The following is a 128,715-nucleotide window of genomic DNA, read 5'->3' as shown; positions in this document are numbered from 1 at the left end:
TGTAGGCAAAAAATCAAAGCTATATATTTTCTTGCTATAAAGTAGGTCACAAATTATTACGAGTATGATTTTTGGTTTATATTTTAGAAAGATTTGTGAAATCTTTTTATTGCAAATATTATATTACTACTTATTAATATGGAATATGTATATAAAATAATGTTATTTTTGTAAATAATTTGATTTCCTTAATCAATAATTTTTTTTTAAAAAAAAAAAATAACTAAAGACACACCAGGAGATGACATGTGTCATTGCTGGTGTGTCTTTTAGTATATAGTTATTGATTATTGATTACGCGTTAATCAGTGTGATTAATGTTTATCTATCCTTAATATTTCCTTTTTTAACTCCTTATATAGGGCTATGTTTATCATTTTTCTAAAATTATACATTAAACTTTTAATAATGATTAAGATGACCTTAATAAACTTGAAAAAATTTGGTCCGTATGAAATTTTTTGTACTAAACATACAAAAAAGATGTTAAAATATTGTTTTTCCTTAAATTTTTTTTCCGAATTTTCCAAAAATTGTTTAAAATTTAGAAAATTTTTGTATAAAAATTCAAAATCGGTCCAATCCGGTTCGATCCGTGTTAATCGGTCCCTACAACCCACGTTACCAAGGGGTCTTTTGGTTTGTTATGATGGAATGAATTGGTACTGGATCTTACAAAGGTACTTCATATTTATTCTAAACCTCGTACTTGTTTTGGTTTAATTTTGAAATGTTTTTACACTTCCTTTTTTAAAATGGACTTTTTTTTTTTTTTGACAACAGCAAATTCAAAAGTGAATTAAACAATAAAGCTATTTAAGTTGACTCTACAACTACTCGCAATGTCATGTGCCTTAGCAACCTGTTCTCTTCCCACTTTCCATATGATGCAAGTTATAAAACGTTGTCCTACATGTAAGAGCTCTTGGATAGTCCACATCAGCCGCACCTCCCGCCTTTTAGGTTGCTCAATTAATTGGATTAGGGCCAGTGAATCAGTGAACAAAAGTATTCTCTAGTAACCTTTTACTTCTGCCCACTTTAGAGCAGCTACCATACCATAACTTCCGCATGTAGAGATGAGTGTGCTTGTGCTTTGCCATAGTCCCCCCCCCCCCTCCATATAGGTTATCTGGTCTTCTGAGTATGCCCATCCCGTACCTGCCCACTTTAAAATGGACTTATGTATTCTAAATCTTGTAGGTGTCTTAGCTTGTTTGGTTTATATTTTAAAATGTATTTTTTTACGTAGTACGGGGTACATGTTATTACATAAATGTATTGTAAATTTTATGGGGTGATGACCGTGAGGTAGGTGTGAGTTTGTAGAGGATAGAGTGAATTTACAAACCCTCCTGGTAAGAGATTTCATATCTAAAAATGCCTAATTAGACAATAAAATAGATGGAATAGATGGGTGCATCTTGGTGCATAGCAATTATATTTCTTTTTTGCAAATAGGAGGGTAAAAAAGTCATTTGGCATTCAAAATGTTACTTTTTACGATTATAGTGGTAAATTTGTGTATTATTATGCAGGTATATTGTACCATTATGTCTTAGTAGTACTATTATATCTCACAATGGTACAATATTTTGATGTACCATTTTCATACTTTTTTTGTACTATTAGCAAAATATCTATAACACTAAAGCATTTAATGGTACTGTTTACCTAAAAAATTATACGAGTACTTTTTTTCATGGTGTATTGCTGAAAATATACAAAGGCGCTATTGTTTGGCTGTGTGCCAAGAGTTATTTGGAAAAGACTATAATTCCATTTCAAAAGCTTCAACCAAATGAACCCTAAATGATGAGTATGAGTAATCCTATACCCTTATGAGTTAAGATACTCATACTCCATCTATTTCACTAAATTAGTCTCATACTACATTGATACACGGATTATAGATTGGATTAATAAATAAAAAGTTATACGAACAGTTTATTCCATCCATCTTGCAGTAACTTCTTAATGAAACTGTCCATTCTTCTATGATAAATAAACACAATAAAACACATATATATCGTATTTATCTTGCAATAGAAAGCCAAAAACACAAAACGAGCTATCTTGTGAAAACTTCTATCGAATGTCACGATTGAGCTTCAACTCCAATCCAACTCATTTATATAATTGATGCATTTGATTCGATTATTCTACCCCACTTTGCAAAAGGCCGGCCGGATCAATCTAATTAATCAACTCAACTCTGTAAAATTAAAAATAAGTTCAATGCAATTATATATCAATCTAATCAATGCAATCAATTTCTCAAAAAAAAAAAAAAAAAAAAAAAAAATCAATGCAATCAATTAATTACTCTACAATTAAAATTTTGATTCATAAGAAAGTAGTAACTTACTATAGAAATTCATTTTTGGTGTTTCTCCTGATTCAATGAGCTCAAAGACAACATGATCACCAGTTTTGAGGCCATGTTCAATGTGAAAATTTATCCACTTTCCAATATAAGCTGAACGACCTTTTTTATAACTCCTTAATGAAACTGTCCATTCTTCCCCTTCTTCATCCTTTAGCATCATTTCGTCACAGCTTTTATTTACTAGATCATTCTCCCTTGCAAACTCGTTTGGAAGAGGCTACAAATATGCCAATTGCAATAGCATTAGTCAAAAAATTCCAAGAAAAAAGATAGATTAGAAAGGCGATTAGGCAAAACTTGTACACAATGAACGAGTTTATTGTATGTATAGAAATAAAGAACATGATCGATCTTATGTACGTACCACATCGATACCTAGTGTATTTTTAATCATGAAAGGACAGTATGCTAAGTAGCTTACCATTCCTCCCCATGTCAAGCAGTATGACTTCACAAAGGTTTCACAATACGGAAATTCCCTAGGTTTGAAGGTAGCTTTTGACGTTGCGTAGACCTTGTAATTTTTGTTCTTTTTCAACCCTTCAATATAAAAAAAAAAAAAAGGAATTAAGTTAAATGAAAAAGAAAAATTGCTTAGAAAGCAGAATTAATTCCAACATTAATAATAATTATAATAATAAATTATAGACCTATTTTCAACGTAACAATATACATATACGAGTATTATGCTTAGCTAAATACAAGAAAAAAAGGCACCAATTAATTAAACCTTTTTCTTAAGTAACTTAGAAAATTTAAATTAAGCAGATGAACAGCCTCTTACAATTTAGATATAAAATTAAAAAATCAGAATTACTTCTCAAGAATCATAATTGATGTTTAAGTGACATTATAAGCAAATAAATGAAAAACATCAGCCAAAACTAGTTCTAAAAACGGACCTTTCTCATTTTTGAAAAAATCCTTGATTTTTGGATTTTGCGAATTAGACATTTTCACCTTCTTTGTAGGTGATTGATGATTATCACCCGGAAATGGACGCTCACAACAAGTAGGATCAAAGACGAAAACGTCGAAAACCAAGTTTTGATGATGTTGAAACACCAAGAAATCACCAACTTGTAAACCATGATCCTTACAAAATGTCTCCCATCCATCTTTAAAATGTAACTTACCATCATAATAACATACTTTAACAAACCAATAATTATTAGATGATTTAACTCTCTGGTTCCTTAACATGGAATGCTTTTCACTAGCCTCCTCTTTGTATTCTTCGCCTATATACTTGAAGAATGACTTCGGTATCGACTGCCATACGTATAGTGCAACAATATAATTAGTGTACGTATGTAAGATACGCTTAATTATATACTACCTCCGTTTCGCATTATCTGCAACAAAGGAATATTTTATATCTTACAAATAATACCCCTTTGTTGCAGATAATGCGAAACGGAGGAAGTATAATCCACGATAAGAATGTGCGTTTTTACTGACCGCTTATAATTTACAAAAATATAATATTACCTTGTCAAGTTAATAATAATAAATAAAATAAATAAAAAAAACAATTTAATTATAAAAAATTACATGATTTTAATTTTTTTCAGAGAGAATAATTTAAGGGAAAATGACTTACGAAATTGGATTGAAATCCTTGAAGAAGAGGCTGGAAAAAGTGGGGGTTGATTGGAGAGAATGTTTTCATATTAGAGGAATCCTCCATTTTTAGTTTAAGAGTAGTGTGTAAGTTTACCTGGTTCAGATTTCAAGATTCCCTAAAATAGAAAATAAAATATAAATAGTGATTAATGCTCTAGGTAAATCAACAGATGGTACTTATTATTCTGCCACAACTACGACTTCTACGACTATTGCACTTTCAATATTTAATTTTATTTCATTCAATTCTAAAATAATTGAAATGGAGAGTCTATACATTGGGCATGCCTTTAGTCCCAAAATGTTCACCCCATTTGTTTTTTACCAAAATATCTTTCAATTTGCAACAATATTTGTGTAAATTTAACTTTCCCATATAAATTTTGTTTTCCAATGTACATTTATTACTTTCTCTCTCTACTTTTGTTACATACCCAATGTCATTTACTTTTTCAGTGTACTTTTACTATTCTTATTTGTGTTTATTAATTCCCGTGAAAAATGCCCATAAGGAACTATCAAAAGGGGACGGAGGGAGTATAAGTTTCGGATTAGTCAGTAAGAGAGTTGTTTTCTAATGAGTGAGATTAGACGTAGAGCTCAAGAAATGCATGCATCAACATACATTTAATTTGTTGTGCAATGGATCTTAATTTGACTTGAATTTGGATTAGGTAGGATCTAATATGCTCTAAGGGAAGTTGAGGTACATACCCTCACAACATTTTATTTAATACGAGTAATATATTTTTTGTTTTGAAAACATAATACGGAGTACGAGTAATATAATATCAATGAAACTTAAAATGGTTGACAAATAGAAGGTTAATTCAAGTTGTGTTTACGTCCACGTCTCAATTTGGCTTTGAATTCATTTGTTAAGATAATGACCCAATAATGAGTTGGGACAATCATTCTCACATTAAAAACAAGAGGGCTTGTGAGCTGGGACTAATTATCTTAGATTGAATTACAAGATTAGTAATTGTTATATGTATGATGATGAGCTATTTCAATAATTTTACCGATTACTAATTGGTTTAAAGATTATATTCAAAAATTTTATATGTGGTCAATTTCTTCTCTGATAATGGCCAACTCGATAAAAAAAATTAATATCATAGAATTTGTTAGTTATAAGAAAAATATACATACGCTAATTTAGTTAACTGTTATACTTTATACATAAGCTAATTAAGTTAACTATGGAAATTGCATAAGAGCTCTAATACCTAGCTAGCAGTCTTAAAATTAAGTATTCAATCCCTTCTCTTGCTTTTCATTGCTTCTTATTGTGCACAATTTGTTAGATAAACAACATATGTAAATAACTAAATACCAATTAAAATTACTTATATAACAAGAGATTTCATGATTATTTCGTTCACAAAATGTCGATTGAGCTGATCTAATTAAAAGGAATTAAAATTATTTATATAACAAGAGATTTCATGATTACTTCGTTCACCATCATCTTAATTACTGCATGCAAAAGGAACTAATTGATCAACTCTTTTCTGCATTTGAATTGAGCTCCATATATTATCTGCACACCATCAACTCAATTCAACTCTGCAAGATGCAATAAATTGTTGTAATGCGTTAGCTTACGTACGTAATACAACACCTCTACCTCAATTATTACTATTGATAGGGAAAAAAATTGCTAGGATAATATTAAATGTTTATATATGGAATTATTTTTTTTTGAGTTGTTTTAATTACTCCGTATTATTTTATAATATTGATAATACGATCGATATGAATAATCACAATGTTACATATATGTTAAACACCAAAAAACAATGTTACATATATGTACATATTTACGAAAATGTAACTCTTAGATATTAAGAGTTGAGTGTCTTACTATGGAAATTTATCTTTGGAAAATCTCCGGAGGCAATAAGCTCAAAGACGATAGGATCACCAGATTTTAGGTCATTAGCAACGATAAACTCGTGTGGCCTTCCGATGTAAACACAAAAACCACGCTTATGGTGCCTCAATGGAAGTATCCACTCCTTTCCTTTTTGATCTATCACTCTAATGTCGCACCATTTATTTGCTAGGTTGTGTTTCCTAGCAAATTCCATGGGAATAGGCTACAAAATATGAACATTGAAAAATAAAACACATGTATTATTGTTGTACTAATTGGCAAAATTCAAAATATAGTTAATATTTCCTTCGTTTGGAATTAATAGTTACTTGTATATGCTTACCAATCCTCCCCAGTTAAACCAATATGGCTTCACAATGTTGTGGCAGTACGGATATCCCCTTGATTTGAAGGTAATTTTCGATGCTGAATTAACCTTGGCGTGGTCTTTTACCGGCTTTTTCAACCCTTCAATATATGGGTCATTAAGCACAAAATTATTTCATAGTGTCATTTCACTCATTTGTTAATTACTACTCCCTCCATCTCAAAAAGAACGATTCATTTGGCCAAAACTTTTCCCAAAAAGAATGACCCATTTGCATTAAAACACCCACCAATTTGCTACAATATTTGTGCAAAATTAGCTTCCCCATATAAAAATTTGATTTTCCATGTTATTTTATTACTTTCTCTCTCTATATTTTTACAAACCCCATGTAAATTTATCTTTCCAATATACTTTTACTTCTTTTTACTTAACTTTCCTTAATACCCGCGTAATCAATCCAAATGAGACGTTCTTTTTGGGACGGAGGGAGTACTACTGAGTAATAAACTTAATTGTCAAATTTTGAAATTTGCATTTGTATGGAATAATATTTATCATAAATATTTGCAATACTTAAACTTACCATGGCAAAGATACAACTTATGTACTCCGTATATTGTTATGCATTGGTATGGAAAAATATTTTAATTTTTTTTAGTTGTGTCAGATAAAAAAAAATAATAAACAAAAATTGAATTAAATTACACAACATACTCCGTATTTCCTCATAGCACCCAAAAAAAGTTCTATTTCCTTTTTTTTTTTTTTTTTTTTTTTTAGATGTCGTGCATGTTACTCTTTTTTTCACTTTTGTCAAATTTAAGAAAACAAACATTTAATACTTCATAATTTCATATCTATATACATCAATTGGAGTAGTAAATTTAGTTGATATTAGGCAAATATATATTGCGACAAAAATTACAACTAAATATATCATTTCTTACATTTAAATTTTAATAAAAGTGGTTAATTAGATGGCGTTTGTGTGAATAGTATCAACTAAAAAAACAAAGGAACTAACCTTTCTTAATCTTGCAAGAGCCCATTTTTGATGGAATGTTTGAGCTAGAAGATCTCACATATTCTGTAGTTGGATTATTTGAACCAGGAAATGGACGCTCACAACAAGAAGAATCAAAGACGAAAACGTCGAAAACCAAGTTTTGATGATGCTTAAACACCAAGAAATCACCAATTTGTAAACCATGATCCTTACAAAATTTCTCCCATCCATTTTTAAAATTGAACTTATCATCAAAATAACACACTTTTACCATCCATAAATTATCCTCAACTTTATAGTTTCTTAATATAGCAATCTTTTCATCAGCCTCTTCAATGTCTTCTCCTAGATACTTGTTGAATGACTTCGGAATTGCCTGTGCCCATCCAACATCATAGTTAATTCATACTCCGTACTACGTATGTAATTATGTATACAATTAATTAATTAAACGTTAGTTCATCAACAAATATATATATAGCTTAATTATATTAAGGTTTAAAGTAAGAGGGATTAAGATAATAACAAGAAATTAGATTGACTTACGAAATTAGAATCGAAACCTGGCAAAAGAGGCTGGAAAAAATGGGAGTTGATGAGAGAAAACTTCTTAGAGGAACCCTCCATTTTTAAGACTATAAAGGATAAGGTTACCTTTGGTTTAAGGGTTTCCTTAAATAGAAAATAATCGGGTCTTGTATAAATGCCTTTTATAATTCCAAAACTAGTATCATTGCACTTTCATTGTTTTATCCAAATGTAGTCGTGCATTGACTTTGCTAGATTTATTACAAATTTTACAATGTCTACTTTTATTGATTTGTAGTGTAAATAATGAAAATAAGTTACTCACTATTTCGTGTTGCGTGAACTTGGCCATTTTTTAATATGGTAATTAAGAGCTAGCTTATTTGGTTGCACACTTGCACATACGAGTATATAATACCAATATTAGGGTGGTTAATGCGTATAATGCACGTGCTATAACTTGCTATGTTCGGCCGTTCGGGGAGCTGACCTTAAATCACGAATGAGTTAAAAAATGTAAACAAATATTCTTAGGGTATAAATGTCCTCACACTGTTCTTAAGTGTTCAAAAGAAGTGGCAATTAACATTAATGAGATAAATAAGTAAATAAATTTTTTAGAGGGTATAATTATTCACACACTATCATAAGATTTATCTCATACAAAGTACTTTTTAAAATGTAGGGATAAGTAATGAAAAATCCTAAATGCTTAGGTCTATTCTTGTTTAATTAACACAAAATTATTAAAAATGGAGGAATTTCAACTTCATAGGAGTTTGATTTCTTACATATCATGGAATATTATTTCATTTGTATTTCATTACTTTTTTTTTTTTTGACACAATATTTCATTACTATCTAACCTTTCTTTGGTCATTCACAATTCACAATTCACATTAAATGCATTTTTTTTTAATTTTTTTTTTCTTTTTTTAACGAAAATTTACTTAAACTAACCAAACACGTTTAACAAATTTCTAGAAAATATATGAATGATATTACTTCCAATATAATGAAACGTATTTGGCAATTCATATAGTGTAACCAAACAAGCACTAATAACATTCAAAATGTAATTTTAACATAAAAATGGATAACTTATGTAAATGTGGACCTAATATAAAGTTGTTAACTGACATACACTCATATACTTCGGACGTGCCATGTGTATGCCAGTAAAAGTGTAATACTTCGTACATCTTAAGTGGGAGCAGTGAGCAGTGAGCAGTGAGCAGTGAGCAGTCTATAACATAGATTTAAAGAAATTTATATTGACAAACGTAAACCATACTATTATCAATATTATTTCAAGAACAAGAGTAAAGAGCATGAGTACTACTTGAAATTTCCCATTCACCATATTCAAGTACACGGATTGGACCGTCTTTAGCAGAACTTGAAATGTCATCATTTCTTCTCTGCAAAAGAAAATTAATATGGTACTCGTATTAATTACCATAACATTATCTGTCAACCATCAAAGTTAATATACAGAAATTTGTTCAAAATATCAAGTATTGATTATGCTAAAATGTGTTCGCTCACAACTTGAAACCATCATACTCCGTAACGTAATCAAATATGCTAAATTTGTAATAAGGCCTTGTTCTTTTCACCTTAAAAAAATAATATTAAGTAAAAATAATTTCATTTCAGTAAAAATAAGTTCATTTCAGTAAAATTAATTTCAGTTCAGTAAAAATAATTTCAGTTCAGTAAAAATAAGTTCAGTCAGTAAAATTCAGTTTTCTTAAAGAAGAATTATAATAGAAAATCAATAAAAATATTTTCAGTTCAGTAAAAATAATTTAATTTCAGTAAAAATAATTTCAGTTCAGTAAAATTAAGTTCAGTTCAGTAAAAATAAGTTCAGTTCAATAAATATATATAATTTCAGTTCAGCAAAATTAAGGTGAATCAAACAGGGCCTAACTCTTAATTTCCAAATATAAATTTTTATTAGCTTTTTTTAATCGAAGAAAAAAAAGTATATTGTATAACATTAACCGAACACAATTTAAAGATGTGGCCTGATCTAATCTAGTCCAGTGACTTTGATCTTGTCTAAACTAGTCACCTTTAGATTTTTTTTTTTTTTTAAAAAAAATCTTCGTATTTAATTAAATAAGTTGAACTGAACATTGCTTAGATAGTCTGTATAAAGAATACTACAGTACCTCCGTTTCTTTTTAGTTGACACGTTTCTTTAGTGACGTTTGCTAATGTACAAATCAAAACGTTAATATCTTTAATTACCGATACGTAAAAATGATAAAAAGTTGATATTTTGAAAATATATATCGTGACGCATCTAACAAGACCCCACATGACTATATTTTTCATTACCTATAAATTACAAAACATGGCCAAAGGACAGTGTGTAAATAGTGCTAAAGTTAAAACGTGTCAACTAATAAAAAACGGAGGAAGTATATGTAAAACTTACTCGTACTGTAAAACCTCATAACAGGCCTTTCACCAGAGTGTATGAGTTCAAAAATGACAGCATCGCCAGTATTGAGGCCCTTAGCTTTACGAAATGCTTTCCAACTACCAATATATGCATTGCCATTAATTCTCCTTCTGTAATGTCTCAATAGCATTTTCCATGAGTGCCCTTTCTCGTCAATTAGTTCCATTTCACACCATCTTTTACTCAAACCATTCTTCTGTGCAAACTCCCTAGGAAGAGGCTGCATGCAAACATTCAAAGGCCAAAGTCATGGATGGTACATTAAAATTTCTTACCACTAGCTACTTTCGTCGTTTTAATTCCTGAAGTTTTTTACACTTAATTACTATGTACACATTGAAGATGCACACCTTTAAGTGAGGGTATTATTTGAGCATTACTACCCTTAGTAATTCACACGATTAATATTAATTAAGATTAAAATTAAGTTGCTATAAGTAGCATAATGTACAGTAGATAACTAAGGGCCTGTTCTCATTGAATGAATTCAGCTGAACTGAACTTATTAGAGCTAAACTGAATTGAACTGAGCTGAACTGAACTGATTTGAACTGAACTAAACTTATTAGAACTGAACTGAAATGAATATTTTATAAGAGAAGAAAATTAGGAGTTGAGCTGAACTGAACTGAACTAAAGTTATTAAAGCTGAACTGAACTGAACTGATTAGAGTTGAACTGAATTGAAAATTAACTTATTAGAACAGGGTCTAAGATTGCTTCATATCAAATTTGATAAGTTTTTCTTCTTACAAACTTAGGAGTCCCACCAGCAAACCTACTTAATAACCAATGTACAATTTTTGGCTTAAGTCTTAACTTAGGAATTCTATTGATTAACAAAAATTTACAGTAGAGTAAAAAAAAGGAGCTGTAGGAAGTACTTACCATCTCGTGTGAACCTGGTCCATATGTTATAACACTATAACAGTACGACAATAAGGATAGCTAGATGGCTTGAAAGTAGAATAAAAAAAAGGAGATAGTACTTACCATCTCGTGTGCAGTTGGTCTATATGTCATAATAGTACGACAATAAGGATAGCTAGATGGCTTGAAAGTAGAATTCTCATCTTCTCTCATCTTCATTTCCTCTTTATCTTCCACTTTTTAAAAGAAAAAAAAAAATTTATCAACAATGTTATCCTTTGTTAGATTTGTATTCATAACAACAAAATATATATAAGCTCAAATCATATTTTAAGGGAAATTACAAATTTTAATGTATACTTAGTACTAAACCAATATATAAGATCATAGATTAACCAGATTTACGTAAATAGAACACCTTAAATTACTTGTGTTATTCAATTCTCACATGTTGTGTAACACCACGTAAACAATGTTTTCGCAGCAATTATTTTGGAAAAATTTTGTACGTACTCTTAAATAAATCACTAACCTTTCAACATTTTCTTGGTGATTCTTGGACTTTTGACCATATTAGGGTTCTTTGAAGCTTTGATTTTTGACCTTGGCTCTATTAAAATCGGAAGCTCGCGCTCACAAGCAGTATGATCAAAGATGTAAACATCAAAAATGAAGTTACCTTGATGCCTAAACACCAAGAAATCACCAACATGAAGATCACATTCTTTGCAAAATTTCTCCCATCCATCTTTGAAATGTGGTCTAATATCACCACTTGATGTTACTAGCTTAACGTCCCAACTTCTGCCTTTTTTATCCCTTAATTTAGCCTTCTTTTCAACATTTTTCTCTAGCTTTTTTCCTCCCAAGTATTTGAGAAATGATTTTGGAATTGACTGCACAAGTTTATCACATTATTAATTAATATGGTTAGGAAAACATATTTTTTTGACGGGAAAACATATTTAACTTTACAAAACATATTAAGAAAAATCATGCAATTGTGTTAGTAATTTTTTATATTTTTTTCATTCTGTAAAATTAGTTAGTGGTCAAAGATGCAACTAACATTACAATGATTTTTCTTGTTTTTTACTACTTTGATAAGAAAATAAAGATTAACATTAATTTCAAATTTACACACATAGATATAAATTAAAGCACCACAATATATAAAAAATAATCAATAAAATAAAAAAATAAAAATAAGACATGAAAAACTTACAAAATTGTAGGGAAAATCAGGAAGGAGGGGTTGGAAAAAATGGGGTTTTTTAGGGCGGTGGAATTTTCTCATGGTGGAGTTTTTTTTTTCTTTCTTTCTTTTTTTTTTTTTTTTAACCTTTTTTCCTAGCAATATTAAAGAAAACTTGATTGGTTTCTAACTTCTAAATGGTTAAATGGTTCAATCTTACTTTATGGAGTAATGTACGGATTAGTTGTACCTTTCTTTAGTTATTTAAACCAAGATGAATGTAAATTTACCACAATTGAACTACTATTGTACTATGTAATAAATTCAACTAGTGAGAACTTTCATGGCATGATAAATTGCTACTGATTTTCTCAACGAGTAATAGAATTAGATTTAATATTTGTACAATGGATGTCAACTAAATTAAATCAAATATAATCCTATAATATTCAGTTATATCAAATGTAATTATGTACATAAATGTGAAGAATAATCAAGTTGTTCCAGAAAGGTGTTTACACTAGGGGTGTTCAAATCCGGGGTTTTTTTTAACACCCCTAGTTTACACTGTACTCACTTTTGTATAGTGGTTGGTTGTCAATTGTTATTTTATTAGATCATAGTTGCTTGTGAGAAACAAACTTTATAAATATTGGAGTCATTCTTAAAATAATAGTGTAAAAAGTATTTTGAAATAGATGAAAAAGAAAATTTTACATAATTTTGTTTATCTATATGAAGAAATTAATTAGAATCTAGTTTTGAAGGATGATATATACCTGCATAAAAAATAAAAAATAAAAAAAAGGATGATACACCAGACTAAAATGTGTATAACTGTTATACATTAAGAAAAAAAACTTATAAGTTGAAATTTAGCTTAAAAGTCATTTAGTCATGCAAGCACATTGAGTATGGAAAATGGGATCGAGTTATAATTTAGTTGCTCTAACTATTATAGGTCATCAATAGATCTAGTCATCATTAATTATTTCAGAGTATATAGTTCATTTAAAAAACCCGGTTCTTTCAAGACTCAACTGAAATAAGATTGAAAACATGTCCAAAATCGAAAACAAATCGAGATCCAATCTAGAATTAAAATATATCAAAGAAAAAGTTAGTCAATTGCTTGAAAAATCTAACATGAGTGTCCATAAGTTAAGATATATATACCATGCTAGGTAAAATAATTGTAAGAGAGTGAGCTATGACACGTAAAATTGAATATTTTTTCTAATTTGTTATTAATTTTGAATTGCTTAACAAAATCACGTACAAATAGTCTAATAAATGTTATATTTTCATTTGATTTTTTTTATTATATAAAAAGAAAAGAAAAGAAAGAAAAAGAAAGAAAGATTAACCCCAACACTCTCTATAGACTCCTAAAATTACGATTTATGAGCCGTAAATTAAAAAAATCTCAAAACCCAATAGCCTCACTCTCCTTCTCTAGAAACCCGGCATATGATGAATTTTTTTATAAAATATCTCACATCATATCATCGTCGGTATACACGTTATATGTATATAATTTTCCAACAATTAAACTTTAATAAAATTAATTGCTACATAAGTATGTCTTCTTTCTTTTTTTTTTTTTTTTTTTTTTTTGTGAAAGAAGTCCTAAAGGACATTAAATTTCATTAATAACAGCCATACGACATCTACAATTGACAATTAACGATAATGAAAACAAATTTAACAAAATCAAACAAGAATTAATCGGGGAAGGGCTAAGAATCCAAATACATAAATGTAACAATTCGGCACATTCTCAGTTCGTTGTCTCATACAACTTTTTGAGTGGATCCGTCGTTGCTTCGCAATATTGTGAGAAAGAAAATTCTTGTGTTAATTTCATAACCTGAATTCGAGCCATAATCAATAGTAGCCCTGCACAACCAGAGACCAAATTAACACACAAATAAAACCTTGTCTTTCAAAGGAGTACGAAAAACCTTGTCTTTCGAAGGAGATCAAAAAAACCTTGTCTTTCGAAGGAGATAAACCCTTTCTTTCGAGGGAGACATTATTGTAACCTAAGAACAAATTAAATAAACTTAAAAGAAAATAAAGATTGGGGCTTTCCAGCGGTGAAGTCCGATGGATGCCCCTTCAAAATTGACAATGGAGGCTAAAGTTTAGGAGAGAGAAAGAGAGAGGAGACTAGGGGTTTTTTTGTTTATATATGTATTCTTTATTTTTTTTTTGAAACAATATATGTATTCTTTTTGATTGGTGATCTATATGTTTTTTAAAAATGTCTTATTATTAAAATTATAATAATAATAATAATAATAATAATAATAATAATAATAATAATATAAGATTGATTTTACTAAGAATATTTTATATATTTGTCTTTAAATATAAAAAGGTTATCAAATTTTTACTGATTGTTAATGAACGTATTACTTTATAAGGAAAATGATCCTTCTATTTTAAGTCGATAAGAAAATATATTAGAGAAATTGAAATGGAAAAACATTTAGAACTTTATATATATACATTCTCGTTTAGTATAAAACTAGATGAAGCCCGTGCGATGCACGGTTTGTTTGATTTTTTTAAAATAATTTTTTTGTATTAATGTGCTAAATTTGTTACATATTTAGATAAAATTCCTAATATTAAAAGATAATATATAATATTTAATTAATTTAAACTTAAAATTTTCATTAGCCAATTTTGCCTACGTGGCATTTGAATTATTTAATTCTAAAAGAAATTTATAATCTCTTATTTAATTGGCTACAACAAAAATTTATAATCCTGCATGGCGTGCTAAGAAAATTAAATCCTATGTGGCTCTTCAAAAACTCGGGAAAAAACTCCCCTTTATATATAGATATATATATATATTAGATTATGGATAACAACCAAAATTTTATACTTTAATGGTTTATGATTTAAATTTATTAACCAAAAGAAAAATGTGTTTAAAAATAATTTTAATATACTACGTATTAATAATATAAATTTGTAAATCTTTGTAGGTTGAATTCGTGTGAATTATTAATTTGCATATAATTTCATTTTTTTTTAATTTGCAAAGAATTGAAACACACATACAAGAGCTAGCCAGTTCAATTCGGAACAAAAACTTAGAATAGTGTATAAGGGTGAGCGCACCTGTTCTACATACATTCGATCTATCTAAACACCACAAGGCTGAAAAGATTAAAATGTTCAGTGTCAAGCATGCAATTAGTGCAGCATTATATCAAACTACATTATTACGAGAATATTAACATGGAAATTTGAGCAAAAGCCGAAGAATTGGAGACTTGCATGTCAAACCACAGTTGGTAAACCCAATTCTAGAGGAATGATACATACAACTTCCTTAACTCAACAAACAAACTATGAAGCAAAAAAAGTACTTACAAACAGTTTGTTGTATGTTGTAATAAGGATGGCGATAAAAAACAACTCACTTACGCACAATTCGCAACCATAGTGTACTGGACTCTTCACAAGTTTCCAATGCATCACTGAGGTTCCCCTGGGATACCAATTTAATGTCATCATGATCCTTGTCTTTGAAAACCACATGGAAGGTTCTAATATCAACTTCAAGTGTGTGAGCCACCTTTTTCCTCAGTTCCTCCACCGAAGTAGAAGGGTGGATAGAAAACTTCCCAGCATTTAGGTCATCTATAATACTAGTTTTGATACAGATTCTTTGGTAATGACTAGAAATCCGGCATATGATGAAGTCATTATCAAAAATCTCACATCATATCATCGTCGATACGCACGTTATATGTATATAATTTTCTTACAATCAAACTCTAATAAAATTAGTTGATACATAAATATGTCTTATTTTTATAATTATAATAATAAAAATATAAGATTAATTTTTCTAAGAATTTTTTAAATACTAATAATTTATTTTTCAAATGATATTTGTTTATACATTTCCTTTTTCGTTGATCAAAATTTTAAACTCTTGAATATTTTATTTTCCAATTTCATGTTTTCTTTAAATATAAAAAGGTTATTAAATTTTCATTGAAAGTTAATGAAATGTATTATTTTATAAGGAAAAGGATTCTTCTATTTTGAGTTGATAAGAAATATATATTAGAGAAATTGAAATAGAAAAATACGTAGAATTTTTTTTTAAATATATATTCTCGTATAAAATTATGGATAACATCCAAAATTTTATACTTTGATTGTTTATGATTTATATTTATTAACCAAAAGGAAATTGTATTTAAAAATAATTTTAATATACCACGTATTAATAATATAAATTTGTAAATTTTTGTAGGTTGAATTCATGTAAATTATTAATTTGCAAATTATTTCATGTAAATTTTTTATTTTTTTGTTTTGCTATAATTGAATAGTTTTGAACATGTATAGTGAATTACTGACTTTATTTTAAGGTATGCGTTAAATTTTTGGTCTGGTCTATATCAGAATATATCAGATATTGCATTTTTTTTATTGTTATTACGGATATCAACTACTATCGAAGCATCAGTTATATCCTAAATTTATATATATAATTAAAATTATACAAATACTATATTACTTTAATTTCTAAATAAGATTGACAAATCAATTATTAATATATGTTTTGTAGGTCATGGCAGTATAATGTGCTCTCCACCGTAAAAGGTGAAGCGCGGACATCAAACAAGTGTGTCATGTTCACACTATAGACAACAAGGATCACCATCTCAGAATAAACATATAACAAATAATAAAAAAAGTTACTAAAAAACTAATTATTGATTCCATTATTCATTTCATATTTATAAAAAAACAATCTATTGATGAACAAAATTTTAAAATAATTTGTCCAATTATTTTTGAATAAGTTATTAATAAAAAGAAATTCAGCAATTTTCAAAACAAGAAAATGTTGCATATTTGATGAAAATCTAATCAAACATGATTAAAAATATAAAAAATAATAACTAAACTAAATAATTAAAGAAATAGAAGTAAAAGAATTCAAATTTTATGTTAATAAAATAAGTAAAATTAGTATATAAAGCTTTAATTTCACAAATAAAAACAAATAAAAGTAATTAAATATACCACATCACAGAAGTCAATACTTGAATTTATATTATTTTAAACCCTAGAATTTCATGAAATGATATGAAATTATTGTAAATAAAATTATTTTGTTTATCATTATATGGAATGAATTTTCAATTATTCAACAAATTTACTTTGTGTTATGAGTAAATGAACATTAATGATATAAACCAATTTAATTTGTCAATTACTACTCCTAAAATAGCACATTTGTTTATGGACACCACATGTATTAATAAAGTTAATTTTTTTTTAAAAAAATGTATATTGATAAGGTAAATTTACACGAGGTTTGTAAAAAAGTAGAGAAAAAAGTAATAAAAGTCCATGGAAAAGTAAAAATTACATGGAAAGTTAATTTTGCATAAATATTGTTGCAAATTGGAGGGTATTTTAAGACAAATGGGATGATCATTTTAGGACTAAAATTTGGCCATAAGGGTCAAACTTTTGGAATGCATTTAGGCGTATAGCACCTTTTTATTAGGTAAAAATATAGAATGGCAAATAATTAGGCATTTATTTATGTATTCATTTGATGTTTTTCTACATACAATAGTACATTTTTGTGTACTATTATGCATGTATATTGTATCATTAAAGTACTTCGTATATGTTGTCTTAATAGTACTTTTTGTGTACTACTCCCTCCGTCCCCAAATGATAGTCCCTTATGGCCTATTTTTAGTCCCAAATTGATAGTCCCATTTGCTTTTTTCAAGTATCATTAATATCAATTTTTTATCAAAATTCTCTCTAATTACAACAATATTTGTGCAAATTTATCTTTCCTATATAAATTTTGTTTTTCAATGTACTTTTATTACTTTCTCTTTTTACTATTTTACATAACCAATGTAAATTTATCTTTCCAATGTAATTTTACTACTTTTATTTAAGTTTCTTAATTCCCGTGATTTTTGCCCATAAGGGACTATCAAAAGGGGACGGAGGGAGTATTATATATGTAGTGGTACTTCTTTTCATCCTATGTCATTGAATATATAGCAGCTATGCGCTCAAGGTTAATCGAACTTTTGAGAACGGAGGTAGTACTATAATGAGTGCATATAGGCGCATAGCACCTATTTATTTAGCAATTAGCATGTATATAGGAGGGCATTTTGGGGTTTTTATTTTTTTTCTACTTAATGTTTTTCTACAATGGTACATTTATGGGACTATTATGCTACAATGCTACATTCATATGTACTATTATGCATGTATAATTTATCATTAAGTATAATTTGTCTTAATTAATAGTACCTTTTGTGTACTATTATGCACGTAGTGGTAATTTTCGCCATCATATTTTCCACCAAAATCCCTTCTACCTTGGCCCACTTTCACGTGACAAACTTTAACTTCATTTCAAGAATGTCATCCTATATGTTAACAAACATATAGGTGCTATGCGCCTATAATTATTAGTACTATAATATCCTAAAAGCTTAAGGGTGTTGGTACTTACCAAAATTTCCTCCGATTTGCAATAATATTTGTGCAAAATTAAATTTCTTATGTAAGTTTGTATTTCCATATACTTTTATAACTTTTTTCTCTACTTTTTTGCATACACATCTAAATCCTTTCCAACTAGTGTATTGCCCAGGCGATGCCCCGGGTTGCTAGTTTGTATTTGTTGGTTTCGAGTTTAAGTCTTGCTATAAACATTTTTAAGTTGCCAAACTCAATCATTGCATAATGGAAATAAATAGTATAATAAACCACCAATTAACTTATCTAAGTTAACCATAATTTTGTTGGATATAAAAACAAAAGTAATAAATGGCTTAGATGGTAATACTTGTAACTTAAGACTTGTTGGTCTTGAGTTCAAGTCTTGTTAAAAGCATTTTTGGATGACATGTCAAACATAAAAAAGGTGACACGTGGAACATATTCTTTTTTAAGAACGCTTTTTAATATATAAAGTATAGATGTACTTATACTATTACTAATTTTGAATTTCTTATTTTCTGATGTGAAATTTCACCAAATAGACTACCATTTAGGGACAAAGGGAGTATGAGACATAGACAATATATTTTTTTTTTATTCTTTTTTAAAAAAGTGTATTAGATTTGAACTTTTAATTGATTGGGTGTGAACTTAAAAAAAAATGATCGGAATATGGTACACACGGTCAAAATACAAGAGATAAAAACGCGGAAAGAACATTGGATACAATTATAAAGTACGCAAGAAAAAAAAAATCATAATGGTTCTCTCCTTGATTTGTTATATATATTCCTTGACTTATGAATTAATTTTTTATTTACATTCTATATAACTTTTGGTAAACAAAATTTCATTTTTTGTTAAGAGAGAAATATTGAGTTTATATAGCGAGAAATTATGGTAAAATTTGAATTTCGAAGTGATTTAATGTTATTACGGAGTTGATTATATTGTTTCAATTAATGTTTTAATTGAAAGATATAATTGATGGATTCGTAGTTGAAATAATATAATCAAATGTTGAAGATGATGAGTTTTTCAATACTTTCAATTTGGTGTTATTTTCAAAGATTAAAGATGTTTTTTTTTTTTTATAAATATTCTAATAAATGTTCTTTTATCACTTTTTAGTTGGAATGAAATATGTTTTTGGAGTAGGAATGACAACGGATCGGATTCGGGTCGAATGCGGCTAAATCTGAATCCGATCCGTTTAGTAAACAGACCATGGGCTTGGATCCCAATCCGAGTCCGAATATGAAAAATCCGAATTCGAGTCCGATCCGACTCGTAATTTTTGGATCTGAATCCGGTCAGTTTATTCGGACCTCCGTAATGATCCAATTTTTTTTATTATTATTTTTATTATTTTTTTTTTTTTTTTTGTAATGTGTGATGTACCTATAATTACTTGTATTGTCTTACCTAGTGAAGTATAAACATAACATATTTAAATTATAAACTAAGTTACATAACAAAATTTTGCTAAGTAAGCAATTGTCCTAAGTGATAAACCATATGCTCATATTCTCGGACTCGGACTCGGGTACTTTGCGGCCAAGTCTGATCCGCCTCCTATTTGGATTCAGATCTCTTTTATCGAGTTCGGATTCGGACTAAATTTAAACGAATTTGGATCGAATTTATTTTCTTCGAATCGGATCGGATTTGATCGAACTCGGATTGAATTGCCATCCCTATTTTGGAGTTTGATCAATACGGAATATGTTTTTTGAGTGTAAACTATATGTTCCTTACATTACAAATAATGTTCTTTAAGGTATATAAATTAATCTCGTTCTTTGGGTATCAATAATAATACAAATTACTCATACGTTCTTTTTACTTGTTCTTAAATTTTGAATTTTAATAGTTTGAAATTTAAAAATGAAATTTTGGAAAATGGTAAAAATAAAAGAATGCTTGATATTGAATATTTTATAATGATTTGACATTAAATTAATGGTAAAAATCAATTAATAATTATCTTTTACTTTTTTAAAAAAAGAAAATTTGTTATTATTAATCCCAACTTTAAGCCGTTTAAGTACTTTCATTAATCCCAATAATCGTTTATTCTTGAATAGTCCTTCCTCCACTTGAATTCAATTTTTCGATCCCAAATTTTGCAAATTATCCCTAAGGTTTGCAGTTGCACCAATTTATAAAATTATGTCAAAAATTGAATTGATTTATCATCAAATGGCGAAGGAAGATGGCGAGGAGAGAGAAATTCTGGTGAAAGCAAATACAATGGAGTCTTGTCGAAAGATGATGGAGATGATTCAGAATAAGGGAGGGGGTGGCTGGAATAGTGGAATCATGGGATGCGGTTAGGGAAGAGGGGAGTTTTATGGGATGGTGGAAGGGTTGCCGGCATTTTCTGAGGGCGGGGGGAATGGCGAGAAAGTTAAGGGGTGCATCCGATCAGGCGGGGGAAGGGCAAGGGATGGGGGTGTTTCTCGGTGGGGGCAGCGTTGATGGTGGGTTTTTTTCATTTTTAATTTTTTTAATTTTAAATTTTTTTTATAATTTTTTTAATATTTTAGATCAATCAGGGCTTAACACGTGTCAAGTAACCTGTTATATTAGGTCGTTGACTTTTGTTGACTGATCATAACTTGATAGTAGAAAATGCCCCTAAAATTGGGATTATTTAGAAATCATCAATAGTTGAGATTAATGAAGTAAATGACTCAAAGTTGGGATTAATAATAACAAACTTTCCTTTAAAAAATTGTTCTCAGAAATTACTGTGTTCTTTATATTTTAGTGATATGTTCTTTTTACAAATTCATGATAATTTGTACTATATTCTTTCTACTTTAATTCAGGTGTATTATGTGCATGACACACCTGGGTGTACGAACCACCAATTGAAACTTACATGTATAATGCAAATTATGCATATCATAATAGCTAACATTTAATTAATTACTCCATAGAATTGTTAGAACAATAGCAAAAAAATACACCATCATTAAAAGTTGGTCATCAAATTATTTGACCACCAGCAGGCCAATTACAATGAAATAATAAACAAATTAAAAAAAAAAAAAACAATATCTTTTTGTACAAGAAAATTTTTCCTATCATCATATCCGAACATATTTATAATTTATACGTAGTATATATCAAGTTCTTTTTTATAAACCATATATGCATGGTTGGTCCATCACAGTTGTAAAATTAGTGACCAGCACCTCCATCGCTTGGTCCTGATGCCAATTTTTGCAGCCAAAATGCCAGTTTGCTCTTCGCGCTTTCGTATACCATCGAATGATACACTGATACACCATTGTTGGAGCCATAATTATCCATTAACAGCCTCGCCTCGCCTACTGAACAATGCATTGAGAGTACAAGAAACATCACCACCATTGTGATAAACATAGTGATTTTTATTTGCTGAAATTTCATCATTTTTTTTTTTTTTTCACTTAGCACGTATCTACACCTTTTAAGAATGCTTGACTGATGCTTATTAATGTTGATTATTAAGCTTTTTGTGAAGTTTATAGTATCAGGATAATGTCGATATATATATAGTGCCAATTGTGGTTTGTGCTTTATTTGAATGCACCTAACTTTTCTTCTAGCTTGACCGAAAGTAAATGAATTTTTATGGTTTGAAATTGAATTAGTATTTGTTCTTGCACATTGCATCATTGCTTGTGTTATGTAGTTTTTACTTGGTTTTTAAGTTTATTTATACTAGTCAATACTTCTCTTTCATGCTACTTGCTTTGTTCCCATATATGCTACATAATATACTTTTGACTTTTCGTGACACTCTTCAAATTAAATTAACCTCCTTAATAGATCTCTGCTCCGCAAGTATATATAATTATGTTAATTGGCGATTTCTATAAACTCTCAACACTCCCTGGTCGATCTGGTATTCATAGTCATATTCGATTTATTGTAGTTAAAGATATCAACTTTTAACCAATGAATTCTCGATATACAAATTTAAATTGTATAAGAGTAAATTTTAAGTCCAACATATTATTAATTATTTGGATTTGGACAAATCAACTAGTGTAAGTTAGATCTCTCAGTCAACGTTGACCGTATAATAAATTAAAATTATATTTTCTTAATAAGTTTACTATTTTCTACATGTAAATCAATGTCTAAAGAAAAATTTAATTAAATTAATTAGTTAGCTTCTACGAAATTTCACTGGGCATGAATTCCTGATTTACAATTTTTTTTTTTTGTAAAGGAGGCTGCGCTTACGGTTTCTTTGGAATGCAATCAAAAGTTAAGTAAAACTACCATGTTTTTTATGTGAGTCAAATAGTTAGACTACTGTAGGACATTTGAATTGACGTTTAATTTAATTCCTTTTCAATGTTCATCCGTATATATTATGTTTGAATGGACTCTTTAGTAATAGTCGCAGTTCAATGTACAGAAAAGTCAAAGTAATTAAGTAAAATTAACAATACAATCTAAGTTTGTCATTGAATTAGTGAGGGTGACATTTCCATGTTTGAGAGTATGTTTAGAGGTGAGCTTACCTTATTCTCCTAATCTCCTTTAATTTCATCCTCGTCGATCAAGGAGTACGTTTAAGTTGTTGCGAGCGACGGCCTAGTATATCCATTGCCATAGGAGATGGAATATAACATAGCACTATAGGATATCTAACTTGAGCCTGAAATTTGCTTATTGTATGTGTTGTATAAGACGCTTGAAATAAATTACTTTGATAATTCTATGGGAAAATTGATGGGAATAATCCCACCCTTTAAGCATCGGAGATTAATAATCCCACCTTTATATGTTATCCGCTCCTAATGGTCCCAACCGGTCATGTAACTTGTTATACCAGACATGTGTCGATCTGTGATTGGTCAAAAAAAATTAAAAAAAATTAAAAAGTTTAATTTTTTTTAGGAAAAAAATAATAACTAAATAATAAAAAAAACCACCCACCAGCCCCCAGCCACCATCCCCGCCACCCACTCCCGCCGTCATTGCCGCCAAAGTGCCCTGCCCCACGGCTCTGACCGCCCAGATCGACTCTCCTAGCGCCAATGCCCCCTCTCCGCCTCCCTCGAACCACCAGCCTCCCTTCCACCGTCACGAAAACTCTCGAAAACCAACCATCCCACAACCCTCGAAAATCCTTTCTCCGCCCTGATTCCGGCTCCCCTCCCTTTTCCCCCGTTTCGATCTTGGAAGCTCTCCCCTTCCTCCGTCCCAATCCCGACCTCCCTCCCCTTCCCCCGACCTCGATTCAGCCGATTTGGCGGGTTTTCGACTTATTGAAGATGGGTTTGGTGGGTTTTTGATTTTTTCGAAGGTAGTTTTGGGGTTAGGCTGGCTGAGTAGATTGCGGTGGTTTCGGGTTTGGGTGGGGTGGTGGTTCTAATGTCTGGGTTTGGATGGTGGTGGGGATGGTGGTGGCTATGGTGTGGCTTAGGTGGTGTTGGTTTTTTTTTTTTTTTTTTTTTTTATAAATTTTGGACAAATCAAATTGTGACACGTGTAAAATAAACTTAATAAAAAAAATTACCTCTTCAACCGGTTACTGGTCACCCGGGACCATTTTGAGCGGATTGTTATCAAAGGTGGAATTATTAATCCGATGCTCAAAAGGCCCATCAATTTTTCCTAATTCTATCCCTAAATGTTGGTATATATTCCAATATATTATTAAGAATCTTCTAAACACAAACATATTTAGCCATGAATATATACTCGGAGAAGAATTTTAATGTTGTAGAGAATATGTACGTCTAACCTAAAGGATTTTTCGAATCAAGTTAAGAGTTTTAGACGAATTAGGCCAGGCTTCCAAAAGATGAATTGTTTTAGGTGTTGATGAAATATGAGGATTCTCAATTAATCGGGTTTTCAAGATTAAATTCCTAATATAGCTAGGCTAGATTAAAGTGTTAAGGTTTTTGGGATTTGGTCGTCAAGAGTTTGATCATGATTTGAAAAGATAAAGGTTGAAATAATATAACCAGTTCGTTCAATACGTGTTTTTGTTTTTTGGGTTTTGTTTTTTAAAAACCATATGATTTATGTTATATAAAGAATTAAAAAATTAGGACATGTTCACTTCAGTTCCTAATTTTCTTCTGTTAAACACGGGTCTGGGCCGCACCGGTAAACCAAGAGAGAGAGTCCACTTCACAAGATCAAAGGAGGTTCCATCCCAAAACCATATGGCAATAGGAGGAGTAGCCCCTTAGCCTTATAAAGTAATTTACTCTCTCATCTTCAACCAATGTGGGACGCTTACATGTGGTGACACTTCAGAGGTTTATTCTTCAACACCTTCTCTCATGATATATTCATTTTAGCTCTATTCAGTTTATACATTTATAAATTTATAATTTTAAAGTGCCACTTTCCAATATAATTCATCATAAACAAAGTGGAGGGTAAACCCGTTTATTTATTTATTTTAGAAGATTAGGACATCATGAGGTCCATGAGACCATAACTATTGATTATGCAACATGCATGCTATATATGGGGTTTATACGCAACCTTATTATATATTGTATGTTGTACATACATATAGATGATGACCTTACTGTAGGAGTTTATAGGTACTACGCAGCGGAAATAACATGAATCATATTCATAAAGCACCTAAACCAAGGATCATTGCATAACACATAAAGAACACATAATTGTACCTTTGAAGCGTGATTCCACGTGCGATCGAGCAAGAACAAAGGGAGATAAAGAACCCCAAGCGTGATTCCTCTACTTGGTCCACGGGCACAAGTTAAGACCTCCACTAATGCTAGTTAGTTGCAATTAAAAACTTCAATTGACCTTCTATGGAGAAGAGCGACATACTAACCAAGAACCACCACGAACCACCACACGCGCCACCAAGGGGTGGCCGGCCGTGATTCCAAAGGGGGGAGGAGTGAGAGCCGTGAATGTGAGAGAGGATTAGGGTTTTGGGATTGGTTGCCTTGATGTCAAAATTCACAGTGTGTGAATTATGACTACTAGCTGCAAACCCTAGGCATGGATCTTATTTATAGATCTCATCTCTAAATAAGAGCCCATGTCAAAAGCCCAAAACCTAATTCCAATCTAACTATGCTAGCCAAATCCAATTCATGATTAGTTAATTGCTCATGAGGCCCATTAATGGGCCTCTTACTTGCTTAACCCAATACCCTTGTGTGTGACCAATATAGGATCCATTCTAAAGGGCTTTGGACTATTTGACTAGTCCAAAGATCATCTCTCATAGTCTAGCAACAGAGGATGACGCCCCAAAAGAACGAACTTATTATCTCCATAATAGTGATTCTTGATATATCTAGTAATTGCACTTATCGAAGACACAATTCCTTCACTTACTAGTACAACATACTCCATGTACCATAATCAACTTAACGATCGATGATGCAGCTAGGCCGAAAATGCACCTCCAATCGATAGATAATTTCCCTGGTTATCAAAAGGTTTTTGATGGTAGCAATCAAGGTTGTCACCATAACTAATATTAAGAATGTCACAGTAACGCTTGTAAAATCCAATACGATCTTCAACTCGTGGATCTGGTTCTGGTATGTTGCACTCGTGACCACCATTAATTATATTTATGATTACACCGTAACCAGGCACTCGATTAGCATCTATGTCCGCTTGAGTAGGTTCCCATTGCCCAGTTATGACGTCGTGGCAAGATGGCTTGGGTGACTGGGGTGTCATCCAGAACCAAATGGCCGTCTTGAATGCTATAATCGGGTCTTTTTCGACTAGATCTGGGTCTGAAAGAAGTGGCAACTTCAGTGCCTCCCCTGCTTGTCCATAATTGTAGTTGCTGCAAATTAAATATAATCCCATAAACAAAGTGCACGTTAATTAGTTTTACAAAACAATAAGTTATGTACATGTACCAAGGTAATTGACTTTAACACAAGGCTATCTATATCGTATTACATATAATGTAATGGACTTGGTTAAATTTGTTATAATGGATTTTTTTGCCCTAAGGCTAACCATTCTTAAATCACTACATACAAAATTAAATTAGGACTAAAAGAAGAATAATCTGATAAGCCTATACTGTATCTTGACTTACCTAAAAAAGTTACTATGTACAATATTAACAAAAATTAGGCCTAGGGTGCGTTTTCTACACGTAATTTTTATATGGACTAATTTAAAAAGTAGTTAAGGCGGCTTAAGGGTATGAACTATGAAATACGTACTAGCTAAGCTGCATAGGTCCACGACCATAGTACATCTTGCCAGGAAAACAAGGTGTTAGAGATATGGGATATCAGAAAATATATGTCTGATATCCCATATCTCTAACACAAGGCCATTTAGTCGAAGGAACACAGAGATCACTTGCGGCTTCTTCTTTGATGAAGCAATACCCCCATGCATATGGTCCACATTCTGCAGTTGGCCATCCACCTTGTTTTTACCATACAAAAATCACGATTAGTTATGAACTCGACTAATCGTACATCAATATTGTAAACTTTCATTGTAAAATACTCCGTACTAAGTGAACATATGAATATTTAACTTATATAGTTATATGATCAAGTTAGAAAATTCTTAATGGTTCAGGTCTTGGATTATGATTTATACTCGCTTAATATTCCAATTAAAGGTGGAGATGGATGAGATTCGAACCCATGATCTCTATGTCACGTTGACTCTCATATCATGTTAATGGACCATCTTAACTAGCTAAATCTTAAGCTGATGGAGTGATGGTTGAGGCCCAATATTATGTTTTATACTCTATCACAAGTGACAAGAACACATGGTACTCTATCACATGTGACACAAACACATGTTCTATAAAAAGCAATCACAAGAATGAAATTGAACAAACCAGTGGTTTCATGAGAGGTCTGGCCAAAGAAAGCAGCAAGTTCGCGCTTCCTAGTATCAAGGTCCCCTGTGTTACAAAACTCAGGAAAAGAAGCAGCAGCAGTAATGAAAGCATAATAAGTATAGAACCCATTAGACTTGCATCGAACATCATTTCGATACAAAAGAAATTTTTCGAACAAGTCTTGAGAGAAAAACTCTGTAATAGGACTAGGTGGCGTTGGAGGTGGTGGAGGAGGAGGAGGCGAAGGCTCAGGACATTGGCTTTGACAATGGCCTTTGCCGCAATAATCATTGGTGGTGCCACACCACCCAGAATTACTGCAACAATATCCTTCCGTGCAGTTAAACTTGAAATCTACTTGCTCTCCACATTGTTCGGCTTCACCTTGGTCTAGCAAGAGGACCAAGGCGAACATTAAAACTCCAATAACTAATAAACTCTTTTTTATTTTTGTCGACATTTTTTCTATAATTTGTTCAAGTTTTTGTGTTGATGAGAAATCAAGGGATATTTCGATAAAATTTATAAGGTTAATTAAGTCCTATGGAAAATCATTGTCACGTTTTTTTTACATGAATACAGTAGTAATAATTAATTAACATGAGTTACATACACTTTTATAGTTTTATTCTATATATATGTGGTAAAACTACAATTGAGAGCCTTGTTGATTTCAATTATTTGTCTTCATTTGTCTCGTGAACCAATTGTCAACAAGATAAGGATTAGCCTTGACTAGAAACAGTCCGTTCCATATTTTTTTAGTGTTAATTATGCACAGTTTTGACACTCGATCTTACGATTCAAACAAGTTTTTAACTCCATTCTTTCTTGCCAGTAAGATGGAGGGTGGAGTATCGAGTTTAGCTTCTACATACAAATTTGATATGTATGGGTGTAATAATCAGAGGAAAATTGATGGATCTTCAAAATAGGATCTTGTTAATGAACGTTCTTGGGGCGTTAGATAAGTGTTTAAAATATTTCCAAAAGTAGTATTAATTTGGTTGATGCATGCTAATATATATCACACGTTGATTGGTGTAATTCATGTTCCTTTTAAATTATTAAAGGGAATTTTGTCACAAACTACATAATAAAAACTGGATTTTGTAAGAAACTACCTAAAAAAAAACAATATTGTAAGAAAGTACTTAATAAAAGGAAAAATATTATAAACCCTACCTATAGCTGGAATTCTACCATTGACCTAATTTCCGATGTTAACACACCTCAAACATCCCTAAAACCACCACGAAGGTTGGTTTTCAAGGTGATAAGACTATATTCAGGATGGTTGGCGATATTTGGTTGGGGGTAGTTTCGGATTACTTAGATGGTGGTTTCAAGGGTATTTTGAAGTGGGACAATATCGTCAAGGGTGAAAATCTGGCCAAAGGTAGTGTTTTACGATATTTTTATTTACTTTCATTAGGTAGTTAGTTACAACATCTTTTTTTATTCTGTAGTTTCTCACAAAAATTAGGTTTTATAAGGTTGTTTATGAGAAAAAGAAAAAAAAACCTTTAATAAATTTACTTTTAGTTATCTTATTCAACGCCCCCAAACGTTCATTAGCTTTTGTCTTCAGAATATCAGTTAATTATTAGTGAGAATTAAAGATATTATTGATTAAATCATAAAAATAATGCAATAATGATTAAAGTGCTCTCCAATAATTGTACTCATCATAGAAAAAAATCCAAAGTGGACTGTAACGTAATACTTGTATAATGCTGTCAAAACGATTTGATAGTTCGTGTTCGGTTTGATTTGAAATCGGTTTGATATTAAATCGGTCGGTTTGAAATCGGTTTAAGTGTCTCGCGGGTCGGTTTTAGTTCGGTTTAAATAGTTATCGGTTCGATTCGGTTTTGGTTTATTCTTGAGTGGTTTTATTTGGGTTCGGGTTGTAAACAGTTCGGGTAGTAAACGATTCGGTGTAGACGGGTTGCGGTTTGTTAATGGTTTGGTGTAAACGGTTTTTATCCCGGTTCAAACAGTTTCGGGTTGGAAACGACGCGATTTCAGGTTAGAAACAGTTCGGTTCTTTTTCAGTTCAGTTCATAACTAGTTCGGTTCAGTTTATAACTGGTTCAGTTCTTTTTCGATTCAGTTTATAACTGGCTCGATTCTTCTACGATTTAGCTTTATTCGGTTCGGTTGCATTTCGATTACTAAATATATAACGGTTCGAGTCGGTTTTCGGTTTCAAAAAATCGATTGTTTATCGAGTCGTTTGATTTCGGGCAATTAAATGGTTTTGGTTTGAAATTTGATAGTACTTGCTAACCTTTTGTTGGTTAGCAAATTTTATATTAAGTCGAGACTTCATCATTTCATATTTAGGCATCATATTATATACAAATTCTCATTGATTTTATAAATACATATCATGTTCTGTTTCAAGTTTAGCCATTCCGATCTTACTAGTTTGTAGCCGATTCGTTTATAAGCAGTCCGGTTCATAAAATTATTCGGTTTGCAAGCGGTTCGGTATATAAATGGTTTGGTTTATATACAGTTTGGTGCAAACGGGTCGCGGGTTGTTAACGGTTCGATGTAAACGGTTTTTATCTGGTTTAAACGGTTTCGGGTTGAAAGTGGTTTCGGGTTAGAAACAGTTCGGTGTTTTTTTCGATTCGGTTTAGAACTGGTTCGGTTCATTAGCGGGTTCGGTTCTAATACGGTGTAGCGTTATTCGAATCGGTTCGGTTTTGGGTTCATTCACATACAGTTCGGGTCGGTTTTCGATTTCAAACAAATGGTTTTTAATCGGCTCGGTTCTCATTTGGATCGGTTTGTTTTGGGCAGTTAAACGGTTTCGGTTTAAAATTTGACAGCACTACTTGTATTGTATTCTTCATAGATTAATAAAGTGGAGTGTAATACACACACCCTTTTATTAATTTTTTATATGGTCAGTACAACATCACTAGGTCCAAGACTATTGATTATTGGGAACAAACTACGGATATATATGCGCCTCTTCATTACATACTGTATTATTTGTTGTACATATAGATTTTGAACCTACTAATACGACATAATCCTAGACCATAATCAACTTAAAGATCAATCGATGATGCATCTAGGCCGAAAATGCACCTCCACGAGATAGATAATACCCCCAATTAAAAGGTTTTTGATTGTAGCAATCAAGGTTGTCACCATAAGTAACATTAAGAATGTCACAGTAACGCTTGTAATATCCAATACGATTCTCAACTCGTGTATCGGGTGCTGGTATGTTACATTCGAGACCACCATTAATTATATTTATGGTTACCCCGTAACCAGCCACTCGACCAGCAGCTATGTCCGATTGAGTTGGTTCCCATTGCCCGGTTATAACTTTGTGGCAAGATGGCTTGGGTGCCTGGGGTGTCATCCAGAACCATATAGCCGCCTTGAATGCTAAGATCGCGTCTTTTTCAAATAAATCTGGGTCAGTTAGGAGTGGTAGGTTTAGTCCCACTCCTGCTTGCCCGTAATTGAAGTTGCTGCAAATTATATCCCAAAAACAAAAAGGACACTTTAATTAGCTTGGTGTAACAAACTAAAGACTTTAACTCAAGGTTATTGCAATACCCTATAGTTAAAATGGCTAATTAATTCATAAATTACTAGAATGATTAAGATATTGAACTTTTTATAGGAGACAAAGTAGAGTACATCAACCAAATTTGGAACTAAAATATAAATTAGAAGTATCTGATAAGCTTATCATGCATACACCTTGGTATACCTAATAAAAAAATTGAAAAAAAAAAGGACAACAAATTAACAAATATTTGTCTTCAAAAAAAAAAAATGAGAAAAAAAATATTTGGGTATGTTCTCTATACGAAAATCTATCTGATTTGAATTTATAAAACATGATTGGATTTGATCAGCCTTTATTAAACTTAATGAACCTTAAAGTTTGTAGAAGTAAAGAGAACGTACTCAGTTTAATTTTTAATTGATTGGTTGAACATAACGATTAATAATAGTGTTAAGATCAGATAACGGGACCTCCAATAGACCAACCTCATCTATCAAGTGTTTTAACTATTCAAGACCTAGAGCAAGTAATAAGACCCGACAAAAATGTAAAAAAAGTTAAAGAGTAACAAAAATATATAATGAGTAACTAGATTAACTAAAATTAGGAAAGTAATTAAGGGTATGAAAACATACTAGGAGAGCTGAATAGGTCCACGACCATAGTACTTCTTGCCAGCAGCACAAGGCCATTCAGTCAAAGGAACACAATAATCGGTTGTGGTATCTTCTTTGATGAAGCAATACCCCCATGCATATGGTCCATCTTCTGCTGTTGGCCACCCCCCTTTTTTTCCAAACACAAATCAAATATTTAGTAGAATATATATTCATATAATAGTCGTGTATCAAAATTGTCACGTTAATAATAATTATATACTACCTCTCATCTGTATACGTTCATTATAATTTGATAGAGTATAAAACATATTCCTGAGCTTCAACCATCAGCGTAAGCTTTTGGTTGAGATGGTCCACTAACATAATTAATGTGTGATGTTACATATGTAGTTAAGTTTTTAATTATTCATTGGCATAAAAGGTGATGATTTAGGGCACATATGATTATATGGTCGTTCATATAACATGATAATTGAATATGTACAAAGGAATCATAAGAAGTTGAACAAACCATTGGTTTCTTGAGAAGTCTGGCCAAAGAAAGCAGCAAGTTCACGCTTCCTAGTATCAACATCCCCTGTATTACAAAACTCGGGAAAAGAAGTAGCAGCAGTAATAAAAGCATAGTAAGTATAAAACCCATTAGACTTGCATCGAACATCATTTCGATGTTTAAGCATTTCTTCAAACAAGTCCTCGGTAAATATATCAGTTATAGGACTAGGTGGCATGGGTGGTGGTGGAGGTGGAGGCGGTGTGGGAGGCGAAGGCTCGGGACATTGGCTTTGACAATTGCCTTCACCACAGAAGGCATCAGTGGTGCCACACCAACCATAATTGCTACAACAATATCCTTGTGTGCAATTAAACTTGTGATCTACTTGTGACCCACATTGTTGAGCTTCACCTTGGTCTAGTAAGAAGACTAAAGTGAAAATTAATAAACATACTAACAAACTCTTATTTAATTTATTAGACATTGTTTCTTTGATTAATTTTGAGATTATTTGAGTTGTTTGTGAAAATAGTGGAGGGATTCAAGTGAATTTATAGAAAATTTAGGCGGTACGGATTGTATAGTTTAATCACTCCCATGCAAGGCATGCATTATCACATGTTAATTAATTGGAAATTTTGACAATTACCACCTTCTATTATGTCCATTTTAGCAATTACCACCTTGTATTTTTTTTTTGAAAATTACCACCTTCTATTTTCAAAAACATCAAAATTTACCACCTTCTCCACCACATGACGTCATCTTGCCTATTTCCCTCCTATTTCCCCTTCCTCACTTCGATTCTCATCTCCCTTGTCTTTCTTCACCATTAATGGCAATCAATTCTTCCCCACCCACCTAATACAACCTGAAAATTTACTCCCTATTGTCACATCCTTTCTCTTCCTCATAATTCTTGGTCAAAATAGTTGCTAAATTGCCCAACATTATACCTTGTTCCAAGCGCAGTAGTATCATAGTACAATTGGGTTGGAAATGTCATTGTTGAAGGGGGGACAAGCTAGGATTCTCAATTAATTCACCAATTGAACACCCTCACCCCTAATTTGATTGCAAAACCCTAATTTCAACCAGGTAATAATTCACAATTTGTTGTCAATTAGTTCACCAATTAAACACCCTCACCCCTAATTTGATTCGCAAAACCCTAATTTCAACCCTAATTTGTTGTTAATTTGATTCCCAAAATTACAATCATGCATAAACCCTAAAACGCATTGAAAACCCCTAAATTTAAGAAATTAATATGAACAACATACCTTTCTTTTGGGAATCATTGTCATTGTAGCAACCACCAATAATTGTTCGTCAATTTGGATTTAGAGGAGTGAATTAAAGAGTTCTGATTTTTTTGGGGGAAAAAAAGTAAGAAGATAGATGAGAATCGAAGAAATGAGAGGGAAATATGAGGGAAAGGTAAAGGGTGGGGCCCACATGACGTCATGTGGTGGAGAAGGTGGTAACTTTGGATGTTTTGGAAAATAGAAGGTGGTAATTTTCAAAAACAAAAAAAATACAAGGTGGTAATTGCTAAAATGGACATAGTAGAAGGTGGTAATTGTCAAATTTTCCTAATTAATTTAATTATTTTTTACTCGTATAATGTTTACGTGTATGTACTTCTTTTGTTTTGGCACGTAGTGGAACAGCTAACATGGTTTGACATCAACTTCAATGCCATATTTCAAAGTACCAAATATCGGATCAAGTAGTTTAATTGATTTAAGGTCATGCTAACGATGGGCTTTAGGTAACTAATTAAAATCTATCTTTTGGTTATCAAAAATGAGAGGAAATCTTTTAAACTTCTCTCAATATGACCCTGTTCTCTTCACCTTAAAAAATTATATTAAGTAAAAATAATTTTAATTCAGTAAAATCAATTTCACTTCAGTAAAAATAATTTCAGTTCAGTAAAAATAAGTTCAGTTCAATAAAATTCAGTTTTCTTAAAGAATAATTATAATAGAAGATCAGTAAAAATAATTTCAGTTCAGCAAAAATAATTTCATTTCAGTAAAATTAATTTAAGTTCAGTAAAAATAAATTAAGTTCAGCAAATATAATTTTGTTTCAGTAAAAATAATTTCAGTTTAGCAAAAATAAAGTGAAGAGAGGAAGGCTATTCAATGGCTATATAAAAAATGTAGCTATTGTAACTAATTTTAATCTTAACCGTTTATAGAAAAATAATTAAACTTATCCGTTCAATACTTGACTTCTAAATTATAAATATTTTAAGACTACTTTATCTTGGAAAAAAAATAACTGAAAAAAAAACTACTTGTTTCTACCATTGATGAACTTCTAAGTATTCGACCATCATCCTAATCTCCATAGAATAACTATACGAGGAACAATTAACATGGATAGGATTAAAGTATAACAAAAATCAATGGAAAACTACCAACTAATCTTAAAAAAAGGAGTATAATTTTATACAGTGGATAGTTTAATAAGAAGTTCATTGATAATTGGATATATAGGATCAAATTTACTCTTGCACTACATGATTTCTTTTTAAGTGATTCTCTCTCCTCTCAACACCCTGCTCTTCTATCAAATTCTCCCCACAAATCTCATGAATTAGGTATCTTTTTCATTGAGTCATGAATTAGGCAGCAAGTTTCGACGATAAATGCAAAATCGTCGGAATCTATAGAATAGGAAAGCTATTCAATTGCAATATCTTCCTTTTGGTTGACAATGGTGCGTAATCTTTCAAGTGGATTGTGGTTATTCATACTTTGCACTTAGTTTGCAGATTATCATCAATGGAAGATTAGAAGCTGCCGCTGTATTTTAGTTTTTAGAGTAATAAGGAAAAGTAGGAAAAAAAAATGGGTATTTTTCTTGGTCAACTTAATCAATGGCCCTTATTTACATAATATTAATCAACGGTATAGATTTCATTTTTATAATTTTATTGTAGCCATTGTAAAACTGTCCGTGAAGAGAATGGATCCTATGTAAGAACAAACATAATCATCATATGAAATCTAGTTTAATTCGTCTTGGTGGGTACATTATTATATTAATATTTATTTTCTATATATTTTGTTAGCTAGGGTAAGATTTAAGACATTTATTATCAATGATTTGCATCAATATACGTAAATGAGACTAACATTATGAACGAAGGGAGTATTAAGCTTGAAATCCATGTTAAAATCATGCGTAGATTGTTATAATTAAGGTTTATTTTACTTTAATATTTCCAATTTTAGTCCTCTTATCTAACACTTCGAAGATGTTAGTTTTTGTCATCAGCTCAAAATCTAGCCATGACTTCTACGGTTGGGGTTTGTGCACATAAAATTGTTGACCGATTATAAATCGTATCTAATATTATGTAGTACTAATTAATTAATGAAATACGTAAATACTTTGTACTCCTTAATAAAATGAAATAGATGGAGTACAAATTTTTTTTGAGCAAAAACATATGGAGTATAAATTAACTTTTTAAGCTCATACAATCATACACTCATACTCAGCTCCTCCTTTCGATAAATATCTCCTAATATCCTGTCAAGCCTAATTCAATATCCTAATCTTAATATCACATGTGATATTAATCTCATACATAGTTTAATTTTTCTATTATATATATCTCGATAATATCATAACGAGATTTTACATTGTCTTTTACGGGATCCTCTTTAATTTTACACTCACTAAACATAACTTGATACTCCGTATATGATATCTTAACAAATACTCGTACATGAATAATGGCCTCGAATAATTCTTTGGCACATGTATAAAATCTTTGAGATCGAGCCTTGAGAAATTAAAATCATTTTCCTATTTCCTGGCAATCTGGCATAGCTACTAGTTCGCCACAATTTTTGCTGAGCATTTATATTATTTTACTTTATTTCGTAGCTCAAGTTTGATAATTAAGATAAATAATTAAGATGATGTTTCCCATGGCAAATATTTAAAAATAAATTAGGAAATTTTAGTATGATAAATACTCCTATGGAGTACTTGTAATAAAGATGATGTTTCCCATTACAATTAATAGCCAAGAGTAGAGTGTAAGTGTTAAATTGCATAGACATGGTGGCAATGACGTGGCATGCTTGGTGCATCGGTGCAGAGGTGTTCCAAACGGAAGGTTGAGAGAGATTTAGAAATGTTTGTGTCTCGTAGGGGAAAGTTGGTCATTTTATGCGGAATTTAAATTTTGTCATTGTAGATTCACTGGTACAATATACACTTTCAATGGTACAAGATATAATTTCAGTGCTACAAGATATAATTTCAGTGGCATTTCAAAAAAAGGTTCAAATGTCTCATTAGGCTGTCAAATAATATACACAAACTCTTACTAACATCCGGTTTACACTAAAGTAGTGTAAATCGGGCTGGCTGGGCAAATTCATCACCGAGAAAAACACCCACCACCGTCGCCACTCCCTTAGCTTCTCCCAAGAATCCGGCGTCCCCCTCCGATTCGACCTTGCTGACCCCCCCTCCCCCAATTCCGGCGCCAGTGATTTGGAGGTGGGTGTCAGTGATTCGAGGACAGGGAAAGAGGTCGAGATGAGAGAGAAACGAGTAACGACGAAGGACGCAAGGGAGGAATTCGGGTCGGAGGAGTTGGCGGATCTTCGGAGGGGTTGTTGTTCTCAAGCTTAATTGATTTCACCATTAAAGGAGAGAAAAAATGGAGGAAAATACTTGCTAATTGTAGAAGAAAAATGGTTGAATTTTGAAGAAAGTGAATATGATGGAGGATAAATGTATTGTATTGTTGGGAAGAAGGTGGTAAGTGGGAGAGGGTGTGATATCATCTGGGACTGAAATTGCAACTTTAAGAACAATACTTTCGAAACTGAGAGGTGATGATTGCTATAGAACAAAAACTTTTGCCTTTTGTGTTTATTTTTTTTATTTTGATACTCTGTTTTTGTGAAAAAAAAAGGTCACTTTTGTGAAAAAAAGGGTCACTTTTGTGTAAAAAAAAGGGTAACTTTTGTAAAAAAAAAAAGGACACTTTTGTAAAAAAAAGGTCACTTTTGTGAAAATAGGGGTCACTTTTGTAATAAAAAGGGTCACTTTTATAAAGAAAAAGGGTCACTTTTCACAAAAATGTTCGATGTACAATAAAATTATTGTAAACCGGGGGCATGCAAAAGGAGTTGAATAATATTATTAGAGCTCAATGGTACAAAATACACTCCCAGTGGTACTCTATGTAATTTCAGTGGTACTTACAAAAATCCTCAGTGGTACAAAGTATACTCTCTGTACTTGGGGTCTTAATTCCTTTTTGTCTTTTTGCACGTAAAACCAAATCTGATGAAAAGGTGGGCTCTACCTCACCCTTTTTTCACTCTCTCTATCTATCTCTTCCTATTACATTTGTTATATTATATTATGTTGTGAGACATTTTATTTTGTCTCACAACCCTCCGAAATACTTCCTCCATCGGTACATATCCCAAGATACTTTTTTTTTTTTTTTACTGAGATTCTGATGTGTATGATCTAGACGACTTTTTTAAAGATTTTTTTCAGTTGACGTTAATGCCATACGCCTATTTGCGTTTTATTTTATTATAACTATATAACTATTTACATATAGACGATAAATGTGTTAGATTAGCTTTGAGTATATACATACTTTATTTGAGAATAATTGATCAATTTATCGTTAATTGAGGCTACAATTATTTTTAAAGTATAGGGGGGGAAAAAAAGGAGCTTCAAAAACATTTAAATAAAGACAAATATATAAACAAATATTTTTAGGGTATAAATGTCTGCATATTATTCATAAGAAATCTCTAGATATGGATTAGGAAAAGGTAAGAAAATGTCCCCTATTAAATTGAAATCTTTCACAATCAACCTATCAGAAAAAAGTATAGAGATTAGATCAAATCAAGATGATTGATTTCATTTTTTTTTTTGAAACAAATCAATTTATTAATAAAAAGTTATCCGGCATGTACAAATGAAATCTAGCTAAATTAACAAATACATAATATTGAATCAAATTAGGTTTCCTTCATCAAAGCTACGATCGTTGAAAATATCTTGCACCGGTACATCTCTCGTACACATCGCTGAAATATACAGCTTTTTAGAGAAACGGTCTAACGATTTGTTGTAGTCACAAGGATGATTCTCATCTGATTCACCTAAACGCACTTAAAAAGTTGATAACTGTTGCGATCCCGAACAAATCTTTACCAAAGAACTGACATTATTGCAAAAGATGATTACCTTTTCATGAACCCTAACACACAAACAACCCCTAAACATAAACAAACAAATAAACTATCAAAAACTAACGACTCTCCACCATAGGGAGACAGACGTATATCTACACTACTTGTGTAGATTTATTGAAACCTAAATTGCAAAACTAAATAAAAATAAGGAAAAAGGGTCGAAAATAGTCTAATTTCTGACCAAGATTTTGGAGAACTCTAAAAGAGAGGAGGAGAGGAGAGGCAAGAGATTTGGAAAACTCTAATACTCCGTAAAATAAAAATTACATATCTAAAAGTGAAAAATAAACATTTTGATACATCTCTGTGTTTGTAATTAGGGATGTACACTGGTCCAAAATCGGACCGGACCTGTTAGGACTAGGACCTGAATCGGGGAATTTTGAGGACCGGAGACCGAACCTTATTCTACGTGTTCGGGTCAGGTCCAGACCTGAACAATCAGGTCCGGTCCGGGTTTGGACCCGAACAGACTTGTTTTGTGTGTTTTTCTTTTTTCTCTTTTTATTTTAAATAAATAACTTGTAGGACCTGCATATGGACCTATTTCATATTGCATTATTTAAAATTTACATAAAAACTGAAAATATCAATCACAAAAACTACATAAATTACATAAAATCTCTAAGTCTCAAATATAACAAATAATCATAAAATTACAAGTAGATTGCAATTCTTCCATATCCTTTTCAAAAAGTGGCTGTGATATTTGTTGAGAAAAACAGCAGATCTTTCGGATTGAGAGCTCTGTAAAAAAAATGTATACACTGTAAAAAAAATGCACACAGTAAAAAAATTAAAAACAGAAATTAAACTCACAATTCGAAAGAAACCAAAATTCAACAAGAAATCAAAGCAAATGAACTAAAAATTATTCGAAAACAGTTATTTAAAAAAAAAAAAACCAAAAACAAAAACATGAATTCGAAAAAAAATGAAATAAATACAGAAATTCAACATGCAAACATCAAACAATCATTATAATAAGCAATTGAAACATTAATAAACATACAAATTCTCACATTTAATTCATCATTTCAAATACAAAATACCCAAACATAATTAGATTTAGGAAATTTTGATAATTACCACCTTCTATTATGTTCATTTTAGCAATTACCACCTTGTATTTTTATTTTTTTTGAAAATTACCACCTTCTATTTTCAAAAACATCAAAAGTTACCACCTTCTCCACCACATGACGTCATCTTGCCTATTTCCCTCCTATTTTCCTTTCCACACTTCGATTCTCATCTCCCTTGTTTCTTTTCTCTCTCCTTCACCATTAATGGCAATCAATTCTTCTTCACCCACCTAATACAACCTCAAAATTTACTCCCTATTGTCACATCCTTTCTCTCCCTCATAATTCTTGGTCAAAATAGTTGCTAAATTGCCTAAAATTGTACCTTGTTCCAAGCACAGTATCATACAATTGGGTTGGAAACATCATTGTTGAAGGGGGGGGGACCAAGCTCGGATTCTCAATTAGTTCACCAATTGAACACCCTCACCCCTAATTTGGTTCGCAAAACCCTAATTTCAACCAGTTAATAATTCACAATTTGTTGTCTATAAGTTCACCAATTGAACACCCTCACCACAAATTTGATTCGCAAAACCCTAATTTCAACCCTAATTTGTTGTTAATTTAATTCGCAAAATTACAATCATAAACCCTAAAACGCATTGAAACCCCCTAAATTTAAGAAATTAAGATGAACAACATACCTTTCTTTTGGAAATCATTGTCATGTTGCAGCAACCACTAATAATTGTTCGTTAATTTGGATTTAAGGAGTGAATTAAAGTGTTCTGATTTTTTTGGGGGAAAAAAAGTAAGAGGAGGGATGAGAATCGAAGAAATAGGAGGGAAATAGGAGGGAAAGGTAAAGGGTAGGGCCCACATGATGTCATGTGGTGGAGAAGGTGATAACTTTTGATGTTTTTTAAAATAGAAGGTGGCAATTTAAAAAAAAAAAATACAAGGTGGTAATTGCTAAAATGGACATAATAGAAGGCGGTAATTGTCAAAATTTCCTTAGATTTAATTTTAAAAAATAATCTTACAATGCCCAGACTCCAGAGTTCGCGTGTGGTGAATGGTGATGGCTGATGCAGCGTGTAGGGCGGTTTAGGGGGGGTTTGTACTGGTGGCGGTGGGCGACTGATGGTGGTCGCCTGAGAGGAGTGTGCAGCGTGAGCCGTGAGGGAGTGAAAGAGTGATGTTGTGAGCTTGTGATGTACAGATTTTGTGTTGGTGCGGCTGAGAGAGTGAATGAGTGAGTTAGGGTTAGAAATGAAACAGATTTCTTATTTTGTTTTTAGAAATTTTTTTTTAATAAAAAAAATTATTTTATCGGGTTTCAGGTCCAGTCCTGAAAACCCCGGTTTTGGACCTGATCCGGACCGGGACCGGAAACCTTGAATTGCAAGGACCGGGACTGGACCTGAATCTACAAGTCCGGGTCAATTCTGATCCCAACAGGTCCGGATCAGGTCGGTTTTCAGGTCCGAACGTGTTTATGTACACCCTATTTGTAATCACACTTTTTAAGCACAAGATTAAGAAAAAAGAATAAAATAATAAAATATCAAAATTTAAGCATGTGATACAAAAAATGAGAGAGATCACATGGTGAACATGGGTAGTTTTGGTATTTTGTAGTAGACGCAAAGCCAAAAAAATACTCAGCAAATAAAACATACGGGGCACTAAATAAGGAAATTGTACGATATATTAATACGCAACCTCCCATTAAGAAAAATGAAACAATTAAAAAAACGGAGGAAAAATACTTTTTCTTATATATACGTTTAAGGGCCTGTTCACATTTATTTAATTTCAGTTCAGTTCAGTTCAGCTCCAATCAGTTCAGTTCAGTTTTGCTTCAATCAGTTCAGTTTAGCTCCTAATTTCTCTCTCTCATAAAATATTCATTTCAGCTCAGTTCAATTCAGTTCAGCTCCAATCAGTTCAATTAAGCTCAGTTCAGTAAGTGAACAGGCCCTAAGTCAATCAAATCACGATAAAATCAAAGAAATTAGTTTAGAATAATCATATATCATCATATTCGTCTCCACAAACTTTCATTTGTAGTTGGCCACACCGTGTAGCCAACCACATTTTATTTTTTTTCTTTGAAAAAATGGTCAGGGTTAGTTGGTCAGGGGTTATTCGATTAGTTAGGGGTTACTCACTCGGTCAAAGGTCATTACTCGGTCAGTCATCAAGGTTACTTGGTCAGGGGTTACTCGGTCGGTCAGGGGTTACTCGGTCGGTCAGGGATTACTCGATCAGGGCACTTAGGGGTGACTTGATCAGGGTTTACTCGGTCTAGGGGTTACGTGGTCAGGGGTTACTTGTATGTTAGCTGGTCGCACGGTGTGGCCATCACACACAAAACACTTTGGTTTGGATTTTACATCTAACAGAATCCAAATCGAATTTCAATCTATTCCATTCCAAATTGAATTAAAATGGTTTTGGAAATTGAATCCAAACCGAACCGAAATTCAAGCAAAATCAAAACTAAACAAGCAAATCCATACACCACCGTTCAAAATTTAAGCAAATAAATCAAAACCAAACAAGCAAATCCATACACCACCTTTTGAAATTCAAGCAAAATTAAAACCAAACAAGTAAATCCATACACCACCGTTCCAAATTCAAGCAAAACCAAAACCTAACTAGCAAATTTATACACGAGCGTGTTCCAACTTTAAATTTAAAAACAAATTAATAAATGAGAAAGGGAGCGGACAAGCAGTGGAGAGGGATCGTCGTATAATGGTATACACAAATTCTTATACTCCCTCCGCCCACAATTATCTGCAACATTTGCCAAGAATGGGTGCTCTCTATTATGTGCAACAATTTTTTATCTTTTCTCTTTTAGTAAATTTTAAATTGTAAAAAGATTATCTTACCAAACTTAAACATATAAGACCACTTTCTCTCTCCTATTTCCCACTCACTTTAACCCACTAACAAACTTGAACATATGGGACCACTTTCTCTCTCCAATTTCCCTCCTTTTTACAACTTAAATAAACCCACCTAAACTTAATCAAACTACGCTAAAAGTTTTGCTTAGGAGTCCGCAAAAAGGACGTTTGGTGCAGATAATTGTGGGCGGAGGAAGTATGTGGTTGGCCACACGGTGTGGCCAGTCATTATAAGGGTTATTTCGTTAGTGTAATAAGGGTTACTTGGTTAGTTTAAAGGGGTTGCTTCGTCAGTGATATATGGTTACTTGGTTAGTGTTATAGGGATTACTCGATCAGTGTTTATGGGCTACTTGGTTAGTGTAATAAGGGTTACGAGTACTTTGTTTTTTTATAAGTGGTCATATAGTGTGGCCAACCGCACACAAGACGGGTTGGTATCTGATTTCTCTTCCACGTAAGTTCCAATTCATTGTTCCTAGTACGGAGTACCTTCACAATTCACATAACCACTTTGACTTGAAACCTCGTTACTTTGTTGTTTGTTCCTCTGATTACAAGTGTAAATTGTGCACAATTCGACTTCAACTCCCACTGTTTTATTCCAATACTCAATCATCATCATCTTCTTCTCAACAATCCTTTCTTTACCTTACTCAATCTCAAATTTTGAAAAAAATAATTAAAAAATGCTCAAAATTTTATCTCGCAGAAGATGGAATCTTCTCAAAAATCGCCAATACAACCCACCAAATTTCTTCAATCCCTCAATATCATCTCATCATTTTCGCCCCCAATTTGATTTTTCATCATCTGGGTGTTCCCAAGTTCGATTTTTTTCATCAGGGTACTCATTAATTCGCGGTAATTTTGAAAATTCATGTCGAATTGAAGGTGGGTTTTTGAGAAATTTCAGTTTTGTGGGGTCAAAGAGAGGATTTTGCAGTGGTTCGAGTCGAGAATCAATGGAATACGACGTCGTTATAGTGGGAGCTGGGCCTGCTGGGTTATCTGCTGCTATAAAATTGAAGCAACTTTGTAAGGAAAAGGATGTTGATTTTTCAGTTTGTGTTGTGGAAAAAGGGGCTGAAGTTGGTATGCTTAATTTTGATTGCATTGTGTTTTTTGTTTGTTTATTTTATAATTATGATTGATTTTATAGAAATTTGGTAGCTTTATAATATAATTATGCATAAGTACTACATCAATATGTTTTTTTTGGGTGTTTGTGTTATTTGAATTACAGCAATTCTCGTTGAATTTGAGAATGAAATATTGGTGCCTTTTGTTTGATGTACCATTGCTACTAACATGTATAGAGAGCTAGGAAGGGTAGTAATGTATGCGGAGTTCTATTCCAAGTACAATACTACCCTTCGTAGCTTGTGGAACTTTGTTAACTAAGCTAGCTGACAAAAATATTAATGATGGATAGGAGTTGAGGGTTCAATTAGTTACAGAAGCAATTAGCTCTTAATTTTTCGACGCGAACCTACATGGTAATCGATGAGTCTTAATAATTCTTTTGGATTCAGGCATACACAAGAAATTTTAATGTTGTCTTTCAAACTATGCTAGTCCCTTCCCTCTCCTTCATATGATTACTTACTATCATATGGTTGACTAGAGAGTATCGTACTCACTATGTTATAAATTCTGGTTGTCTCTAGGAGCACATATATTATCTGGAAATGTCTTTGAACCACGAGCATTGGATGAACTCATTCCAGAATGGAAACAGGAACAAGTGCGTTTGTAATTACTTTGAATATCAACCTTTTGTGCCTCGATTATACAAGCCACAGGCCCACAACCATGAGCACTGTCAATAGGAAAGCTAATTTGTTTTATCCTTTTATGTTTATAGGCACCTATAGATACTCCTGTTTCATCTGATAAGTTTTGGCTCCTTTCAAAGGATCGTGCATTGTCACTCCCAAGTCCATTTGACAACAATGGAAACTATATTATAAGGTGATTTCTTAAATGATTTAATGTCTATAATCTTGGCATGTGTTTGCAATTATGTATAGTTTATATCCATGTTATGCTAATCTAGGGGATTGTTACATCCCTCTTTGCGTGTTGTCTGCAATTTCTCATGGAATTAAACTTTTCAAAGTCATTTGTTACTTGTTAGTGATAAAAGGGGGTATAACTCTATCCGAAAGCACTTCTCCCACGAAATCCGTTAGGCAGTCAGTTAGTGAATACTCCTAGTGGACCTGGTTTTACTATCTACATAGTCTGGCTAGTTTCTTCAAAGAGTAGAACCTAGTTCATATACTAACAAGAAGCTACTATCTTTATGGAAGGATGAAGAAAAGGGGTTCTATTGGTAATAAGTACTTAGACTACTTACTATAGGTCTTGGTTTTGTAGTGAATGAAATGTTTTATTAGTAACACGAGTCTGGGAAGTGATGAAATTCAGGGAAAACGTGATAGCGGGGTTTCTTTCAAATTAAAGGAAGGAAACCCCGGGAGGATGTGCTCCAATTACTTTTTGACAACCTTAGGCTAGAAACATCTTCTCCACAAAAGCAGCAGCATATTGTTCAATTTCTGGACCATCTCTTTTCAGAGGAAGCTCTTCAATTGAAGACTTCCAGGCTTGATATAGGACTCTTGGTTAAAATTTTGGGTTGGGAGCTCTATGTCGTCGTAGCCATAGAAGACTCAGCAAACTCTATTGCTGCTACTGTTTCTATCGATCCTGCTCTATTTGCCGTGCAATCATCAGACCAGACACCAAAGCTGACCCTGACAAAACAGAAAGTATCATGATTACGTTGGATTCTATAATAGCATTCTACCTTTTCGACGACATAGCACTAGTGGCAGACACGCTTTATCAGGGAGGATTCTCAAGAGACTGCTTTCCAACATTAATAAGTTGTTTTCATTTTGGTCCAAAAGAGAGGAAAGGCTTGCAGTGGTCTGGTTTGTGGCAAGAAACATGTGGTGAATCAGGTGTAAAAAAGCGTTGGAATGTCAGAAAATGACAACAATCTGGTAAAATCACATCATCTCTTGGCTCTAAGGGTTTGGTCTCTTTTGAGCTTGCTAAAGATTCAGAGGTGTAGTCTCACAATTATTGTTGCCAGTGTCAATACAGGGGCTTGACCGTCTACTGATGCTTATGGTCTCTGACAGTGGCTGGGATTTTGTGAGATGGAGTGATGGAGTGGTTAGGGTGGGGGAGGATTATGGCGGGAACACTTGTACAGTGATAGTGTCTGTGTAGCTTTTTAACTGCTTTTGAATTCTGTTAGTTTGGAACATTGATTTCCTATCGTTCTGATTAGCAATTTTGCTTCTAATATTTAAAAAATTGTATGGTATGCGTCGTTTATAAATTCCAGCTGTTCTTTGCTTTGGTTGTCATGGGAATTTTTCCTCATTGAATCTGCAGTAACTAGAAATCCTTTTTTTATGCAGCTTAAGTCAGTTAGTACGCTGGATGGCAACAAAAGCTGAGGAATTAGGGGTTGAAATATATCCTGGCTTTGCTGCCAGTGAGGTATTTTATGATTAGAATAAATTGATTAGTCACTTCAGCACCATGCTAATGAGTTATTTAAATAGACAGATATTGTACAATAAAAATCATGAAGTTGCTGGTATAGCAACAAATGATATGGGGATTGCAAAGGATGGATCAAGGAAAGACAACTTTCAGCGTGGTGTAGAATTAAAAGGCATGTGTTTTCTGAAACTATCATCCCTATTTTAAAGTGCATCTCCAGATTGTACAACATTATTAGCTGCCCAAATTTTGTTAAAAGTAATGTTGTTGTAAGGATTGAACTATGTGGGAAAAAGTTTTATTTAATACGAGTACTTTTTTTTTTTGTCATCTAGCATTGTGTCTTAGCTACTTAGGCACTGATGAGGAGCATATGTAAGGTGGATCAGTATTAGGATGTTATTTTGGCCCAGTAAGCTCATTCGACCAAGCTACTAACTAGAAACAGATAACAGACTCTTGTGTGCTGACTGCCAAGTTTTGACACTGGCTTTGTATGCCGAATTTCCAATGTCACTTAGATTTAAGATTGCCTTGTTGGTATTGTAAATGATTATGGTGCTGATATTTATCAATCTACCAATTAGTTCATACAAAAATGGTGTTCTCTTTATATTTGTTTTCTCTAATCGATTTAGCTTGAAGGGCCTTGAACTTCAATAAATTTCCTTACTCATCTCTGCTACTCTCTGAAGATATAACTTCACCAAAAATAGCTTTTTGAAATATTTTTGTGTGAGTTGCTTGCAGGGCGGGTTACCCTTCTTTCAGAGGGTTGTCGAGGATCACTATCAGAGGTTTGTTAACTGAATCTTGTGTGTACAATCTTGCTGCTAAATGTCAACTAAACGTCACCATCTTCTAATGTCCCCTTTTTCTTACAGAAAATAATAAATGAGTACAAGTTGAGAGAGAAGGGGAAGGCTCAACATCAGACTTATGCTCTGGGAATCAAAGAGGTAACGTGCAAATTTCTAGTGCATGAATTCTGCCTAGAGAGAGTTTTAACTTGATAAAATTAGTTTTATCGGTGTAAACATCTGAAGTTTCCATTCTTGAACTAACCTAGTAGAATTCCTTAAGAAGGGTAAAAATCATTTTAAGCTATTTTCTAGGTAGCCTATTTTTTGTTTGTTCCTCATCACATGCATCGCTATCTTTCTCTCTCTATTCAACACTCAAATAAAATTTTGCCTCCGTGCATGCTCATTTGTTGCACATAACATGAAACAAAGGTAGTATTACAAGTATAGTTGGGTGTAGAATGTAGCCCTTGGCTTGGAACCTTGTGATTTTAGAAATAATTTCTATTGTCTGGAAGGAATGTCTTGTTCATTTTGATATATGCTGAGTTTTTTTTTGAGATTGCATATTTGCCTCTGTATTTTTATGCCTCTAATTTTTGACAAGTTTCATCTAATAGGTGTGGGAAATCGATGCCAGCAAACATCAACCTGGCTTTGTGCTTCATACACTGGGTTGGCCATTGGATTACAATACATACGGAGGCTCCTTTCTTTACCACATGAAAGATAACTTGGTGAGGAGTTATAAAGTCGAGATATAATCACATGCGCAAATACACTTCTATTTATTAAGAACAATGACAATTTAATATGAATTTTGGTTTGAGTATTTGTTGCAACTGTTTGGTCTTTCTTGTCTTGTGTCTACTGTTTTCTGATGGTCTTATTTGCCTTTTTTTGAGAGTGAAGCTGTGTAATTTGTGAAATGTTATCTAGGAAGAAAAATTCTGCAGTGCAGTGATTCAAATTACTTTCCCTATCATCTTATGAAGGTTGAAACCCTAAATAAAAGCCACTCATGGTCTGAAGAACTTGTCTAGGTTGGTTACATTTTAGATAATAAATATCTTGGTGATATCAGCCCGATCTTGTAGCAAACTAGCAATTAACCAATAATCATTGATCACAATACTACTGTGTTTCATATGTGGATTTTTGATATGTGGATTTTTGATATAAAAAAAAAATTGTTTGCAAACTGATTTCTCTCATTAAAACCTAAGGGCTCGTTTGGCATTGCTGTGGTTTTCTGTTTTTTGGTTTTTTGTTTATTATAAGTATTTGATATATGTCACATAATGAATAAAAAATTATTTAAACTTATTAAAATCATAATAATTTTGAAAACTGACGACAAAAAAGTGGAAACACCTTTTTCTTGTTTCCAGTTTTTGGTTTTTAGTTTTAAAAAAAACAGGAAACTGAAAACCAAAAATGGTGCCAAACAAGCCCTAAATTAGCTGTTTGCTTTTCCTTCCGTCTGACTAATCTGTAATGCAAAACCAGTGGCTGAGTGTTTGAATTTGCAAAAACTAATGGTTACTCGTCACCTCTGCTTGATGTAGGTATCTGTTGGCCTTGTTGTTGCTCTAAACTATCAGAATCCTTTCCTGAACCCATATGAGGAATTTCAGGTATCTTAGATTTATCAAATATAGAATTTTCCGAGTTCAAACAGATACGATTCAGCCTTCTATTTTCAGACTTTAAGGTATCATTTATCTTATTTTTTGTAGAAACTTAAACACCATCCTGCAATTAAACCAATGCTTGAAGGTGGCAGCGTTATCCAGTATGGTGCTCGCACATTAAATGAAGGTGGTTTTCAGGTAATAGAAGATTTTGATATATACGTTTGTTAAGATGTGGAGTCATTTTATGTTGATGCTACTAGCCCCTGCACCTATGGCTAAAGCCACTCTACTACTCAAGTGACTCCACCATGTGCTGGTTACTACATGTGAAATTTGAATTAATGGTAGCCAAATTACAGTCTATTCCATATCCAATATTTCCTGGAGGTGCAATAATTGGATGCTCTGCTGGCTTTTTAAACGTACCAAAAATCAAAGGAACACATACAGCAATGAAATCAGGTGGTTTTCTTATTCTTTTACTATCACCTAAACCAAAACAGGTTGCCACAATCTGCCATAACATGATAAGCTACTCATTTTTATACAGTTTTGTTTTTTGTATGTGGTAGACATTTCTGGATGTATCACACAAATGAATTAACTTTTCGCTCGTTAAAAAAAAAAAATAATAATAATTTTCCTGTCCATGATGTGTTCTCAGCATGAAAATTATCAGTATAGTTATGAATTGTCAACCTGCTTTTAGTTAGTAAATTATCAAGTGGTGGTATCCAAGATTTGAAACAGAATAGTCTTTGCATCCCTGCTGTTTGTGGCTCCTTATAGATTTTGAAAACAAACTAATAAGCTTTCTTTTTGTGTTTGGTATCTCGAAGGGTGCAAGTGTTATGCCAGAATGATTGGCAGATATCTTCATACACACATTTTATCTTCTTAATTGCTTAGACCCTCTTTTTTTTTTTTTTTTTTTATTTTTTATTTTTTTTTAATTTTTAAAATGCAATGCTGTGAGGTTAGATATGCTTTATCTGCAAATTGAGTAACTTACTTAGTATCTTACATTTTCGCTCATTGCTGATAAAGATTTTCGGTTTTCTAATGCACAATTAAAGGGATGCTAGCAGCAGAATCTGCTTTTGGTCTCCTGCATGAGGGCTTGATGATGGAAGTGTATTGGGACAAGTTACAGACTTCTTGGATATGGGAAGAACTTTACAAAGCAAGAAACTACCGGCCTGTTAGTTAACATACACTCTCAGTAATTTAATTTTTGCTTTTCATAAAGATAACATTAGGCTTTGAATTATCTTATGTAGGTATCTTAGTCTTTTTGCTTACATTTGGAAGGTATCCTGATCCCCTCTATGTTGCAGAATAGAGAGTTTTTCTGATTCTGTGTTCTGATCATTAGAAGCACTCTTTGTCTAAATTCACTTAATCATTAAAAGGGTACTCGTAACATATATATGTCTTGTTCACCGTACAAGCAGCTTACGTGTATTAAGTTGGTGTAATGGGAACTGAATAATTGTAAGATTATCCAATGAGAAGTAGTTTTTCTTTTCTTTTACTCCCGTGGTTAAGGATTAGATATACAATACTGCTAAATCCATCATTCCATCCTATATATGGAGTGTGCATGTCTTAGTATTGGACCTATGAAAGGTATTTCCTGTGACTTATCTTGGGTATGTTTATCATGTGATAATGATTAATGATTGAGTAGTTTGCTCTGCCCAGCATTTATAAACTTAATCTGAATTTATCTCTGATAAATTATTCATCCTTGTTATCAAGGGTACTACTTTGAGATAGTTAATTTAAGGTACCCCAATTTTTGGCCAAAATTCCAGTGTGTACATATATTCTCTAGGTATATAACCTTTCCTTCATGTGTGTATTTTTGCTGATTGACACAAGAATAGGATGTTTACATCGTGCAAATTGTAAATTGTGTTGGAGTTGGAAGATTAGATTGTTACAGCAGATTTGGCATTATTTTCTGGATATCTCAATAGTCTGATGGTCATTCATTTTTTGCAGGCTTTTGATTATGGGCTTGTCCCTGGTTTGACCATGAGTGCCATAGAACAGTAATGCCTTACCTCTGTCGATAATCATTTGTAGTCTAACCTTTAACATTGTCCTATACTTCAGGCCTTTCTCTTGCAATCTGAGGATTGACATTTTCATATATCAATGGCAGTTACATACTTAGAGGAAGGTCACCTTGGACTCTGAAGCATGGAAAGCCTGATCATGAAGCAACAGATGTAAGTAGGTCCTTACTCTAAGACTTCTATCTCCCATACGTTGTTGCTATCAAGTCTCTCCACCCCAATAACATTTTTATTACATCTTGTCCTGTTTGGTTGGTCATATTAAATTACTATTGACCCAATCAAGTTTCCTTTTCCCACTATATATATAGATACACTATTGGTTAAAAATTGATCGTTAAAACTCCGTAATATTCGTGAAAAGTCAAGAGGGAATCATTTTAGGAGAGATGGTATTAAAATCTGAAACTAGTGTGGAAATTGTCCTAACAACTTATTACTGTTGTTATTGATTCTCTTTGAAAGAAGTCTTTGTCTTGCTAATGGAAAGAAGTCCTGATACCTGATACCATACTTTTCTTTTTGAATAAATCTGTTTATTTTGTTGACAAAATTATTGTGTTTGGTTTTTGGTACACCAATCTGGGTAACCATGTGAGTTGTGACTTCTAAGCTTCCTTTACCTGCAGAAACAAAGACTGTTTTGTGTCAAATAAAACAAAGATAGTAATTGGCAATGTTGAACTCACAATTCACCTTGGAAATAGGGGCAACACAATCATCTACTCCGTATATGCGGATATACCTATGAGAATAGTCGCTGCATATAATGATAATAGACCAACAATTAGCTGATTACTTGATAAGTTGATTTGCTTTCCTATCTTTGTGCTTTTAATGGCTCTCTGCCCAAAAGGTTTCCTTCATCTTCTTCATCTGATTCTTGAATTAATGGATGCACCGCATCCTAGAATAGTTGTGGGGGACTTAGTATGAGACTTAACTAAATGTCTTCCCCGCTTTTTTTTATATTTTGCTTAGAATTCACTGAAAGTTGTTTATTTTTCTCCAACATGTAGGTGGCAAACTTGCATTCCCCTATTGATTATCCTAAACCTGATGAAGTAATCTCCTTTGACATGCCAACTTCACTTTACAGGTAATTATAGTTGCTTTAGCCAATTATCCTTGTTATCTTTTTTGGCATATAAATTTCCGAATTGCAATTATGATTCAACTATTATTGCTATCGCTCGATGGAGCTGTCACTAGAGACTGCTTCATTTATTCTCTGCTTTAACTCAGCTCCTCGTGATGACATAATATTGACTGGGGAATGTGATGTGGGTCAGTTGGATCACACCCCGAATATTAGATAATGAATCTCGGGTTTGACCTCACCCCGTGTGCTGCTGAGTGCTGACTCTCTGTCCTCATAAAAAAAGCTAATTTAAGACCTTGCTTGTCTAAAACAAACGAGAGATCAAAATACACATATTGAAATGGATATACAAGAGCTAGTTTTTGAGACATGTCACTGAATGGCTAATTAGTAAAAACTAGTTGAATCCCTTAAAATTCAATGCACACTTGAATATGACACTTGCTATATTCTTGAAATTAATACATTTAAAATCTCTCTAATCAAAATGTGTATGCATGCTAATCGAGGTGCTTGTGCATAGTGTTTCCTGGCTTCCTGAAAAATTACTATAGGAAACTGCAAAGGTTATTTAACTGTTGATGACACTACTGTGTGATATTACAATCACTTTCTTATCTTCTGTTGAACTAATCAAATAGATTGATTCTAATGATGTAATTTTCCACGTGTTCATTACTCTTGAAAATTTTCTTATTTTATATTTTTATAGGAGTAACACAAATCACGACCATGATCAACCTGCTCATCTACGTTTGAAGGATCCGCTGATCCCTCAACAGGTGAATTTCCCAAAATTTGCTGGTCCTGAATCACGATATTGCCCAGCACGTGTATACGAGTAAGTTCTTGATGTTTTCTTAGCTCTTCTATTCAGTATTGCTTAGCTTGTGGTGATTCTCCTTTGATTAGTTCTGAATTCTGATGGTTTTATATCGCATGACTTGTAGGTATCTTCCTGATGATGGCGGCGACATGAAGCTGCAAATTAATGCCCAAAATTGTCTCCACTGCAAGGTAAATATATTTCGGCTATTCTATGTTTTCCAGTTAGAATTTACTTCAAGAAGAATTCTGGCTTGTGATCAAGTAGAAGTGTGGAAGTAGAACTTGGAAACCGAAATTAGTATAGGTTAATGTTTCTATTTTGCTGCTAATTCTTCAGGCATGTGATATCAAAGACCCAAAGCAAAACATCGAGTGGACAGTCCCAGAAGGGGGTGGCGGCCCGGGATATTCTGTAATGTAGAATGTGGTAGTTCTCAATTGTGCAGTTGATGAATAAAACAGAACTCTATATTAACTAGAAGAATATCAATTGATGTAAATAATAAATTTAATGTTAAGCTTTATACTTCCTCCGTTCTTTTAATATTGCACCACTTGCCTTTTAAGGAAGTTTCACAAATATAACACCATTAACCTTTTAGGACAAAGAATAATCTATGTTCACACTGCAAATAAACAACAATAACATATCTTTACTTTTTCACTGTTATTCTTTAGTTTATGTTTACATTACATGGACACTTTTGTATTTTTACCTATCTCTCTCTTCCTTTATCCCCTACCAAAATTATTGTGCCCAACTTGTATGGTACAATAATAAAAAACGGATAATTTTGAGATTGCAACAGTTGTAACTCTTGTAAGGTTTGTAGTCGAGAAATTCACTGTGCAAGAAAGTTTCATTAATGAAAGAAAGGGACTCTTTGGAAGATAAGCTAGGTGTAGGATTTTTTTTTTTTTTTTTTTTTAAGGTAAGGAGAATTCCCTTACAGATTGGGGGGAAATAAGCTAGGAGCCTAGGAGTAGGATGGTGGAAATAAAGTAGTAGGTTGATGAGATGTCATACGAAATACAAAAGTGCTAACATGTCATCAAGCTAACCCATTTTATTAATCAGAATAATCCAACCTTATATTGCTCTCCCAATAGCAAGTAGAGATGACAATGGATCCTGGATTCAATTCGATTATGTTGATGGCATCATTTTGACTGGATCCTACTTTAAGACAAATCCTACAGCATCCTACTACATGCAACTCAAGCTCACCCTACAGATATTCAGATTGGGCATCATGTCCCGATTCTAGAAGATCTATAACTAGCTACATCTTGCTACTAGACCAGTCATGTATACCTTGGAAGTCAAAGAACGGCACCACATTTAAATCCTCTTATGAGGCTGAGTATAGAGCCATGGAAACTGCAAATTTAGAAATCACTTGGTTTGTAAGGTTATTACAGGAGCTTGGAGTTGATGATTTGAAGCCTGTAAAGCTCAATTGTGAAAATCAGGCTTTTATTCACATAGCTCAAATCCTGTTTTTCACGAGGGAACCAAGCATATAGAGATTGACTGCCATTTCACAAGGGGAAAGGTCCTAGATGGTCTTATTGAGCTTAGGTATGTTTCAAGTTATGATCAGTTGGCTGATCTCCTCACTAAGCCATTATGTCACCCTCACTAAGCTCGCTCGGCAGCCACCTGAAGATGCAACAGAAGTCAAGTCAAAGCACCATCATCGAAGTCTCCAGAAGCAGTAGAGAAGTTTCCAGAAGAATGTCATAACAAACTCATGCTGAGTTGGGCGTAAGTTTGTTAGAGTCAAGCTGAGGTGGATTAAAAGTTTGTTAGAAGATGTTTTGTAGTAACAGAATATAAATACTTGTAATAGCTTCCTTTTTTTTTTAATTCTCATAAAATATAGAATCACAAGTTTAGCATGTTCTTCATCTCTAAGATTTTCTGTCTCAAAGATCTTACTCTAAAATCTATTCTGAAATTGTATGATGAAATTTTGATTCAATGAAATTTCTTTCGATTTCTTTACAATTGATTTGCTGCTGTTTCACTTTTTGATTGATGTTGATCATCACTTTTATCAAAGTAGAATTGTGGAAGTAGAGCTTGGAAAACCCTTTTTTTTTTTTTTTTCTTTTTTTTTAAATGGGAAAACTTGGAAAACCTAGAGGTTAATGATCCTATTTTGCTGCTAATTCTTCAGGCATGTGATATTAAAGACCCTATAAGTATATTGTGCACGTACCCTGGTTCATCTAGAATAGCTGGACAATAGGCGATTGTTGCGATTTTTTTTTACTAAATGTTCAAAAGTATAGACGTGGTCATTGCAATTGTTCATAATTTTTACTAAATGTTCAAAATTTGCGATGTTCGGATTTTTTTTACTAAATGTTCAAAATTTGCAATCGTTCAGATTTTTTACTAAATGTTCAAAAGTATAAGCGTGGTACATTGTGATTCTTCAGACACTTTTACTTAATGTTCGAAATTGCAATGTATGGATTTGTTTACTAAATGTTCAAATTTTGAAATAGTTCATATTTTTTTACTAAATGTTAAAAAATATAGGCGTGGTGCAGCTATTGTAAATGGACTATGGTCTATAAAAGAATTTGCTCGCAAAGACCCAAAGTAAAACATCAAGTGGACAGTCCCAGAAGGGGGAGGCGGCCCAGGATATTCTGTAATGTAGGATGCAGTAGTTCTCAATTGTGCAGTTGATGAATAGAACAGAACTCTCTATATTAACTAGAAGAATATCAATTGATTTACATAATAATCTTAATGTTAAGCTTTATATAATTTTGATATTGCAACAATTGCAAGGTTTGTCTTTGATTCGGTTTATTTTACTGGTCTAAACCTCTATTATAAATATCTGTAATAGCAAACACTTATATGAAATTTATTAAAAACATAAAGAAATTTATTAATGGTTATCAATAGAAGCAGTATTAGTACTGCATACATCAAATTTGTGGATTAGGACCACCGTAGAACATCAAGCGTCCATATATATTAGACCATCCATAATCGGTGACTAAATAATTCGGATCATCATAATACGTCTCAGTTTCTTTTGGGTCATTATCTTCCTTTAAATTTTCATCCAATTAACACTGTAATTTCATGTACAACAGCAGCATATAATAATTCCGCGATACCTTTGTAACCATTTCCCATAGGTGGTAAAGGTTGATCGACGGGGCTATAAGCTTCTCCACCAAATGATACAAAAGTTGCTGAATTTGCCAATCCATTGAATATCTTTCCCGGCCAAAACCCTTGTACGGTTTTCTTTAACCCTGTTATAAGCCACCAATTTCCATCTTTCGGATCCTTTTTAATCACACATTAAACATACCAAGTATATATTATTAGTCCATATGACCACGTACGTAAGATATAAAGATTACGTTCAAATTTATTTAATTTTCTGAGAAGGACGATCTTCAATAATTTACTACTCTCTCCGTTTTGAATGATTCTATTAATGACTGACCTCCTTCATCATCTTATACCTTAAGCTCAATATAATCACAATATTAACTTACATTTCTTTTTTCTTTATTACTTATTTAAACCCTTTAGTTCTCATAACTAATTGGCTAATCCTACCTCACAAATTCTTATATGTGACTAGCCACATATTGTGGCCAGTTCACATAATCACATATAAGGCAATTAATTAAGTAATAGAGATCACAATTATGAGCAAATGGGGTTACTTTAACGTAGGTAGGTTACTTATTAAATGAGAAAAAGGGTTACTCTTTTAAATATGTGGAATTATTCTTTTTAAAATAAAAGAATAGGGGTTACTCGAATGAGCAAATGAGGTTACTTATTTCTAAATTACTTGATTTTACTAGTATAATGAATTTGGTTTACTTTTATGGACAACATGAAGTTAGTCTTTTGAAAAAAATGGGGTTACGTACTCATACATATAAATGAATATTACTATTACAAATTAATGTCGTCCACACGGCTAGCCACACACAAGACTTACCCATCTTACTTTATTATATACCCACTCACATTATTCATAACTTCTTAACAATAATTACACTAACCAAGTAGAATAAAAAAAATGGGGGTATATTTAAAAATCTACAACTATAGAAAAAATAAACTTAAATAGTTTATTGATGCATAGTTAAAAAAAGGAAATTTTGACAATTACCACCTTCTGTTATGTTCATTTTAGCAATTACCACCTTTTTTTTTTTTTGAAAATTACCACCTTCAATTTTCAAAAACATCAAAAGTTACCACCTTCTTGCCCCCCAACTAACACGTGACATCATTTTGGGCCAATTCTTTCCCTTCCCTCCCTATTTCCTTCACATTTCTCATTCCTATTTGGATTCTCATCTCCCCTTTCCCTTTTTTTTTTCCCCCAAACCACCAATAATTTTCCGTCAATTTTGATTTGGAGGAGTGAATTGAAGAGTTTCTAAATTTTTGGGGGAAAATAAGTGAATGAGAAGGTAAGAATCGAGTTATGGAAGAGAAATGTGAGAGAAATAGGGAGGAAAGGGAAAGAATGAGCCCAAAATGATGTCACGTGGTAGTTGGGAGGTAAGAAGGTGGTAACTTTTGATGTATTTGAAAATAGAAGGTGGTAATTTTCAAAAAGAAAAATAGAAGGTGGTAATTGCTAAAATGGACATAATAGAAGGTGGTAATTGTCAAAATTTCCTTAAAAAAAACAAATGTTTGTTTCAAAAAAAAAAAAAAAAAAAAAATCAGTGTATTTACCTTAAATATACTAAAGTACCGAGTACGTATGACTCCTCTTTTTGACATTGGTTCAAGCACGGCGTCAACAGGAAATTCATGGTTAACATTAACAAATCCAGGGCATAACATATTGAAACAATGTGATTGACCGGCCTATAAAAATAACAAATATAATGTAATTATATCATGGTAAAGACATTAATTAAAATATAATAACAATCGAGAAAGTCAAATTGTTGCAACTAAAAATAAACGAAAAAAATATAATTAAGATAGAAAGAGATAATAAGTATCGTATACTTACATTGAAATACAGAAACATTCGAGTGCGATTGTCTTTGTGTATTGTTGGATTAACCTATTCATGGGGGAAATAGTGTTTATCAAGTAGAAGGTAACAAATTTATCAAAAACTACATAACACTTCATACAAAATACTAAAATACAAGTACAAATGAATTAGTAGCTCGCTAGCTTATTGAATAAAGTCTTTCTTTTCATATCTATTTTCTATTTTGCCTTATCCCCAACTCATGATTATTACCTACTTATCGGTTACTTTTTGTAATTCTAATTTACGTTATTAATTGATATCATTAGATCTAAAATAAAACCTTGTAGGTTTATTTGAAAAAAAACTTTGTAGGTGGGTTGGGCCAAATTTAATCATAATTAACCTTAATTCTTCGTTGATTCAAACTTTACGATTTTAATCATAACCTTAATCCTTCATTAATTCAGCCTTCACAAATTTTTCAATAAGACCTTCCCATCACAATACCATCTTGTAGATGGGTTGCAGTGATCCACAAAAGTGATTGATTTTATGATGATAATATAATCGTGTACAAATATTTTTCATTCAATTTTATACTCCGTAGTAGAATAATATTATTGGTGATACATTATCTATTATTTAATATTGTTGTGCCATATCATTATATCATATTTCTTGATTACTTAATCATGACATTTAATATTAGCCAAGCTAAGAAAACATAACAAAAGGTTTATAAAACAATACTTGGTTTCAAATTTCAATCGATGTATCCATATATTAAAACATCTCCGTTTTTATTTGTCCCATTTATTTTTTATGCTTACAAAGAGTCAAAGACGCAATATCTTTATCGATGAACATTTATAGTTGTGTTCTTTGAATAAAATTATAGAAAGATGATATTTTAACATTTACATAATAAAGTGAATTATATTCAACAAATGAACATACGATAATATACTGTACATTTGTTTATGAAAAAAAAATAAAAATGCGTTCAAATTGAAAATTTATAACCTCCCAAAACAAATAAGACTAATTATTATATCTTAAAATTAACAATGAGGCAAGTGAAGTACTTAGTACTACGTATATATAATAACCAAAATATGCATAAAATTTAGGTTCATGACTTACCGTCCATCCTACTTTAATGGTGTCATCTCCATTCATAACCGTCACTTCGCCTGAAGTATATTGAGAATCGCTAACTTTAGGATCATGATAACTTAATATAGCGTTTGCTCCATGATAAATCTTTGTACTTGGATTAGGAGATGTTTGAACAACTGCAAACTGAGAAAACACCAAATATTTATTTAACAAGCTTGCAATATTTAAGGTCGCAAAAATATTTAAACACACCTAGGTTCACGGAGCACCTAACGTAACTAACCCATAGTTAGTTTTCGATGCAAATGAGATGATTAAACAAACAATACTCATTCAAATGAGAAAATATATCCTTAGGTGCATCGTTCACTCATCAGGTGTATATAAAAATATTTCTTAAAATTGACATTTTGTATGCAAATTTTATTAGATAAAAAACACTTACATGGTTTTCAAAACTATTACTTTTGATTCTTGACGTATAATCTTCTGTAAATCGTTTCATTTTGATAAAATCATCCTTGCTTACTCTTTTGATAGGAATTGTTCCTTTTGGGCAACCTTCACCTTTTGACTTAATCTTGGTAAGTACCTCTCTTTCTTGGGAAAGTGTTGACTCTTCTTCAAAAGCGAAACTAGATGGCTTCATCTGAAATTAATGTAAACATAAGACACATGTAAGGAAATACTACTTCGATATCTATCTTGCCAATATGAATACTTGAACCTCAGGATGGAATGTGTGGTTTGCCAATAGTGGATGATCAAAAGCAGGTTGCTTATAAAAATCTACACAGTCATATATGTCTCCATACTCATTCTGCGAACAAAATCAAAATATTTAGTTTGTTAGCTTTAACTTGTAAATTGAATATAATAAAATAAAAATGCTATTTTTCCCCCTTCTAATAACTACCTTTATATGATTTTACTATTGTGTAAAACTGTCTTAGATAAATAAATAAATAAATAAAATTAAACAACTACATACTATGATATTAATTTTACAGCTATTCACATTTTGAGAAAATTTTCTTATTTATCTATCTCCAATTAGTGTATATTCGTGCTGACAGAAGAGAATAAACCTCTCTAGAGTGAAAATAGTATGGCAGAGAGGGGTGTACCATGTGTATGGTAAAATTGGAAGTACATTATATATAAATAAAAATAACACTGGGACAAATTTAATGTTCTTTTATTTATATGTAATGTTTTTTATTTGAAGAAATTATGTGTAATGTTCATTTCATCCCTTCATTTTCTCTCTCTTCAATACTCTCTCTCCTCTCCCTCTAACTTCTTCTTTTATTTAATTCTTGATTTTTATAGCTTTTATGTGCTTAATTCATCACTCACAAATACATTCTTACTAGGTTTTATACTCCAAAATTCGAATTTCACAACCAAATTTTCTGATTTTTCATGATTTGAAAATTTTAGATATTTTTTATTTTCACTAATAAACTTGCAATTGAGTGTCTACTTGCTTGATTTCAATTATTAATTCACTTTACAAGGGTTTTCTACTCATATGAGTTCTTGTTCATCTTTGTTCTATTACATAAATATGAAACCCTAGGTTGGTCTTCAATGGTGAATTCTCTTTGCTTGTTATTTTTACCTATATTTTGTATTTTGCGATAATGTTTGTTGTTTATATGAAGCTTTATTATTATGAAATTAGTTAATTGGTTGAATTTTTGGCACTACCATTGGTGTTAATCATCTTCTTCCATGGTTTAGGTAGTAGCATTTTTCTATTATTTATAGGAAATTTTAGATTTTAACACCTCACTAAAGCCTGAAAATGGTTTTTAACACCCTCATAAAAAAAAAATTTATTTTAACAACACACAAATTTCAAAAAATTGGGTATTACCGCCACTTGACTGATTCCGTTGAAAAATCCGTTAAGTGGGGCCATACAGACACGTGTCGCTTTATTATTGGCCAAATAAAATAAAAAAAATTTTAAAAATTTGTAAAAAGAAAAAATTAAAAAAAAAACCTAAAACTACCCCACCCCCACCACCGCGCCACCACCGCCGTCCCCCAACCCACCCCCTGCCGGCGTCCGGTGTCCCATAGAATCGCCCAGCGCCGGCGACCCCACCCCCACCCCCCTTTCCCCCACCATGCACTCCCCATTTTCGTTTCCCGACCAACACCCCCTAAACGCCCCATTTTCAATTTTCGACCTTCAGATCTACAAATTCATACATTTCATTTGATAATCAACAATTTTTTGGAGAGAAAACAATGGAGGCGAAACTTGTTGAGAGGTTGAAGATGCGGTGGTGGTCGAGAATCGAAAATAGGGAAAAGGAAGGGGTAGGGTGCGTAGGTAGGGGAAAGTGTGGGGAAAGGGGGGTGGGGTCGCCAGCGCCAGGCGATTCTCTGGGACGCCGGCAGGGGGTGGGTTGGGGACGGCGGTGGTGGCGCGGTGGTAGGGCTGGGGTAGTTTTAGGTTTTTTTTAATTTTTTTTAAACAAATAAAATAGTGACACGTGTCATTGTGGACCACACTTAACGGAATTATTTGACGGAAACCGTTAAGTGGTGGTAATACCATTTTTTGGAAATTTGTGTGGTGTTAAAATCATTTTTTTTTTTTGGGAGGTGTTAAAAACCATTTTTGGGTTTTTGTGAGATGTTTTAAAATCTAAAATAACCTTATTTATATGTAGTGTTCTTTTCTAGAAAGATAATGTTTTTGTATTTATATGTAATATTCTTTATTTTATACTAGTATGTAACGTTCTTTTTCATGTACTATATGTTTGTTTGTAGAGTATAATAAATTATTATAACTACAATTTTATTTATTTATTGGTAATACTGTTCGATTATTAATATGTAATATTCTTTTATTTATATGTGTTGTTTTTTTATTGATAGGTAATGTTCTTTTATTCATAAGGTAATGTTCTTCCAGGTGTACCATGCACATGGTACACCCGTTTGTATGAAACAATATAATTATTGCTCTTGTGGTATATGTGTGGGAGGTAATTACTTTGGATTCACATTGTGGAAGTTACAAGAAATGTTTTTTTTTTAGAAGTGTATAAAAGTTAAGGATTGAAGTTTTGGAGTGTTCTGGTTAAAAGATGGCAAATTAAAATTTGTTTTTTTATTGATATTAGACTAGCCCTTTTATGCATGTGATTCGTTCATGATTTTTTAATAGAAAAATACACTTTAATAATCCCAACTATGGGCGATTTACTTTTAATAATCTCAACTAAGGTTTATTATCTAATAATCTCAACTATGCTATCAGTTTGCCTTCAATGGTCTATATGATGACCGGTAACTTGCTGAAAGAGTTTTTTTTTTTTTTTTTTTTTTTTTTTTTTTTTTTTTTTGTGTTTCAATTGTCACGTGTCAACACGTGATGATTGGTCCAAAATTAAATAAATAATAGGTATACAAAAGTTAAAAATACAAAAAAAAAAAAAAAAAAATCCCAAACTTCCCAACCACCCTTTCCCCGCCGTAAAATCCTAACTCCACTAACCTTGCCAGAAACCGGCTGACAACCCCCCTAAACCACATAAACCGACCGGCCGACCCCCTTTGACCCATCCCCGACCACCTAAATCAACTCCAAGCCAATTCAAATGGGTTTTGTTAGCTTAGATTCAAGGCTCCAAGCAACTTCCCGACGACGATAATTTCACTGATACTGCCTGGGACTTTGCCGCTTACTTCATCATTGTCGCCAAAGAGCACGCCCACATCACACCACCTCCGTCGACCCAAAAATCCATAAGATACGTTAGCAGTTATCGTCTCTTTGCTACGAAGGTATGACTGACATATGGTGGCGTGTGCGATAATTGTAGGTGGTTTTGGGGGTCGGGGTTGGGTGGTTTTGGGGGACGAGTGTGGGGCAACAAGGGTGTAAACATCCGGCCGATCGGCTTCAATGGGTAAGAAGGGTGGCCGACAAATTTTCGGCGTCGTTAGGGTGGGATAGGTGGCTTGGATGTATTTGTTTTATTTTTAAAAATTATTTTTTTTAATTTTTTATTTTAGATCAATCACGTGTTGACACGTGTCGTAGATACCTATTATAACAGGTCGTTGACTTGGTGTTGACCGATTGGGACCATTGGATGCAAACTGATAGCATAATGGTTACATAATGGATTAATCATGTAATTGTATTAAATGAAAGTTATTAATAATTCTTAGGTTGTTTTTTTGGGTGATTTCCATAGAAATGGTTGGAAAAGTAATAAATTCCAAGAATATGTCACTTTTTCTAATATTCCCTATATATTGTCCACGTCATTAATTATTTTTTTCCTTTTGTTTTACTAGTTTACAACAAAACCGCTCAGGGTTCGTTTGGTATCCGCTGTAGTTTTCTATTTTTTGGTTTTTTTGTTTTTTAAAAGTAAATTATATATGTCACATAATGAATCACAAAATATTTAGACTTATTATAATCGTGATTATTTTAAAAACTGACAACAGAAAAGTAGAAATACCTTTTTCTAGTTTCCTTTTTTTGGTTTTTAGTTTTCAAAAAAGCCGGAAACTGAAAACCAAAAGGAAACCGCTAATTAGCGGTTACTATTATTTTGTTTTGTGTACATGAATTTTAAGTAAGTAAACCACTAGTTCAATTTACGGTTTAATTTTTACAAAACCACTAATTTAGGGCTTGTTTGGCACCATTTTTGGTTTTGAGTTTTCTTTTTTTTTGAAAACTAAAAACCAAAAACAGGAAACAAGAAAAAGGTGTTTCCACTTTTCTGTTGTCAGTTTTCAAAATTATTATGAGTTTAATAAGCTTAAATAATTTTTGATTCATTATTGGACATATATAATATACTTTTAAAAAACAAAAAACCAAAAAACAGAAAACCACAGTGATGCCAAACGAACCCTTAATTAGCGGTTTTACTTTTTTTTAACAGAAATAAAAATTAATTTTTATGGTGACAATGTGACATGAACTGTATGTGGGGAATATCTACAAAAACAAAAATAATCTTGTAACTCATAACTTTTCTAACAATATTAATGGAAATCACTCTTTTTATAACAACAGTATTTAAAAATTAAAATTTAAAAAGCAAAAAGAAAAAAATACTTTTGGATCTAGATACAAATTCGTTGGATCTTGAAATTTCAAATTCGTAGATCAGGAGCCATTTCCCTTAAATGGATTTGGATTCAATCCAGTACCCATTGTTGCTACCCTAGCATTCTAGCAATAGTAGTGATATTTCAAAATCTCCTAGTAATAAAGTTGTGCATTAACCAAAGGTCAAATCAATTTGTAATAAATATGAATCATTAAAAAAAAAAAAAAAAATCCCTAGTGAGCATATAATTCATAAATCATAATACAATCTACAAAGATAAAGAATAATACGTAAATAACATACCTTAATTGTTTTAACACTTGGTTTTTGGAGGAGTTTAAATTGTTTTTCATAATCAAGCTCTCTAGCCAAACGATGACCTTTCGCTCCATGATTAATTAGAAGTGACAACAAAGCTACCAAGTATATTATACTTTTTACAACCATTGCTCTACAGATTAAAAATTTATAAAATTAACAAACTAAACACTATATATTTTAATGTGAATTTATTATTACCTGGTTTCAAAAAAAAAAAAAAAAAAAGAAGAAGAAGTTATTATTACCTTAAACGAACCTTTAATTTGTCTTCTTCAACCAAATGCAGCTCTTAACAACATGGCACTAATCAAGCTCTGTGTGTCACGAAATATATACTCGAGAAAAACTAATAAAGGTAAAGAGTAATTAATGTTTTGTCAACTACCATTAAATTAGAATCATAGAAGATATCATATTCAAAATAAATTACTTACAAAAATGGAAATCATTAAAAAATGTTTTTAATAAACAACATTAAAGGCTATTAAATGTTTAATCAACATTATGTTTCAAAAAAAAAAAAATAAAAAAAAAAATAAAAAAAAAAAATAAAAAAACTTATACAACATTAAAGACTATTTTATCCAACATTTAATAACATATAAACAAAATTAAAGACTATTTATAAATGTTTATATACTCCATCCGTGTTTTTTTTAAGTGATACACTTTTCATTTTCAGCCATGTTTTTTTTAAGTGATATACTTCCTTTTTTGGCAAAAAAATACATTAAAATATTATAAATCTCTCCTCTCATAGTCTCCACCCAAACCCACTACTACTTTTTTATTATATCTTTCCTCTCACATTCATTACTTTTCAATAAACTATTAACCCCACTATTTTTCTTTAACAATTTTTTAATACTCCACTACCCCACTTACCTCTTATTTTATTTAAGTCAATTAAATTGCCTAAAACTATGTGCCGATCAAAGTGTATCACTTAAAAAAACACGGAGGGAGTAAAAAGGATCTTGCTAACGAGCGCTCCGGGGCGTTAGATAAGGAATAATTATATTGGTTGAAAGAATATTAAGTTAGGATTGCATGGCAAAGTCACGCGTCGTTCGGTGTAATTAATGTTAGTTTTACTCTAATATTTCTAATTTTAATTTTCTTATCTAACGCCCAGGGGACGCTCATTAGCTTTTGTCATATTACAATCAATAATTAAATAAGCAATGCTATTAAATGTTTTAAATATCAATAAACCTATATAAAAACTAGTATCAAACAACACGTGTCAAATATATGGTAATATTTTAAATAAAGTTTTGAGTTTTTTTTATGAACATTACAAAGGTCGTAACATTAATTTTGACAAACTTAGACTTTGAATGAATGAAGAAATATTGACTCCACTGCATGTGAGTTAACGCGACCCGTCAATATAGATTACTGTTATAAAAAAAAATTATATAAATATATAATGCAATTGCCTTAAAAGTTATTAAAAAAAAAATAAAAATAAAAAATAAAACTAGAAAAAAAGTTTGAAAATAGCGAAATTACGAGAATGCCATTCATGAGGTGAAATGACATCGTTTAATTAGATGGATTGCACATTTGCACTCTTCTAATAATTAGAAAAAATTAATTATGATAATCTCAAATTTAAGCGGTTAGCAAATAATGATTACATTTTCGGATTATTATCTAATAATCTAAAACTTTAATGCCCCTTTGTAGGGAATTATTTCAAGCATTACAAACTTGAGCCTCACTGTGATCATGCATTTAAGCATGATGGTGTTCAAAGGGAAGGAAGCTAAAGCAAAAGAGTCGCCAACAAGTTTTAGGAACTTGTAAACTGTTTACAGGATGAAGGTTACACATCTTCATGATCCTAGAGATCGATTACTCCATAGTGGTCTGGAACCATGACTGGATGTTCGGGGATAAAGGTACGAATCCAATCTAAAAGAGACTGAACTTGCCCAAAAATAGGCCTCTACTTTATTTTTTTCATGTTCATGTGCGCTTTGCGATCAACATACAATCATTAGATTAATCCTAAACCTCTTTAATCTTTGTTGGTTGATTTATTAATGCACAAATAAATCTATTATTGGCGATCACTTGAATCAAAATCATACTAGCCTAAATCAAATTATTCAACAACGATTCACCTCTTTCTTCAACAAGTTGAGGGAAACTTCCGCTAAGATGGTTGAGGTCCTTACTGAAAAGGAGTCTGTAAGGATATTCATCAAGAACCTCCAAGAGAAGTATTCAAAGCATTTGAAATACCAACATAACTTGAATACTTTCAAGGCCGTTTATAACATAGGCATCGACATTGAAGACGATCTTGCAAAACAGAAAGCTACTAATTATAGTAACAACACCTTCTTCTTCCGAAAATACGTATTCTAGTAACAATGGTAGTACCTTCGATCTTAATGAGGTTTTTATCCATGGATAAAAGCAACCAATTAAGGAAAGAGTTCACCCCTATTGGGATGAGCTAAGATACTGCTTTCGATCGACTCCATGCTAAAGGACTCATCACTCCCATTGGACCTCTTCAAGATCCAGCACCCGAACACAGATCACCCAACTGGGATTCTGATCTAACGCTCATTGCAAGTACCATCAAGGTAGGGGACATACTATCGAGATTTGTTGGAAGCTAAAAGAGGTCATCCAATATTTGATCGATAACAACAAGCTTACCATACCTCCAGCCGGCAAGAAGACCGAGGGATGATAAAGCACGAGACACAAGGCGGGCTTCAACGACAAGATTCCGTGACCTCCTTTTTTCTATTTTTATTCCTCCTTTCCTCAATAAGTCTAGCATAAGCATTCCCCATCTTTCTCATTAGATTTATTAGAATTTGTTTGTTCTTTTCCTTTTTTATAAAAAATGAGCATTTGTTTCCTTGCATATAATCATTACATTGCAATTAAGAAAAAAAAATGTCGAAGTAAGCACAAGGTATACTAATGATTTGAGGCACCCCTTGTAGCCTATCATATCACCTTCACCTTTCAAATACATAATCCTTTCTTGATAAACCACTTTGAGCCTCGTCTAACGATAGACCTTTCTTTTTTCAACCCACATATACCTAACCTTGGGATGGGATGGTGTGCAACTTATGCAATTTACAAATAACAAAAGCTTGGGTGATTTTACAAAAAATTCAAAAAAGCAAATAGCAAATAATAAAAGTGTAAATATTCTCAAGCCTACCACGAACGTTAATGACAACAAATAATGATCATATATGGTTTCAAACGGCATTATATGAACCCGATATTTATCCATTAGGGTCTCAAGGCTTTTTGCCACCGGACCCCTAAGCCTCAAAATTTCCTTAAAAAACGTGGATTATAGCCTTCAATTTTTTTTTTTTATTTTTTTTACCTTTTTTCACTCAGTAATAAAAATTACCGAGATGTTTACCATGGTCCGTAATACCATTCGGGAGTCCAATTAGGTCGGTGAAACCATCCAATATGCCCCTTAAACTCATTCACAATTTGCAGTGATTTCGTAAACGCAAGCATAGCTACCTCGTACGTTTATGACAACATATAATGATCATATATGGCCTTAAACAGTAATTTTACCCGTTCACAACTTATAGTGATTTCGTAAACTCAAACCTACCACGGACGTTTATGACATCATATAATGATCATATATAGTTTCAAATGAAATTATATGACCCGAGATGTATCCCTTAGGGTCTCAAGGCGTTTCGCCACCAAGCCCCAAACCTCAAAATTTCCTTAAAAATCGTGGATTATAGCCTTTAATTTTGTAATTTTTTGACCTTTTTTCGCCCGAAAATAAAAATTGACGAGATATTTACCATGGTACCTAATACCCTCTGGAAGTCCAATTGTGTCTGTGAACCATCTAATATGCCCTTAAACGGTCATTTTACCCGTTCACAACTTACACATATTTTGTAAACTCAAGCCTGCCATGGACGTTTATGACATCATATAATGATCATATATGGTTTCAAACGGCGTTATATGACCCAAAAATGTATCCCTTAGGGTCTCAAAACTTTTCGCCACCAGACCCTTAAACCTCTAAATTTCCTCAAAAACGTGGATTATAACCTTCAATTTTGTAATTTTTTTAACCTTTTTTCGCCCGGAAAAAAAAACTGCCGAGATATTAACCATGGTCCTTAATATCCTCCGGGAGTCCAATTGGGTCCGTGGAACCATCCAATATGCCCCTTAAACAATCATTTTACCGGTTCACAATTTGTAGTGATTTCGTAAACTCAAGCCTTCCACGTACATTTATAACATATAATGGTCATACTTCCTCTGTTTTTTTATTAGTTGACACGTTTTGACTTTAGCACTATTCACACACTCCCCTTTGACCATGTTTTGTGATTTATACGTAATGAAAAATATAGTCATGTGGGGTCTTGTTAGATTCGTCACGGTATATATTTTCAAAAAATCAATTTTTTATAATTTTTACTTATCGGCAATTAAAGATATTAACGTTTTGATTTGTGCATTGGCAAACGTGACTAAAGAAACGTGTCAGCTAAAAAGAAACGGAGGTAGTATATAGTTACAAACAGGCAACAATATATGACCCCAAGATATATCCCCTAGGGTCTCAACGCTTTTCGCCACCGGGCCCCAAAACCTCAAAGTTTCCTCAAAAAGCGTGTTTTATAGCCTTTGATTTTGTAATTTTTTGAACTTTTTTTTGCCCGGAAATAAAAATTTCCGAGATGTTTAACATGGTCTCTAATACCATCCGCGAGTCGAATTAGGTCGGTGGTACCATCTAATATGGTCTTAGACGGTAATTTTACCCATTCACAACTTGTACTGATTTCGTAAACTCAAACCTACCACGGACGTTTATGACAACATTTAACGATCATATATGGTTTCAAACGGCATTATAGGACCTCGAAATGTATCCTACAACATACGTTTATGACAACATATAATGATCATATATGGTTTCAAAGAGCAATATATATATGACCCCTAGATATATCCCCTAGTGTCTCAACACTTTTCGCCACCGAGCCTCGAAACCTCAAAATTTCCTCAAAAAGCGTGGATAGCCTTCAATTTTTTAATTTTTAAAACTTTTTTTCACCCGTAAATAAAAATTGCCGAGATGTTTACCATGGTCACTAATACCCTCCACGCATCCAATTGGGTCGGTAGAACCATCCCACATGGCCTTAAACGGTAATTTTACCCGTTCATAACTTGTAGTGATTTCGTAAACTCGGGTCTACCGTACCACGTATGTTTATGACAATATATACTGATCATATATAGTTGAAAATGGCATTATATGACCCCGAGAATCCAAGTTGTATCCCTTAGGGTCTCATTCGCCACCGGGCTCTTAAACCTCAAAATTTCCACAAAATACATGGATTATATAATTCAATTTTGTAATTTTTTTAACCTTATTTCCCACGAAAATAAAAATTTCCTAGATGTTTACCATGGTCCTTAATACCCTATAGGAGTCCAATTGGATCAGTGGAACCTTCCAATATGCCCTTGAACGGTCATTTTACCCGTTCATAACTTGTAGTGATTTCGTCAACTCAAGTCTACTATGTACGTTTATGACAACATATATTGATCATGTTTATTTATATGGTTGCAAACGACATTATATGACCCCGAGATATATCCCCTAGGGTCGCAAAACTTTTTGCCACTGGGCCCCAAAAGCTTATAATTTCCTCAAAAAGTGTAGATTAGCCTTCTATTTTGTAATTTTTGACCTTTTTTTCGCCTGGCAATAAAAATTGTAGAGATGTTTACCATGGTCCCTAAAACCCTCTGGTAGTCCATTTGTGTCTGTGGAACCATATAATTTGTCCTTAAACGGTCATTTTATCCGTTCGCAACTTGCACCGATTTTGTAAACTCAAGCCTACCACAGACGTTTATGACAACATATAATGATCATATATGGTTTAAAACGACATTATATGCCCCTGATATTTATTCCTTAGGGTCTCAAGGCTTTTCGCCACCGGACCCCTAAACCTCAAAATTTCCTCAAAAAAACGTGGTTTATAGCCTTTAATTTTTTAATTTTTTAACCTTTTTTTGCTCGGAAATAGAAATTGCCGTGATGTTTACCATGGTCCGTAATACTCTCCGGAAGTCCAATTGAGTCGCTGGAACCATCCAATATGCCCATTAAACAGACATTTTACCCATTAACAATTTGCAGTGATTTCATAAATGCAAGCCTACCACGTACGTTTATGACAACATATATAATGATCATATATGGTTTCAAACATCAATATATTACTTCGAGATATATCCCTTAGGGTCTCAACACTTTTCGCGACCGAGCCTCGAAATCTCAAAATTTTCTCAAAAAACGTGGATTATAGCCTTCAATTTTGTAATTGTTAGAACTTTTTTTCCCCCGAAAATTAAAATTGCCGAGATGTTTACCATTGTCCCTAATACCCTTCGCGAGTCCAATTGGGTCAGTGGAACCATCCAATATGGCCTTAATTGTAATTTACCTGTTCATAACTTGTAGTGATTTCGTAAACTTAGGTCTACCACGTACGTGTATGACATTATATATTTATCATATATTGTTGCAAACGGCATTATATGACCCCGAGATGTATCCCTTAGGGTCTCAAGGCTTTTCGCCACCGGGTTGTTAGACTTCAAATTTTTCTCAAAAAACATGGATTATAGTCTTCAATTTTTTAATTTGTTTGACCTTTTTTCCCCAGAAAATAAAAATTGCCGAGATGTTTACCATGGTCCTTAATATCCTACGGGAGTCCAATTAGGTCGGTGGAACATTCCAATATGCCCTAAAACGGTCATTTAACCCATTCATAACTTGTAGTGAATTCGTAAACTCAAGTCTACCATGTATGTTTATGACAACATGTATTGATCATAAATATATGGTTGAAAACGGAATTATATGACCCAGAGATATATCCCCTAGGTCTCAAAACTTTTCGCCACCGGGCCCCAAAACCTTATAATTTCCTCAAAAAGCGTAGATTAGCCTTCTATTTCGTATTTTGTAATTTTATTTACCCTTTTTCAACCGGAAATAAAAATTGCCGAGATGTTTACCATGGTCCCTAATACCCTCCGGAATTCCAATTGTGTCTGTGGAACCATCTAATTTGCCCTTAAATGGTCATTTTATCCGTTCACAACTTGCACCGATTTTGTAAACTCAAGCCTACCACGAACGTTTATGACAACATATAATGATCATATATGGTTGCAAACGGCATTATATGACCCCGATATTTATCCCTTAGGGTCTCAAGGCTTTTCGACACTGGACCAATAAACCTCCAAATTTCCTCAAAAAACGTGGATTATAACCTTCAATCTTTTAATTTTTTAACCTTTTTTCGCTGATAAATAAAAATTGCCGAGATATTTTCCATGGTAAGTAATACCTTCCGGGAGTCCAATTGGGTCGGTAGAACCATCCAATATGCCCCTTAAACCCGTTCACAATTTGACGTGATTTCGTAAACGCAAGCCTAGCTACCTCGTATGTTTAAGACAACATGTAATGATCATATATGGTTTTAAACATCAATATGTTATTCCGAGATATATCCCCTAGGGTGTCAACACTTTTCACAACCGAACCCCGAAAACTCAAAATTTTCTCAAAAAGCTTGGATTATAGCATTTAATTTTGTAATTTTTGAACTTTTTTTCTCCCGTGAATAAAAATTGCCTTGATGTTTACCATGGTCCCTAATACCCTCCACGAGTCCAATTGGGTCGGTGGAACCATCAAATATGGCCTTAACTAGTTCACAACTTGTAGTGATTTCGTAAACTCAAACCTACTACGGACGTTTATGACATCATATAATGATCATATATGGTTTCAAATGACATTATATGACCCCGAGATGTATCCCTTAGGGTCTCAAGGCGTTTCGCCACCAAGCCCCAAAACCTCAAAATTTCCTTAAAAATCGTGGATTATAGCCTTGTATTTTGTAATTTTTTGACCTTTTTTCCTCGAAAATAAAAATTTCCGAAATATTTACCATGGTCCCTAATACACTCCGGAAGTCCAACTGTGTATGTGGAACCATCTAATATGCCCTTAAACGGTCATTTTACCCGTTCGCAACTTGCACATATTTTGTAAACTCAAGCCTACCACGGACGTTTATGACATCATATAATGATCATATACGGTTTCAAACGGCATTACATGATCCCGAAATGTATCCCTTAGGGTCTAAATACTTTTCGCCACCGGGCCCTTAAACCTCAAAATTTCCTCAAAGAATGTGGATTATAGCCTTCAAATTTGGAAATTTTTTAACCTTTTTTTGCCAGGAAATAAAAATTGTCGAGATGTTTACCATGGTCCTTAATACCCTCTGGGAGTCCAATTGGGTCATTGGAACCATCCAACATGCCCCTTAAACAGTCATTTTACCCGTTCACAATTTGTAGTGATTTCGTAAACTCAAGCCTACCACGTGCGTTTATGACAACATATAATGATCATATTTGGTTTCAAACATCAGTATATGACCCCGAGATATATCCCTTAGGTTCTCAAGGCTTTTCGCCACCAGGCTCCGAAACCTCAAAATTTCCTCAAAAAGCGTGGATTATAGCCTTCAATTTTGTCATTTTTTGAACTTTTTTTCGCCCAAAATAAAAGTTTCTGAGATGTTTACCATGTTCTTTAATACACTCCGAAAGTCCAATTGGGTCGGTGGAACCATCCAATATGCCCTTAAATGGCCATTTTACCCGTTCATAACTTATAGTGATTTCGTAAACTCAAGCCTACCACGTACAAAAATGACAACATATAATGATCATATATGGTATCATACAACAATATATGACCCTGAGATATATCCCCTAAAGTTTCAACACTTTTCAACATGGGTCTTAAAAACTCAAAATTTCCTCAAAAAGCGAAGATTACAGCCTTCAATTTTTTAATTTTTTGACCTTTTTTCGCCCGGAAAAAAATTGCCGAGATGTTTACCATGATCCCTTATATTCTTTTGGAGTTCATTTGGGTCGGTGGAACCATGCATCTAATATGCCCATAAACGGTCATTTTACCCGTTCGCAACTTGCACTGATTTCGTTATCTCAAGCCTTCCACAGACGTTTATGACAATATATAATGATCATATATGGTTTCAAATGGCAATATAAGACCCTGAGTTATATCCCCTAGGGTCTCAACTCTTTTTCTCCACCAGGCCCTTACACCTCAAAATTTCTTCAAAAAATGTGGATTATAGCCTTAAATTTTGTAATTTTTTTGACCTTTTTTTGCCCGGAAATAAAAATTGCCGAGATGTTTACCATAGTCCCTAATATCGTCCAGGAATCAAATTGGGTTGGTGAAACCGTCCAATATGCCCTTAAACGGCCATTTCACCCGTTCACAACTTGGAGTGATTTTGTAAACTCAAGCCTACCACGCACGTTTACAACATACAAGGAACATATATAGTTTCAATCTGCATTATATGACTAAGAGATTTATCCCTTAGGGTCTCAAAGTTTTTTCGCCATCGGGTCCCAAAACCTCAAAATTTCTATACTGATTGGAGTTGAACTGAACTGAACTGATTGGAGCTGAACTGAATTGAACTATACTGAAATTAAGTAAATATGAACAGGCCCTAAGTTCAATTCAGCTTCAATCAGTTCAGCTCCAATCACTTCAGTTTAACTTAGTTCAGTAAATATGAACAGAGTAGTAGTTTCCAAAAGTAGTTAATTATTTGAAACTAAAATCTTAAAAGAATGAATATCTACAATGTAACTCACTAAGAATTTAATGAAGTGATGATACCTACGTGTATCACATCTATATCGTGCACTACTAAGAATGTAGTTAAGTGATGATACATTGATACTTACGATACATGCATTTCATTTATATAAATTGTGCACTACTACTCTTACAATCCTACGTATGTACTACATTACTAAACTTGGGAAGTTCAATTGTTCGATCAAGAATGTCTAGCTGACTCGGTTTGTGAGTACAAAATATGTTGAATAAAGTATGGAGTAATTAGATTATTTGTTAGGAAAAAATAAAATGTAACCTTTACTGTGATTTTGGGTCCTGATATGAGGTTTATTTGATAGTTGATCGATGTGTAGTGTAGGTTCAACTTCATAACCAAGGGGATTCGCGACTTTGCTGTGCAGTAGGCAAATAATGTAACCTAATAACGAAATAGGAAATTGTTTTGATCTCATCTCCGCTATACAATTTATGCTAGTGACATTTGAAATTAATGATTTTGAGGTTGAAAATGACATTGTTAATTATTAGTTGAAGCCTATGTATTATTGGTCTATTATGTTATTAATTCATTTAAACGGTATTTTTATGTCATTTTAATTAAGGAAAATATTATACATATCTCTAAGGGTTATATATAAGAAGCTAAAAATTAAATGAAAATAAAAATAACAAATGAAAATATAACATTAATTCATTACATTGATTTGCGTGTGATTTTGTAATTCATTCTTAAATTAAAACCATGTAGCATTGCCCTTTATATGATGTTTGTTGTTAAAATTTTGGATATACATAATTGAAATTGCTGAAATATTGTATCTTTTTTGGAAACCTAACAAGTTTCATTCTAATCTGCTAAGGAAGTGAATCATACTCACAAGCCAATTCAGCTATACAATCTTGAACATCTGACATTCCCAAGTTTAGTATGAATTAGTGCATCAATTTAATTTAATTTTTAGTATATGATGTTGTAGGAAACCATTTCATGAATTTATTTTCAAAAAAATTGCCGCATTTGTAAATGATTATTGATTACAGCGTGATAATATGTATCTTAATGGCATATATTATTGATAAGTAGTTTATATGCGGACCACCCTTACTAGAATAATAACTAAACTTGAGAGGTTATTATAGAGATTAATTAGAAAATACGATTAGTTAACAATGATGATGGAGTTTGTTACGTAGAGAATTTGCTTAATTACTAGCTAGTGATTTGTACAAGTATAAATAACATTGCATATGTGCAGAACTCATATCCTTCAATTGTTTTAGTTGAATTACAAATTAAAAGAAAACAATTTTTTATATATTATCTTCATTTCAAGTGCAATGGCATCAACTCAAAAGTCAGCTTCTTCTTATGGTGCTCCTCTAAGGTTTATTTCATTCGTCAGACTACTGATCATATGGTAAAACAACTTTAATGCAGTGGCTAGATACTTATTTTGCTTTCATAAGTAACTAATAAAAAATTGTTCTTGGATTATTAATATTTATATACACAATTTTGCGTAGTATGTTATGCTGTTCTTGGATTATTAATATTTATATACACAATTATTATGCGTAGTATATATATAGTTGCTAGATGATACAAGAATTAATCTTTTTTTTATTATTTGATTTTATATTATTGTATGGCCTATAGCAAAAATATAGCATAATTTTATTACATTCTGTAGTGAAAACCATTTTAATTGACATATACAATATTACATGTAATTCACTAATACTTCATACTTGTATACATATATATACATGTATATATGAAAATGAACGAGTTGAGTTTCGTTGCATTTCTCGGTATAATTATGCCCTTATAAGTTTATATATATTGAGGCAAAAATATAGCTTTAGTTGAATTCATTTATTCGATATAAATAAAGGTCATAGATCCATAATTATTATATGTATTTGACATATATCTGGTGTTAAAACATGAACTATACAAATTGAAGTATACGTGAGGATTATTTTCCTAAATAGTTTTTTTTTCCCTTATTTCTTATTTACCCCGGGTTTGTTCGAGTTTTATACATGCGTTAGAATTTATTATTGAAACTTAAATTAGTTCAATTTGTGCATAATTCAGGGAACTTGCAAATTTACCGGTAGTCTATGGAAAACTCGTTGACAACGGTTATATATTCGGACTCTCTACCAGAAAAGCTTTAGCCATTTTAGCAGCAATTGCTCTTGTAATAGTTTTAGTAGCATTTATTATTTTTCGTTATTATCATTTAGCTGGACATTATGTCCCCGAAAAAATATATAGGAGATTTCCAATAGATATATACTCAATAAATAGGCAGACTGAATTTATTAACCAAGATTGTGCCATGTGTATGTATCCGTTTGAAGACGGAGAATTGCTTCGAATTCTTCCGGTGTGCCGGCATAACTTTCACCGGCACTGCATCGCCAATTGGTTTTTGAAACGCGATAGCCGGTGTCCAGTTTGCAAGCATGATTATTCCGAGGAAAATAATTGTACACTTGATTATATTAGATTTTTTCTTTTTGGTTCATGATTCTTGTTGTTTTTGTTGAGTTGTAATAAATTGAATTTGTTTTATTACATTATTGCGTCAAATACTCCGATTCATAATCTTATGAAAGCAAGTAATATTGTTTAAGTTTCCCTCAAAAGTCGAAAGAATAAAAGAAAAAAAAAAGAAAAAGAAAAAAAAGGTTTAATTCATTATTTTAAAGTCATGTTTTTGGGTCTTATGAACTTCTGTCTGGGATTGGTGTATGTCTCTTGAAAAAGTGTCTACTGAAACTCCCTACTGATGTAATCAGGAAAGCTGTTACTATTGTTGGAGAGTTTGAGCTGGCTAATGAGGTTAGTTTTTCTGCTTCTCCTGCTCTGTCTACCCCTTATGGAACGGTGTCCTGACTGTCATCTGCTGTTGGCCGCTATAAGGCGAACACAGACGCTGGTTGCTTTGGTGATGAAAGAATTGGTTTGGGAGGTGTTATGCTTGACAGTTTGGGTGAAGTGATGGGAATAACTCAATAACTTGCATATTTGTTATAATGGGTGTTGTAAAGAAAATTAAGGTGAACTAATTTTATTGGTAAGCATCTAACTTTGGAATGTTACCAGTTTAGCACTTTCCAAAAACTTTTAAGTAATAAAAGAGATCTAGAATATGGTCAATTATGTGAACAAGCACAAACTTTTTTTCAAATTAAAAAATTAATACAAATCAAACAATAAACGTCAAGCTGAGCTTCATTAGCTCTTACCAACTTTCAGCCAGCAAGCAGGTAACCTTCCTCTACAAAGTATGGAAGTGTAAATAAAACGACATCAAATAGAAGAATTCAGGCCAGCAAATGTTGTTTCTGTCCCCCTCCTATCAACTAATACAAAATCAGTAAAAGCTTGGAATAATCTCCAAGCATGGAAACCTTGATTGCAGAAAGAATTCTTCGAGTGCCTTTCAGAAGCGCAATCTGTAAGATCAAAATTTACCTGTGCTTATCAAAATTTGCTAAATGATTAGTGACTAATGAACTAAGCTAGAATAAAGCTTAGACCAGCTACAAGCTTGTTTACAATGAATGAGTTAACTATAAAATATCAATAATACCCAACACATGCACCCTACATGGACTTCAAACCACTCCATCACTACCCGCTCCTGCTATCAACTATGTAGATATATAGGGCATTTCTCTAAACTCTTTTACGACATCCATCTAACGATAATAGCTCCAAAACAATTCCGAAGCTTGGATAAGATACAGCCTACATCATCTTACCCCAAAGACCAATCACAATACCCACAATGCCTACAAACAATTTTTACCTGTAGTTTTTCAACTGTAGATGTAATTTTACTACAAACAATATAAGCTTGTATAGACTATAGAGACTAAATAAACAACTTAAAAGTTATCCCTGCTGATGTAATTTTACTATATTGAACTCGTTGCAGAATAACTCCATGCCTTTAATCCTGTGATGCTCCGGAAATGGGATCTGATGCATTCTCTTTGGATAATGACATTGATGACCTCATTTTGAAATCACCAGAATGCTGAGACATCTGGGTTGGTTCTTGATGCTGCAATTGTTGCTGCTGGAGCTGATGCAGTTGATGCTGTTGATACTGTTGCTGCTGCTTTTGAGAATGAAGCTGTAGCTGTTGAAACTGCTGTGCGGTTATCAGAGTATGCATTGCCTGGTTGCTTGGGTAAAACGGCTGGTTGGCTGCATAGGAAGCTGGAAAGTTCATCATAGGCCCACTATTGGACATAGCTTGACCAGTCACCAATTTTAAATGCTGAATCTCCTCTTTCAGCGCTTCATTTAATGCTGCATTAGTCCAGAATATCATAAACAAAATGTTATTGTTGAAAGAAATAAATCAAAGAAGCAACGGAACACAGCTTATTGATTGATAGGGTATCACTACTAATATGACAGCCCATAAAATTTAAATAAACTACATCAGTTCATCTATTCCCTAGTTGTCAGAGCTCAGAGGTGACAAGGCTCGGAGTGGAAGCCTCATCACAACCTTCTAAGGGGACTGTTAGGATAGGGACTTCAGATTCACGGGAAGCAATGAAAAGGACTCAATACCTAATGGAATCTCATACCACAGGAATAATTATCCTCCCTTACGGGCTCTATAAGGAATTCCCACCACCCCCATCCCCATCTTGTGATTATTCTTCATTCTACACTGCAGCCACAGTTGCGTAATGATTCTTCCATAAATAATATAGATCTAGAGCCAATAAAAAGATATGGTTTTATCGTTTGGTATATATTGAGGTTAATAATTTCAGGATTTGAATGCATTAACAGGTCAATCGGTGACAACCAGCAAGGACTGACCATCAACGGTCGACTCTTGACTCGAAAAAGACCCAACATTTTGCTTCTCATCTCATAATTTAAATCCAGGAAAAATGTCCACATTTAGTGTCCATGAATTTTAGGAGAAAGGAGTGAGTTGAAGGGTTGTATTGCAACTCCACTGTAAGATTTGTATTCTGTAACTACCCAATTAGCAATCATGCAGATACAGTCCTTGTAAGATAATTCAGACTATAACAGAATGAACAAGTCCAAGCAGAAACATAGATCCTATTGACAAGAAAACCCAAAAGACGTTGTATTGACATATTGTGTAAGACAAGCATTAGTAATAAGGGCATACACCCCTTGCAAGTAGGGGGAAATTAGGCATCCCACTTGCATGGGGTGAGAATCGAACCCCTCTCACAGCGATGGAAGGAAGGCCTCAACCACTAGACTAACCTTGAATCTTCATTACTGCGGACACATGGTCATATGATTCTAAGGGCTTTTAGCAATGTATACCCATATATACAGCCAATTTAAGACACTATAAAAAAAATTAATAAAATAATAATAAAAAAAAAAAAAAAAAATCCAGTATATGAGTAGTCTTCTCCATCACAGCAAATAATACATATATCTGCCAAAAAATGATGCTGCTAAGTAAAATTAAGCTTCCATAAAAAAACTGTTAATTCTCTCATTTGCTATAACACTTGCAGAAATTTGCATAAATGACTCTCCTTGACTTCAACATATTAAACTCTATATAATTTTAAAGCAGTCCAAAACTAAGCAATACAGATATTGGATGAGAGGAATGCATTAAGCAAGGATGGGTTCTTACCATCCTGCAAGTGAACCTGCTGCTCCATAGTTTGCAGACGTAGCTTCAACTCACTGTTCTCAGCATTAAGGCCATTTGTATCTCTCTGCAGAGTATTAATCAATTCACCAATATTAAGAGTTCACAAGAGAGGAAAGAAAAATGCATCAGCTTGGAAAAAAAAAAAAAAAAAAAAAAAGGGTCTAGATAAAAGTTAAGACAATTATAGTTGAGGCAAAACGCAATGAAAATGAAGTAAACTAGCAGGACCGATTGAAAACTGCAGTGTATAGTTATAAAACTGCCTCTTTAACAAAGTCACCCAAATGACCTATTACCTGCAGCAGGGTCAACTGAGCAGACAAAGAGGTAGCCTCAGTTTGCAAAGTTTGGACTTTGCGCTCTAGCTCAGCAATGTATCTCATCTTCCTTTCCTTAGATCTTGCAGCTGACTGCCTATTAGCCCAGATTCTACTCAAGCAAAACAAAGTAGAGACGATAATTAAAGTGAAGAATAACAGTCAGATAATTTGGCCTAGTTGCAATTACAGCAAAAATATAGAGCATGTTATAGCCATAAAAGTTATAAAGATGTTAAAGTCACAAAAGACTTCAGTACTAATATATTAATCATCAACTGCTCTTTGATCCAATGCAAACCCAAGAGCCCCAGATACAAAAAAAATTCTGTGGCCATATACACATAATAGCATTTATACAACATATAACAATCACATTAGAATAATTATCAGCAAATAGCATCACAAAACCTCAACAATAACTTGAAATTGAGTTTAAGCAGAAATTACGACTTCATACCCACTCTCCCTGAAAAAAAATAGAGAATTAAACAACGATTTTCTTTAACTTTCAATGAGATACAATAAGGTGAAACCTTCCTGAATTAGATTTTGAAGTTCTCCTGAACTCCAACGAGTCAAAAATTTATCCAGAAAGGAGTGACACAACAGGATTAAGCAAAAAGAAAGAAAACTTGGGGATGTACATGTGCAATAAATGGGAGAAAATCAAAAGCAGCAACCATATAAACTTCTTACAAGTCCTAAAAAGCACATTGTACATTACAAAATGGACAAATCAAAACAAAACCTTGCTTGAGTTGATTTCATATCTTTTGGCATTGCTAATAAACAAAAGAATTTTTTTTTGCCTAGCTATTTGATGAAGGAGTAGAAGACTGTCAAAAAAAAAAAAAAAAAAAAGGAGTAGAAGAACCTAGCATTGGATGAAAAAAAAAACTATGATAATACAAGCCTTTATATCGCTTGGCAACACAAAATTAACGCATGTCAAGGTCACACCACAATGGCAGGGCTACCATATACGACAAAAATTGTCAACGATCTTTATACAAGATCAGGCATTCACATTTTTACATGATATTTTATGGCAAGTAGAACGATAAGATTGCCATGCCATTTATAACAGATATCCTGAATGAGGGCATGCCATTTATAACAGATATCCTGAATGAGGGCATGCCTTTTAGGTGGTTCAAAGTAGCCATTCAACTTTTAAGTAGGACTATATTCCACACGATTATTTTGCACCCCTCTCAGCGAGGTTTGTTTAAAATCCCCTATTTTGAGTAATGTTAAATGCATGGACTGATACTCATAAAAAGTGTGTACGCATGATTCATCACCCAATTCCGTGGTTTATACACACGGGTGTACAGTGCTCATCGTACACCCGGATTAATAAAAAAAAGGCGGAAAGAACATCCCGTGTTTCTTAAAGAACATATATGTATTTGACAAAGAACATGTTTGTATTTGACAAAAGCATGCATTGCCAAAGAACATAAAGATATAATAAAAAGAACGAGATAAAAAGTTAATAAAATTTTCTGAAAAATTACACATTATTATCGGAAAAAATTTAGAGGTGATAAAAAATCGAGTAAGGCCAGGCCATATCATAATTTGTCGTGCCCAAGCCCGTAGAAAAGTAGCGGGTTTTCGGGCTTTTTTCAAGCCCTATTTCGGGCCGGATCGGGTCGGGATGCAAGTCATGCTAATGTTGATCACCTCTTAAAAAATTCTTACCAAAGATATCATTTCCCCAAAAATTAGTTTTTTATCTCTCAAAAAAAATTCAACTTTCCATAATAATTTACACTCTAATATTATTTTCAATTAAAAATAATTTAAGATTTCAATATCAAATTTCAAAATAACATAAGTTAAAAGAACATAATTTATATTGTAAAGTACATATAGAAAATACCTAAATAACACACTAATCAAACTCAAAGAATATAGGATAACAAAAGTAATTTAAATATGACATATGATAATAAAAATAGAATTTGGGCGTTACTACGATCTTAAAGAACATACACGCCAAATTCAAAGAACATACTTTGTATTATTAAACCCAAAAAAACATATATGTTTATTAACATATGTTAAATAACATAAGTTATAATATAAAGAACATATTATTTTAGTTAAAGAACACACTGATCACACTCAAACAACATATTAAAGAAATGTTCTTTGTCAAACATAAGTATGTTCTTTATCAAACACTATATGTTCTTTCCGCCTTTTTTTATTTACCCGGGTGTACCCCTGGTGTATTATCTAATTTTCACTTTCAGGAACTTGGACCATTTTATCTATAGGGTAGCCTGAAGAGAACAAAATCTGAAAGCAATACGCCTTGTTCTCTTCAGGCTACCCTATTCTCTCAACTATAATAGCCTACCAAACTATTTCAAGATGGTAACTTTGACCATATATATTTAATTATCTACTAGTAATAATATTAAAGATGAAAATCTAAAATGAAAGTAATTTCTTCAAATTTTATTACCACATATGCTTTCAATAAAATTGTAAAACATTTTTCAACGTTAATACCTTTTTATTATAGTTTTTACCTATTAATAATTGAAGATATAGATGTTTGAAGTTATGCATAGGCAAACGTGCCTAAAGAAACGTGTCAACTAATATGAAATGGAGGAAGTATATGAATAAACTAAAAGTGTTGCAACTATTTTGCAACAGAGGAAGTTGTAAAAAGAAATTTCAAAGTCCCTTAAACATAGGGATTGAATCATGCATGCACTATACGGGTTTCAGTCCAAGCATTTACTTTCATAAAAAAAAAAAAGGAATTTAAATTAACTTTGCAGAGTATGCATAATACTCATGTGGAGCAAGTGGAGAGAGGGATGCAAAATAGTCGTATGGCGTAAATAGTCCTAATTGAAAGTTAAATGCCTACTTTCATCCAAAGCACTTAAACGCATTCCCTCAATTAAGATAACTTTTGTAATAAATGACATGGAAAAAATAGTTTTGAAATAGATGAAGCGCACATCAATAAGAATGACCCAGTAAATTATATAACAACTACTTGCCTTGATTTTTACTTATGCTACCCAATTCTCTTGAGCCCACTCCTCACGAGTTAACCACGTTTTGGAGCATGCAAGCTAGATTGTGGTTCATAGAGGACTATCCTATTCATTGGTCTAAGATTTGAGTTCCAATTTTTAAATTCAAATTTACAATATCTCACACATTATTGTACAACCCCCTTCCCCTCTTTTGGCTAAGATTTTAAGTTTTTCCTAAGTATCAAACTATCAAGTGCACAGTCTATTTCAACTCATACTAACAAATATGCTATACAATCAAATTGTATAGCATATTCCATGTAGGTTCTAAGTCAAATAAACATGAATAGGAAATTTACCTATAAATTTATAGAAAAAGATTGTCCCGTTACCATTCACATATGAAATAATGGATGTAGGGGAATTCAATAAAGTAAAGTCATAGATACTCTTATATTTGCTCAATCAATCACATGTGAATAAAATCTAAACCTACATCCTCGTGCTAATAAAACTCATTAAGATGTAAGACATAATTTTCTGGATACAAAAAAAGAATACAATATTATTAAATCTTCATAGTGTTCTTATGGAGTCCAATGAATCTTATTCAAATTGCCCTCAACTTTGTTTCCATTCATAATGCCATATCAAGCAAAATGCCAACTATTCCTTCATTTACTTAGCCATCTAGGATCCACGCAACCAATTCCCTATACTAGCCTATCCACCTATCCATCATGTTATGGTAATAACTAGTTCATACCCAAGCCATCGGATTATTAGATGGATATAGTAAAAGGTTAAATATACTACTTGTAGAATTAGATGATATATATCAGGTAATGCTATTTCAATAACAGACTATATAATTTGACGTATTCAGTAATTAATATGTAGTAGATGGACAATATAGTGTTATCGTGCTTTCTAAAATTATATAAACTAAATATTAATTAACAAAAAATAGGAGGGAAAATTCCCTCCAAAAGGTTTCACTTTAGTATATAGTATAGATTTCAGTGATGGTTTCGAACCCCAAAAATATGGATATATCAATATTAGTTTCATAGTTCTATGTAGAAGTAAATCTGGTATTAGTGGTTTAGTGCTCCATTATTATTTGTGAGATTATAGGTTCAAATCCTTAACCAATAAATTATTTATTTATATATAATACTAATATTTCTCCACCCAAACTCCAAAAATCATGCAATATTTCAATTTTAATAAAAAAATAATTCAAAACTTTCATTTTCCAATTTAATTTCTAATTTTTTTTTCTCCCACAATTTCTCAATTTCATTCTAATTCCCAAAATCTTTCTATCTTCCAAAATTAATTAAAATCTCAAAAATAAAAATTTCTTATTTTCAACGTTTTTTATTCAAAATCTCTATCATGATCGATTAATATTCAATATCCTTCATCCCTCAAAATAAACTTCGCCCTTTTAAAAACTTATTAATTTCTAATGGTTAAATTTATTTTAAGATGGAATAGGTGATTAAACCGTTGTTTATCTCCCAAAGTGGGTATTTAATTTACTGAATAGAGGCCCAGGACCCAGAAGAATTACGTCATCGTAGCCCCCGAATAATTTGTCTTAAGGTGTGACTTAATTAGTTAATTGTAATATGATGTATAAGACACTTATTGGTAATATAATTACATTCTACTGAGTACTACAAGTTCAAGAGCCAGACAATACTTTCCAAATAGACTCACCCCAATAATGTCTCTCATTAAATTACCAAAATCATTATACATAAAAGCTGAACAACATACCATAATTGTATATTCACAAAATCTGAATTACCAGCTCTTGATAAATAAATCAAGATTCGAATTTCGAACCATAATAAAGTTCTGATACTTGTTCAACACATTACCATGTAGAATATATCAAAGCAGCCTAGAAGAATGCTTTCCATGGAATTTATCATGCCTAAACAGAAACAACAAGAACTAGCCAAAACATAAAAGAAAACAATAATTCAAAACCTGGGCAATTTAAACTTTTAAGGCAAAGTTCTCACATTTCACCAACATTATAAAATGAGCAATTCTTCATAATAATATCTCAAGAATAATCATCCAAAATCCAAAAATTTCTATTAATCAAACTAAACAATTGAATAAAAAAAGAGGCAACAAATTGACACATTCTCAACAGCAATTACCTCTTAGCACGCTTAGGATCAATAAGAGCAAGCTCTGCAAGCTTAGCAGCGGACATTGCCTTCTTAGCATCAGCATGAGAACCCTCATCACCCCCAGGAACAAGCATTTCCGGCTTAATCGACGTCGTCCCATCCATTGATTGACTATGCTGATGCCTCGCCCTCGGCCTCTCACTCCCGCCCCCGCCCCCGGATACCGCCTTTTCCGCCCCCGCCCCAGACGAAGCCTCACCAATCTGAAACCCGGAATTCGCCGAAGTCGCCGAATTCACCTTGTCCATATCAATGTACATAGAAAACAAATCCTCCTCCGTTTCATCCGACAATGACGGGCCATCGGGCCCACCTCCGACAACACCAAGATCACTGTCGAAGCTAATATCATCGGGAAGAGTAAGAATCTCGGAATGTGCTCTTCTATGACCCATATTTTTCGGCGGATTATCCGGCATTCGACTCAAATCATTGCTAAACGACGTCGTTTGCGTTTGCGACGTTGTTGAAGAGGGAGAAAACGTCGAGAATCTTCCCGTCGGCGGTAATCCGGCGCCGCCATGCTGATCCTTGTCCATTACTGCAGAATTTCGAAACCCTAAATTATTAATTTGGGGGAATGAAATAAACCCTAGAAATCATTCAAATTTGGGGAAATGATTGATTGAAGGTGAAATTAGATCTTAGAAAACGAAAACAAAATTAATTTTAAAAAGAATTAAGAAAAAAAAAATCGAAGGTGAGAGATCTGTGATGTTAGCAAGAAGAAAGAAATGGGAAGAAAAAGGAGATTACGTTGGCAAAATTCGAACTTTTTTGAGGAGAGAGAAAATGAATGAAAATGTAAACTTTTTCGGTAGAAGATATCGCCAATGCGCCACCTATATATTTTACCTTAGAGCGTATCCGTGCAAAATGTATAATGTATGAGATATATAAGAAAAATATACTCCCTCCGTTTATAAATACTTGCTTCACTTTTTATTTGCGGTTGTTTTTAACTACTTGCTCCATTACTTTATTTGAAAAAATTTTACAATATCAATCAATCAAACACTATATATATACTAAAAGACACGCCAGCAATGACACGTGTCATTTTCTGGTGTGTCCTTTAGTTTTTTTTTAAAAAAAATAATACTGGTAATCTTTAGTAAACAAACTTATACATAAATAAAAAAGATAGCAAAATAATACCAGTACATAAATAAAAGATTTGATAAATCTTATACATAAATAAAAAGATAGCAAAATAATACATAAATAAGAGATTTGATATGTTTTTCAATAACATACACGGAGTACATTGGCAAATATATAAACTAAAATAAAAATAAAAATAAAAAAAAAATCAGATTCTTAACATAATTGTGCCATAATGTTATGTACAACTTACAACAATAATTTTATTTAGATTTATTTGATTATATGTTAAAAAGCTCCAAGAAAGTAATTTGAATTTCAAATATTAAAAAATAGATAAAATAAAAGATTTGATGTATCCTTCTACAAATAAATATTAACAACTATAAATTTAAGAGGAAAAAAAAATCAGATTTTAACATAATTTGTGACATACATAGTGACTACCGAGTGTAATGTACAAAGTTTTAAGAAATCTATTTGGTTAACAACGAGAAAATTTTACCAATTTTTTATGAAATTAAAATATAATAATATACATATTGTCAAATGCGTTTTAAAAATAACTATCTGGCTAATAGGCTCTTTTGTAATTATTAATTATAGGGTCTTTTAAAATTAATTCATTACATCATATAATATTTTAGAAAAATTCATTGTTAATTTAATAATAGTTATAAAAAATTACCGTGCATGGCACGGGACCTAACCTAGTTTAATTTAATTAATTTCTCTCACCAAGTGGACCCAACATATATTCTCTCTCCAACAGCAATGCAACACCATCAGCATCAGCAATACAACAATAACAACGACAACATACCCAAAAGTAGAAAAACAACCACTAGAGTAGCAAACCAAGAATCATCAATCAATCAATCAATACTATATACTAAAAAACACACCAGCAATGACACGTGTCATCTCCTGGTGTGTCCTTAGTTATTATTTTTTTATATGAAAAATCTATTAATTAAGGAAACAAATAAATTTCAAAAATAATTTTATTTGTTGTACATATTCCATATTAATGTAGTATATTTAAAATAAAAAGATTTCACAAATCTTTCTAAAACAATAAAATTGGATAACTATAAACCAAAAATTGTATTCTTAAAAATATATTGTGATCTGTTTTATAAAAGAAAAAATATTGGTCTGATTTTTTGCCTACTTTTATTTTAATTGTGTATTAGAAACCACAATTAGCCTTGCAAATACCAATTTAACATATCACATACTTTTATTATTCCTCGACTAATTTATGTTTATAATACTTATCTATCAATAATCTATAATGATCACCGTGCATGGCACGGGATCTAACCTAGTACGTAAGTAAATGAGTACGAAGTTGATTGCTGATCACAAAATCATTTGGTGACATCATCCAAAATATACTTATCCCAAAAGTACTTTGTCCATTGTTCTCGAACTTGGTCCAATTCCTCGGTAGAGTATAGCTTATATATTTTCCGATATCTCATATGTCTAACAAATTCTTTATTCATTTTTAGTAATACATAACAAAAATTTATCTTTTCCGTTCTAAATTTATGTGCTCAAGGAAAATGGAGCTCCTAACTAGGGAAGGAAGGAGTACGTATGTGGTACATTATATACCTAACTAATAAGTCTTTGACATATTGTACTTTATATGCTCTTTAACCGAAAATTTAACAAATAGTTATACATTAAAAATTCAAACAAAATATAACAAGATTAAGAAAGGGAAGGACATAAAGGAGAAACCGTTAAAGATAAAGTCAAGCATTTAATTGAATATTTGTTGCAGATGGAGATGACTTGATTGAATTCATTCCAAGATTTTGACATCATTGTGTGTATATGAATAAAAAAAAATTGAAAAAGGAAAACTTATTCAAACCTGAATGACAACTATTGTAAAGAACTTAAGAACTTATACATGTTTTATTGTTTATACGGGAAAAGAGAGAAAACTTAGGGCGTGTTCGACGCTAGTTTTTGAGTAGATTTAAGGTACCTTTTAGTGGTTTGATTTAATAAAAAATGTGAGTGTTTGACAAAGTAGTGGTTAAGGTAGCTTTTAGTGGTGGAGGTAGCTTTTATAAAAAGTTAGAAAGATTGTGGGCCTAACTTTTGAAATTAGAGGTAGTTTTTGAGATAGCTGTTGAAAATTTAATCTATAATTTTAAAAATAAAATATTGATTTTTATATGTAATACCGTAATAAACTTTTTTAAATATATTTTTAGTGCGTAGTAGGGGTTTAAATTTTTATTTTTATTTTTAAAAAATAACATAAATGTTTAGAGTAATTAGATTGAATTTTCCAATTTATGTTATGTATAATATAACAAATTGATTTTGTTTAGTTAATTGTTGTTATAAAAACTATGTATAGTTTTAAGCTAAGATTTACACAAAGTATGCTACCAAAATTATGATTTTTAATTAAAATAAATTTTATTGTCAAATGATTAAAGTTGGAGAAAAAAAATTGATAATGTTGTAATATTATAATAATCTTGGATAATAATATATTCCAATACCTTATTTTTAATCTATGTTAATATTTTTGTAACTATATATATATATATATATATATATATATATATATATATATATGTAAAAAAAATTAATTGAGTATAATTGGATTAAATACATTGTCAAAATGGAAATTAGTATTACTATATATTTTAGAATTGATGTCATTAAAATTTGGCAAAAAAAAAAAAAAAAAAAAGAAAAAAGGAAAAAAAGGTGAAAAAATTTTTAATAAGAAAATGCAAGTGTCAATTCTAGTTTCGCCTTTTGGAGTTGTGGTATATAATTATTGATTATTGATTGATATGAAGTATCCTTATCTAGTGTTTATATTAATGTAGACTTTACCATAATTTCGCTCATGTATTAATAGTGCAAGTTAAATTGGACTAGGGTAAATTTTTTTTTACCACATAATAACAAGTGTCTTTTTAGATTTGTACTCCCTTCCTTAATTTTGTTCTAATCAAATTCCATTTTAGACCGTTGTTTAATGTTCTACTTACTTTACTTTATGCTATTTATGATATACATGCCCTTACCATCTTACCCCTTCAATCCCACAAAAACACCTTTACTTTCTCTTATTCACCTTTACCTTTTCTCTCTTTTACTTTATCTTCTACATGACCATATCATTCAAGTATTCAACAACTTCTTAAATTGCGTATCTATAATAAGTGAGTAAGACATAAGAGACCGGAGATACCAGTAATGTTTATTACTCGTATAGGTCTATTGATTTTTCTTTTAAACACATTTTATAGTGTTTAGTTTTAATTTTTTTTTTTCATAGACATTTACTACTAGTTAATTATTGATGTTTCTTACTTCCTCCGTCCCCAAAAGAACGACCCTCTTGGGTTGATTTCGCGGGTATTAATAAAGTTAAATAAAAAGAAGTAAAAGTATATTGGAAAGATAACTTTACATGGTATTTATAAAATAGTAGAGAGAGATAGTAATAAAAGTACATGGGAAAACAAAATTTTATGTGAGAAAGCTAATTTTGCACAAATATTGTTGCAAATTGGTGGGTATTTTAAAGCTAATGGGTCATTCTATTTGGGACTAAAATTAGGCCAAATGAGTCGTTCTTTTGGGGACGGAGGGAGTATAAACGTTTAATAATAGTGATAATAATTGATGTTTCTTACTCCATTTAAAACATTTAATAAATTTCATTATTGATTTTCTTATAAACATTCAATAGTATTTAATATTGATATGTACTATTAAACGTTTAATAGTGATAATAATTGATGTTTCTTACTCCATTTAAAACATTTAATAAATTTCATTATTGATTTTCTTATAAACATTCAATCGTATTTAATATTGTATATGTACTATTAAAAGTTTTCCATATATTTTATGATTTTTTTGGATAGAATATCTTCTCTAATTAATGATAGGTGACAAAATTAAATACTTTCACATTATTAATTTTCTATTACGAATATATATTTTACACAACACAAGGCTTGATAATGTGATACCTTTAAGAGCTGCATTTGATAGAAGGAAAATTATAAGGTTTGTATGAGGTAATAATTAATAATTTTACTCTAAATAGTTTCATAGCTTATTAATTAATTAATTTTATGAAAACTTGATTTGCAGCATGATAGTTGTAAAATGTCTAGCATACGTGGTAGCTTTGCTGTTACTTCTATTCAGTCATGGAGCAAACGGTCATCGTGTGTTTAAAAAGGAGCTTGATTATGAAAAAGAATTTAAACTCCTCCAAAAAACAAGTGCTATAACAATTAAGGTAAGTTATTTATTTTTATAGATTGTATTATTGATTTATTGTAGAGTATAAAGGGGGCGTTTGGTTCACAGAGTGGTATGAGGTTGGAATCAGGAATGAGGTTAAGGTGGTATCGGGTTGGAACTTGATACTTAATACCATGTGTTTGGTTTAATTCTGGAATGGAATATCTCACTATTCTCTCCTTCTATTTGATACCTAAAGGAATGGAATGAGTCAAACCCACCTCCCCCCAAGGTTTCTAAACCCCATACCTCATGGGTTTGAGGTATGGGTTTGAAATTCATATTTTTGACAACCAAACATATGGTATGGGTTTTAGTCATTCTAAACCCATACCTCATACCTATATTTCGTGAGCCAAACGCCCCCTAAAATATCTTCTCGATCAACTGTCCTTGGTAAATTTCAAATTGTTTTATATTCATTACAAATCAACTTGACCATTGGTTACGACACAATTTTGTTATTGGGTGATTTGGTCAACAAATATCTATAGAGTTTTCACTACTGCAAATAGGGTTGGTAAAAGGTAGGATCTGGATCAGTTCCGGATTCGTTTAATGGACACAGATTCACAAGTTCTCTTTTCGCTTTAAAAATTAGGATATTTTGATTTTTAACACTAAAAAAGTCTAAAATTGGTTTTTAACAATATGTGTATGTATATATATATATATATATATATATATATATATATATATATATATATATATATATATATATATATATATATATATATATATATATATATATATATATATATATATATATATATATATATATATATATATATATATATATATATATATATATATATAGGGGGAGGCTCTCGTGAGAATTTTTCTTATGTGAGAATTTTTTTTTATGTGAGAACACTCTTTATGTTCTAAATTTTAAATCTGATGCTCTAAACTTTTCCTTAGGTGTTCTAAATTAAATTAATTGTTCTAATTTAGTACTCACATGTTTTAAACCATAAATTAGTCAAGTTTAATGTCAAAAATTTTAAATAACTTGTTCCAAAAATTTAATTTATATGTTCTAAATTTTAAAACGAGTGTTCTAAGATTTTTAATTATATGTTCCAGATTTTAAAGCGTATGTTCTATTCTTTTACACGTATGTTCTAAATTCTTTAGTCACACTTTCTATATCCTATATCAGTTTGTTCTAAATTTTTATTCACATGTTCATAATCTTAAATTAGATGTTCTAAATTTTACTCATATGTTTAAAATTTCATAAAACAAATTTTATAAATTTTTAATCACTTGTTCTGATTCTTAAATCAGATGTTCTAAACATATGACTCACACAAGGGTTCTAAATTATTACTCATACGTTCAGAATTTTAATTTGAGTCACATGTTCTAAATTTTAACTCGCATGTTCTAAATTTTTACTCACATGTTCTAAAATTTAAATCAGTTCTCATATAAATATGAATTCTCACATATGGACCTATTCTCACCGGATCCCTCCCATATATATATATATATATATATATATATAAGCAATGTCTAATCTATTAGCATGGATATACACTAGCTAGGAATAATTTAGAAAAATTTTCAAGTTGTGAATAAGTTGTAAGATTCATATAAGAGCTTAAATAAACAAATGGAGTGGCTGTTTAGAAATTTTAAATCTTAAGATAGCTGTTCACAAAAATGGAAACATAAAAGGTAGTTATTAGAAGGGTAAAATAATTTTGTTATACACAATTAATTTACAAGTTAAAGGTAACAATCGTAAGTCCGTAATATTTTGATTTTATTTGCAGAATGAGTATGGAGACATATATGATTGTGTAGACTTTTATAAGCAACCTGCTTTCGATCATCCACTATTGGCAAACCATACATTCCACCCCGAGGTTCAAGTGAATACATTCATATTGTCAATATAAATATTGAAGTATTATTTCTGTACATTTGTCTTATGTATGCATGTTTACATTATTCATTTTAGATGAAACCGTCTAGTTTCCCTTTTAAAGAAGAGCAAACAATTTCTCAAGAAAGAGTGATACTTTCTAATAATATGAAGTCAAGAGGTAAAGGTTGCCCAACAGGAACAATTCCTATTAAAAGAATGAGCAAGGATGATTTTATCAAAATGAAACGATTTACTGAAGATTATACTTCAAGAACCAGAAGTAATGGTTATGAAAATCATGTAAGTGTTTTTAACCAAGTAAAATCTGCATAAATTAAAAAATACCAGCTTTAAAAGATTTTGTTATCTACACTTGGGTGCAAGTGTACCCAAGGTTATTTTTTTATTTATCAAAATGTGTAAACAAAATGCCAACTTTACGAGAGATCGATTATTATATATCTCTGGGTGTACGATGCATCCATGGACTATTTTTTTTCATTTGGATGATTATTGTTTGTTTAATCATTAAAAAGCAAAAAACTAACCTGGGTTAGTTAGGTGGAGCATAAATCCAAATGTGTAAAACAAAATTTCATAATCTTAATGAATACAAGCTTGTTACATAATTATTTGTTTTTTTCTCAGTTTGCTGTTCTTCAAACATCTCCTAATCCAAGTAAAAAGATTTATCATGGAGCGAAAGGTATAGTCACTTATCATGACCCCAAAGTTAGCGATTCTCAATATACTTTGGGTGGATTGACAATTATGAATGGAGATGACACCATAAAAGTGGGATGGATGGTAAGTCATCAACCAAAGTTTTATTGTTCATACTTTGTTTACTATATATATATGTAGTATTTCACTTGCCTTATTTATTAATTTTTCGAGGTTATAATAAGTCTTGTGCATTTGTTTTCAGAGGTTATAGTTTTTCAGTTTTGACCCATTTACAAAGGTTTAAGATTTAATTAAAGTTTTAAAATTTGTAAATACCATGATATAATTTGTAAACTTCTATTAAGTTTGGCCCAAGCAAGTAAGCAACCAACCCTACAAGGTTTAATTATACATCAAATGATATCAATTTATGCCAAAAAGTAGAATTAAAAAATTGATTATAAGTAGGCAATGATTATGATTTGAGGATAGGCAAATTAAAATAGAAATTAGATACGAAAAGAAAGACTTTATCACTATGCTAATTAGCTAGCTAATTCCTTTTTTAGTCCTATTTTATTTTGTATGAAGTTTTTTTTGTAGTTTGCTAAATAATTGAGTCAAATTTGTTACTTTTAGCTTGATATACACTTGTTTTTTCCATATAAATATAGATCAATCCAGCAGTAAACAAGGACAATCGTACTCGAGTTTTCCAGTATTTCAATGTAAGTATACGATAATTATCTTTTTCTATCTTAATTAAAATACTTATTATGTGTATGTACTAGTAATGCTTACTATTAAAAGGATAACTATAGCAAAATATATAATTTAACTCTTTTCTTGTGTTTTTTTAGGGTGCTACATCGCATTGTTTCAATATGTTATGTCCTGGATTTGTTAATGTTAATAAAGAAGCACCTATTGATGGCGAGCTTGAACCAATGTCCAAAAAAGGGGGAGAAATATATGGTATAGAAGTCACTATATTTAAGGTAAATACTGAACTTTGATTTTTTGGCTATGTATTAAGAATCTTTTAATTTAAAATTTTTCTTAATAGTTATTGATTTTATATATTCTACTCGGTTAGTGGGCATAAGATTTTATTTATTTATTTATTTTTTATTTTTTATTTTTTATTTTTTTTTTGTCAAGAAAATTATATAACTTGAATGTAATCTATATATGCTTGGTATGTTTGATGTGTAATTATTAAGGATCCGAAAGATGGAAATTGGTGGCTTGTAATAGGGACAAGCATCATACAAGGATTTTGGCCAGGAAAGATATTCAATGGATTGGCAAATTCAGCCACTTTTGTTTCGTTTGGTGGAGAAGCATATGGCCCTCTCGATCTGGTTACATAGGTGTCGCATCTCCAGATGTTGCTGCTTATGTTCTTGGAGTTACAGTGTTAGATGAAAATTTAAAGGAAGATAATAACCCTGTAGAAACTGAGACTTATTATGATGATCCCCATTATAAAGTCACTGATTATGGATGGTCTAATAAATATGGACGCGTAATGTTCTACGGTGGTACTACTCCAGTATAATATGATGTACGTAGTGCTACTATTTCTATTAATAAACATTAATAAAGTTATTCAACATTTCATTCATATCAAGTTTCCTAAGATTAGTGGTGTTTTGGAAAGCACTTTGGACCAGGAGAAAATGAGCCGAAATGGATACAACTATATTTTAAACCCGTGCGATGCATGAGTCTTTATTAATAATTAAATTTAATATTTATTTTTTAATCGTAATAACAAATATTAATATAAATTACTACTAAATTTTTAATCTTATACAATTAAAATTCACCCATATATAAACACTCTATATTGTAAAATGTTTGTTAAACAACAAAACAAACCAATTCTTAAAGAAAAAATAGAAAGAAAATAAACTATGTGGAGATAACTTTTTTCAAATTGTGTACACGATTAAAATGAACACTACTAAAATTCGGTCAAATTGCGACCGTTTTTCTACGACCGTCATTAAAACGGTCGCAATTTATGAAATTTGCGACCGTTTTCAAAGCGGTCGCAGATTTGCGACCGTTCTGCGACCGTCATTTAGCTACAAAACCGTCGCAAAAGTATTTTAACTTTTTTTAAAAATAAAAAAAGTGTGTAAAATAATTCAAAATATAAATAACCCAGTTGCGACCGCTTTTAACGGTCGCAAAAGTCAATAATTGCGACCGATTATTTGCCGGTCGCAAATTTGCGACCGCTAAAAGCGGTCGTAAAAATAACTTTTTTTTTTTAATTAAATAAGGGTATAAAAGGGTGGTCAGCTAACTTAACCCTACTTCTCTCTTCTCACGCCGCTTCTCTCTTTTCTCTCTCCTCTTTCTATTCTCTTTGTTCTCACGCTATACTCTCTCTTCTCCTCTTTCCTTTCTCTCTCTTCTCTTTCCTTCTCTTCTGCTCCTCCTCTTTGATACTGCTAGCCCATCTATCCTCCTCACCCTAATTTTCTTCTTTTCTTGCGTTATTCACCGAGCAACAAACGGATTTTGCGTTATTCATCGAGCTATAAACAATTTATGGTGTTAATGGTCAAATTCGACCATAAAAATTCCAGATCTGGAGTTTTCATGGTCAAATTTGACCATATAAACCCAAAGAGGAAGAAATATTGTAAAAGGTATGTTGTTTTTTCTTGAAATTTTGTTTGTTTTTATTTATTTTCGATTTTTGTGGGTGTAATTCGTTTTTTGTTCGAGTTTTTGGTCGAATTCGGTGTAATTTATGCCCATTTAATTTTCTTTGCGATTTAATTTATATGGGTTTTATTTCATTCGATTTTATTTATGTGATTTTGATACTTGTTCGAATTTGAATGTGGGTATAATATTTGTGATATTATTTATGTGGGTTTAATTTTTTGTTTATGTTTGGTTTTTTCAAAATAAATGTGGGTTTTAATTCTTTTTTTATTCAATTTCTTGGCCGAATTTCTTGGATTTCATTTTTGGTCGATTTTTTGGTTGAATTGTTCTTCATTCTGGGTTTGGTGCCTTTTCGTTAATTTTGGTTTTATTTTTGTTAAACGTATGTTGATTTTTTTTATTTTTTTTATTTTTTTTTAAATACAAACGTATGTTGATATTTTAGGTCGAATTGTTCTTCATTTTTATCGGTTTGATTTTTGTTAATTTCCATTTTGAATTTGTCTATGATTTTTGGTAATTTTTTTGATTTTTTGTTTGATATTTGCGGTTTTTTGCTTGTAAATTTGATTTATTTTCTGCCGGGTTTCATTTTATTAATTGATTTTTGTGGTTTCTGCTTGTAATTTAGATTTTGTGGTTTGTTTTTGCTTGAATTTGATTTATTTTTATTTTTTGTTTGCATTGATTTCTGGATTTTGGTTTCGTTTGTTTTAGATTTTTTTTTTCAAATTTTAGCGACCGCTTTAGGCCGTCGCAAATGAACATTTTTGCGACCGTTACTATACCAGTCGCAAATATTATAAATTACGACCGTTAATGTAACGGTCGTTGAAAATTACGGAAACGGTCGCAAATAAATTACGACCGTCAACCAGTCGCAATTTTGAGTTTTTGCGACCACGTGAATAACGACTATCACATTACGACCGTTGACGGTCGCAATCACTTTTTGCGACCGTTTTTGCTATTTTTACGACCGTTAGAGACGGTCGCAGTTTAGCCGAATTTTAGTAGTGGAATGACCTTCTCCCATATTTTGTAACTCAAGATTTAACATTTAAGATTTTCAAGATGTTTAACCTGTAAAATATGTTTATTTGTCTACATAAGTTATACTTTAATTTATTTGTACGGGGCATTAGATGGGTTTATATAAGTTAGAAAAAATGCTAAATTTAAAGTGGCAACAACTTTTTTGTGTGGCTGTCCATACCGTACGTGTGGCCAAGTGACCAACTAATACATGAGTAACCCGTGACTAGGTAACCTGTAACCGACAATTAAGTAACCCCTGACCAAGTAACCCCTAACCAACCGAGTAACCCATAACCGGCAGAGTAACCCATGACCAAATTAAACAACCCCTGACAGAGTGATGAGTAAAACTTAATTGACTGAGTAACCTAGACAGAGACTTTGAACTTTGAATATATATGTCACTCTTTGTGTATTAAGTCCTTTTTTAATTTCCATTTCTAAAGCATGTGTATTCTTGGGAGTCCTTACGACAAAAATTAATAAATCAATAATTTGGTACCAAATTATATATCACTTGAAAAGAATTCTTGATTTAGTCAAAATGTGTAACAATTGCATGTCACTTGAAAAGAATTACTGCATGTCTTTCGTAAGATAAGAAATATTTGATGCAACAATGTCATATAAAAAATACGATGTATTATAACTTAACGAGTACAACAAGAATTATAATCCAAGAAGAAAAAATCTAACATAATCGAGTGTACAATAATATCTCTCAGAATAATCATATTTACAAATTGGACACCGGCAGTCACGTTTTGAAAACCAATCGTCAATGCAGTGACAATGGTAGTTATGCCTAATGTCGGAAGAATTCGAATCAATTCTCCGTCTTCAAACGGATAGATACACATGGCACACTCCTCGTTAATAAATTCTGCTCGTCTATCTACAGAGTATATATCTAATGGAAATCTCCTATATATTTTTTCAGGTAATTTACGTTGGACATAATGTCCCGCTAAATAATAATAACGAAAAATATAGGCTACTAATATTATTACAAAAATAATTATTGCTGCACAAATGGGTACAATAGTATTGCCCAAGAACGTTGTTTTCTTGACATCATACCAGTGTGTTTTCCCACAGACTACCGGCAAGGTTGCAAGGCGCCTAGATTATGCACAAACATGAATTAAGTATCAATGAACTAATTATCGTCAATAAACTAATTCTAAAATTATGCCTCTACAAATCTGAACTAATTATCGTCAATAAAGTAATTCTAAAATTATATTCCATAACATCTAAATTGTCAAACTAGAAAATAGATAAACCGCACGTGATTGGAGTATTTCGATTTGTATCTCGTACGAAGTATTAACATAAGCTTGATATTGTATAAGTCAATTAAATTGATTTTTATAGTTTAAATAAAATTAAGCTATAATTTTTGCTATAGTACAATATAAAGTTAAAATAAAGTAAGCATTAATTCTTGTATTATAGCAAGTTAGCAACCTTGTAAACCTTTAAACATGATCCCATTTCCCAAATTCCCACCTTAACTATTATAAACATAAACATGACAATACTCATTAATACTTCGGATATATCTAATATTGTGCTAAACTAATGTTTTTTCTTTTTTTTTTTTTTTTTTTTTTTGGGTGTTTACTTAGAATAGCATTATATATGCAAAATTGTGTGTATAAATATTAATATTCCAAGAATAGTAGATAAATTATTTCCCTCAAAAAAAAAAAAAAAAAAAAAAAAAAAAAAAATAGTAGATAAATTATTGATCATAGAGTATTAAATTAGCAACTTGTGAGTTTTATGAGTGAGCATACTAGTATTAACTATCAAGCCATTGCATTAAACTTATTTACGAGTACCACATGTTTCCTCAAAAATAAAAATTAAAAATTAAAAATTAAAAGAACTTATTTTACCATGTTATCAGTAGTCTCACCAACGAAGTGAAGCCTCGTGGAGCACCATAGGCGACTAAACCCGAAGGTGGTGATCGCGGAAATCGGCCTTGACGCCCATAAGAAGAAGCCGGAGTTTGATATAATGCCATGGCAGCGTAGTTAATGTAAGAAGATATTGCCTTAATTGTGAAATGAAGATCAAATGTAAAAAAATATGTATTCTTTCGTAATTCAATGAAAACAATTGAAGTATATGATTTATAGCTGCGCATATGCAATGTTATTTATACTTGTACAAATCACTAGTAAACCAATTCTCTACGTAACAAATTGGATCATCAGTGTTAACTAAGCATATTTTCTAATTAATCTCTATAACTTCCTATGATTAGAATTAATCTTAGCAAGCGTCGCCTACATGTAAACCACTGATTAATAATTTTTTCCAATAAGATACATACTATCACGTTATAATCATTAATCAATACAATAATTTACAAATGCGGCAAATTTTTTGAAAATAAATTCATGAAATGGATTCCTACTATAGCATACACTAAATTGTATGACTCACTTAGTCACTTGACTCACTTCCTTAGCAGATTAGCATGTAAACTTGTTAGGTTTCTTAAAAAAGATACAATATTTCAGCTAAATCAAGTAAATATATTTAAAATTTTAACAACAAAGGTAACATGAAACATCATATTTACTAAATGACATAAAAATGCTGTTTAAAGGAATTAATAGTATAATAGACCATAAGCTTTAACTAATAATTAACAATTTAACAACAATCATTCTCATTTCTCAATCTCAAAATCATTATTTTCAAATTTTACTAGCATAAATTTTATAGATGAGACGAGGGAATAAAGCAATTTTCTGTTTCGTTATTAGGTAATATTCCGACTACACATCAAAGCCGCGAGTCCCCTGAGCTATGAAGTTGAACCTACAAATCAACTAACAAATAAATAAAACCTCATATCAGAACCCAAAATCACGGTCACATTTTTTTTTTTTTTTACTTGCTATTTTTTTAAAAAAATATTCCTAATTAACTCTTCAATCGAATTACTCCATACTTAATTCGATCTAGCTAATTCCTACTCACAAGCCGAGTAAGCTAGACATTCTCGATTGAACAATTGCACTTCCCGATTAGTAATGTAGTACGTACTACGTAGAATTGTATGAGTAGTAGTGCACAATATAAATGTGATGCACGTAGGTAACATCACTTGATTAAATTCTTAGTGATTAACATTGTAGACATTCATTATTTTAAGATTTTAGTTTCAATTAATTTACTACTTTTGGAAACTACTACTCTAATGTAGTACAGCATGATTTACATAGTGGATTTTGTATTAGTAGTAGAAACTTAGAGATGTGTGTCTTAATCAGATTATATTAGTAGGGTATTATGCAACCTTTCCTCTAAAAATCAAGAGGAAGCTTAAATTTAATCAGATTTTATGCAACTTATTTTTGATTGATAAGAGGTATCCTTATCTAGTGTTTATATTAATATAGACTTTAACATAATTTCGCTCATGTATTAATAGAGTAAGTTAAATTGGAGAAAACTAGCTAAATCTTTTTTTACCACATAATAACAAGTGTCTTTATAAATTTGTACTCCCTTCCTTAAATTTGGTTCTAATCACTTTCCGTTTTAGACCGTTGTTTAATGTTCTACACTTCTACTCACTTTAATTACTCTATGATATACATGCCCTTACCATCTTACCCCTTCAATTCAATCCCACAAAAATAACACCTTTACTTTCTCTAATTCACCTTTTCCTTTTCTCTCTTTTACTTTATCTTAGGGCCTGTTCTCATTGACTGAACTCAGCTGAACTGAACTGAACTGAACTGAAATGAATATTTTATAAGAGAAGGAAATTAGGAGCTGAACTGAACTGAACTGAGCTGAGCTGAGCTGAACTGAACTGAACTGAACTGAATTTCAACGTAAGAGAACAGGCCCTTATACATGGCCATATCATCAAGTATTAAGTGAGTAAGACATAAGAGAACGAAGATACAAGTAATGTTTATTACTCGTATAGGTTTATTGATTTTTCTTTTAAACACATTTTATAGTGTTTAGTTTAAATTTTTTTTTTTTAATAGACATTTACTACTGGTTAATTATTGATGTTTCTTATAAATGTTTAATAGTGATAATAATTGATGTTTCTTACTCCATTAAAAACATTTAATAAATTTCATTATTGATTTTCTTATAAACATTCAATTGTATTTAATATTGTATATGTACTATTAAAAGTTTTCCATATATTTTATGATTTTTTTGGATAGAATATCTTCTCTAATTAATGATAGGTGACAAAATTAAATACTTTCACATTATTAATTTTCTCTTACGAGTATATATTTTAAGCAACACAAGGCTTGATAATGTGATACCTTTAAGAGCTGCATTTGATAGAAGGAAAATTATAAGGTTTGTATGAGGTAATAATTAATAATATTACTCTAAATAGTTTCATAGCTTATTGATTAATTAATTTTATGAAAACTTAATTTGCAGCATGATGGTTGTAAAATGTCTAGCATACTTGGTAGCTTTGCTGTTACTTCTATTCAATCATGGAGCAAACGGTCATCGTGTATTTAAAAAGGATCTTGATTATGAAAAACAATTTAAACTCCTCCAAAAAACAAGTGCTATAACGATTAAGGTAAGTTATTTATTTTTATAGATTGTATTATTGATTTATTGTAGAGTATGAAGCATCTTTTCGATCAACTGGCCTTGGTAATTTTCAAATTGATTTATATTCATTACAAATCAACTTGACCATTGGTTACGACACAATTTTATTATTGGGTGATTTTGTCAACAAATATCTATAAAGTTTTCACTACTGCAAATAGGGTTGGGAAGAGGTAGGATCTGGATCAGTTCCAGATTCGTTTAATGGACACAGATCCACAAGTTCTCTTTTCGCTTTAAAAATTAGAAAATTTTGATTTTTAACACTAAAAAAGGCTGAAATTGGTTTTTAACACCACCAAATTAAACAATATATATATATATATATATATGTATATATATGTATATATATGTATGTATATGTATGTATATATATGTATATGTATACATACATATATATATACATATATATATATATATGTGTGTGTGTATATATATGTATATGTATGTTATATATGTATGTATATGTATGTATATATATGTATGTATATGTATGTATATATATGTATATGTATATATATATATATATATATATATATATATATATATATATATATATATGTATATATATATATATATATATATATATATATACATACATACACACACACTAAAATAACAACCGCTGACGCCATCACTGCTTACGTGTCACTTTGTTATTTAATTTTTTTCCCTCCAAAATGCAAGGATGATGTCATATTTAATATTTTTTTTTCTTTTTAAGCTACCCTATTTAACATTACTTTGAAAATTAAATTCCATTTGAATATTTAAATTTTGGGTTTTCTATACATATTATTCTATTTAGTTATTTATGAGTTGTTAACAATAGTTAATATATAATTTAATTGAAATTTCCTAATTAAATGAAATATGAAAATCATGCACTTTTTGGAATTGTATATAGATATTTAATTAAAAATTATTTAGGAAAACAGATGAAGTAGTTATTTTCTTTCAATATGTGTTAAAAGTCTATTATTCAATTTTTATTATAAAATCGTGCATCACACGGGGTTAACCTAGTATATATATTTTAATACGACCAAAATTTTTAAAAATGGATTTTACCAGCATTTAACTGATCCCGTCCAAAAATTTGTTAAGTGGGGGCCATAGAGCCACATGTCACTTTGTTATTGGCTAAAAAAAGAAAAATTAAAAGAACCTAAACCTACCCAGCCCAACCCTCTTCTCCACCCTCACACAGCGCAACCACCAACCCCCCCGACACACCCCTTCCTCAGTCGTAAACCCAACCCATCGAAACTTGCAACCCTCCTTTTCCCCAGGGCAGCCCTAAACCGCCCCACCACCGCCAAACTTAAGCCCCTTTTCTCAAAAAACGGCCACGAATTTGTGGCCAATGTTTGGGGAAGAGGGCCTTAAGCTTGGCGAGGTTGGGGTGGATAGGGTTGGGGAAAGGAGGGGAAGGGTTCCATTGGAACAGGTTTAGGCTTGGGGAAGGGGTGTGCCACAGTGGGAAAGGGGGCGGTGAAGAGGGTGGTGTTGGTGGGCCTAGCTAGGGTGGTTCAGTAGTTTTAGGAATTTTATATTATTCTTTCTTTTTTTTTAACTAATAACATGGCAACACGTGTCATTATAACGGATTTTCGGACGACATAAACTGCCAAGTGTTGGTAAAATCCAATATTTGGAATTATTTGTGTTGTTAATATAATTTTTTTTGGTGGTGTTAAAAATCAAATTTTCTTAAAAACTATTAATTCAGATAATTTTGCTTAAAAAAATCTAAAAATATTTATACGCTTTTTTTAACAATATAATTACATGCTTAAACCATTATTTTTCCAAAAATGACAAAAATTAAAGTTTTAAAATCTTAAAAAAGGGTCTTAATACAAGAAACACTTAAAAGTATTACTTATTTTTATTAGGAAAGTCAAATCAAATAATTTTTTTGAAGGATAGTCAAATCAAATAATTAATCATTCTTAAATACTCCGTACTTCGTATTATATTATATAATACTTGATATATTTAAATTGCTTCCTTATTTATATATAATTAATGAATAAAGAAACATAAATTCTAATTATTCATTTTGTTTTTTTATTAGGAAAGTCAAATCAAATAATTTTTTTTTGAAGGATAGTCAAATCAAATAATTAATCATTCTTAGATACTTCGTACTTCGTATTATATTATATAATACTTGCTATATTTAAATTGCTTCCTTATTTATATATAATTAATGAATAAAGAAACATAAATTCGAATTATTCAATTTGTTTTTTTTTTTCATTAAGAAAGATACGCGTCAAATTTTTTTTTTCTTTTTTGACAACAGCGTAATTGAATATGAATAATTTTTTCATATATTCAAATAAGTGACGTGGGATTATCTTTTAAGCAATGTCTAATCTATTAGCATGGATATACACTAGCTAGGAATAATTTAGAAAAAATTTCAAGTTGTGAATAAGTTGTAAGATTCATATAAGAGCTCAAATAAACATATGCTGTTTAGAAATTTTAAATTTTAAGACAGCTGTTCACAAAAATGGAAAGATAAAAGGTAATTATTAGAAGGGTAAAATAATTTTGTTATATACAATTAATTTACAAGTTAAAGGTAACAAACTAACAACCTTAATATTTTGATTTTATTTGCAGAATGAGTATGGAGACATATATGATTGTGTAGACTTTTATAAGCAACCTGCTTTCGATCATCCACTATTGGCAAACCATACATTCCACCCCGAGGTTCAAGTGAATACATTCATATTGTCAATATAAATATTGAAGTATTATTTCTGTACATTTGTCTTATGTACGCATGTTTACATTATTCATTTTAGATGAAACCGTCTAGTTTCCCTTTTAAAGAAGAGCGAACAATTTCTCAAGAAAGAGTGATACTTTCTAATAATATGAAGTCAAGAGGTAAAGGTTGCCCAACAGGAACAATTCCTATTAAAAGAATGAGCAAGGATGATTTTATCAAAATGAAACGATTTACAGAAGATTTTACTTCAAGAACCAGAAGTAATGGTTATGAAAATCATGTAAGTGTTGTTAACCAAGTAAAATTTGCATATAAAATAACAGCTTTAAGAGATTTTGTTATCTACACTTGGGTGCAAGTGTACCCAAGGTTATTTTTTTATTTATCAAAATTTGTAAACAAAATGCCAATTTTACGAGAGAAATATTATATATCTCTGGGTGTACGATGCACCCATGGACATATTTTTTTCATTTGGATGATTGTTGTTTGTTTAATCATTGAAGAGCAAAAACTAACCTGGGTTATTTAGGTGGAGCATGAACCCAAATGTGTAAAACAAAATTTCATGATCTTAATGAATACAAGCTTGTTACATAATTATTTGTTGTTTTCTCAGTTTGCTGTTCTTCAAACATCTCCTAATCCAAGTAAAAAGATTTATCATGGAGCGAAAGGTATAGTCACTTATCATGACCCCAAAGTCAGCGATTCTCAATATACTTTGGGTGGATTGACAATTATGAATGGAGATGACACCATAAAAGCGGGATGGATGGTAAGTCATCAACCAAAGTTTTATTATTCATACTTTGTTTATACTAGGTTAGTTCCCGTGCCATGCACGGTAATCTTCAATAACCATTATTAAACTATCTATATAATTAGTTTTTATAAATAAAAAAAAAATATTCAAAAAATATAGTTGATAAATTTTGAGCAAAATAAAGGATTACGAAAGATAGGTTAGATATTAAATGATATAGAAAATGAGCAAATTAAGAAATTTTATAATAGCCAAATATATATTTATGTTAAAGATATGTCAATTGTCAAACCCTTTTTGTTTTAAGTAATTATATTATATAAGGTTAGAGAATTATTTTTGTAAATAAGACTTATTTCTTTAATTGAAATTTATTCCAAAAAAAAAAAAAAATTTAAGGACGCACCAGAAAATGACACGTGTCATTGCTGGTGTATCTTTTAGTATATAGTTATTGATTGATTGTTTACTATAAATATGTAGTATTTCACTTGCCTTATTTATTAACTTTTCGAGGTTATAATTTTTCTTGTGCATTTGTTTTCAGAGGTTATAATTTTTCAGTTTTGACCCATTTACAAAGGTTTAAGATTTTAAGTTTTAAAATTATCTAAATACCATGATATAATTTGTAAAGTTTTATTAAGTTTGGCCCAAGCAACCAACCCTACAAGGTTTAATTATACATCTAATGATATCAATTTATGCCGAAAAGTAGAATTAAAAAATTGATTATAAGTAGGCAATGATTATGATTTGAGGATAGACAAATTAAAATAGAAATTAGATACGAAAAGAAAGGCTTTATTACTATGCTAATTAGCTAGCTAATTCCTTTTTTAGTCCTATTTTATTTTGTATGAAGGTTGGGTTTGTTTTTTTTATTTTTTTTTTATTTTTTATTTTTTATTGTGTTAAATTTGTTACCTTTAGCTTGATAAATACTTTTTTCCATGTAAATATAGATCAATTCAGCAGTAAACAAGGACAATCGTACTCGACTTTTTCAGTATTTCAATGTAAGTATACGATAATTATCTTTTTCTATTTCAATTAATATACTTATAATGTGTATGTACTAGTAATGCTTACTATTAAAAGGAACTATAGCAAAATATATAATTTAACTCTTTTCTTGTTTTTTTAGGGTGGTTCATCGCATTGTTTCAATATGTTATGTTCTGGATTTGTTAATGTTAATAAAGAAGCACCTATTGATGACGTGCTTGAACCAATGTCAAAAAGACGGGGAAAAATATATGGTATAAAACTCAATATATTTAAGGTAAATACTTAACTTTGATTTTTTAGCTATGTATTACGAATCTTTTAAATTAAATTGTTGATTTTATATATTCTACTCGGTTAGTGGGCATAAGATTTTTTTTTTTTTTTTTTTTTTCTAGAAAATTATATAATTTGAATGTAATCTTTATATTTTGCATAAGTGGTCAATTGAGGGCTAATAATATACATGCTTGGTATGTTTGATGTGTAATTATTAAGGATCCGAAAGACGGAAATTGGTGGCTTGTAATAGGGACTGAAAACATCCTACAAGGATTTTGGCCAGGAAAGTTATTCAATGGATTAGCAAATTTAGCAACTTTTGTATCATTTGGTGGAGAAGCATATGGCCCTGTCGATCAACCTTTACCACCTATAGGATCTGGTTACATAGGTATCGCATCTGCAGATGATTCTGCTTATGTTCTTGGAGTTACATTGTTGGATGAAAATTTGAAGGAAGATAATGACCCAAAAGAAACTGAGACGTATTATGATGATCCCCATTATAAAGTCACTGATTATGGATGGTCTAATAAATATGGACGCATAATGTTCTATGGCGGTACTACTCCAGTGTAATATGATAGATGTACGTAGTGGTACTACTTCTATTGATAAACATTAATAAATTTTATCAACTTCTCAACCGCTGGCTTGCTCCGTTGCAAATGACTAGGCCCATCCAAAGTCTGTCTGAAGAAATTCATATTGCTGGCACTAGCACCTTTTTAAAAATATCCCTAGAATCAAAAAAAAAAAAAAAAAAAAAAAAAAAAAAAAATCGGTTTTCAAATCGCCAATCCAATTCGATGTGTATTCCTCAGCAAATATAATCTGATCCTATTCGAATTTAAATAAGTTTTAATTTTTTAGTGCCTAATGTGATTATGTAAATAAAATTGGCCCAAACCCATAATAATAGTTTTATAAACATAATTTTACATGATCAAAATAGTTTCCTTCAACATCAAGTCATTTATTACATGTTAGTACATCCACTCATACTTTGTTTACATTGTTTTTGTAAGTTCCAAACATGGTCAATTTGATCCATTCCGAAAAACCAGCGTGAATTTCTTAAAAATTTCAATTCGATCCAAGCTGATTTAAGATTTGGATCCGATCAATATTAATAATTCGGTTTGAATTTAGTTAGTTTGAATTTCGTTTAATCTGAATAATGGATACACACTTACGACGACTCATATACATATTGAATTATTGACTACATAGAGATTACTAATGTGTAAAAAACAATTATGTGTTTTGATATTTCATAATTTCAGTATTTTAGGAGGCGGGACTATTTGATTGGAATGTTTAAAGAATGTCATACTTTTTGTGTAACAAGGTTTTTTTTTTTTTTTTTTTTTTTTTTTTTTTTTTCATTTCATTTCTTAAGCATTCGTGTTTTTGGGTGTCCTTACGACAAACATTAATAAAGGTTTAAAACAATAATTTAAAGTACCACAATTATTAAGTAGTCATTTAGTTTCAATTGGGATTTAATTAATTTATGTCAATTATTAAATGTTATTAATTAAAAAGTATGAGAGCTCCATATCATGTAGCTCAAATTGATTAAAGAAACTTAATTATGAAAAATTGACATAATTGAGTAAAAAAGTTAATTATCAAAAAGTATGAGAGCTCCATATAATGTAGCTCTATCAATGAATCATCACTTAGTTTCTTCTAGCCAATTTTGATTGAAAGATTGACATGATTGAGTAAAAAAACTTAATTATGAAAAAAATGCATTATTGGGAAATCCTAATTCGTATTCTTCCAGCGAGCCTATATATACTAGCGTTTAGTATCATATAATATAATGTGCTCATCAATATATGGGCAAAAGTCCTTGGAACAATTCAAGCTCAATTGCAATACCAAATTACATATCACTTGAAAAGAATTACTGTATTCTTTCATAAGATAAAAACATTTCATGCTATAATGTCATAGAACAAATTCGATGTATTACAACTTAACGGAATCCAAAAAGGAAAAATCTAATATACTCAAGCGTACAATATTTTCTCTCGAAATAATCATATTTACAAATTGGACACCGACAATCACGTTTCGAAAACCATTCACCAATGCAGTGACAATGGAAGTTATGTCTACACGTTGGAAGAATCCGAAGCAATTCTCCGTCTTCAAACGGATATATACATATGGCACAATCTACATTACTAAACTCTGTCTGCCTATCTTCAGAGTATATATCTAATGGAAATCTCCTATATAATTTTTCAGATAATTTACGCTGGACATAATGTCCCACTAAATAATAATAACGAAAAATATAGGCAACTAATACTATTACAATAATAAATATCTGTAGAATTAGGTAGAATTAGGCAGAAATTGCTTAGCTTTCATTGATGGCAAAGGACGAAATATATAATACAAAAGATCTCTAGAATCCTAGTCCTAGATAAACATGGAAACATAGAAGATAAAATATTTCCTAAATATATGATATTTCCTAAATATCCTAATACCCCCCCTCAAGTTGGAGCAGTAGGATCAAAAATGCCCAACTTGGAAAGAAGTTTATCAAATTGTGCCTTTCCGAGTGCCTTTGTGAATATATCCGCCAATTGATCTTTAGTGGACACATGTGACGGAGAAATCAAACCTTCAGTAATCGCATCACGAACAAAATGACAATCAACCTCTATGTGTTTCGTACGCTCATGAAACACAGGGTTCCTCGCAATATGCAATGCTGACTCACTATCACAGAACAATTTAATAGCTTTAGGATGTTGCACACCCAAACTCAACAATAAACCCTTGAGCCACTTTAATTCGCAAGTGGCGCCATTCATACATCTGTACTCTGCCTCTGCAGAAGAAGTTGAAACTGTAGGTTGCTTTTTAGTCTTCCAAGAAATCGGTGATTTTCCTAGAAACACAAGCCAACCTGTCAATGAGCGTCGAGTTAAAGGACACGCCGCCCAATCTGAGTCACACCATCCCTCTAAAGTGAGCTCACTATCCGAACACAATAATATGCCTTGGCCGGGAGATCCTTTGAGATACCTAACAACTCTCAAGGCCGCCTCCCAATGCTCAATGCGTGGTGCTTGCATGAATTGTGACAAAATGTGAACTGAGTAGGCTAGATCCGGTCTAGTGACCCCGAGGTATATTAGCCGTCCCACAAGACGACGATAAGCTTCTGGATTCTGAAGAAATTCGCCATTAGCATGAGCGAGTCTGTGATTTTGTTCCATGGGAAACCCACTAGGCTTTGCACCCAATAAACCTGTTTCAGAGATAATATCCAGAGTATACTTTCTTTGACACAAAAATAATCCGGAGGGACTACGAGCCACCTCAATGCCTAAGAAATATTTAAGGGAACCAAGATCTTTCATTTTAAAACAATCACTAAGATATGCTTTGAAAGCCTTAAGTGCAGCGGAATCATTCCCCGAAATAATAAGATCATCCACATAAACTAAGACATTAATTTGAGTTTTTCCATTAGTATATGTAAATAAAGAATAATCTGAATAGGATTGGATAAATCCATACCGTTTTAGAGCCGTTGTCAACTTTGCATACCAACACCGAGGTGCTTGTTTCAACCCATACAATGACTTACGTAACCTACACACCAAAGATGGATCCGAACATTCAAATCCGGGAGGCAGCTTCATGTAAACTTCCTCTGCTAGGTCACCATGCAAAAAGGCATTTTGCACATCCATTTGATGTATTTCCCAGTTTTTGCAAGCCGCTATTGCGAGAAAAGCACGAACAGTAGTCATCTTGGCAACCGGAGCAAATGTCTCATCATAGTCAATTCCAGCTTGTTGATGATTACCAAACACCACTAATCTTGATTTAAGACGCTCAATATCACCATTAGATAAATATTTGGTTTTATAGACCCATTGACTACCAAGAGCACGTTTCCCAGGAGGAAGGCGTTCTAGAGTCCATGTACCATTGTCCTCTAAAGCACGAATTTCATCTTTCATAGATTTACGCCATCCATCATATTTCATTGCTTCTTTGAAAGATTTAGGATCATTACCCTTGATAATAGCTGCAAGAAAGTTACGATACTTGACAGAAAAATTGTCACAATTAATGTAATGTGCTAAAGGATAAGGAGTACCTGAGGAGTGATCGGAAGGAAAAGAGAGTGGACTATTAGCAAATACCGTGTGTGTCACAAAATCTCGATGCAAGACATTTGGAAATTTTTGTCTCAAGCCACGGCCCAATGCTTGATCATTTATATTAGCCTCATTGTCATCAGAATCTGCAGCAGTCGCGGGCCCACTCGAAGAAGCCCCATCCACAACCTGCTCAAATGGCGTGGAGATGGGGAAAGAAATAGGTGGCCCATCTGGCGCTGGATTACCAGCGGGCTCACCAGAAGCCACTGTGGGCTGATCTGCCAAAGGCCCAGCGGACCTTGGTGAAGCTTGGCCTGTCGCTGCTGGGTCTTGAGCATTGGATTGGGCTTTGTGGTTTGGATTATCAACAACTACTGCTTCCTCATAAATAATTGCTGAAAAATCCTCATGGATATTATAATCCTCATACCCATTATTGGAAATATTCACGGCCTCCGGATTGCCAAACGGAAATACTTCTTCAATAAATTTCACATCTCGTGAGACAAAAAATTCCTTTGTAGTCAAATCGAACACTCTCCATCCCTTTTTACCGAATGGATAACCCATGAAAATACATTTACGACTCCGACTAGCAAACTTATCTCCCTTGTTTTTCTGATTGTGAGCAAAACATAAACATCCAAAGGTTCGAATAGAGTCAAATGATGGGGGTTTGTGAAAAAGGATTTCAAAAGGAGTTATGTTTCCCAAAAGAGGAGTTGGGGTACGGTTAATTAAATGAGCAGCAGTGAGAACACATTCTCCCCAAAAATAAATAGGTAGTTTTGCTTGAAATCTCAAAGCACGACTAACATTCAATATATGTTTATGTTTCCTCTCTACTCGCCCGTTTTGTTGTGGAGTTCCTACACAAGATGTCTGAAACAAAATTCCAGTGGCTCTAAAGTAGGCAAGTAAGCAGTTAAACTCTGTCCCATTATCACTTTGTACTACTTTAATAGTTTGAGAAAATTGCCGATCAACCATAGCAACAAAAGCCATAAACATTTGAAAGACCTCTAATTTATCAACCAACAAATAAACCCAAACTGCACGTGAATAATCATCCACAATTGTCAAAAAATAACGAGCTCCACACGACGAAACATGTCGATATGGACCCCATAAATCACAATGAATTTTCTCAAATATTCGAGATGCTTTATTATCACTTAAAGGAAATTTGTCTCTAGGATGTTTAGCATGCATACATACTTCACAACCCGTATCTAAATGGTCTTTGCTACCAAAAACATTAGGAATTAACTTAACTACTTTTTCAGAAGGATGCCCAAGTCGACGATGCCATAACTCTAACTTCGGTGTAGCTTCAACGTTTGACACTTTCGGTTTGCTAAAATAGTATAGTCCATCTCTTCTAGTTCCCATTCCAATCAGCTCCTTCGCTTGGTCCTGTATAGCACAAACATAAGAATCAAATTGGACAATAGTGTGTAAATCATCATTAAGTTGAGAAACTGAAAGTAAGTTGCAATTCAAATTCGGAACATAAAGAACCCCAGTAAGAGTAATTTTTTCCGATAAACAGACAGAGCCCACCAAAGTGGCTATCACTTTTGCACCATTCGGCAACCCAACAGGACATTCAATATTTTTCGTGTCAACTAGCCAAGAACTCTCTCCGGTGACATGATGAGTCGCGCCGGTATCAATAATCCACGATGAAACATCAAACTTACCAGTTAATCTATTTTCCGGAATTTGAGCATTACCAACAACCCCCGCAATAGCCTTCCACTGTTCAGGAGTAAATAATTGTCCCAAAGCCGAAACTGTAGAAGAAATAGAAGCGGAAGACTGACTGTCACAAGCGGCTGCATTGGCACGAGGCTGACCACGACCTTGCTCCTGGCGTCTACTCCCTGGCCTGCCCACAATCTCAAAACAGTGGGTCTCAGGGTGCCCTTTCTTCTTGCAGTGGGCGCACACTTTATCTGCCCAACAGGTGGAGGCTTCGTGCCCCGTCTTGTGGCACTTGGTACAAACAGGTTTGTCATAACCCCTTCCTCTGCCTCGCGACACACCTGCCGCATCAGCTCCAGTACGCACAGTAAAACCAACGGCCTCGGTTGGATGAGTTGCTGCTTCCTTCTTTGACACTCGAACACGCTCCTCTTGAGTTACCAACTGATAGGCTCTGTCAAGACTCGGAAGCGGATCTTGTGATAAAATTTGAGTGCGTAAGGATGAATAAAAATCTGGATACAATCCCATTAAAAAATCATGTAACTTTGCTTGCGCTCTTCGCTCCTCGTGTAAACGACCACAAGAACAACCAGAAACAGAGCAGGAAATTAATGGCTCATGATGATCCAACTCTTGCCACAAGGAGTGTAATTGACCATAATAAACAGAAACCGGCATATCCCTAGATTGTTCACACTTGGCTATGGAAGATCTTAATTGTTGAATGCGAGGTCCATTAGTTTGAGCGAACCTCTGTTTCAAGTGATCCCAAAACGGTTTTGCTTCCCTAAATTTTGACAAAGAGGACCGTATTTCAGGAGTAATTGTATTTGATATCCATGATATTAGCATAGCGTTAATGGCCGTCCAATCGGATTTGGTGCACGGTGGTGATGGAGTAAGAATTGTTCCATCCAAAAAATCAAATTTGCGGCGAGCTTCGAGAGCTGTTTGAATATCAGCAGCCCAGCTATCATAATTATCAGAAGTTAATCGAGTAGGTGTGATGAAGTCTCCCGGACGATCTTGGGAACCAAGATAATAAGGAGAATTTGGTTTTATTTCGGTCGGTGGTGGGGGTGGCGGTGGAACATCATCACCTGCCATTGAATGCTATTGGTTAAAAACTTTGGCCTGATACCATGTAGAATTAGGTAGAATTAGGCAGAAATTGCTTAGCTTTCATTGATGGCAAAGGACGAAATATATAATACAAAAGATCTCTAGAATCCTAGTCCTAGATAAACATGGAAACATAGAAGATAAAATATTTCCTAAATATATGATATTTCCTAAATATCCTAATAATATCACTACACAAATGGGTACAAAATATTTGCTCTTGAGCGTCGTTTCCATGGCATGTGTTTTTCCATAGACTACCGGCAAGGTTGCAAGATGCCTAGATTATGCACAAACATGCATGAATTAAGAAATAAATATGTAATTAAGAAAATATTTTAATTAGGAAAATAATCATTTCGTACACTTCACTTTGTATGGTTCATGTTTCTTGCACAAGATATATAAATTCCTTTAAATTCCATAACATGTACATCCAAATTGTCTAAGCTATATTTTAATGTAAATTTCAATTAAATTGATTTTTGTAAAATAAATAAAGTTAAGCTAATGATTTATATAAGATTATAAGCAGTATTTCAATTTGTACCTCGTACAAAGTATTATATAATTAAGCTAGATTATGTACATATTTCATTTAAAATGATTTTTATAGAATAAATAAAATTAAGCTATATTTTTTGATGTAGTACAGTATAAAGACTATAGAGTCAAAATAAAGTACTACGTAATAAGGATTATTTGTCCTTGACTCCTTGTAGCAGCCGTGTAATGCATAAGACATGATCCCAATTCCCAAATTCGCAACTTAACTATTATAAACATGAACATGACAATACTAATTAATACTTCGTATAATCGTGTGTGTATATATATATATATAAATAATATCGTACTAAGAATGTTGAGCCTATTTTAGGTTGTATAGCTTATGGGCCGATGTTATGAGCCCTACTCTATTTAGGTTGTATATATACCTTTGTGCATACTTGAATGATATACAAAAAACACTATTCTCTCTAATTTGACAAAGAATAGTAGATAAATAATTGATCATAAAATATTAAATTAGCAACTTGTGAGTTTTATGAGCGAAAGCAATACTAGTATCAAGCCATTGCATTATTATTTTCCCATGTATATTTCCTAACAAAAAAAAGTTAAAAGAACTTATTTTACCATGTTATGAGTAGTCTCAACAACGAAGTGAAGCCTCGTGGAGCACCAGCGGCAACTAAACCCGAAATCAGTGATCGAGGAAAGCAGCCTTGACGCCCATTAGAAGAAGCCGGAGTTTGATCCATGGCAACGCAGTTAATGTAACAAGCTAAGATATTGCCTTAAATGTGAAATGAAGATGAAAGAAAAAAAAAAAACCCAAAAATATGATTTCTTTCGTTATTCAGTGAAAAAGCTGAAATTTATGATAAGTTATGCACATATGCAATGATATTTATACTAATACACAGATCATTAGTACTAGTAAGCAAATCCTTTACGTAACAAACTCGATCATCAGTGTTAACTAAGTGTAATTACTATTACTTCCCAAGTTTAGTAATTATTCTAGCAAGTGTCGTCTACATATAAACCACTGATTAATAATTTTTGCCAATAATATACATACTATCACGATTTAATCATAAATCAATGCAATAATTTACAAATGCGGCAAATTTTTTGAAAATAAGCTCATGAAATGGATTCCTACAATATCATACACTATGAATTATATTGAACTGATGCACTCACTAATTCATGCTTAATCGACTTGTGAGTCTGACTCAGTTCCTTGGCAGATTAGCTTGTAAAATTGTTAAATATCCACAAATAGACACAATAATATTTCAGCAATTTCAAGTAGATATATTCAAAATTTTAACAACTAACAAACATCATGTCAATTAAATGACATTAAATATATATATATATATATATATATATGTTTTCCGAAATTAATACTCCGTAAAATTTATCAATAATAAGCTTCAACTATCTCTAGTCACAAAAAAAAAATTTTAAAAAAAAAAATTTAAAAACAAAATTTTTTTTAAAAAAAATTTAAAAAAAATGAAAAATACTTCAACTATCTAATAACTACCGAGTAATAATTTAACAATTATCATTCTTGATCTCGAAATCATTAATTTCAAATGTTACTAGCATAAATTGAATAGCTGAGATGAGATTAAAACAATTTTCTACTTCGTTATTTGGTAAATCCAACTACAAGCATAAATTGAATAGCTGAGATGAGATTAAAACAATTTTCTACTTCGTTATTTGGTAAATCCAACTACAAAGTAAAGTTGTGAGTCCCCTGAGTTATGAAGTTGGACCTACACATCAACTTATAAACTTCATATGAGAACCCAAAATCACAATAGAGGTTACATATTTTTTTTTTTTTACTTGCTATTTTTAAATAATTATACAATACATATATAATCAACTCTTCTATCTTATATTATTACTCCATACTTAATTCGACGTTATTCCTACTCACAAGATGAGTCAGTAGACATTCTTGATCGAACAACTGCACCCTTTCACTACCCAAGTTTAGGATGTAGGGTTGTATGAGTAGAAGTGCACGATATAAATGTATGTGATGATGCACGTAGGTATCATCACTTAATTAAATTTTTAGCGATTTACATTGTAGACATCCATTATTTCATGATAATTTACTGCATTTAGAAACTACTCCATAATATAGTACAACATGATATCTCCATTGGCAATTAATAGTGGCTTATTATTTGGTAATACGAGTACTTAATTAAACCCTTGTGGATTATATATATGTAGTAGACACTTAATAATGATGTGGGTCTTAATCAGATTAGTGGGTATTATGCAATTTTCTTAAGGTTTCAAGACATTGTGAAATGTTATTGAGTTCTTCACATTGTCTTTGAATGTCTAAATTAAAAAGAATTGCCTAGATTTAGTTCTGAAGTGTTTGAAATAAATTCATTAGATTATGAAAGAACTACTATTCCTATCTACTTTTTTTTTTTTTTTAAAAAATTTATTTTTTTTTTTTTATTCACTGGATTATGAATTGAAGTATACAATAGTAAAATTATGTCAAAAGTCTATAAGTTTAAGACCCTTGTGAACTCGAACAACAAAAGAAAACATATGTGCACGTTTATATTATGAAGTACAAGCATTTTTATTTATTTATTTGGCATAACTCTACCGAACCAGTCTACCCAATCTAATTTTGTTGCATTGGTCAATTTCCTTGAATTTTGTGGGGGAAGAAATTTCAACAAGGTGAAGCCGTTAGCTTGTAAAGCTTGACCGCTTGATCTCATGACCTTAAGGCTACAAGGTTCATTCTTTAATCACTAGACCAATTATTTCTTGATTAAAATGTAAACAAGTTAAATTATTACTTCAAATACACAAAATGATTAAATACAAACTTTGGATTAACAACGCGATTTGAATATGACAAGTAGCTCGCTAGTCAATATAATTGAATTACTAGCTACATCAACATATTGTAAACCAAATGACAATATGAAAACAAAAAGAGTGACGGTATGTTAGCCAATGCTATTGGGATTCAAACATTTCAAGCTAGTCACCTAGAAATTTTCAAATTTGGCTCCAATTATTTTATTTGAATGTTTGTTAATTAACTTAAGTTTTTGAGTTCAATATAAATAGATCCTAAAACTCCTTTTAAGGCAATAATAAAAATCACTAGTACATATATAGTATAGTGCTTACAAATTGTCAATTGTCACATAACCCTCAAGATTTTTATTTCTTTAGGTATGGGTGTCGTTGGTTCATGTTCTATGGTCCGTCTAACAATGATTACCGTGTGGTTGTTGTTTATACCTTTCATCGCCGGGGATGGTAAGGCCGTAACACCATCCATACCCCTTGTAATCGCCTCCCATTGCTCAGACAAGTGTGGAAATGTTAGCATTCCATACCCATTTGGTATCGAAGATGGTTGTTACTTAGAAGAACCCGATGTTACACCTTTTTCTTCCTTCAAAATCAATTGTAGTAATAATCATAATAGCCTTCCTACAATTTTTGGTACCAACTTTGAAATACTAAACATTTCAATAAAAGAGGGAGATTTTCATTCTAAATTACCAGTTTCTTACGATTGTTACAACCAAAGCGGGTATGTTAACAGTTGGATGACTTGGTTCAACCTTGTAACATTTACCTTATCTAGCACGAAAAACATGTTAGTTGCTATAGGGTGTGACACCTATGCCACATTTTCGGGTGTTAGAGGTGACAAGGAATATGGAACAGGATGCATGACTAGATGTGTTGAGCCGGAAGATGTGATAGACGGTGAATGCACCGGTGTTGGTTGTTGTCAAGCCTCTATTCCCGGCGGAATTAACAACGTTACAGTGTACTTGGACAGTTTTAACAACCATAGTTCCGTGTATAGTTTTAACCCGTGTAATGTTGCATTTCCGGTTGCAAAAGATGTGTTTACATTTAACAAGAGATATTTAAGTCATGATATGGAGTACTACCAAGGCTTGTTCCTCCCTGTAGTGTACAATTGGGCTATTGGACGTAACAATTGTTCAATGGCGAAAGCGAATGGGACCTGCTTGTGTAAAGAGAACGCGGATTGTTATGATCCGGTTCATGAATCAGGATATCGTTGTAACTGCAAAGATGGTTATTCTGGTAACCCTTACCTTCCTCAAGGATGCTTAGGTAAATCTTCATTTTTTCTCCCCTTTTTAAAAAATTACAAAAGTTAATATTATAATATTGAGTATATTCTAATATCTTACATCAAATTGAACATTTTTTGCCAAATTAGAGATGTACAAATACGAAAGTATCTTCTAACATAGAAATAAATTAATATACCACATGAATACTACTACTGTATACCTTATCAAGAATAATTATTTGCCATTAGATCTAGAGGGGGACCTTCCACTGGGACCATTCAGGACCCGACCCTTGTAAAATATTATAATTAATTAGTTAATGAACTTATATAACCTATATTTACTTATAAAATATTGGGGCATAGTGATCAGTTTTGAGCAAGAGATTAAATATTTATATCCTAGCCCCTTTAATGTTTTCGGCCAAAATCCGCCACTAATTAGATTTTATTATATTAATCTATATATAATTGTTTAATTGGACGAATTCTTCATTCAACTAAGTACTAACACTATGTCACAGAATATTGACGAATTTTTTTTTTTTTTTTTTTTTTTTGGTGAAAGAGAGGGGCAAAGCCCCTAAAACAGAACAAACAAAACAAAAATAGAACATAACAAAAACAAACAAAACAAAAGCCGCTAGCCAAAGCTAAACTAACTAAGAATATTGACGAATAAAAGTATAGTACTCCGTATATAACTATATATGTGCAACTAGCTAGCTAATGATTCCAAATTAAATACAATGCCATAGTTCTTCAAAAAAAAAAAAAAAAGAAAAGAAAATACAATGCCATAATTAAATTATAGCTTAATTAATACACGTGTTTATGTGCTATACCTCTAAATGCATTTTGATTCAGTCAATTTAAGTATAAAAACAAAATTAAATAAGTAAATAAAGGTGTGCATACGCTTATGCATATCTCAGCTAGTTGAACTATTAATTATGTGAACTTCAAACAATAATGATCATATTTTAACTAGTTAACGTTAATCTATATTAAATAAGTTCACTAAATATATATTTTTTTTTAATCTAATATTGTTGTTTTATGGTTTTTCTAGACATAAATGAATGTGAAGGGGCAAATGAGTGTGAGAAAGTGGAATATTGCATAAACACAATTGGAGGGTATTATTGTAAATGTCCTAAAGGCTACCACGGTAATGGGACTACAACTGATCGTTGCATTCCTCATATAAAGCCTAAGCCTTGGCTCACTCCTGTCTTGGTCACTGCAGGTATGCCATAGCTCAAACATGTCATAGCTCTATTTCGTTTTATTTCATTATTATTATTAGCAACCCAAATAAATAAATGAGTATGTTCATGAGTTTTTCAAGCCGAGCTTTGTTGTATTCAGTTTGTGAAAGATTCGAGCTGAGCCTAAGTAGTTTAATAACGAACTAAATAGGCTATTTAATACCCTTAAATCTAACATAATGCAACTCATTTGTCAGCTCTACTTTATAAGTAATCATATACTTCATTTTATCGAGAATTTAAAATTGTGCATGAGTTAGCCGAATCATTGCACCTAATCCACTAGCGCTTTGGCTTTATACAAGATGACTCACTATTGATGGCCCACTCGAACTCGCCCAATAGTCAAGTTTAGGTGCTTCTACAGCTATATACTTCCTCCGTTTTCTTTTACTTGCAACACACCTTTTAGGCACGCAGTTTTAGGAGATGATTAGTGAGGGTAAACGAGCGATTTTATCAATATAATTTTTACACGAAGATTAGAATAGGCTTAAGTATCATTTGTAAAAATTATAATGACTAATTTATCCGTTTACATTACATAAACCCGACCTCAAAACACGTGCCACAAGGCTGTGTTGCAAGTAAAAAGAAACGGAGGAAGTATGAGCATATAATGTATATCGTGTTCATCTCAAAATTTTAAATATTTTGTTAAAAAAAATCATTTATAACTTTTTTGCTGGGAAAAACCTTATAAAATTTTTTTAGCAACTAAAACCAGATAGTAAATTTTTTTTGTTGAAAACAACTTTAGATCTCTAATCACTCAATAAAACTCTAATTTCCCATTAATTCTTCTAATCACTCATAACTCTCACTTATCTAATAAAAATTAAGTTAATTTATTAATAAAAACAAAAACCAACCCCGCCACCACCAGCCAGCCACCCCCTCCCTTTCCCCTTTACCCTCATCGCGACCACCCTCCTAATTCCTAACCCGGAAATTCCACCCAATAGAGTGGTTGTGAGGTTGCAGCTGCGATCGAAGTTGGTGCGGTGAGACTTGGTGATAGCCAGCGCTAATTGGTGAGTCGAATTGTGGCTGTTGGTTTGTAGCGGTGTTGTGATTTAATTGTGGCTGCTGATATATGGCGAAGGAAGAAGGTTGTGATGATGTGTGATGTGTTGTTGCAGAGGGCTAGTCGAAGCAAAGGAGCTCGGCGGGCAGCTGCCAAGGTCGCAAACGCGGCGATGGGTTGGAGGTTGGTCGTCGAGAGTGGGGCCGTGGGGGTTATAGGTGGCGGCTCGGATGGGGAGGGGGAGGGTGGCTGGTTGGTGGTGGGATGGTGGTGGTTTTTTTTTTAATTTATATATTAATTTAATTATTAAAAAAAGTTAAATGAAAGTTAAAGTGTAAATAGAACAAATAAAAGAAATTAGAGGTTAACTAAGTGAATTAGGGGTTCTTGGTTGTCCTCAACAAAAAAATTTAGAATTAGCGTTTAAGTTGCCAAAAAAAATTATAAGGTTTTTCTGACAAAAAAGGTGCTTTAAAAAGTTTTTTCTGACAAAATTTCCAAATAATTAAGCAGATTGGCATTTTCATTTTGTAGGTATTGGTGGTGCTGCCGTAATTTTGCTTGTGATTGGATTTATCTTGCACTGGAAACATGGGAAAACACAACTCAAAAATATGCGAGAAAGTTATTTTCGACAAAATGGTGGTTTGCTTTTACATAGTAAACTCTCTAGACAAGATGTTGATATATTGAAAATATTTTCTATACAAGATCTAGAAATTGCAACCGATAATTATAGCGACGAAAATACAATTGGAAGAGGAGGTTTCGGCGTTGTTTACAAGGGAATTTTGCCAAATAATCAAGTTGTTGCAATCAAAAAATCCCTCAAGGTGGATCCAAACCAAGTTGAGCAATTTGTTAATGAAGTTCTTGTTCTATCACAAATCAACAACAGAAATGTGGTCAAGTTACTAGGTTGTTGTCTTGAGAGCGAAGCACCACTATTAGTGTACGAGTTCATCAACAATGGGACGTTATATGATCATTTAGACGATCCAATCAAAGCATCCTTAATGAAATGGCATGTGCGCTTAAATATAGCATCTGAAGTTGCCGATGTGCTATCATATCTACACAATACAATCTCAACACCAATAATTCATAGGGATATGAAGTCGATGAATATACTCGTAGATGAAAGGTACACAGCTAAAGTATCAGACTTTGGAGCTTCAAGGTTGGTTCCATCAGACCAAGACCAGTTGGCAACAATGGTGCTAGGAACATGGGGGTATTTGGATCCAGAATATATGCAAACAAGTGAACTAACTCAAAAAAGTGATGTTTATAGTTTTGGTGTTATTCTGTTAGAGCTATTGACTAGGAAAAAGGTAGTATCTAATGATAGACCCGAAACTGAAAGAGGCCTTGCTATGCATTTCATACTGAAGATGAAAGAAGGCCGATTGTTAGACATACTTGACAAATACATAGTGAGCGAGGAAACAGTTGAAGAAATACAAAAGGTAGCCATTTTAGCTAAATGGTGTTTAATGTTAAAAGGGGAGGAAAGGCCTACGATGAAGGAGGTTGCAATGGAACTCGAAACAATAAAAAGAAAAGGATTGCATCCATGGAGTAACAATGAATTGTTTCAAGAAGGCGATTGTGAGTTTTTGCTCGGAGAACTTTCAAGATCAGATTACGGCGAATGTAGCATTTGTTATGACTCAAGTACATATGATTCACGCATGGTTTCGTCTTTGGGAGGTGGAAGGTAACCACAGTTGTATAGTTGCCAACTTATCAGTACAATAATAACTGAAGTTTTATTTTATTTATTTTATTAATTTTTTTTTTTTTTTTTTTTGGTTTTTGTTTTTGGACGGGATATTGTAAGTTGTACTAAATCACATTCAATTTTTTTTTTCATGCATAATTTGTCTAAATTGCGTATCTATTAATCACCAGTTTCTAGATCTCACTCATTTGACTCCTGTAAACATCCTTCCCAGCTAAGTATTTTGCAGCAATTTCTGCTCTTTGGAAAAAAAAAAAAAAAAAAAAAAAAAAAGTGAATTGGAGGAACTTTACTTGAATAGAGGCTAAAGTAGGCAAACAGAAAAGCCTGTTATTACTTCACAAGCCACTCACAAAAGCAAACAATCCAAATTTGTAGTATACAGAGCACCCAAAACTAAGTTAAAGTTCAGAGGATGAGGAAACAAAGCATGAGGAACTATGATACAAATGACAATGGCGATGCTAATCGTACATTGATGGATGAGTGATGGGTTCATGGACCTTATTTTTAAGAAGTGCCCATCAGAAAATGTAGCTTATTCTTAAGAAGTGTTCATCAGAAAATATACTCTGGCATAACAAGCGGAAAACGAGCCACTTCAACCTGAAAAGGATCACCTTTTGGTTGTGCCAATCTAGCAAGGAAATGAGAATAAATTCAGCATCCATTAACCTTATGATAGTAATGAGAAAATAAAACACAGTAGGCAACAAAAATTGTAACAAGTTCGATATTTAAGAATTTCACAACTGTGGTAGTATGAGAATAAAACCAAGGAATCCAATACAAGGAACAGAAGTTCAAACTTAATTGGAGATTTTAATACCTTCCAGGGACAAATGTAAAAGAACCTTCAATGGAACCAGGTGTACGCTGCTGATTTGAGCAGCTTTCGTATACAAATTCTTTCTCACCAGGAAGCAGCAAAGGAAACTGCAAGGACAGCAGAAAAAAGTTGTCAAACTCAAAAGATTGAAGAACGTCATGTGAGCAGTTCAAATTTGAATAAGTTGATCTTTTCCAAACAATCTGACAGAACTTGTACGCAACACTTGATGAATGTTAAGAACCTTTTTTATCTAACTCTTACAGACAGGACTTTAGGCAACTCTTGAACTCTCAGCTGAGCATAATTTTGTTTCTCAACCTTAATAAAGCAATGGGAAATTCAAGATTAGAAACAGGGAAATAAGCTCTGTGAAATAAAGAGAGAAGCAAACTTCACATCTCTCAATTCATGCATCTATACCATCTCTTTTGACAGCTAAACTTTAAGGCTGCATACAAAAGTCGCTGATATCCATAAAAACATTACCAAAATTTAATGGGGGAAATCCCTGCATTTCAAAAGAGCTAGAGTACGCACCTTTCTCTGATAGATCATTTAAAATTAAAGGTTGTTTCACTATATATTGTTCTATAGCAAGGTGCATTACTACCTATGACCAATTGTAAATTTTGCTGGGTTATTGGAAGTTGTTTACCCCATTTTGATGATCGCTCACCTTTAGCTGACAGGTGGTCATCAAACACCCTAGCTGATAGTTTCTTCCACACGAAACCATAAAAATTTAAATTTTTACCACAAAAATATCCCTTAAACCATCACGCTTTAAGATCTGTGGTTTTGTGACTAATGCCTAATGGATATCAAGAGCCAAGAGAATATGAAATTGACTTGCTGGAACCTTAAAACTTGACATTAATAACATGGACCTAAAAAGATCCAAATTCGTAGAAGGTACACAACAGCCAACACAATAAACCAAATTGGTTCACCTGCTATTAGAGGACAGAGTACACAGAGGAACACAATGAAGATCCAAGTTCATATTCGGCAAGTTGAACTGAGGCCAACAAACAAGGTGTGCAAGGAGTTTTTTGAGAACAGTGGCCAGGGTTATTTGAAGAGTTTAATACCAGGCACAACTGAAACAGTGAGCAGTACCGTATTGTGACTAAGAATGAGCACCCCCCGGCCCCAACTCTTTCTTTTTCTTCTCCTCAGAAAAAAGAGCAGGCAATGCCGAATTTGATATATTTCTTGAAGTAGTACATAGAAACACAGTGGCCACAGATCTCCAGATCATGCAATTAACAGAAGTCCATCACCAATCATAAATTTGGTTCCAATATCCAAAAGAGACTTGAGAAGAAGCCTACACAGGAAAGAGCTTAGTGCACCTAGTGGATGATGGTCCAGGACTGCGAAACTTTCTATCCTTCTTCTCTCATCAGCTGAACGAACTAGAACTATCGTACAGTTCCTCGAGGTCTGCTCAAGCAAATCACCTATCTGGCAATTCGATATTGACAAGCACAGTTCGAGAACACGAAAGGAAAAAAAAAAAAAACTCACTTCCTACCATACCCATAAGATAACAATTAGATCAGGAAAAAAAAAAAAGGAATCAACTGGCCGATGATGACAAACCAGGAGCGGGCATGGCATGCTCTCTTATAAATAAGAAATTGAATTGTGTGTAATAAGAGGTTGGACACTTGCACCAACAAGTCAACAACTACAATAAGATGGTTTTCTGATTCCAGCTATAGTTATGCAGTCTTGTCAATTAATGATAAGTTCATATTGAAAATCCAGAGCATAGACAGACTTATTTCAGAAATGGCCTAAAAGATGAATAGGTAGGCTGCACAGGCTTCATTGCAAGCTCTCAGGGATAAAAGCATAGGGATGAATCAATTTCAGTCACATTCATAGAAAAAAGGTATGCAAATTATAAATAAAAGCTACCTTTCCTATGACAGCTTCTCCACCAACATCGTGCTTTACAACCTCATTTTCTCGGATGATCCAATGTCTCCGATGAAGTTGACAAGAATCGTATGTCATTCCATGTACTTTACATCCTTCAGGCAAAAGGGACATCCGGATTGAGTAAGCAAATAAAAATTCTGAGCTTCCAAGTTCACTTTGCTCTGGAACAAGCACAGCAGATGCACGTACCTGGCATGAACATTCCAATTATAAGATGAAGTTGATGTTAGGAGAAAAGTAAAAGGAATCAAAGCAAGCATGAAAACAGGTTTATAATTTCAAATGCAAGTACACCCCTTCCAATTTGCTATTTTGAAAAATGGAAAAACCAAAAACAGTCCTAACTATTGACATCCTTCATTAAACAGTCTTAATCAAATGTATCAAAAGGTACTGGGACAGTCTGGTCAATCTCCAAATACTTAAGATTGTTCTTAATTAATTAAAAAGATATTACATGGTATGAACAAAGATAGCACTTCATATAAGTATATCTTCTGAACCCTATAGATCTCATTTTAGACACTCAACATCTATGACACAAATTCATTGTTAATTGACTATAGGTAAAAACATACGACTTACCTAGTTCAGAAAACAAGAAACAAGTAACCAAATGTTTGTTTACCAGTCAAGTCTTCTACATCAAATATCTTACTAAAATGAAACATTTCCATGCTCAATTGAGAATAAACTAGAAGGTAGTAAGTTCACTTCAACTCTTTTAAAGAATAATTATCTCTTGGTGCTAGAAGTAGAATAGAATGTAGCTAATTATATTTCACCACAAAACGTGGAGCATTTATACATAGTTGCTAATTTGTTATCATGCTATTTTATAAAACAGAGCTTATTTCAGGATGCATAAAAGACCTTTTCAATATGTTTACTTTTTAATTTAGCTATCATACCTGTACACCGTTTGTCACAGCAGTTGAACAGAGAGGTGGTTTCTCAGGAAACTGACTAATGCTCTTCAGATTTTCTTTCTCAAGAACTGTAATCATACCACTGTGCAAACGGCGGCTATGTTCTTCCAACCACAATAACAGTCCATCACACTGTTGATTACTACTAGACTTCAATAACGCATCAGGAACACAAGGCATCATTTCACCATCTCCTCTAAGCATAGCAGTGCCAACATACAGTTGATTATTCACACAATTGAGGCAGAAGACCTTTTCACTTCCTTTAACAGAGGAAGCTACAGCAATAAACTTGGAAGCGGTAGAAAAACCTAAGTCACGTTTTACGCTCTTTGACTCCATAATAGCATGCCTTAAAGGTCGTAAGTTCACATTCACCAGGTGGTTATACACAAAGTACCCTCCAATAAGACCCAACAGGTTCTCTGAATATTCCTGACCATCATGCAAACGATAAATTAATCTTGTTGGAAGAGGCAATTTCACTTTTAAGCTTTTCTCGACGTCATTTAACTCCTCCTCTGATGCACCCTTTCTCAAAGTTGCAAGCACCTCCGGAAAATTGCTTTCCAACCAACTTTTAAGACTATCCCAACACCTTTTGACACGTTTGACAAGAGGCCAGGGATACGTAATGAAAGCTTCCCTCCATAGTCGATAAGCTACCTAGGGAGACCAAGAATAATCCAAATTGAGATCAGCAGGTAGACAAACTTTCTTATTGTGAAGGAGAACGGAGAAAGAAAAGAAAAAAATTAAGAAGATAATGATTTAACAAGGATGCAGCCAACAAGCAATCAACAAACACGTGAATAGAGAAATTTTCAACTTGCTAAATTGTCATCTTACATGTCTAAAAGTCAACCAAGTATTCTTGGAGACAGAAAGATAGAAGTACAAAATTACCCATTCACTAGAAAAAAAACTCGGCATATGTCTTCCAGTTGATGAAATCTTTCTAGGTAACAAGACACGCAAAATTAAATCTAGAGTAAATGGTATTAGCCGGCCAAGACTACTATGTACAAGGATGAAGCAAACATATCCCTCCAATTTATACTCTGAAAGTCTGAAGAAGTGTTGCAAAGTAATAATCTGTAAGGGTTCGAATCATGGACTATATATGTAAATTGGTTCAATCTTCAAGCCAATATACAAGAGAACTAGAGAAGATCGATGTCACTGACACAAACTTACAAATTCTCGCTTATACAAATAAGTATGCTACACAAAACATCCCATAATCGCCATAAACTTATAACACTCTTGCTTACACATATGAGTATACCACACAAAAAATTTCATATTTTCCTAATGTATTCAAACACACAAAATAATTCCTAACTATATGAATCGATCACACTGACATAGTCAAACATGTTCTCAATGGTCGGACCATATTAATCCCATATTATACACAATATAAACCAACAAACACACAGTCATTTTCGGTTAATAATGGTCAAAAGTAGATATTTCACTCACATCACCCACACTAGCCAACAAAACTTACATTTCAATTCCCATCAATTCAAAGCTTAAATCACATAAAGCTACATTCTTTCTCAACAAAAGCATCAACCTTTATATACATTCGAAACCAAAACACAATACCCACCAGCTACTATCCAAATCATTGAAATTACCCAGAAAAAAACACAGAATCACACAATTTAGCTCTGAAAATCATCAAAAAGTAAAAAATTAAAAAGATAAAAATAGAAAAATCAACCCCAATTTATCAGCCTTAATCAAACACATAATACCCACATATCATATCACATAATTATATAAAACCCACCAAGAAAAACCACTGAATTCAATAAAGAACACCTCAAAAAATAAAATAGAAAATAAAAAATTAAGATGGGATAATACCTTAAAAGAAGGAGCAGGCGAGCCAAGAGGGTCAATGGGGGAAGAGAGATTAAGGTCTTGGGAACAGTGATTAGACCAATAAAAATCATCAGAAGCCCAACCCTTGAATTTCTTGTTAACACAAGAAACAATAGCAGTGTGATTTGGGTCTAATTTTGAGAGGATTACTTGAATTGCTAGATCCCCTAAACCCTCAATTCCTATTTCTGCTTCCATTTCTTGCAGTTCATGTGTTTTCGTTGCTGGTTTGTGTTGTTTAGGTATGCAATAACACAAGAACAAGAAAGGGGGTGAAGGACTGAAGGTGAGTTATGTGGCCTCGTCTCCTTTTACTTGGGGAACAACAAATGTTATGAGGTGGAGGCTATTTTTGTACTCTTAATTTGTTGCCTTTTTTTGGGTGTTGATTAGATAGGATTTGTAATGATGTCTTTAAATTTTAATCTTATTAGCATGTTGTATCATATAAAGGTCTTTTTTATTTACAAAACTGAAATGAATTTTTATAAGAGAAAGAAATTAGGAATTGAAATGAGCAGAGTTGAACTCAACTGAAATTAAGCTGAAGAGAACAGGCCTTTAGTGCACGGGATATATCTCATATTCAAATAGTGACAATCTTGGCATATTCTAATTAAAATATCCTCTCTATTAATAATTTTTAGTATTTTAGTTTCATATTTCAGTGCAGTTTTTTTTTGACTAATAATACTCTTTCATCTCTAATGATTCAAGTTGGGTCTGATAGAAAAAAAAAGTATATTCTAAAGTTCAAATTATACTAGAATAGACGAAAGTTAAGATTTTTCTAACCAGCCCTTTTTTCATATAGTGAGGAGTTCTTGTGTGTACTTGAAAAATATAGGAAATTATGGAAATTCTGTGTGGTATACTCATATGTGTAAGCAAGAGTGTTATAACTTGGTGTCAATTATGGGATATTTTGTGTGGCATACTTATTTGTGTAAGCAAGAGTATTACGGAGTATAAGGGTCTGTTCTCTTACGTTGAAATTCAGTTCAGTTCAGTTTAGCTCAGTTCAGTTCAGTTTAGTTTAGTTCAGTTCAGTTCACTTCAGCTCCTAATTTCCTTCTCTTATAAAATATTCATTTCAGTTCAGCTCAGCTCAGTCAAAGAGAACATGCCCTAAGTTTGTGTCAATCACATCGATCTTCTCTTG

The 128,715-nt window shown here is 32.3% G+C and overlaps 7 protein-coding genes and 2 pseudogenes across 8 annotated transcripts; 3 read left to right on the top strand and 6 right to left on the bottom strand.

Moving 5' to 3' along the window:
• Positions 1 to 2,204: 2,204 nt before the first annotated feature.
• On the bottom strand, positions 2,205 to 4,079 carry LOC145607360 (B3 domain-containing protein REM5-like). The gene is made up of 5 exons (XM_081663035.1): positions 3,993 to 4,079; positions 3,292 to 3,661; positions 2,811 to 2,929; positions 2,369 to 2,606; positions 2,205 to 2,215 (listed from the first exon to the last, which is right to left on the bottom strand). Exons 1-5 carry the CDS (start codon positions 4,077 to 4,079, stop codon positions 2,205 to 2,207), a joined length of 825 nt encoding a protein of 274 aa, XP_081519161.1.
• A 22,156-nt stretch (positions 4,080 to 26,235) lies between these two features.
• LOC145607359 (putative inactive chitinase-like protein LaCIC) lies at positions 26,236 to 28,145 on the bottom strand (annotated as a pseudogene).
• Positions 28,146 to 30,776: 2,631 nt separating this feature from the next.
• LOC145607358 (putative inactive chitinase-like protein LaCIC) lies at positions 30,777 to 32,832 on the bottom strand. The gene is made up of 3 exons (XM_081663034.1): positions 32,364 to 32,832; positions 31,868 to 32,018; positions 30,777 to 31,188 (listed from the first exon to the last, which is right to left on the bottom strand). Exons 1-3 carry the CDS (start codon positions 32,830 to 32,832, stop codon positions 30,777 to 30,779), a joined length of 1,032 nt encoding a protein of 343 aa, XP_081519160.1.
• Positions 32,833 to 43,090: 10,258 nt separating this feature from the next.
• On the top strand, positions 43,091 to 53,098 carry LOC145608112 (electron transfer flavoprotein-ubiquinone oxidoreductase, mitochondrial-like). The gene is made up of 18 exons (XM_081663713.1): positions 43,091 to 43,667; positions 44,243 to 44,319; positions 44,440 to 44,546; positions 46,013 to 46,094; positions 46,164 to 46,272; positions 46,851 to 46,897; positions 46,985 to 47,059; positions 47,524 to 47,640; positions 48,472 to 48,540; positions 48,643 to 48,735; positions 48,900 to 49,002; positions 49,617 to 49,741; positions 50,548 to 50,597; positions 50,711 to 50,777; positions 51,644 to 51,723; positions 52,439 to 52,567; positions 52,677 to 52,743; positions 52,892 to 53,098. The coding sequence occupies exons 1-18, from the start codon at positions 43,262 to 43,264 to the stop codon at positions 52,973 to 52,975; spliced, it is 1,887 nt and encodes a 628-aa protein (XP_081519839.1). The 5' UTR covers positions 43,091 to 43,261; the 3' UTR covers positions 52,976 to 53,098.
• Positions 53,099 to 55,642: 2,544 nt separating this feature from the next.
• On the bottom strand, positions 55,643 to 64,228 carry LOC145607357 (protein neprosin-like). The gene is made up of 7 exons (XM_081663033.1): positions 64,085 to 64,228; positions 59,398 to 59,496; positions 59,122 to 59,325; positions 58,701 to 58,859; positions 57,588 to 57,641; positions 57,302 to 57,436; positions 55,643 to 55,876 (listed from the first exon to the last, which is right to left on the bottom strand). Exons 1-7 carry the CDS (start codon positions 64,226 to 64,228, stop codon positions 55,643 to 55,645), a joined length of 1,029 nt encoding a protein of 342 aa, XP_081519159.1.
• A 12,987-nt stretch (positions 64,229 to 77,215) lies between these two features.
• LOC145608165 (putative transcription factor PosF21) lies at positions 77,216 to 85,999 on the bottom strand. Of its 2 annotated transcripts, XM_081663776.1 has the most exons (5): positions 85,913 to 85,999; positions 85,124 to 85,697; positions 79,906 to 80,038; positions 79,589 to 79,673; positions 77,216 to 78,246 (listed from the first exon to the last, which is right to left on the bottom strand). In XM_081663776.1, the coding sequence occupies exons 2-5, from the start codon at positions 85,693 to 85,695 to the stop codon at positions 77,882 to 77,884; spliced, it is 1,155 nt and encodes a 384-aa protein (XP_081519902.1). In that variant the 5' UTR covers positions 85,696 to 85,697; positions 85,913 to 85,999; the 3' UTR covers positions 77,216 to 77,881. The 2 variants fall into 2 exon arrangements, with proteins under 2 accessions (XP_081519902.1, XP_081519901.1); XM_081663775.1 differs by having other exon boundaries at positions 85,124 to 85,959.
• A 4,414-nt stretch (positions 86,000 to 90,413) lies between these two features.
• Positions 90,414 to 106,864, top strand: LOC145607356 (uncharacterized). The gene is made up of 13 exons (XM_081663032.1): positions 90,414 to 90,563; positions 92,350 to 92,448; positions 92,538 to 92,744; positions 93,093 to 93,251; positions 93,785 to 93,838; positions 93,971 to 94,085; positions 94,334 to 94,665; positions 104,115 to 104,213; positions 104,303 to 104,509; positions 104,849 to 105,007; positions 105,961 to 106,014; positions 106,143 to 106,280; positions 106,502 to 106,864. Exons 1-13 carry the CDS (start codon positions 90,414 to 90,416, stop codon positions 106,862 to 106,864), a joined length of 2,136 nt encoding a protein of 711 aa, XP_081519158.1.
• Positions 106,865 to 117,056: 10,192 nt separating this feature from the next.
• Positions 117,057 to 122,168, top strand: LOC145607354 (wall-associated receptor kinase 5 pseudogene; annotated as a pseudogene).
• An 88-nt stretch (positions 122,169 to 122,256) lies between these two features.
• On the bottom strand, positions 122,257 to 127,899 carry LOC145608630 (F-box protein SKIP16-like). Its single transcript, XM_081664242.1, has 5 exons — positions 127,536 to 127,899; positions 125,640 to 126,323; positions 124,705 to 124,917; positions 122,776 to 122,882; positions 122,257 to 122,583 (listed from the first exon to the last, which is right to left on the bottom strand). Exons 1-5 carry the CDS (start codon positions 127,749 to 127,751, stop codon positions 122,505 to 122,507), a joined length of 1,299 nt encoding a protein of 432 aa, XP_081520368.1. The 5' UTR covers positions 127,752 to 127,899; the 3' UTR covers positions 122,257 to 122,504.
• Positions 127,900 to 128,715: the final 816 nt, after the last annotated feature.

The sequence above is a fragment of the Chenopodium album genome, chromosome 23, assembly GCF_948465745.1.
Source record: "Chenopodium album chromosome 23, dcCheAlbu1.1, whole genome shotgun sequence".
Classification (NCBI taxonomy): Eukaryota; Viridiplantae; Streptophyta; class Magnoliopsida; order Caryophyllales; family Amaranthaceae; genus Chenopodium; species Chenopodium album.
Note: the sequence above shows the minus strand (reverse complement) of the source record. Positions and strands in the feature narration are given on the sequence as shown.

What these genes read in the sequence shown, in the direction of transcription:
- LOC145607360 (XM_081663035.1), bottom strand. Translation starts at nt 4,079, where the DNA reads ATGGAGGATTCCTCTAATATGAAAACATTCTCTCCAATCAACCCCCAC. An exon ending in AAGGATTTCAATCCAATTTC is followed by an intron (nt 3,662 to 3,992) that starts GTAAGTCATTTT and finishes TACGTATGGCAG; the next exon opens with TCGATACCGAAGTCATTCTT. An exon ending in GCTTGACATGGGGAGGAATG is followed by an intron (nt 2,607 to 2,810) that starts GTAAGCTACTTA and finishes GCATATTTGTAG; the next exon opens with CCTCTTCCAAACGAGTTTGC.
- LOC145607358 (XM_081663034.1), bottom strand. Translation starts at nt 32,832, where the DNA reads ATGTCTAATAAATTAAATAAGAGTTTGTTAGTATGTTTATTAATTTTC. An exon ending in GACTTCTCAAGAAACCAATG is followed by an intron (nt 32,019 to 32,363) that starts GTTTGTTCAACT and finishes TTGGAAAAAAAG; the next exon opens with GGGGGTGGCCAACAGCAGAA. An exon ending in GGACCTATTCAGCTCTCCTA is followed by an intron (nt 31,189 to 31,867) that starts GTATGTTTTCAT and finishes TATAATTTGCAG; the next exon opens with CAACTTCAATTACGGGCAAG.
- LOC145608112 (XM_081663713.1), top strand. Translation starts at nt 43,262, where the DNA reads ATGCTCAAAATTTTATCTCGCAGAAGATGGAATCTTCTCAAAAATCGC. An exon ending in CAGAATGGAAACAGGAACAA is followed by an intron (nt 44,320 to 44,439) that starts GTGCGTTTGTAA and finishes TTATGTTTATAG; the next exon opens with GCACCTATAGATACTCCTGT. An exon ending in ACATACAGCAATGAAATCAG is followed by an intron (nt 49,003 to 49,616) that starts GTGGTTTTCTTA and finishes GCACAATTAAAG; the next exon opens with GGATGCTAGCAGCAGAATCT.
- LOC145607357 (XM_081663033.1), bottom strand. Translation starts at nt 64,228, where the DNA reads ATGGTTGTAAAAAGTATAATATACTTGGTAGCTTTGTTGTCACTTCTA. An exon ending in CATTCCATCCTGAGGTTCAA is followed by an intron (nt 59,326 to 59,397) that starts GTATTCATATTG and finishes CATTAATTTCAG; the next exon opens with ATGAAGCCATCTAGTTTCGC. An exon ending in GTAATAGTTTTGAAAACCAT is followed by an intron (nt 58,860 to 59,121) that starts GTAAGTGTTTTT and finishes GTGTTTTCTCAG; the next exon opens with TTTGCAGTTGTTCAAACATC.
- LOC145608165 (XM_081663776.1), bottom strand. Translation starts at nt 85,695, where the DNA reads ATGGACAAGGATCAGCATGGCGGCGCCGGATTACCGCCGACGGGAAGA. An exon ending in GATCCTAAGCGTGCTAAGAG is followed by an intron (nt 80,039 to 85,123) that starts GTAATTGCTGTT and finishes TTGCTTGAGTAG; the next exon opens with AATCTGGGCTAATAGGCAGT. An exon ending in GCAGGTTCACTTGCAGGATG is followed by an intron (nt 78,247 to 79,588) that starts GTAAGAACCCAT and finishes GGACTAATGCAG; the next exon opens with CATTAAATGAAGCGCTGAAA.
- LOC145607356 (XM_081663032.1), top strand. Translation starts at nt 90,414, where the DNA reads ATGATAGTTGTAAAATGTCTAGCATACGTGGTAGCTTTGCTGTTACTT. An exon ending in TCTACGGTGGTACTACTCCA is followed by an intron (nt 94,666 to 104,114) that starts GTATAATATGAT and finishes TTTTATTTGCAG; the next exon opens with AATGAGTATGGAGACATATA. An exon ending in TAAAACTCAATATATTTAAG is followed by an intron (nt 106,281 to 106,501) that starts GTAAATACTTAA and finishes GTAATTATTAAG; the next exon opens with GATCCGAAAGACGGAAATTG.
- LOC145608630 (XM_081664242.1), bottom strand. Translation starts at nt 127,751, where the DNA reads ATGGAAGCAGAAATAGGAATTGAGGGTTTAGGGGATCTAGCAATTCAA. An exon ending in CGCCTGCTCCTTCTTTTAAG is followed by an intron (nt 126,324 to 127,535) that starts GTATTATCCCAT and finishes TGGTCTCCCTAG; the next exon opens with GTAGCTTATCGACTATGGAG. An exon ending in TTTACATTTGTCCCTGGAAG is followed by an intron (nt 122,584 to 122,775) that starts GTATTAAAATCT and finishes TTTCCTTGCTAG; the next exon opens with ATTGGCACAACCAAAAGGTG.